We start from the raw sequence: 129,702 nt of genomic DNA, 5'->3' as shown, positions 1-129,702 counted from the left end.
AAAAAAAGTAACTTTACTGTAGTGATTTGCCCTTATGAGTACATGGATTATTAATAGCCAACCTCTTAACATTTTCAGATATAATTGTTATTTTAAAGAAGAATGCCTGTTCAAATGAATTTAAATTTGGAAGAATTTCTTTCATTATTAGGATGTAAAAAAAAAATTCAGGCCGTTTCAAGAGGGCATTTTTGGGGAGGATAGGAGTGAAAGCAGTTTGGTTATCTCTTGGAGACCAGTACTGCGTGTACTTAGAAACGTAAGCTATTCAGCCTTTCCACAGTTTTACTTCCCTATGTGAAGAGCCTATAAGTTCTTAAGCTCTCAGTTCTTTCACTGTCTCTTTTGACGATGGTAGCAGGGATGTTGGTTTTATTGTATGAGTTGTTTGAAAGGTCTTTCCTGTACCTTGGTAACTAGGTTACTAAGTATCTTTGTTATTAGGTCTCTGTCTTGAGAGACTTAGTTGAGGAGGAAAAGCAGATGAAGAAACATATGTAATAAGCACTTTAATAAAAAAGTTTCTTAGAGGAATTGACATTTGACTTTACTAATTAATTCAACAAATATTAACTAGGTGCCTGCTATGTGCCAAGTACAGCCTGGGTGCTGGGAATACAGTGATCAATAAGATAGGCTTGGTCCCTGGCTCCATGGAGCTTACTATCTAGTGGTTCCAGACAGTGGGCTGCAGGCAACATGTCCTCAGGGAAACGGTTATTACATAGAGGTCAGACAAAATGCAGAGACTTTCTTTCATATTCCATGATGGTAAAGTGGCATTCCGTATGCAATGGAAAAATAGCCAATCAAGTTATTTTGTATGATTATATGGAACTATGTGCGCACTGAGGAGGAAGCTCTGGGGAATCAGATAGCTGTTGCCACAGTTCAATTTAAAGGGGAACAGGTGTGATTAAACCATGATGGGTGCCTTTAATCGCATGGGGTAATTTAAAGCAAGCAGGTGACATACTCAAATTGCAAAAGTGTTGCCTTAATAGAATAAAACTCAAAAGCCTTTATGGGATAGTGTTGTAAAAATCTCTTATTGCTTGTAGTCATAGGGCTGAGGTAACTGAAAACCAAATTCAGAGACTGATTCTGTGATTTGGTAAATTATATTAGTATGTGAATCCACATACTTTGCCAAGCATTTTATATGAATGTCAGGTTAAGCTAAATTAGGGAAGAGTGGGGTCTTGACAAGTGGAATAGTAGTATAGGAGAGACCTCAAAGCTTAGAGAACCCCAAGCTCCTAGATTTATCTGAAACAGACTTCTCAGCTGTGGCACTATTAACATTTTGGAATGGATTATTTTGCTCTGGGGGGCTGCCCTGTGCATTGTAAGATGTTTAGTAGCATCCCTGGCCTCTATCTACCAGATGCCAGTAGCACCCCAGCCCTGAGTCATGGCGATCAAAAATGTCTCCAGATATTGCCAAATGCCTGCCCCCCAGGTGAGGCAAGGGAGGAAATTGCCTCTGGTGTGAGAAGCATTGGATACGTGTTACCTGTTGTGCAAACCTTGCCTAAGGAAACCATGACTCATTGAGGGAGAAAACTGAGAAGTCGTCTCATGCTCCATCTCTCATTATTGCTTATCTGGTAATTCAAACTTAACGTTTTGTTTAAATCATATTAACCATTTTATAAAACTAAAACAAATTACAATTCTAGAATTAGTATCCATCTGTCAGTGTGAAATACATAGCTTGCTTCACACTTGTTATATCTAGACATATATACACACAGACTTAAGAGTAATATGAATTATTTAATATTACAAAGTGTTTCTCAGTTGCTGTGTATAATGGTATTGAATAGTATGCTAATTAGTGCATATCACTGGATACTCCAACTAGAATTTGAAGTGAAATTAAAAAAGATGGACATCCGACACTCTTGAGACTTTAATATGCAAGTATCTATTTCATCCGTGCTCTCAGAAAGAAAGATTGTCAAACTAATTAATTTGTAATTTCTCTTACCGAAGTGCTTCTGCTGTTCATATTCCTTCTGTAGCAAAGTCTGTGTTTGACAGCAGAAGCACAACCCACACTCCTATACAGCATTCAGGGACAGTCACCTTTTATTTAGAGGAGAAAGGAGGACAAGAGCAAGCGATGGGGAGAAGCATCTTCAAATGAAGTTAGTGTCACAAAAGGGACATACTTAAGGTTATAGATTGCACTGTGCCAGCACTGGGTGCTGGGCCTTGATTGATAACGATACCCATGTGTTCTTTCATGAATTTATTCTCTCCATCTCTCTGATTCATAGGGCTCTCTAACAAGTGGGGGGCCCAGGCACTCAGTTCTGAGGCTGGTGTTGGGTCTTATCATTCAGTGTGCACAGTTTAGGTCCTGCTCCTGTTTCCCAGTAGGGTACCTGCACCACAGCTGTTCAGTCATTCTACATTTACCAGTTCCAGTCTTCTGCAGGAAGAGTTAATGCTATGAGGGAGGGGAAGTAGAGCTCTATCTCCTTTTCTCCATTTTATATTTTTATATCTTTTTATTTTGAAATTTTAGATTTACAAAAAAGTTGCAAAGATATTACGGAGTACCTGTACACACTTCCCCAAGCTTCCCCAAAAGGTAACATCTTCCATAATCAAGCTGCATTTACCAAAACTAAGAAATTAACATGAGTACAATACTGTTGACAAAACCACAGACTTTATTTGGAGTTTACCAGTTTTTTCACTGATGCCCTTCTCCGTTTCAGGATATTACACTGCATTCAATCATCATGATCTCTTAGTCTCCAAGCTGTGACAGTTTTTTGGTCTTTCCTTGTCTTTTGTGACCTTGGCAATTTTGAAGAGTACAGGTCAGGTGTTGTAGGCTGCCCCTCTATTTGGGTTTGCCTGATGTTTGGGTTTGTCATGATTACATCAGGAATATGGATTTGGGGGAAGAATGCCACAGATGAACTGCCCTTTTCACTGCATCATATCAGGAGAACATGACACCAACATGACTTGTGACTGGTGATCTTAAACTTGAGTGCTCACGTGGCTAAGGTGGTGTCTCTGGGTTCTCTCGTTACCTGTGTCTCTCTTCCCATACCCTAGTCTTTAGAAGAAAATCGCTAAGCTCAGCCCACACTCAAGGGGTGGGGAATGTACTTTATTTTTTTAAATTAATTTTTATTGGAGTGTAGTTGCTTTACAATGTTGTGTTAGTTTCTATTGTACAGCAAAATGAATCAGCTATACATATAAATATATCCCCTCTTTTTTGGATTTCCTTCCCATTTAGGTCACCACAGTGCATTAAGAAGAGTTCCCAGTGCTATATAGTATGTTCTCATTAATTACCTATTTTATACATAGTATCAATAGTGTGTATGTATCTCAGCCATAAAAGGGAACGAAATTGGGTCATTTGTATAGACGTGGATGGACCTAGAGAGTGTCATACAGAGTGAAGTAAGTCAGAAAGAGAAAAACAAATATCGTATATTAACGCATATGTGTGGAATCTAGAAAAATGTTATAGATGATCTTATTTGCAAAGCAGAAATAGAGACACAGACGTAGAGAACAAATGTACAGATACCAAGGGGGAAGGGGGGGGGTGGGAGGAATTGGGAGATTGGGAATGTATTTTAAAACTGCATTCTATCAGTCCTTATTTAATATCCCTTCTTACCCTGCCCCCCCTCCCCCCACTTCCAAAAGTCCACTTAGTTCCTGAGCCTTTGGAAGATTCTGTGACATACATCAATTTAGTTCTTGGCTTTCCCCACTATATCCTAAGTCACTTTTCCACATTCCAGCCTTAATATTTTGTTGCTATTGTCTCTTCTTCTCTTCTCTCTGGATTTATAGGTTTATGAGTTAAAAAAAAAAAATCCCTTTACCGTACTTTCAGTGGAGTTTCAGAGGAAGTGAAATTGAATTATTGTACTCAATCTGCCATCTTTATCTGGAAGCCTTGGGGGAAACATTTTTTAATCATCAATACTGACACTTAATCTGCATTATTTGCCATTTCTGTTTGTCATAATTCTACCATTGATATAATCCATGGAATCACTGAATGCTTTTTTTGGTACCATTGTTGTGTTTCATAAAACATTGTGATCAGTCAAGAAACTCAGTTCACAGCTAGAGAAGTAAGGCTTCTAGTATTGGTTGGTGTGATTGGCCCTGATTATCAAAGGGTTACTGTATTAGGGTTATAGTATTAGGGTTACTGTTATAAAGCTAGTGGCGTCTGGATGCTTTCTTTTACATGCCCAGTTATTAAGTTTAACAAAAAACAAGGCAGGCTTAGACACCTCAGGAATCAAAGGTGTCTAAGGGTCAGTTGACTAGGCAAAGAACTTTAACTGACTTACACTAGCCAAAGGCAACCAAAGCTTGAATTGATGGAGGAAGGGAGTTAACATATCCACTATGGCTTCTTTACCATTTGTGTAAATGAGGACTGTAGCTCTCCATGTATTTGCTCTCTTTCTCTCTCCCTCCCTTGGCTTTCACCTTTCCTCTAATTTTTTTTTAAGAATTTTAAAGAGCAGTTTTAGGTTTATGATAAAATTAAGAAGAAGGTACAGAGAGTTCCCCTATACAGGCATACCTTGTTTTATTGTGCTTTGCTTTATAGTGCTTGCAGATACTGTGTTCTTTTACAATTGAAGGTCTATGGCAACCCTGCATCAAGCAAGTCTGTTGGTGCCATTTTTCCCAACAGCATTTGTTCACCTAATATCTCTGTGTCAATTTTGGTAATTTTCGCAATATTTCAAACTTTTTCATTATTATTACATTTGTTGTGGTGATCTGTGATCAGTGATCCTTGATGTTAGTATTGTGTAATATTCATTTGGGGGAGCCATTAACCATGCCCATATACGATGGTGAACTTAATTGACAAATGCTGTGTGTATTCTGACTGCTCCGCCGACTGGCTGTTCCCCCATCTCTCTCCCTCTCCTCAGGCCTCCCTATTCCCTGAGACAAAACAATATTGAAATTCGGCCAGTTAATAACTTCACAGTGGTCTCTAAGTGTTCAAGTAAAAGGAAGGGTTGCACACCTCTTACTTTAAATCAAAAACAAGAAATGATTAAGCTTAGTGAGGAAGGCACATTGAAACCAAGATGGGCCAAAAGCTAGGCCTCCTGCACCAGCTGGCCAAGTTGCGAATGCAAAGGAAGTGTTCTTGAAGGAAATTAAAAGTGCTATTCCAGTGAACACACAAATGCTAAGAAAGTGAAACAGCCTTATTGTTGATGTGGAGAAAGTTTTAGTGGTCTGGATAGAAGATTGAACCAGCCATAACATTCCCTTAAGCCAAAGCCTAATCCAGAGTAAGGCCCTAACTTTTCAATTCAATGAAGGCTGAGAGGTGAGGAAGCTACAGAAGAAAAGTTTGAAGCTAGCAGAGGCCGGTTCATGAGATTTAAGGAAAGAAGCCATCACTATAACATAAAAGTACAAGGTGAAGCAGTAAGTGTTGACATAGAAGCTGCTTGCAGCAAGTTTTCCAGAAGATCTAGCTAAGGTAATTAGTGAACGTGGCTACACTAAACAACAGATTTTCAGTGTCGACAAAACAGCCTTATATTGGAAGAAGATGCCATCTAGGACTTTAATAGCTAGAGTGGAGAAGTCAGTGCCTGGCTTCAAGGCTTCAAAGCTTCAAAGGACAGACTGACTCTCATGTTAGGGGCTACTGCAGCTGGTGACTTGAAGTTGAAGCCAGTGCTCATTTACCATTTTGAAAATCATGGGGCCTCCCGGAATTCTGCTAGATCTACTCTGCCTGTGCTGTATAAATGAAACAACAAATACCAGATGACAGCACATCTGTTTACAACATGGGTTACTAAATATTTTAACCCCATGGTTGAGACCTACTGCTCAGAAAAAAGGATTCCTTTAAAAATATTACTGCTTATTGGCAGTGCACCTGGTCACCCAAGAGCTCTGATGGAGATGTACAATGAGATTAATGTTGTTTTCATGCCTGCTAACACAACTTCCACTCTGCAGCCCATGGTTAAAGAGTAATTTCAACTTTTAAGTCTTGTTATTTAAGAAATACATTTCATAAGGCTGTAGCTGCCATAGATAGATATTCCTCTGATGGATCTGGAAAAGTAAATTGAAAACCTTTTCAATTCAAGAAAATTGAAAACCTTCTTGAAAGGATTCACCATTCTAGATGCCATTAAAAACATTCATGATTCATGGGAACCGGTCAAAATATCAACATGAACAGGAGTCTGGAAGAAGTTGATTCCAACACTCATGGATGATTTTGAGGGGTTCAAGACTTTAGTGGAGGAAGAAACTGCAGAGGTGGTGGAAATAGCAAGAGAACTGGAAGTAGAAGTGCAGCCTGAGGATGTGACTGAATTGCTGCAATCTCATGATAAAACTTTAATGGATGAGGAGTTGCTTCTTATGGATGAGCAAAGAAATTGGCTTCTTGAGATGGAATCTACTTTTGGTAATGATGTTGTGATGATGGTTGAAAGACAACAAAGGATTTAGAATATTACATAAGCTTAATTGACAGCAGCAGGGTTTGAGAGAATTGGCTCCAATTTTGAAAGAAGTTCTACTGTGGGTAAAATGCTATCAAACAGCATTGCAGCCTATAGAGAAATTGTGCATCAAAGGAGAAGTCAATTGATGTGACAAACGTCACTGTTGTCTTATTTTAAGAAATTGCCACCCCAACCTTCAGCAGCCATCACCTCGATCAGTCAGCAGCCATCAACACTGAGGCAAGACTCTCCACCAGCAAAAAGATTACGACTCGCTGAAGGCTCAGATGATGGTTAGCAATTTTTCTTTAGCAATAATGTATTTTTATTATTTTTTTTTTTGCGGTATGCGGGCCTCTCACTGTTGTGGCTTCTCCCGTTGCGGAGCACAGGCTCCGGACGCGCAGGCTCAGCAGCCATGGCTCATGGGCCCAGCCGCTCCACGGCATGTGGGATCCTCCTGGACCGGGACACGAACCTGTGTCCCCTGCATTGGCAGGCGGACTCTCAACCACTGCGCCACCAGGGAAGCCCTCAATAATGTATTTTTAAATCAAGGTATGTACATTGTTTTTTTAGACATAATGCTATCGCACACTTAATAGACTACAGTATAGAGTAAACATGACTTTTCTATGCAATGGGAAAATTAAAAAATTCATGTGACTTGCTTCATTGCGATATTTGCTTTATTGCAGTGGTCTGGATCTGAACCCACAACATCTCTGAGGTGTGCCTGCACTCCCTACCCCAACATATGCACAGCTTCCACCATGATCAACATCACTCACCAGAATGGTACCTTTGTTATCAAGGATAAACCTACACTGACACATCATAATCCCCCAAAGTCCATAGATTACCTCAGGCTTCACTCTTGGTGTACATTCTGTGCGTTTGGACAAATGTATAATGGCATGTATCCATCATTATTATATCATCCAGAGTATTTTCACTGCCCTAAACATCCTCTGGGCTCCACCTATTCATCCCTCCCTCCCAGACCCTGACAACCACTGATCTTTTTCTTGTCTCCATAGTTTTGCCTTTTTCCAGAATGCAAAGTAGTTGAAATTATACAATATGTAGTCTTTTCTCATCTTTCATTTTCCTATAATTTTATATAAAGTGTTTTGATATTGGTTATGTTTATCATTTAGTGACTAGGTTGCAGTTTTTTCCTTTTTATGCATTTTAATAATTTTTATTACTTTTTCAATAGGTAATGCATCTTTGTGGCTCAAAAACTAAAACAGCATAAAGAGTATATATTGAAAATTCTCCTCCTGTCTCTGTCTGCCTTGTTCTTCCTTGCCCCACCCCCATTAGCAACTGGTTTTATTATTTTTCTTGTGTGTATTTTTTGGTGTTTCTTTATGTAAGTACAAACATATTCTTATTCTTCTCCTTCTTACACAAAAGATAACATACTATTTAAACTGTTCTGTGCTCTGCTTTCTTCACTGAATAATATGCATTGGTATATTTACAGCTCTGTGGTTGTCCCAATGTTTGTTTAACCAGTTCCCTATAGGAAATGGGGTTTGTTTCTCCTTTTTGGCATTGCAAACAACACTGCAATAAATAACCTACTACAAACCTCATTTTGTGGGACTTCCCTGGTGGCGCAGTGGTTAAGAATCCGCCTGCCAACTCCGGGGACACGGGTTCGAGCCCTGGTCCAGGAAGATCCCACATGCTGCGGGGCAACTAAGCCCGTCCGCCACAACTACTGAGCCTGCGCTCTAGAGCCCGTGAGCCACAACTACTGAGCCTGCGTGCCACAACTACTGAAGTCCGCCCGCCTAGAGTCCGTGCTCTGCAACAAGAGAAGCCAATGCAATGAGAAGCCCACGCACCGCAATGAAGACCCAATGCAGCCAAAAGTAAATAAGTTTATAAAAAACAACAACTACAAACAACAACAACAAAAAAAAAACCCTAATTTTGTAAGTGGGTAGGTATATTTGTACCTAAATACCCAGAAGTTGGAGCATTGCAGAATATTGACTTAGTATTACGGTGGATCTGGAGTGGGATTAGCTGTCAGGGACAGGGACAACCAGAAAAATAGCACCCACTTCTAGTATTTACAACAGAGAAAATGTAATGCATGGAGGTGGTTACCAGGTGATAGAAGAGCTGAGAGCCTAACTGAGAAAGTTAAGCAGAAGAGCCACAGCTTGTAGCATGGAGAGACATAAATGAAAAACTGTGTTACTGAATCCCAGAGCTGCGTGTCATCTGTTGGAGACCAGGACCTCTAAGGATCTGTCTAGTGGGAGCTGGGTCCACTAAGGAGGTGCAGTCCCTGCCAAAGAAGTGCCTGAGTTAGAAGAGAGAGGAGAGAAATGTCCTGGCGTATTCCTTCCCTCCCTGTCTTCCAGTCTTTCAGAAATCAGCTGATAGTGAGTTTGGGTATCACAGTTAACAGAGGTCAGCCCCCTGCAGTCCAGAGCAGTGCAGCAGAAGGGCAAAGAATGGATTTGAGGACAAGCACGTTCAGAATCTAAATAGCCAGCTCTTTTGCTACTTAGCATTTAAGTTCACCCTTCTGCCCATGTTTAATACCTTCATACTTCTGCCTGTCATACAATGACACTCTCCCTTTCTCCCCAGACGAGAAGAGAGACTCAAAGTCCCATTAGTCGTTGTCTCCTTCTCATGTTCAGGATCTACTGGTGAGCCTCACTCCTCTCCAGCAGCTCCAGATGTGACTTTTTGTGACCTGGTGACCTATGAACTAGATTGTAAATTAAGTTCCACCAACACTCCATACAAAACTGCAGGAGAAGGGGAAGGGGGAAAAGTAGAAATCATTGGTTAGTAGGTACATAACAAAAATATGCATTAGTGCTATCATCCTTATTGCTGTATAAAGTCACAAGGTCATAGTTGATATTTATCACTTCCCTCTTTTACTTCTTATTCCATATTTCCTTTGTTTCTAGCTAGCACTTCAGGTGGTTGTGTTCTTTACTTGGCAGGTGACTGTATCAGTCAGGATATAGTCACAACAACAGAAAATACACTTGGCATTTCAACAGAGAGAATTTGATATAAGGAATTAGTTAAGCAGTTTTGGAGAACTGAAAAGGCAAAAAAGGGGCTACTGAGCTAACCCAGAGATAGGAACTGTATGATGAAGCTGTCACTCCTGGGGTTGGGGGGACAAAAGGAAGCTTGAAGGAGAGGATCCTGAGACCTCCGAGATGGTCTCAATAGCTGACTATTGCTGATATCTTTGATTAGATATGTGAGGCTGGTTCTAGGAGTGCTCCCCCCAAGCTGAATACTGTAATTGATAACCACTTGTCAGGAAAGGAGTGCATCCTTTCTCCCTCCTCTTCCTTGCAGGAAGTCAAGTGGCAAAGTAGAAATATAGTTCTCATAGTCCCAACCTAGCATCACAAAGCAGAGTATAAAAGTGTGGATTTGAACTGAGAGACAATGGTGTAATAACTGGGACAGCTCATCACTTTACCTATTCAATATCCGTACACAACTTTCTACATGTATTTCAACTTCCTGTACAGCAATAACAAATTTCAGCTTTTCTTTAACAAGACACAGCTGTCCTTTGTAGAAATAGGCACTCTTACCTTTTGCACAAAAAGAAAAGGTCGCAAATGTCATTTTATTGATCTTTGAATGATGTCAATTACTCCTCAAGTTCAGGTAGAGTCCCTCTTGAATATCCTGTATACTAAAGATGAAACTGTAAAGTTAACCACTGCCATTAATTCTTATATTGCGAAGGAAGAAAAAAGTAGTTTGTATATACACAAATACATAAACACACACATATACAGACATACAGTGAGCAAAAAAGAAACTAACGTTTAGATATTAGTCCTTTCTTCTCTCTGGTCATGAGCTTGTAGTTGATACTTGTAACTTCCTTCTTCCCCTACTCATTCTATATTTCCTTTACTCTGAGCCAGCACCTGTACCAGGTGGTGTGATCCAAAGCTTCATTCCTGAAGGCTCTGGATCTTCAGTGGTCCTGTCTTGTCTTGGTTACTGTAGTTTCCCACTAACTTTTGCAGTGAGAATATAAAGGAGAAAATGAATATAGGTGACAAAAGGGAGATAGAATTGACTGATGTGGTGACTGATGACGTGGGTGGGAGGAGAGAACAAAATATGTGCATTAAAAATTTTACACAGATGTGACACAGTTCTGGTTTGAGTTTGAGTGGAGTGAGATCTGGGATTAATGTAGGGTTGTCAACTGCCCTGGTTTGTCCCAGAGTCAGGGATTTCCTAGAACGTGAAACTTCCTGCATTAAAACAGGGAAAGTCCCTGGAAAACCGGAATGAGTTGGTCACCACAACCTAATATGAACTGGCAAAGACTGATTGGTGACAGTAGCTTCTTGGCATGAGCACTGAGTCACCTTCTGGGATAACCAGTCTTTAGGGAGTGAGTAGTCAAGATGTGCTGAAGTTGTCCCAGTAAGAGAGCCTTCAGCTGGTGCAGGGAAATGGTGATTCTTGACTCCATGGTAGCTGTCATTCAGATCCATCCCCAACCCTTGGAACCCATGGATCCAATGTGAGTTCTGGGGAGAGAAGAGGTTGGGGGTAAAAATCTGTGACACCTACCCCCGCAACAGAGTGTGACCCAGAGGGGACAGATTCTTTCTCACCACAGACCACCCACAGCTCTGGAAACTTGAAGGCTCTAGTGCATTAATGACTTCAGTTGCAGGTGGGTTGGGAGGTTACAAGGGTTGGGGAGGAGGAACTTGGTAACATGGACTGGCACATGGAAGCACTGAAATCCTCAACAGGGCAGAATAACATTTATGCAGGTGGGGTATAAATCAGTGAAATTTGAGTTATTACAGCAAAACATGACATCTGCAGGCTGGGGTGTGGGGAGGCCAGAGGAAACTTGGCAACACTTAGGCTTTTCTTGAAGCAATTCCAGTCCAGAGGAAAGGATTAGGTTGCTTTCTTTGTAATATTGTGCCATCTAGTGTTAATTTGCATGTACTCCTTTGTCCTAGTTAGATGCTTAAAAAGAAGCAAATGAATTAAGACAGTTTCCAAAGTCATCAGTCATGTTTATTTCATGTCCATCAGTTCTTTTGTTTATTTGACAAATACTGATTGAATACTTTCTATATGCCAGTTACTTTTCTAGGCATTGAGATTAGAGCTGTGAACAAAATGGACAAAAACCCTGAACTCATGGAAGCTTACATTTTTGTGGGAAGAAAGACAATAAATAAGGTAAATAAGTAAATACAATATATAGTATGCTATATAGTTATAAATGGTAAAGAGAAAAAATAAGGAAGGAAGAATTAAGTTTAAAATTTTGGAGCGAGGGGACTCTGTAATTTTAGACCAGGTGATCAGGGAGGCCTGACTGAGAAGATGACCTGTGAGTAAAAAACAGAGATAGTGAGGGAGTATTCCAGGCAGAGGGAATGGTACAAAGGCCCTGAGGTAGAAGCATGCCTGGTGAGTTCAAGGAACAGTGGGGAGGAGTAGACTGAACTAGGGGGATGGTATTAGGAGATGAGGGCCTTCGGGATCACAGCAAGGACGATCACATTTATTCTGAATAAGATGGGAAATCAAAGTTTTGAGCAGGGGCATGGTCTTATGTACAATTTAATATTATCACCCTGGCTGCTGTGTTGAGAACAGACTGAAAGGAGGCAAGGGCAGAGGAGAGTGATCAAGATGACGGAGTAGAAAGACCCTGAGCTCACCTCCTCTCATTAACACACCAAAATCACAACCATCTGTAGAATAACCATGGTTGAAAAAGTCTGAAACCTGCCAGAAAAGATTTTCTACAACTAAAGACATAAAAGAAGGAACCACAATGAGACCAGTAGGAGGAACGGATATGTGATATAATAAAATTTCATACCCCACAGGTGGGCAACCCACAAACTGGAGAAAAATTATATTACAGAGGTTCTCCTGTGGGAGAACCATGTCAGGGCCCCCAGCCTGAGAGTCCAGCACTGGGAAGGGGAGCCATCAGAGCATTTGGTATGAAGGCCTGTGTGCCTTGATTGCAAAAGCTCCACAGGACTGGGGGAAATAGAGACTTTACTCTTAAAGGGAGCACACAAAATCTCACATGCACCAGGACCAAGGGCAAAAGCAGTAACTTCATAGAAGCCTGGGCCAGATCTACCTTCTGGTCTTGGAGGGTATCCTGCAGCGGTAGCGTGCAGTTATGGCTCACCCTGGGAGCATAGACAATGGAGGTGGATGTATCAGGGAGCATTCATCTGCATGAACTCTCCTGAAGGCTGACATCTTGTTTGGGTCATAGCACCAAGACTTGGCCCAACCCAGTATCCTGTAGGCTCCGGTGCTGGGCCACCTCGGGCCAAACAACTAACTGGGTGGGGACACATTCCCCACCCCTAAGCAGACAAGCTGCCTAAAGACTTCCTGAGCTCACAGCTGCGTCTAGACATGCCCCTAGAATGGCCCTGCCCACCAGAGGGCCAACACCCAGCTCTACCCACCAGGGGGCAGGCACTGACCCTTCCTGCCAGGAAGCCTGCACAAACCTCTAGACCAGCCTCACCCACCAGGGGGCAGACACCAGAAGCAAGAAAATTACAGTCCGGCAGCCTCCAGACCGAATCCAAATGCAGGCCAGACACTACTCTGGGACCAGTTGGCCCCTGGCCCTTGGGTGATGAGAGGGGAGTGCACTCCTGGGATGCATAGGACATCTCCTTCAGAGGGCCACTTCTCCAAGTTTGACAAACCTAACTAACCTACCACATACATAAAAATACAAATAGCAATTTAGACACAGTGAGGCAACAGAGGAATATGTTTCAGACGAAGGAACAAGATAAAACCCTAGAAGAAGAACTAAGTGACATGGGGATAGGCAATCTATCTGAGAAAGCGTTCAGAGTAATGATTGTAAAGATGATCAAGGAACTCAGGAGGAGAATGGAGGCACAGAGTAAGAAATTAGAAGTTTTTAACAAAGAATTAGAAAAAATAAAGAACAAAAAACAGAATTCAAGAATACAATAACTGAAATGAAAAATATGCTAGAAAGAATCAGTAGTAGACTAAGTGAGACAGAAGAACGGATCAGTGAGCTGGAAGACAGAGGAGTGGAAATCACTGCTGCTGAACAGAAAAAAGAAAAAGAAATGAAAAGAAATGAAGACAGTTTAAGAGACCTATGTGACAACATCAAGCATGCTAATATTCATATCATAGGGATGGAGGAGGAGGAGAAGGAGGAGAGAGAGAGAAAGGGCCTGAGAAAATATTTGAAGAGATAATAGCCAAAAACTTCCCTAACCTGGGAAAGGAAACAGTCACCCAATCCAGGAAGTGCAGAGAATCCCATACAGGATTAACCCACAGAGGCACACACTGAGACTCATTGTAATCAAAGTGACAAAAATTAAAGATAAAGAGAGAATATTAAAAGCAACAAGGGAAAATCAACAAACAATATACAAGAGAACTCCCATAAGGCTATCAGCTGATTTTTCAGCAGAAACTCTGCAGACCAGAAGGTAGTGGCACAGTATACTTAAAGTGATAAAAGAGGAAAACCTACAACCAAGAATACTTTACCCAGCAAGGCTCTCATTCAGATTTTTTTTTTTTTTTATAAATTTCTTTCTTTCTTTCTTTAATTTTGGCTGTGTTGGGTCTTCGGTGCTGTGCGCGGGCTTTCTCTAGTTGCGGTGAGTGGGGGCTACTCTTTGTGGCAGTGCGCAGGCCTCTCATTGTTGTAGCCTCTCTTGTTGTGGAGCACAGGCTCTAGGTGTGCAGGCCTCAGTAGTTGTGGCACACAGGCTCAGTAGTTGTGGCTTACGGGCTCTAGAGCTCAGGCTCAGTAGTTGTGGTCCACAGGCCCAGTTTCTCCACAGCATGTGGGATCTTCCTGGGCCAGAGCTCGAACCCGTGTCCCCTGCATTGGCAGGCAGATTCTTAACCACTGCGCCACCAGGGAAGCCCTCTCATTCAGATTTGATGGAGCAATCAAAAGCTTTACAGAGAAGCAAAAACTAAAAGAATTCAGCACCACCAAACCAGCTTTACAACAAATGCTAAAGGAACCTCTCTAGGCAGAAAAGAAAAGGCCACAACTAGAAACAAAATTACGAAATGGAAAAGCTCATGGGTAAAGGCAAACATACAATAAAGGTAGGAAATCACCCACACACAAAGCTAGTAGAGAGGTTAGTAGACAAAAGTAGTAAAATCGTCTGTATCCATCTGCAGTTAAGGGATATACAAAACAGGTAGTTGTAAAATATAATATCAAAAACAGTAATCATGAGGGGAAGAGAGTACAAATGCAGGGTATCTAAAATGTATTTGAAATTAAGAGATCAGCAACTTAAAACAAGTGCACACGCACACACACGTGTGTGTGTGTGTGTGTGTATATATATATATATATACATAAATACATACATATATACAGGCTGCTATACAAAAACCTCATGGTAACGGCAAAACAAAAATCTACAATAGTTATACACACAAAAAAGAAAAATGAATTCAAACAACACTAAAGATAGTCATCAAATCACAAGAGAAGAGAACAAAAGAAGAAAGACCTACAAAAACAAATCCAAAACAATTAACAAAGTTACAATAGGAACATACATATCAATAATTACCTTAAATACAAATGAACTAAATGCTCAAACCAAAAGATATAGACTGGCTGAATGGATACAAAAACAGGACCCATATATATGCTACCTACAAGAGAATCACTTCAGATCTAGAGACAAATACAGACAAAGTGAGGAGATGGAAAAAGGTATTCCACACAAATGGAAATCAAAAGAAAGCTGGAGTAAGTAATACTTATATCAGACAAAGAAGACTTTAAAGTAAAGACTGTCACAAGAGACAAAGAATGACGCTACATAAAGATCAAAGGATCAATCCAAGAAGAAGATATAACAATTGTAAATATATATATGCACCCAACATAGGAACACCTCAATATATAAGGCAAATGTTAACAGACGTAAAAGGAGAAACTGGGGACTTCCTCGGTATTCCAGTGGCTAGGACTCTGCACTCCCATTGCAGGGGGCCTGGGTTTGATCCCTGCTCAGGGAACTAGATCCCATATGCTGCAACTAAGAGTTTGCACACTGCAACTAAAGATCCTGCAGGCCACAGTGAAGATCCTGCATGGTTCAACTAAGATCCAGTGCAGCCAAATAAGTATTTAAAAAAAAAAAAAGGAGAAATTGACAGTAACACAATAATAGCGGGGGACTTTCACACCCCACTTACATCAATAGACAGATCATCCAGACAGAAAATCAATAAGGAAACACAGACCTTAAATGACACATAAGACCAGATGGGCTTAATTGATATTTATAGAGCATTTCACCTGAAAGCAGCAGAATACACATTCTTTTCAAGTGCGCGTGGAACATTCTCCAGGATAGATCACATGCTGGGCCATAAACAAAGCCTCAATAAATTTAGGAAAACTGAAATCATATCAAGCATCTTTTCCAACCACAATGCTATGAGGCTAGAAATCAACCACACACACACACACACACAAAAAAAAAAACGACAAAAAACACAAACACATGGAGACTAAACAATATGCTACTAAACAACCAATGGATCACTGAGGAAATCAAAGAGGAAATAAAAAAATACCTAGAGACAAATGAAAATGAAAACACAATCCAAAACCTATGGGATGCAGCAAAAGGAGTTCTAAGAGGGAAGTTTATAGCGATACAAGTTAACCTCAGGAAACAAGAAAACTCTCAAATAAGCAACCTAACCTTACGCCTAAAGCCACTAGAGAAAGAACAAACAAAACCCAAATTTAGTAGAAGGAAAGAAATCATAAAGATCAGAGCAGAAATAAATGAAATAGAGACTAAAAAGCAATAGAAAAGATCAATGAAACTAAAAGCTGGTTCTTTGAAAAGATAGACAAGATTGATAAACTTTTAACCAGATTCATCAAGAAAAAAGGATAGGGCTTCCCTGGTGGCACAGTGGTTAAGAATCTACCTGCCAATGCAGGGAACACGGGTTTGAGCCCTGGTCCAGGACGATCCCACATGTCGCAGAGCAGCTAAGCCCATGTGCCACTACTACTGAGCCTGCGCTCTAGAGCCTGCGAGCCACAACTACTGAAGCCCACGTGCCTAGAGCCCAACCTCCATAACAAGAGAAGCCACTACAATGAGAAGCCTGCGCACCACAATGAAGAGTAGCCCCCGCTTGCGCCACGACTAGAGAAAGCCACACGCAGCAACAAAGACCTAATGCAGCCAAAAAATAATAAAAAATAAATAAATAAATTTATTTTTAAGAAAAAAAAAAGGATAGAGGGTCCAAATCAATAAAATCAGATATGAAAAAGAAGAATTTACAGCTGACACCACAGAAATATAAAGGATCATAAGAGACTACTATAAGCAACTATATGCCAATAAAATAGACAACCTAGAAGAAATGATAAAATTCTTAGAATGGTATAATCTCCCAAGACTGAACCAGGAAGCAATAGAAAATATGAACAGACCAATTACCAGTACTGAAATTGAATCAGTAATTTAAAAACTCCCAATAAGCAAAAGTCCAGGACCAGATGGCTTCACAGGTGAATTCTACCAACATTTAGAGAAGAATTAACACCTAACCTTCTAAAACTATTCCAAAAAATTGCAGAGGAAGGAACACTTTTGAATTCATTCTATGAGGTCACCATCACCCTGATACCAAAACCAGACAAAGTATCACAAAAAAAGAAATTGCATGCCAATGAAATGATGAACATAGATGCAGAAATCCTTAACAAAATACTAGTAAACTGAATGCAACAATACATTAAAAGGATCATACACTATGATCAAGTGGGATTTATCCCAGGGATGCAAGGATTTTTCAATATCCGCAAATCAGTCAATTTGATACACCACATCAACAAATTGAAGAATAAAAACCATGTGATCATCTCAATCGATGCAGGAAAAGCTTTTGATACAATTCAACATCCATTTATGATAAAAACTCTTTAGGAAGTAGGCATAGAGGGAACATATCTCAACATAATAGAGGCCATATATGACAAACTCAGGGCTAACACCATACTCAATGGTGAAAAGCTAAAGCATTTCCTCTAAGATCAGGAACAAGGCAAGGATGTCCACTCTCACCACTTTTATTCAACATAGTTTTGGAAGTCTTGGCCACAGTAATCAGAGAAGAAAAAGAAATAAAAGGAATCCAAGTTGGAAAAGAAGAAGTAAGATGGTCACTGTTTGCAAATGACATGATACTATACATAGAAAATCCTAGAGACACTACCAGAAAACTACGAGAGCTCATCGATGAATTTGGTAGAGTTGCTGGATACAAAATTAATATACAGAAATCTGTTGCATTTATAGACACTAACAGAAAGAGAAATCAGAAAGGGAATTTAAGGAAACAATCCTGTTTACCATCACATCAAAAAGAATAAAATGCCTAGGAATAAACCTATCTAAGGAGACAAAAGACCTGTACTCTGAAAACTATAAGATGCTGATGAAAGAAATTGAAGACAGCACAAACAGATGGACAAATAAACCGTGTTCTTGGAGTGGAAGAATCAATATTGTTTAAATGATCATAGTCCCCAACGCAATCTACAGATTCAATGCAATCCCTACCAAATTACCAATGACATTTTTCACAGAAACAGAATAAAAAATTTTAAAATTTGTATGGAAACACAAAACACTCCAAATAGCTAAAACAATCTTGAGAAAGAAGAACGGAGCTCAGGAATTACACTCCCTGACTTCAGGCTATAGTACAAAGCTACAGTTATCGAAACTGGTTTTGTGCCAGTGTGTATGGTACTGGCACAAAACCAGACATAGCGATCAATGGAAAAGGATAGAAAGCACAGAAATAAAACCACACACTTACAGTCAATTAATCTATGACAAAGGCGGCAAGAATATACAATGGAGAAAAGACAGTCTCTTCAATAAGTGGTGCTGGGAAAACTTGACAGCTACATATAAAAGAATGAAATTAGACGATTCTCTAACACCATATACAAAAATAAACTCAAAATGGATTAAAGACCTAAAGTAAGACTGGATACTATAAAACTCCTAGAGGAAAACATAGGCAGAATACTCTTTGACATAAATTGCAGCAATATATTTTTGGATCCATCTCCTAGAGTAATGGAAATAAAAACAAAAATAAACAAATGGGACCTAGTTAAACTTAAAAGTTTTTGCACAGCAAAGGAAACCATAAACGATGAAAAAACAACCTAAAGACTGGGAGAAAATTTTTACAAATGATGCTACAAACAAGGGATTAATTTCCAAAATATACAAACAGCTCATACAGCTTAATATAAAAAGAAACCAAACAACCCAATCAAAAAAAGGGCAGAAGACCTAAATAGACATTTCTCCAAAGAGGACATACAGATGGGCAACAGGCACATGAAAAGATGCTCAATATCGCTAATTATTAGAGAAATGCAAACCAAAACTGAAATGAGTTATCAACTTATACCAGTCAGAATGGCCATCATTAAAAAATCTACAAATAATAAATGCTGGAGAGGATGTGGAGAAAAAGGAACCCTCCTACACTGTTGATGGGAATGTAAATTACTGCAGCCACTATGGAGAACTGTATGGAGGTTCCTTAAAAAACTAAAAATAGAGTTACCATATGATTCTGCAATCCTACTCCTGGGCATATATAGGGAGAAAACTCTAGTTCGAAAAGATACATGCACCCCAAAGTTCATAGCAGCACTATTTACAATAGCCAAGACATGGGAGCACACATTTAGATTTTTGATCAATTTTGAGTGAATTTTTGTAAATGGCCTAGAGTTATTTTTGTGAAAAGATTTTTTCCCCTCTGACTCAGTTTCTTTAAGATATTCTAATTTTCTATTTCTTCTTTAATATTTTTATTTAAAAACTTTAAAAGTTAAAGCAGGGCTTTCCTGGTGGCATAGTGGTTGAGAGTCCACCTGCCGATGCAGGGGACACGGGTTCGTGCCCTGGTCCGGGAAGATCCCACATGCTGCGGAGCGGTTGGGCCCGTGAGCCATGGCCGCTGAGCCTGCGCGTCCGGAGCCTGTGCTCCGCAACGGGAGAGGCCACAACAGTGAGAGGCCTGCGTACCGCAAAAAAAAAAAAAAAGTTAAAGCAAAAATTAACCACATTAAGCTCTAATGCTTTGTTTAAGGTACTAAGTGAAAAGTTTCAAACAATAAGAGATAGACATCACTTAGTAGAGTTTTTCAATAGTCATTTTTATTATGAAATATTTCAGACATAGAAATGTAAAGACTATTATGATGAACATGTACTAACAATGAAGCTTAAGAAACAAAACATTTCACATCTAGATGAAACATACCGTGTATCCCTTTCTAATTGCATTTCCTTCCTATCACAAAGGTAACCACAATCACAAATTTGCTGATCATTCTTGCAGTTTGTATCCTTATATTTTTATCTATATGTGTATATCCCTAAATAGTATGTAGTGTTACATTGCATTTTATAAAGTAATATATAAATGATAGTATATGGTATGTGTCCTTCTACCGATAGAAATGTTTCTGCTGAAGTTTTCTAGTTTTTCATCTGTTTTGAGATAAGTTGGAATTGCTTGTTAAAGCTTTTTTTTTTTCAGCAAAATCAAGAGTTGGATTTTTATTTATTTATTTAAATTAATTTTTTATTGGAGTATAGTTGATTTACAATGTTGTGTTAGTTTCTGCTGTATAGCAAAGTGAATCAGTTATACATATACATATATCCACTCTTTTTTAGACTCTTTTCCTATATAGGTCATTACAGAGTATTGAGTAGAGTTCCCTGTGCTGTACAGTAGGTTCTTATTAGTTATGTTATCTATTTTATATATAGTAATGTATATATGTCAATACCAATCTTCCAAATTATCCCTTGCCCCTGAAGCATTTTTTATGATAGCTGCTCTAAAATCCTTGTCAGATAATTCTAACATTTGGTTTATCTCTATATTGATATCAGTTGATTGCCTTTTCTCATTCAGGTTGTGACTTTTCTGGTTCTTGGTATGACGGTGATTTTTTGTATCTGAACATTTTGAGAATTAAGTTATGAGACCCTGAATCCTATTTAAGTCTTTTCTTTCAGCAGGCAGTCACCCTGTTTATGTTTAGTGCATAGTCCCTTGCTTACTTTTTTCAGCTGTGACAATATAGGTTTCAGAGCCTATACAGCGATTTTCTGGTCCACTTCTTTCCCCTGGCACCACCGGGGCCCCTGTTTGATCCTGCAGATGCTGCCTGCAGGGGCCGAGTGTGATTTCCCAGGCAGATCCTGCTAGGGGGAGCATGGGAGATGCTGGGCCATGGGGTAGTGAATGTTTCCCTGAGCCTGTTCTCAAGGCTACCACCCAATGCCTGCCTAATCACTGATGGTGTTGCCTAAGGGGTGTGGAAGGCGCTTTCCTGGGGTCCCCAATGCTGCTAGGTGGTGGATGGAGGAGGCTGAGTCTGTGGGAGAGAGTGTTTCCCAGGAACTTCTCTTTATCTTCTATCTCTATCTTCTTCTCTCTAGCTTCTCTCTATCTTACCTTGTGCCAACAGGCTTCTTATTCCATCTGTGCCAGTGCCACTGAGGGAGGGAAACATCTGCCTGGGCCTCCTTCTGCCTCTGGTGGTAGTGCTGGGAGTCCTTCTTTGCCACTGAATGGAGGCCAGGAGATTTTGGATATAGGTCTCCCTCTGCTGCTGAGTGGAGGGCCAGGAGACACTGGGCCTATTGATACTTCTGCTAGAGTCAGCTGCCTACTCTTGCAGGTGCTGCTGGTGCAGGCAGTGCAGGCCAGCCAGGTACAGAGTGAAGATGGGGTTCCCCACCAGGTCTTAGCTGTGCTGCCTCTTTTCTGGGTCTTCAGCCAGAGAGAGCTGGCTTTTCCTAGAACTTTTAAAAATCTACACCTTTTGGTGGTTTGAGTTGTGGGCCTTCTTCAGTGCCCAGTCTGGGATATATGGGAGACAAAAAGAAATCTCAGGGACTCACCATCATGTTGTTCCTCAAGTCCTAAGGTCCCTAGCCAGCCTGCTTCCTCTTTCCGCTTTTCCGAGTCCTTTTATGGTTGTCTGTAATTATTTCCAGGATTTTATTTTATTTTGAGGGAAGTAAAAGGGAAAGTGCGTCTTTGTCATCTTGTCTAGGACCAGAAGTTGCAAAGAAAGTAGGCTATTTTATTTTAGAGTTCATTTCCTAACATTTTATTATAAACAGCAAGAAGGAAGCTTAGAAATCTCCTTATCTACAAAACCAAGCTCATTAGGTACATGTTCCATTTTCCACATATCTGAAGGGGGCAATGTTGTCATGCTTTCTGTCACTACATAACAAAGATCCCCCTTCCTACAGTTTCCAATAATATCTTCCTCACTTCCTTTTGAGCTCTCACCGACAGCATCCTCAAAGTTCAGATTTCTACTAACAGTCCATTCAAAAAAATTTAGGCTCACTCTATCATGAGCTGGAAAATCTTTCCAGGTTCCATCTACTGCCCAGTTCCAAAACCGCTCCCACAATTTTAGTATTTTTCATGGCATCACACCACTTTCAGGTACGGTATCTGTATTAGTTATCTATTGCTGTGTAACAAATTACCCCAAAACTTAATGTCTTAAAGCAGCACATCTTTATTATCTCACAGTTTCTGTGGTTCAAGAATCTGGGCATGGGGCTTCCCTGGTGGCGCAGTGGTTAAGCATCCGCCTGCCAATGTAGGGGACACGGGTTCCAGCCCTGGTTCAGGAAGATCCCACATGCCGCGGAGCAACTAAGCCCGTGTGCCACAACTACTGAGCCTGCGTGCCTGGAGCCTGTGCTCTGCAACAAGAGAAGCCACCGCAATGAGAAGCCCTCGGCAACTAGAGAAAGCCCGTGCACAGCCACAGAAGACGCAACGCAGCCAATAAATAAATAAATAAATAAAATCAATTTTTTAAAAAAACAACAATCTGGGCATGGTTTAGCTGGACCTTCTACTTCTGGGTCTCTCACAAGGCTGCAATCAAGGTGTTGGCTGGAGATAAGGTCTCATGTGAAGACTCAACTGGGGAAAGATCTGCTTCTAAACTCACTTACATGGTTGTTGGCAGAATTCAGTTCCCTGGGGGTTGTTGGACTGAAGGCCTCAGTTCCTTTCTAGCTGTTGGCTGATGACTGCCCTCAGTTCCCTGCTATGAGGGCCTCTCCAACATTTCAACTTGCTTCATCAAAGACAGCAAGAAAGAGAGTCTGCTAGTAAGATGGAAATCACAGTCATATGTAACCTAATCATGAAAGGGACATCCCAACATCTTTGTTATATTCTATAGATTGGAAGGAAATCACTACATTCAGCTCACAATGCAGCTGGACAGGTGGAGGGACTACACAAGGACATGAATACCAGGATATGGGGATCATTGGGGACCATCATAAGGTCTTCCTGCCACAGTCATCATCAATATTCCTTATAATTTTAGTGTGTTCAATAGCCAATAATCCTTATCTTTTATAGACTACTTACTAAGACTCAGTTTTTCTCCCAAAAAAGAGGATTAAAATAATAACCTATTTTGACTTTAGAACCTCTAGCTCTTATAACTATGCTATAATGCCTCACTAGTTTATGGAAACATAGTGGATATGACTACATAAAGATTCTTATGAAGATGATTACTCCCTTTCCTGAACCACCATGCGTTTTAGCCGTGTCTTCCTTATGAGTTTTTGGCACTTTTAAACTCGTAAAAGAGATATTTATGATTAGTTTTATCTCCCTTGCTAGACTGTAGGCTGCTTGAGGGCACATTATATATTTTTGAAACATTTTTTCTATCTCTGACTGCATCTAATATACTTACCGTGGAATTCAGTAGATATCTAATTTTTTAAAATAAAATTCTTGTAGCATTAAAAAGAAAATGTGAACTCAATATCTTTGTAACAATAAAAGTAAGATACATATTTCATAGAATGTCTTTAGTTCACTTAAATTCAATCAGGCACTAGATAGAATGAATACTAATTGTGGAGATTAATCACAAGCAATATATATCCCAACACTAAAAAAACTGAGTAAATATTTGATGAGTGAGTTGATAAATATTTTTTCCCTTACACATATCCCTTTGATTATTTGTGTGTATATCTATCTGTCTGTCTCTCTATCTACCTATGTACCTATTTATCTATCCATCTATCATTATTTTTTGGGAGCACATATTACAACCAAGCCTATGGTAATGTCCAGCCTTTTGTAATATTTTTCCAGGACCTGTCTATTGTAAGTTCCGTCTCATATGACTGGAGCAAGCCAGTCAGTTGTTGTTATTACATCAGGACGTTTTCTGTTGAACAGACAAGAAACAAGTTAAGCAGCTACCACTTTATTATGACAGGAAAAGGTGTTGTCTAAGTGATAATAGCTAATGATTATCAAATACTTACTATGTGCCTGGCATGGTGATTAAGTGCTTTCCATTACTCATTTAATCCTTGCAATGTCCTGTAAGTACTATTATTATCCCCGTATTTCATGAGGAAATTTAGGTCACAGATTGGTTAAGTAAATTGCTTACTATCACACAGCTAATAAATGGCAGAGTCAGGGTTCAAGATCAGCCAGTGGGCTTCAGAATCTATACTTTAGTCATTATGACATACTGCCTTTTGAGCCCAAGGATTTTTTATTTGAGCTCTGACTGGAGCTTAAACTGAAATAGCCTGGTGTCTGAACATTTCTCTGATTGTTGCCTAAAGCAGGCAGCACCACTGTCTCCTTATATCTTCCTTTCTCCCTCCCCCCAACTTCTTCTTTTCCTCTTTCTCCCTCCTCTTTTCCTAGAAGATCCAGAGTATTCTCTTTTCACCTTCTCCTTAATGCTTTAGGCCCATCACTACAACCTGGAAGAAAACGTGATTAGTCCATAAAGGAAGAATGACATTAGATTTGCTTCTAATAATAACAAAATGACAGCAGAAGTAGCAGTATTCGTAATAATAAATAGTTTGGCTGGAGGCAGGGCGTTAAACTATTAAAGTCAATCAAGACCTTCATTTTGGAAGGAATTGAATACAAAGTGAGAAGCCATTTTGCTATTAATGATCGCAGGTTTTAATCACAAATCCAGACCCAGACAAGTGTAGGATTTGGCAACACTTAATAGTATATTAATAATAATATGATAATAAATTCTTCTAAAGTGACCCTTTTACTATTTTAGCTTATACATTTATTTATTTTTTATACATTTATTTTTAAACCCTCTCTGTTCTTAGAATTAATAGTCATGCACTTCTATTTGACTGTAAGTCTCGAACTACCTTAAAAACTGGGCAGATGTATCCTTGTCACAGTGATGATACTTAGAAATTAGGCATGCTACAGATGCAAATCAATATCTATTTAAGACAATGAAAGGGTTTGAAGATTATCTCTCTTTCCTCATTAGATCTGATTAAAGATTTGCTGCCAGAATGAAAGAAAAAGAGTCTCTGAAAGCAGAAAGCAATTAAGAACCTGTGTTTAGAAGTTGTTTGATAAAACAGAAGAGGAAGAAGTAAGAGCAGAGACTTAGAGTCATTAGATTTATACTCTAGGTATGAAACTCTTCGCCTGGGAGGTAAATCTGACCAGAGGATATCCTCTGCAAAGGTGGCTTTCAGTAGTCAGGTCGACAAGATGATCTACCCTCTGGATGTTAGCAAGATGCCTTGCTTAGCCTCCCTTGTGGCGGGCTTAGTGTCTGTATACAAAGAGGCCCCAGGTACTTGGACTCAGGTGGAGATGATGATGAGCTCAATGACATGAATATCTCCCAGTGCTGAGTGCCCAACCTGCCAACAGCAGGGGCCAACTCTGAGCCCACTGTATGACACCATTTTTCAGGGACCAGCAGCCAACTGATGGCTGCTTGATTATATTAGACTCCATGATGAAAGGGACAGCAGCTTTCCCTCAGGGAAATGTTTCATGTTCAGGATAGGGATTTGCTTTCCCACCCTACAAATCTGTCAGCTTTGTTGACTTGCAGATACCTTATTCATTGCCATTATATCACACATAACATTGCCTCCGCCTAAGGTATATATCTCAGGATGAAATGACATTTGGCTCAATTCCATGAAGTTCTCTTGTCTGACTATGTGCCTCACTCTCTAGAGGCAGCTGGCCTGGTAGAAAGTGGAATGGCCAGGGAAAGTCTCAATTTCAGTGATAGTTTGGAGATAATTCCCTGAAAGTTTGAGGTACTATCCTATTGTATACCATTCATGTTTTGAATCAATAAGTGATATGAGATACCATTCCTTCCAAAGCTAAAATACACGGTCCAAAAAGCAAGGTGGGTGTGCAGATGTTCCAGCTCATGATTGCATCTAATAACTCACTTACAGAATGTTTACTTGCCATTGTTGTAACCTTGGGTTCAGTGAGTTTAGATCTCCTAGATCCCAAGGGAGGAGTTCTTCCTCTAGGAAATAAGTCATGGTTCTATGAACCTGATAGCAGGTCACTTGGGGTTCTTCATGATGCTTAGCTAAGAGGCAGAAAATGGCATTACTTCACTGGCTGGGGTGGCTGATCTTCATCGCCGAGAGGATATTAAGATGTAGTTACACAATGATGGCAAGGAGGGCTGCATATAGAACCCAAGAGATTCTCTGGGGTGCCCAATAGTACTCCCATTTCTAGTAATAATTGTCAATAGGAAATTGTGGCATCTCAATAAGTTGGGACCACTAAAGGACTCAGAATCTTCAGGAATGGAGGTTTGGGTCACCCTAACAGATAAGAACTCTGGCTGACCCAGGGGGTTAGCAGAGGATAAGGATACCATAGATTACCAACATCCTGAACAGTTACAGAGGTGGGATTGTAGCCATGATTTATTATGTTAATTATATTTTTCCCCTTTCTCTGCCACTTTATAAGAAGACCACTGGAGATGGCTGTTACAATTTAGGTTCCAGGTGGGAATATGGCTGAATTGCCGTTACCTCATCTCTTGACAACACCTTGTAGCTGATGGGACTGTGTTTCTCCTGTTTGGGGAACATGAGCTTCTTCATCTAAGTGAAGGTTGAGAATTGATGCTAAGAGGCAAAAGGGGGGATTGTGCTAGTTATTTACCTTCTCCTTATTTATCCTTAGACCTTCTCTGCCCGGTGTTATGTCCTGGAAGCAGACTGGTCATCCAGTCCCCTGCTCTGTGGCTTCCAACTGGTTCTTCTAATGGGAAGCCCCAACACAAGATCAGAGGGCAGGAAGAGAGGTTACCTATTCTCCTCTCTTTCTTCCAGCTTTGTTGAGATCTTGACAGTGGCTGTATCCATATACAACTGCAATTTCTATTGGTTGACTCTTTCATGGTTTCAGGAATCCCTGGTCTCCAGGAGCACCATTCCTTTCCTTGTCCCTATAAGCTTAGGGTGGTCACAGCTTCCTGCTCTTGCAAGCCCCTGTGTGCCTCCATTTCCTTTGCTGGGTCCCAAATCTCTGCTAACAATCTCTTCATTAAAGTTTCTTCATGTCACTTGAGTTGCTTCTTTCATACCGTGATATATTCAGTATCTGAGAAGCTTAGACAGCACCTCATGAGGCCTGAGTATTCAGCAGGACACAAAGTGACCTGCTCATGAAGTATATTGTTTACAACGAAAATTTCCAGAAAGAAGATACACAGATAAAATTCTGGTCTCATGGTACTATAGACTATCATAGGTGTGACATAGAAAGAAGCACAATGATGAGGGAGGGAAATAATATATATGGCCTAAGATATTTACATTCTTAGAAAAGAGAGAATAGGTATTAAAATGATTTTGGTGCTAGAATGTGTCACTAAAATTTGATGAGATGTGAATCATGATAATAATATGGGAGGGAATAATTTGTTCAAAAAGTGTATCTGGAGAGAGAAGGTGGGGACCCTTTCTATAAGTCAAGGCTATATTGACCTATATCTAGTTCTAGGAAACTGAGTGTAAGTCTAAAAGGAGTAAGAATCAGAAGTGATATATTGGAAATAAATTTGCTATGAATGGATAGAATCATGATAGAATAGTACTAGAGAATTTCCACCTCTACTCCTGCTCTATCAGTGTAGAATTTCTCCATCTCCTGGCTGGATCACCATATTAGCCTAGTTTGTGTTCTTTTCTTTTTTCCTCCATATTCACTTAATTCTATAGATAATATGTGTATAATATACACATATACATAGATATACATATGTATCCAGGCTTTTAAAATCTTGTTTGTTTTACAATAATGAAATAAGGCACACCTTTCTGCATCTTGTTTTTCTTACTCAGTACAACCTTGTGAAAATCCTTCCAGGTTATCTAGACTAATTCTTATTAATTTTTTTTTTTTTTTTTTTTGGCCGTACGCGGGCCTCTCCCTGTTGTGGCCTCTCCCATTGCGGAACACAGGCTCCGGACGCGCAGGCTCAGCGGCCATGGCTCACGGGCCCAGCTACTCCGCGGCATGTGGGATCTTCCCGGACGGGGGCACGAACCCGTGTCCCCTGCATCGGCAGGCGGACTCTCAACCACTGCGCCACCAGGGAAGCCCTCTTATTCATTTTTTAAAATGGCTGCATAATATTCCACAGTGTGGAGTTTAGCCACTTCCTCACGAATAGGTATTCATTTTATTTTTGAAATTTTTCTCACTATGAAAAATGATACAATAAACTTTCTTAATCTTATGTCTTTGTGTACTGTTGCTGTTATATTTATCAGCTAGTCCTAGAAGTAGGATTCCTTTTATGTATGTTCATTTTTAATAGATGTTACCCAATTACTTTTTTTTTTTAAGTTTTAATTTTTTTTTTTTTTTTTTTGGCTGCACTGCATAGCTTGTGGGATCTTAGTTCTCCAACCAGGGATTGAACCCCGGCCCATGGCAGTGAAAGTGCTGAGTCTTAACCACTGACTGCCAGGGAATTCCTGGTCATTTCATTTTAAACTAAAATCCATGATGCTTAATAGTAAAGCACAAGTCCTCTAATGAAAGAATGCCTTCTACCACTATTATGTAATGGTATGTTATGTTATGAAAATGCTGACATTTCGATTAGTCAAAAGGTTTCATGTATTTATTTAATTCACAAATATTGAGCCTCTGCTATGTCTAGGATTCTTTTCTAGGCACTTTCTATTGGGAGAGGCAGATAATAAATGAATAAACAAGGAAATAAGTAGTATACCAGATGTTGATGAATGCAATGGTGAAAAATAAAGCTGGGTGAGGGAAAAAGGGAATGGGAGGGGCCATTTTTTATGGGTGGTTGGAGAAGCTTCACGGATAAAATAACATTTGTGTGGAGTCTTGATGGAAGTGAGAGAATGAGCCATTTGACTATACAGAAGATGCATGGTTCATGCAGGAAAACAGAAGGTGCAAAGGCCCTAAGGTGAGAGCATGCTGGGTGTATCTGAGGAATATCAAGGAAGCCAGTACGATTGGAGTGGAATGAGGAAGACAAATGTTGAAGATGTTGGGCAGCTATTTTATCTATAATTTTTTTTCACCTTTTAAACTCTTTGAACTCTCTGGAAAGGCATCTTAAGAGAGCATTAGTTCTTAATGTTAGTAGCAGCAAAAACCTAGAAACAGTTCAAGTGCCCTTTAATGAAGCAATAGATGAACAAACTGTGGTATATTTCCACAGTCAATTATTATGCAGCCATCAAAATGAATGTCAGTGATATGCAATTTGGAGATGAATTTTAGCAATCTAATATTAAGGGAAAAAATAAATCCCTGAAGATTACATACATCATGATATCCTCTTTATAAAGTTACTGATATAAACAACTAAAATTTTAAAATAGACTTTTCCAGAATACACATGGAGGATATAAGCTTATACTTTAAAAAATACTGTATGCTAACACATATATATGGAATCTAAAAAAAAAAATGGTCATGAAGAACCTAGAGGCAAGATGGGAATAAAGATGCAGACCTACTAGAGAATGGACTTGAGGACACGGAGAAGGGGACAGGTAAGCTGGGACAAAGTGAGAGAGTGGCATGGACATATATACACTACCAAATGCACAGGGATATCGGCTTGGTGCTTTGTGACCGCCTGGAGGGGTGGGATAGGGAGGGTGGGAGGGAGGGAGACGCAAGAGGGAAGAGATATGGGAACATATGTATATGTATAACTGATTCACTTTGTTAGAAAGCAGAAACTAACACACCATTGTAAAGCAATTATACCCCAATAAAGATGTTTTTAAAAAAAAATGTAAAATAGATAGCTAGTGGGAAGCAGCCGCAGAACACAGGGAGATCAGCTCGGTACTTTGTGACCACCTAGAGGGGTGGGATAGGGAGGGTGGGAGGGAGGGAGACGCAAGAGGGAGGAGATACGGGGATGTATGTATATGTATATGTATAGCTGATTTACTTTGTTATAAGGCAGAAACTAACACACCATTGTAGAGCAATTATACTCCAATACAGATGTTTAAAAAAATAAATAAATAAAAATAAAAAAGAAAGCAAGGGGATGATGAACCAGGATTCAGGACTGTGGTTATTTCAGGGACTAGGGCAAGGAAACAGAGTGGGGGTATTGAAAAGGACGCAAAGCTAGATGTTGACTTTATAGAAGGTTGTAATTTTTGCTTCATTAAAAATAAGCAAGAAAGCACACAAATAAATAAAATAAGTGGATTTTGCATGAACTAATGGTGAGAGTAAGTCATGAAGCAAGGATTATTATTCCTCTAATTCTCTGCACCGGCAGTCCATTAAAAATATAAATATAAAAAAGAATTCCGATAAGATGAAATACAAATAAATAGTAAACATAGAGGATGCTCAAATTCAATAATAATTACAGAAATACAGATTGAATTGAGATATTTCAACTAAGTTTTTCAAGTAATAAAATGTTTGATACTACTAGAATAAAATGTAGATATATAAAATAAAAATTATTAACATTTATCCTCTGTAGATTAGAAAATAAATAGTATAATTGTTAAAGGGCAATTTAGCAGCCTGAAGCAATATTTAAAATGTTCACAACCTCTTAAACCAATGATGCCATAATGGGAATTTATATTACAGATAAATTCACACAGCAGTTTACAAAACATATGTGTAAGGCTATTTGTTGAAATATTACTTACAATAGCCCCCAAACTGCAGACAATACAAAACCAACAGTGAATGGCTAATACTTAAATTATGGTATACAGCCATTATAAAGAATGAAATTCTCCCCCGAATGTTAATGCCAAAATCAAGAGGAGTCATTAATGGCATTTTTCAGGCTGTTACTAAAGAGGTTTTTTCTTTCTCCTAATAAAACCAGGAATATTAAACCAGAAAACATCTTTCTCATTATGACCCTTAATTGCCTAATTCTTGATAAATAGGTCCTAGGATTGTATATAAAAGCCTTAAAAGTAAAAATTCCAAGTCCTGGAAACCTCCCAGGTTAGCTAAAATTTGATGATGAAAAAAAAAATCTTCCCCATTCAAATAGAGTTATATTATTATTATTATTACTTCATGAGCAGAATTTTTGGTTCTTACTTAGGATTAAACCAGTCTGAGAGCTGAGGTTCTCTTGCTTCTTGACCCCTGGGTACAAAATGAAAATCATGTTAAGAGTAATCTGCTCATTCAACAAATATATGTTGCACCCCTGTAATATGACAGGCACTATTTGGTGCTGGTTCTATAACTATGAACATTTAGATAGTCTCCTGTCCTCAGGAAGCTGATAGATGAGCAGGAAAGATGATATTAAATAGATAATTACAGTACAGAGTGATAAGTGCTAATAGGGAAAACAGAGCATATAAATGGGGCATCCAACCTAAATTTGGGGTTAAGGGAAACCACTTGGAGAAGAAATAGAAACTGAGTCTGGAACAATAAGGGCTACATTAGGGTGAAGAGGTTATGATCAAGGGCAGGAAGGCAAGGGACAGTATGGTTTCTTTTGCGGGGGGTGATATATTTTAAAAATTAACAGAGCCAGAAAATAAGGTATATTCATAGAAAATACAGATTGAATTTATCAAATATTAGTAGCTTATTATGTGATAAATACTCTTATGTATTGAAGTAAAGGGGTTGGAGTAGGGGTGCAGATGTTCACCTTTGATTTCCACTTAAAGATAGGATGCACCTAAGGTTTTGTTGTACTTTTAAGTTAATTACATAATTGACAAGGTTATGAGAGAACTTCCCTTTCATACACTGAGGATTTTTGTAAAATAAGAATAACTTTTAAGTGACTTGTGCTTCCAGAAAAATGGAATAGTCCTAATTTTTCCTATTCCTACCCCTAAGTATAGCTACAATCCCTGGACATTATATATAGAGCAAACAAAAGAAGACTCTGAAAGCAAAGAAGCCAGTTCAGGTAGGCACCTCAGAACTCATGGATTGACATGGCAGTGAGTTCCTTGGGTTTTCTGCCACATGTATCCCAGATGAAATGCCAATGGATATAGACACAAAAAGAATCCTGAGAAAAACCTGCTCTTTACAACTAAAGGACTAGGAAAAGGGCAGCCTAGCAAGGCAGAAAACTTTTAGGCACTACTCACTCTACTCCAGCCCAATACCACAGAAAAACTGACCCCATATCCATCCCTCCAGCAAAGACCAAGTGGAGAACTGAAACTTCCACCCTCACCAGCCTGTAATGAGGCTCCGCCGACCCTCCTCACTGGTGTGGAGTTGGAGGAGGTTAGTGGGGGTTAGAACCTTCACCACTGCTCAGCATCTGTGGCCATCTCTCTGTGGTCAGTGTCAGTGGAGACCATGTGGGGAATCTAAACTCTCATCCCCCCTCATTAGTAACAAGGAGCCCCTCCCCACTAAGTTCCAATAGAGGCAGAGTTGAGAACCTGAAATTTCACCTCTCAACTGACAGTAATAGGGAGGTGCCAACCCATTTTCCAGCTGGAGCAGTATCAGAGGATGCCTGTAAAAACACAAGATTTAAATAAGATCCAGAGTCTCATAATACCCAGAATATCCAGGTTTCAATAACTAATCACTCATCATTCCAAGAATCAGGAAGACCTCAACTTGAGTGAGAAAGGACAATATGCAGATGCCTTGATAACACAGATATTAGTTTTATCTGACAAGGATTGTAAAGCAGCCATTGTAAAAAAAGGCCTCAGTGGGCAATTACAAATACTTGAAACATGAAGAAATAGAAAGTCACAGCAAAGAAGTTGAAAATCACAGCAAAGAATTTGAAAGTCAAAGATATAGAAAATCAAAGATATAGAAGATATAAAAAACCAAATATAAATTTTAGAGCTTAAAAATACAATTCGTGAAATAAAAACTCAATGGATAGGCTTAACAGTAGAATGAAGAGGATGGAGGAAAGAGTCAGTGAACTTGAAGGCAGAATAATAGAAATCACTCAAGCTGAACAACAGAGAAAAAAAAATGAAAAAAAAAAAAAAGAACAGCATCTCAGAGACAAGTGAGACTATAACAAAAAAACTAATATTCATTTAATTGGAGTCCCAGAGGGAAGAAAGAGGTGGGGCTGAAAATTATTTTTTAAATGGATGAACACTTTCTAACATTTGGCAAAAGAAACAAACATACAGATTCAAGAAGCTGAGTGAATCCCAAACAGGATAAACCTAAAGAAATACATGCTAAGGCACATGATAGTCAAATTTCTGAAAACTAAAGATGAAAAAATCTTAAAAGCAGTCAGAAATGATTCACCTATAAGGGGAAAATACTTTGAATGAAAGTGGATTTCTTATCTGAAACCCTGGACCCAAAAGGAAGTAGAACAGTATTTTTCACGTGCAGTAAAAACTATCAATCAAAATGTCCCTCAATAGGTGAATGCTTAAACAAACTTTGGTACATCCCTTCGTGGAATACTACACAGCATGAAAAAGGAATGACCTACTAATATAAACAACAACCTGGCTGAATCTCAAGGCATTATGCTGAGTGAAAAAGTCTCATCTCAATAGATCATATACTATATGATTCCATTCTCAAAGAGACAAAATTATAGAGATAAAAATAGATTAGTGGTCCTAGGGTTTAGGGAGAGTCAGGGAGAGGAACTGGGTGGGTCTACAGATGGTAGCTTAGAGATCTTTATGGTGATGGAATAGTTTTGTATCTTGATTGCTGTGGTGGTTACAGGAATCTACACATGTGATAAAATGTCAAATAATTATACACATACATTGTCCCAACATTGATTTCCTGTTATTAGATTACCATTATGAAAGATATAACACTGAGGGAAATTTGGTGAAAGGTACATGTGACTTGTTTGTACTACCTTTGCAACTTCCTGTGAATCTATAATTATTTCAAAATCAAATATTAAACGTAAAACCTTTAAAAGTGTATCCTTTTTGACATTTCATAGATGTTTCTAGCCAAAGACATTTCATTATAGGATTGCTCAATATTTGTGCTCTTTCAAAATCCAAATCACCCAACTTTATTAAAAATATACAATGACAGGGCTTCCCTGGTGGCGCAGTGGTTGAGAGCTTGCCGATGGGTTTGTGCCCCGGTCCGGGAAGATCCCACATGCCGCGGAGCGGCTAGGCCCGTGAGCCATGGCCGCTGAGCCTGCGCGTCCGGAGCCTGTGCTCCACAACAGGAGAGGCCACAACAGTGAGAGGCCCGCGTACCGAAAAAAAAAAAAATATATATATATATATATATATATATATATATATATATATATATATATATACACACACACACACTGACAAATGGAGAACTTAAAAAAAAGTTTTTTTTAAGGTTGGTTTCACCAATTCTTGGGTTCTACACAATGGTCAATGGTAGAAAACATGGTTGACTAAGGAGGGCTATCAATCTAAAGAAAAATATCAACCTGGACAGAGATACTTAAACTATAGAAAATGTCACAAACTTGTCTGGTATAAGCAAATGAGTGTGTCAAGTGAGCAAAATTGGGAGATGTCCATATAAACTCAAAGTGAGCAGTCACTTTGTGTCTGAACTGATAACCCAAGAAATTTGTCAGTGGTTGCCTCTAGGAAATTCAGTCTAGTTTTCTGTTCTTTCTGACTGCCATTGCCATTAGAATCCACCTGACTCCAGCCAGTTTGCCCTCAATACAGTTTGTAAAGTACTTACAGAACAAAGATTCTTACCAGCAGAGATTGATCTTCTCTAGGTTCTTCTTTATTCTTTAGATAGAAGAAAAAAAGGCATTTTAGTGTTAAATTTGAACAAATGCCTATTGCAATTGAATAACAAAAAAATCTAGAATTCAGATCCATTCATTCACTCACTTGTTAGCCAGATAATTACTACAAAACTACTATATGCCAGGCACAATACTCCTGTTCTGGAATACATGGCATCTATAATGTGACATTCCAGTTCTGGAATCCAGGCCTGCAATGAGCTTACGATCTATTATTTCTTTTTCGACTAAGATAGCACATTACCTTCAAAAAGATGATATTAATACTGTTACAAGTGACCACAAGTCCTTTCTATTAAGGCGCAACACCTCAGGAGGGCAAATAACATGGAGAACATGATACCAAAGCAATAGGGTTAATTTTAAGAGACATTAGCTCCCACAAATAGCTGACTTTCAAATAGCACCAGTAGCATTGCGTTGCTTATTTTAAAAAGATAAAAAAGGAAGGCATGGAGGCGGGAAGAATTTGAGTTTTTCTATGTGAGAGAATTTTAGCAGGTTAAAAAATTTGCTTCCCAGTATAGTTGTGTTTCTGTAGCAGGTTACTTTGAATCTTATTCCTATTAGATGGAACTTTGATGTAGTTTAAAATGTATCTGAAATAGCCCCCAACGCTCTATATCCTCTTATCTTGTCTAATTTCTTTCTTCATAGTATTATTACATAAAACACAATGCTCCTGACATTATATTGAATATTTCTTTGCATATTGTCCATCTTCCCCACCTAGAATGTAAAGCTTCATAGGAGCAGTCACTTTGTGTTATTCCTGTTTTCCCAGCACTTAGAATAGGGCCTAGCACCAAGAAGGTGCTCAATAAATATTTGTTGAATGTTGAAAAATGAAAGAATTAATATATTTATGATTCGATTTGTTCCCCAAAGGGGAATTAATTTCTGATTAATTTAGGGAATATTTATTAATATTTTGGGGCAACACTTAGCATTTTAGATCAACTCTGCCAATCATTAAAGATAACTCGTCAGTCTTCTGTATTTACCGAAAATGATGCTTCATCAACATCAAGGATAAAGCAAATGGCATCAATAACAGCTTTTTCCATTTGGTATTCATTCCCTCCTAGAAAAAAAGAGGATAAAAAGTTTTGGGGGGAAGTAGAAAACAACCTTCTTGCCACCTTCTAATAACAGACTAATTTGTGGAAGCTTGGCCATCAATCCAAGTGTCTGATTCCAGAATGCTCAGCCTTAGGAAGAAAGCAGACTTGAGTCAGGAGAACCACCTATTCTGTTTGAAGTGCTTCAGAAATCTCCCTTAGGGTGGGCCCTTTAGGAGGGATCCATTTTAGATTAGGTGCAAAGTGTCTGTGATATTCTTTTTGTATTCCTTTATCAAATTCCACCCTGTTTGTGTAAAAGAAATTCAATAAAACTCATTCTATTTCACTTGGGCTTCTGTGACAATAAAATGGATTACTAAGGGAGTACTTATGCATTAGGATATATTCTGCCCCCAAAGTTGATTTATGTATCCCTATCTATCTATCTATCTATGTATTTTCCTCACAAAGATATTAAGACTGATAATTTATTCAAAGTCTATAGGACCAGAAACCTAAAAATATATGAGCTCTTTCAAAGGTATATCCTAGTAAACAGTGATTAAAAATATAAATTAAAGGCATTAAGCTCTAAAATGGAATATTTGGCTTCAGCCAATGACCAAGCTTGTGTTGAAGGCATTAGGCAGGATTTTCATTTACAAGCATAAACTGGTTTTCAGTAGGCATCATCCAAAAACAGGTCCTGCTTTTAGATTATATGTAGGAGTAAAATGGACGTCTCTGATATTTACTTTTTGAACCCTCACTTAATGAGCAAGATGTTTTAGATCTGTACCTTCCAATATGGTGGCCACTAGCAACAAGTGACTAGTGAATACTTGAAATGTTGCTAGTCCAACAGTGGACTTTGAAGACTCACTATGAAAAAAATAATGTGAGATATCTCATTAATAATTGTTTATATTCAATACATGTTGAAATGAAATTTTGGGTATAGTGGGTTAAATTAAATATATTATTAAAATGAATTTCGTATTTCTTTTACATTTTCGCAGTGTAGCTCCTGGAATATTTAAAGTTACAAATGTGGCTTGCATTATATTTCTATCTTACAGTTATTCTATAGATAATACCACACTGGGGAGGCTTTAACTGGGCACAATTTTAGTGTCCTTGCGATGCGAAATGACCACCTTTTAAATTCAAGACCATTAGAAATGCCCTATGTATGTGGTAAGATTCCACTTAGCCAAATTATTTTCTGACAATCTGCCCTCAACGTCATTATTTTTAAAGGTCAGGAGTATGTTGATGTGTCGCCTATTTTGTACAATATCTTTTTAAGGCCGAGGTTTGGGGATGATCCTTATCTGTGATTTTGCCAGTTCATCCAAACTTTCATACAGCTCCTTCCTAAGAGCCTTACCTTTAGTTTTGGTGATATAAAGAGGAAAAGTCCTAGGATGTTTCCCAAGCATTATATTTTGGGGTCTCTGTAAAAAAAATCAGATATTGTTTAATACTTTCCTGGTGTTTGAGTCTTATACTAATGGTGATGTCACCACTCTTTTTGATGATGAGAACATAAGAAAGTCATAATGATACTGTCATAATGATACATTTGGTAGGAAGTTTTTCTCAGGCTACCAGATGGTAGAACTTTGTCTTATTTGAAAAACTAAAGGACTTGAAGAATGGTTTGCTTTTACTTTCCTTTGTTATACTTCCTTACATTTTTTTCGATGACTTTTGCTTATGGAAATAGATTTTGAGTGGTGTGTGTATATGAATGACAGAACAAGTGCAGCATCTTCTTTTAGGCATTGTCTAAGTATCTCAGGTAAAGCTAATTTTTTCTTATGCTTTCTAATAATATTGTAAAAGAACTTATTTTTCTGATTAAGGAAGTAACACATTTTCATGTTATAAAATTTTTCAAGTGCAAAAGAGCACAAAGAAGAAAACAATCAAATCATCTCACACTTTCTGAGATATTCACTATTCGTTTGAGACAAGCATGCACCTTTATTTTCCCTTCTTTATAGTTTTTCTTTTTTAAAGAGAAAGACACACATTCTAACAGAAAAAAAAGTTATATAATGTACACTAACTCTTCTTCTACCTTAGTATCTGATTTTTCCTATTATCCCATCCCCAGTGGCAGCACTATTCATAGTTTCTTGGGTTTTATTCCATAACTATTCTGTGCCCTGAAAGCATATATACATTTCTAAGTATACAGTTCCCCTTTTCACACAAATGTGAGGATACTAAAAACACTCTTCAGTACTTTCAAACTATCACTCATCAGTATATTTTGAAGATCATACCAGTACATCTCATACATCTGACTCATTCTTTTTCTGGTAAACTGTATTTTGTTATATGACTATATCATAATTTGTTTTACCAGTTTTCTATTGCTAGAGATTTTGTTTATTTATTGTCTTTGCTATTCTAAGAAATGCCACAGTGAAAATACTTGAACATGCTCTATGAGCACATGTTGAACTATACTGCAGGATAAATTCCTAGAAATGGAATTGTTGGGTCAAAGGTTAAACCCATTTAAAATTTAAATAAATGTTACTGAATTGTTTTTCATAGAGATTGTTCCAGTTTAACTTTGTACCATCAGTGGATAAAAGTAATCAGTTCCTTGCACCCTCATCAATATAGTGTGTTGTTATAATTTTTAGTAGTTGACAGTCTGAAATGTGGGAATTGTATCTCAGTGGAGTTTTAATTTGCATTTATTTTATTATGGTCGATGTTGAGCATCTTTTTGCATGTTTAAAAGCCATTGTAATTCCTTCTCTGTAAACTGTCCATACCTTTGTTCATTTTCTATTAGGTCTCTGAATTTTTATATTTTTAAATAAATTTTTTTTTAGACATAATTTTAGATTTAAAGGTAATTAAGACCATATGGTTTTAAGATAGACAAAAAGATTACTGGGACAGGATCAAGAGTCCAGAAATAGATCTACACCTATATGTACAAGTGATTTTGACAAATAGGAAAAAGCAATTCATTGGAGAAAGTATAGTCTTTTTTAAAAAAATGGCTCTAAAACAATTGGATATCCATATCCCAAAAGAAAAAAAAAAAAAAAGAGAGAAGAACTTTGATCAGCACTTTGCACCATACAAGAAAACATACAAGAAAACTCAAAATGGATTACTGACCTAAATGTAAAATTTAAAACAATAAAATATATAGGAGAAAAAGCAGTTAAGACAATGAAAAGGAAAGTGGAGATTGGGAGAAATACAATTAAAAATGGGCAAAATATTTGACCAGACATTTCACTACAAAATAAAACAAAACACACACAGAAGGCAAATAAGTATATGAAAAAACCATATTAGTCTTTATCATCATTAGTCTTTAGGCAAATGCAAATTAAAATCACAGTATTTACCACCACATACCTATTAGAATGGCTAGAATTTAAGAAAACTGACCACACCTAGTGTTGGTGAGGTTCCAAGAACTGGAACTCTCATACGCTGTTGGGGGGAAAGTAAAATGGTACTACTCTGGAAAAGTCTGGCAGTTTCTTAGTAATTTAAACAAGCACTTACCATTCAATCTGGCAGTTCCTCTTCTAGATATTTACCCAAGAGAAACAGAAGCATATGGCCATGTAAAGACCTGTTCATGACTGTTCACAGTAGCTTTCTTGGTAGTAGCCAAAAGGTGGAAACACCCCAAATGTTCAACAGCAAGTGAAAGTATAAACAAACTGTGGCATGGAATGTCCATAGAATGGAATAGTATTCAGCAATAAAAAAAGAACAAAGTATTGATATATGCAACAACATGAATGGACCTCAAAATAGTTATACTGTGGAAGAAGCCAGACAAAAAAGAACATATATTGTGTGCTTCTACTTACATAATATCCTTAAATATGCAAAACATTCAAACTATACGATGCACATTTTTATATTTTGGCTGCCCCAAACCTGAACACCCTTCATTTAGAGGGAATCCTAAATTCAAGAAGCAAAAGCATCCTTCTGTCCAGTACGGAAACTGAAATAGGCAGAAATTTCCTTTCCCTGCCAGTTGCAGCTAAAACATGGGCACATGATCTAAACTGCCTGCCATGCTAATCAGATTCTGCTACCTGGAACTTTGAGACTTAAGGGAATTCATTTTGAGATTATTTGTAATACAGTCAAGGACTAACATTATGGCAGATGTTTCCAAGTGTTTGGAGGTCAGCAGGGAGAATAAGTGATGCGGTCAGGGTTGGTGCTCAGAGATTTATATCTATGGCATAATCTTATCTGTGCATTTCCTTCCTAAGTCCCTTTATACTTCTTCAGCTGCTGATTGCTAAGAACTGTGAACTGCTTCCTACCATTCTGTAGTAAACATTGCTATTACTCACTATGATCTAGTTCCGTCTTCCTTCCCAGGCAGATGGCATATAGCACTTCCTAGCCCTTTTGCATTTGGCAGGGGCGTGCGATAAGTCCAGGCTGAGGCACTGAAAAGTCTCTCTTCCACTGACATTGTGACTAGCAATATCACAAATAGTGGACCCACTACCATTCTGGGTCCCCAAGTGACAATATGCAGCAGATTGCTTGGCTCCAACCCTCACTGGTAATGTATGGTGAGTAAGGAAGGTTTTTTTGTGTTAAGGTCACTAAGATTTGAGGGTTCAACTTTCCTACCCAACATGCCATTCCATAATTTTTTCCTCTGTTTAGATGAATCAGAATCATTTTCAGTGTCCTGACAAATTCGGGTACTGGTACAAGAAAGAGGGGTTGTAGGCAACATAAACTTGGGGAAACTGGGGTACTCTAGAATTTGTTATTAGGCCTTGCTTGGGGCTTAAAGGCAACTGAGAAATCACATTAGTATTCAGAGAGAGGTATGTGGCAGGCTATGAAATATGGCATTAAACAGCTAATTGAATTATCCCTGGACTCCCATGAATGAGGTGCTCATTGATGACAAAGGCCTTGGGGAACAACAGTTCCTGCCATAAAAATATGATGATGATGATGATGATAACTGGTATAACACTGACTTATGGGCCAGGCAGTACACTACATACATATATTAACTTATATAATGAAATGAAGGACATAAAGAGATCAAGGACCAACTGGCAGGTTAAATGGCTGTATCTAAAGGCACTAGAGAGCTTAAAGAAAAATCACAAAGCTGGAGTTAAAATCTCCTTTGTGATTCCACCTTCCATCAGATAGCTGTGCCCTTCAGAGTTGTAGGGGTTTCCAACTCTCCTGATGGCCCTGGTTTTGGGCCTTTAGTAAGACCACCTCCTTCTGGATCTTGGGTTGGTCACAGCTTCTCAGTCACCTCACTGTCCCACTGAGCTCCCTAGCAATTCCTTCACCTGTGTAACCAATTCTTGAATTAAAATCCCTCATTTTAAAAACCCAGATTTTTCTGACTAGACCCTGATTGATATAGTTCCTAGTATAGACTTGGGGTGCTCTGGTACCAAATAGCTTTTGCTGTATAAAAACCCACCCCAAATCTTAATGGCTTAAAGCAACAATGCTTGATTTTTGCTCATGAGGCCATGCATCATTTTTGCTGATCTGAGCCAGGTTCAGCTGATCTCAGCTGGGAAAGCACTCATGTATCTACAATACTCTGGTCGGTTGGTTTGGGGATTGCTGGTCTATATTCACGTATCTGGCTGTTCAGTACATTAGCTAGGGCAATGCAAAAAGGCCATGGATACAGAGAGGGGATAATAATGTCAATTTTGCAAACTATCTGCCAAAGACCCTAAGCAATTGTCTCTCAAAATGGGATTCTGGTATTGGGTTGCTCACCTATTTAAGTTTGACTACCATGAAACTGAAACCACTAGGTGGCGTTTCAGGGGGCTCCAAGGAGCTCTGGTTCTTTATGTCTCAGTGCAGAAAGAATTCAGTGAGAGGCAAAGTGATAGATAAGAAGTGTTTTATTAGAATAAGACACATGTGAGGCTTACAAGCAGGCAGGTGAGAGGGTGCCATGCCCCGAGAACTTAGTGGGCTACAGTTTTATAGTCAAAACAAAAGGGGGGAGGGGGAAAAGACCACTTCCTCATTCTTGAGTAGACATCACACTTCCATCATCAGCTCCTTCTCCAGGTTGGGCAGGGGAGTTTTCTTGTCCCTGTGTGGTCAAGCTAGGACTGTCATGGCACTATGGAAAAATTATTTCACGTCTCAGTACAATGAGGGTCTTTCACTTTGAAATGTCACCTTTCCACAAATCATTGTTTTTTATGTGTGCAGAGAGCATGTCCTATGGGTCATTAACTTACTGAGCTCACTGGGCAAGATGTGGGTCTCATGCCACCATTGTTTTATTGTTTTGGGGCATGTCTCATGCTTCTCTTGAATGGTTTTGTTGCTAAGCAAGCCTGCTTGGTTTTGTGGTTAAGCAAACCTGCTTTCTGGAGTGATCATTAACTTACATGGTTCTCCCATACTTTTTCTTTACTTACAATCCCCTAGTGGGAATAAGTATTTAATTATCTACTTTGTCCCTTTACTCTGTCCCTATCAAAACCCTGTTCTACTTGTGGGTTACTAGAAATCTGTGGTATATAGTGGCATCACAATTATTTAAATTATAACCTATTATTGCTTGGTAGGAAGTGTCAATCAAAGGGAAGATGGGCTTCCCTGGTGGCGCAGTGCTTGAGAGTCTGCCTGCCGATGCAGGGGACACGGGTTCGTGCCCCGGTCCGGGAAGGTCCCACATGCCGTGGAGCGGCTGGGCCCACGAGCCATGGCCGCTGAGCCTGCGCGTCTGGAGCCTGTGCTCCGCAACGGGAGAGGCCACAACAGTGAGAGGCCCGCGTACCGCAAAAAAAAAAAAAAAAAAAAAAAAAAAAAAAAAGGGAAGACATTATGTAGCTGCTGTACTAGCCCTCATGGTTATAATGAGGACAAGGTCTGTGGGATGAGAGCTTAGAGAAATAAAATAATAAGTCTAGAAATTTAAACTCTCAGTTCAAGGTATGGGCACAGAATAAGATCAGTCTCATGGTGTCATTTTGTGTGCGCATGTGTACGTGTAAGTGTTCATCATGAGGATATGGATCATGAGCTGAGGATAAGGCTCAAAATCTAACTGTGTGTCCCTATCAAATTCACGGTTGAAATACTGATATTTAGCAACTGGTAGAATATTTACCTCAGTCTCTGACCCATGGTGTAAGGGCTACTATGGTGAGCAGGGTCAAACGGAAGCCAACGTAAAAGGCTCTCCTACTAAATAATAAATCAGGTGGAGTCTGTAAAGATTAGTGCAACGATTAAGGACTTGAACATTACAGGCTGTTCATACTTATCACATCCTTGTTTAACTTGCTTGTCTGGCCAGTATAAAAGCCAGATGAATTTGGAGAATGCCTGTGGATTATTATAAAGTTAATTACGTGGTGACTCCAATTACAGCTACTTTTCCAGGTGTTGCATCTTTTTCCTGGAGCGAATGAACATGGTCCCTGGTATTTGGTCTGTAGCTGACAGATGTTTTTCCTTATATCAGTTACATGGATTATCAAAAGCAGCTTGCTTTTACCTGGCAGAGACATCGATAAACCTTAGAGTTACGTGAATTCTCCTGCATTGTCATAACATAATCCACAGGGTCCTTGGTCACCTGGGCAACTCACAGGATATCATTGTTAGCATCATGCTGAATATTTTGAGCAGAAAAGAGCAAGAATCCCAGATGTCATGCCAATACAAATGTATACCAGAAGGTGGAAGAAAAACCCCATCAAAGTTCAGTGGCTTGCCACACCACTGATGTTTCTGAGAAGCATGCAGGGTGTATCTGCTCTAAACAAGTTCCTGCTCATTGCACCACTTACCACCAAACCAGGGGCATCAAGCTCAGTGGGACTGTTTGGATATTGGAGGAAACATATATTGTATTTGAGTGCACTGCTCTGACCTATTTATTGAGAAATTGGTAACCCTGACAATTCTGAGTGATGCCCAGGGCGAGAGAAGGCTCTCTATAAGGTAGAATCTGCAGAGGAAGCTTCTGTGCCCCTTAGCAGACGCATGTGGAAAATACACTGTATGGAACATTTTGCATAGCTTAGGTAGCAGATGAATGCTGGACACATGGGATTCTAAATTTGAGTTATGACCTTTCCTACCCACCATGAACTTAATGTTATCTGATCCAACAAACTAAAAGCTTAGCTATATGCAGCTACAATCCATTATCAAATGGAAGTCATTTCTAGGAGACTGGACCTTGGCAGATTGGAACATTGGTAAGAAGGTCGGAGGTCCTGTAGGGGCTGAAATAGGCACAGAGTGTAAGGATTATGTGTATCCCATGAAAATGCTCCCCAAAGAGTGCTCTCAGTAGAGGAGGTTCACAGTAATCAAATAGAGAAGATCATTTGTTCTGTGATGTTGGTCAGCCTCTTTCTGTAGTCACCCCAGTGCTTGCTGGAGGGGCCCGAGTACGAAATGGCTTTAGTGGCAGGGATGGAGGCTCTCCACGGGCTTAGTAAAACAGACTTCCATTTGAAGCCTAATCTGGCCTCTGCACCCTGACACTGAATTAAATCTCAGAGACAGAGTTTTGGGTGAAGTAGAAAAGAATAGCTTTATTGCTTTGCCAGGTTAAGGGAGCCACAGCAGGCTAATGCCCTCAAAACTGTGTGTCTTTGAATCCCACTTCTGACACCAAAAAAAAAAAAACCAAAAACAAAAAACTGTGTGTCCCCACTTGGAGAGAGTAGTGAGGAGTTTTATGGTAATTGTTCAAAGAGGGTGTGATCAGCTCGTGGACATTCTTCTGATTGGTTGGTGGTGAGGTAAGTAGGAGTCAGCAACATCAACTTTCAGGTTCCAACTGGTCTGGGGTCTACATGCTTGTGGGCAGCATACCATCGTTAACCATTAACTCCTTCCACCTAGTGGGGGTTTCTGTATCTGCAAAACAGCTCAAAGATACTGTGTTTATCCTTTGATGGGGAACCAGGACCTTGCCCAAAGGCTGCAATATTGTTTCTCTTGACTGTGTGTTTCTCCCTTGTCTTGCATCCCCTCCCTTCCCTAATTAACAACTGCTTGAATCTGCCCATTGGAATGAAGCCTATTTCCTGTAATCAAATAAATGGGGGACACAGAAAGGCTTTTGTGTCCAGGAGCCCCACAGGGCCCTGCTTGGTATCACTTTCATCACTGATGACCTGGCCTCTGCTCCACTGCTAAATGCCCAGCCATCCAACAGCAGGGGCCACCCAGAGTACTTCATATGGCGCCTTTCTTCTGAGGGACCAGCTGGCCACCAGTGGCTTATTGGTTACCTTGGATCTTTTCCATCAGGGAAGGGAAAGAAGTTTGTCCTCAAACAAATATATTCTGAATACAGATTGCCTTTCTTCCCCACAGTGCTTCTTTTTTAAAATTTATTTATTTATTTTTGGCTGCCTTGGGTCTTTGTTTTGGTGCATGGGCTTCTCATTGCAGTGGCTTCTCTTGTTGCGGAGCACAGGCTCTAGGAATGCGGGCTTCAGTAGTTGTGGCTCGCGGGCTCTAGAGCACAGCCTCAGTAGTTTTGGCGCACGGGCTTCGTTGCTCTGCGACATGTGGGATCTTCCCGGACAAGGGCTCGAACCTGTGTCCCCTGCATTGGCAGGTGGATTCTTAACCACTGCGCCACCAGGGAAGTCCTCCCACAGTGCTTTTGTCAGCACCACCACTTGTGGACTAATAGAAAGCTTTATCCATTGCCTCTGATGGGGAGATAGATTTTATTGTCAAGTAAGTGCTACAATAGGCTCATGTCCATGGGGTTCACTGGTTTTACCATGTGACTCATGATCCAGAAGCAGCTAACTTTATGAAATGGCTGGCTGAATACTCAGTTGTAGTATCAGCTGTACCAGCTAATCCCTACATAGCCTTTAGGTCTCATTTAAATATCCCTTCCTAAGGGGAGAATTCCCTAATCTGCCAGATGAGCTTGGATTCCCGTCATTAATCGCTAATACTTATTGAATACTTATATTATCAAATTTAATCCACCACTATGAGATAAACTGAGGCACAGAGAGCTTTTATTATCTTGTCCATCGTTGCACAGTAGGTGAAAGGACAAACAATCATGCCTGAGTCCTTACTCTCCCTCTTTCCTAAATACTCTAATAGCACCCTGGCTAGGACACCCTTAGAGAGCTGATCCTGGGCTGAGTTAACGAGGGGATGAGGCAGCTATGGAGCTGAGTCGTATGTCATGAGACTGTCTTTGTGCCTATGTACACAGATGGGAGTAACTGCTATGGCAGAGTGTGGCTGAGACATGACATTCTACCAGGCACCAGCTTCCACTGATAGTGATGCCTTGGATGATGAGTATTACTATACTAGGGCTATAGAATCCTGATGCTAAGGAGAACTAACATTAATAATAGAGAGAATGATTGTTAGGTTGTATTGCATTAAATACATTTTGGCAGAAAATATTTTAATCCATTCTTTCTATCAGTGTCTGCTGTAGCAGACTTTCCTTGAATGTTCCCACCTTTGCCTAGGATTTTCCTGCTTTTTTCAGGTGGTTGAAAGTTCCAGTGCCCTGCTAGCCATGGATGTATATAGGGGAAACATACTCTTCCTGGTACATGAAAACCTTCTTTATTACTTTCATGCAGAGCACCGCTCACCCAAGTATGGAGTCTTGGTCTTAGTGGGGGTGTTAAAAATCATGGAACCCTCAGAGAGACAAGTCCCTGGACACAACGAGCAACAGAAAGGAAAGTTGCTTTCACTTCACTATGTTTGTTCCCATGACTGTAGGGAGAAGTTGAAGAACATCTTATGATATTGAATCTTGGACAATCTTTGGGGAATTTCCTCTCTGTACACATTCTGATGGCATGATTTTGTAGGTGGTATGTGGTTAATACCTGAGAGTCTGTTAGCCAACACTGGGCTCCTGTGTGTTTTCCCAGAGCTTTAAAGCTTGGGTCCTTTAAAGGACCCAAGGTTCCTGGAGGCAGGGTTCTGGCTTCTGTAACACATTTCCTCTATCCAGGTCTCATTCCTCTAATCAGAGGTGGCGCTCTGCCAGTCTACTCTTTCTTTGACTCCTAGTACTCTGACCTTAAACAAATATCTCCAATGCCTATTTGTACAATTGCTTTGGTTTATCCTGTCCATCGGAACCAAGGACTTGCATGTAGTCCATTGCCCTCCAACTGATTTCATCTTCAAAGAAGAGGTCATAGCATATCTGTAGATAAAGACTTACCATCACTGATATATCCTTTGTAATTTCTTTGTGCTTAGGATAAATGAAAAGCATTGTATTAATTTTAAAATAATGGGCTTCCACATTTAAGATGACTAGAGTTATACCCCTATAAATCCATTAATTTTATTACCTAATTTTACTACTTAATATTACCAAATATTTAATGAACATATAATGTTAATGCATGGAATATTTGTGTCCCTCTCAAATTTATATATTGAAGTTCCAACCCCCAGTGTGATGGTATTAGGAGGTGGGGCCTTTAGGAGGTGAGTAGGTCATGAGGATGGAGCCCTCATGAATGGGATTGGTGCCGTTAGGAAAGAGATCCCATGGCAGAGATTCTTCTGCCATGGAAGGACATATTGAAAAGATGGCTGTGTATGAACTAGAAAGTAGGTCCTCAGCATACACCACATCTGCTGGTGCCTTGATCTTGGACTTCCCAACCTCCAGAACTGTGAGAAATTTCTGTTGTTCATAAGCCAACCAGTCTATGGTATTTTGTTATAGCAGCTTGAATAGACTAAGACATACACTATGTGCCAAATACATTGCTGGTTATAGAGATACAGTAATAAACATGATAAAAATCACTGTAGTTATGACCTCATATGCTATATCTGAAAAAATAAAGTAATTATTTGAGATACAAATGACAGAGAAACTTACTTAATAACATTTAAACAACAAAGTTTGTGGGAACTCCCTGGTGGTCCAGTGGTTAAGACTCAGCACTTTCACTGCAGAGGGCCTGGGTTCAATCCCTGGTAGGGGAACTAAGATCCTGCAAGCTGCATGGCGAGGCCAAAAAATCCAACCAACCAACAAGAAAAACCCCAGTGAAATTTGCTAATTGCCAATGAAGACTTTCTTCTTGCTCAAATATGGGGAGGGCAGATACCACACTTAGTGTCTGAAGTCAACAATATTAGGGACATTTCTTTTTTTAAAAAATGCCACCTATTTAAAAACGGCAGTTTCTCTATAACACGTACTAACGTTACACTGCCATAATTACATGGTAACTGTCTGATGGCTTAACATTGCTTCTCCTCACACACATGGGCCTATAAAATTGACATTTAGCTCTGATTACATTAGAAACAAAGAACTTTTATGCCAAGGCTATGTTTATGCTGATATACTTGGATATTATTTGGATATAATTGGGTATATTAGGATCAATATATTTAGATGCTGATCCATTCAGGGGGAAAACCTATCACCTTTCTGACATGCCAGATCCTTACCAACACCAGAATAAAATATCATTAATTTTTTAAAGTTACCTGAAATGATACGCTCTATGCAAGGCCCACAGAAACAATAAGATTAATAACAATTGAATTATTTTCCTTTGGTATCTCATTCTTTCCTGGAACGATTAAAAAAAAAACAGATAAAACTAGATTAAATAAAGCACAATGTACACCGAGTATGCTGTGTTGAATCCTACCTCTCCATGACTTAAACTAGATGAGGTAATAGATATTGGCTGGCATGTAAGGCACCTCTGCTCCTTGGATATCTGTCTATACGAAAATAGAGTTAAGTCAGTAGAAACACTGTTTATTTGAGCTAGCTGCCCAAAGACTTAGGACATTAGCTGGCATAAGCTGACCTGATACAAGAGCTCTTACAACCTTTATTTGTCTTTTTCTAAAGCACAAAGAGCTTTTCCTACAGAAAAGAAAAGTATAAATGCCACTTCCAAGCCACCCTAGCTCACAGGGTGGGTGTCAGAGAAAGAGATCATTATGAAAACACTTACTTGGACTCTAAAGAGTTGTATAGTTACGAAGGAAGTTATTATTTTTAATTAAACAATATTATGAAGATCATTCTAAGAAAGGTGATAGGACTGCTAACAGCATAAAATATGTGCCCCTTCTCAAAAGTATTTGAATACAAAATTGATTCAGACCACTGGCTGGAGGCTAAACTATAATTTTTAGATTATTTGTGCATTGGCCTTGGAATTTGAGCCATCAAGTTTACAGAACTCCTTTGTGATACGTAATTTGTGGAATATGAAATTCTCTGTGTGCAGAAAGGAATTAGATATGGCTTGATGGTTGAACTTAAGGACAAACTCTTACCTTTCATTTTACAAAGATCACATAGTAATTTTATACAGCTTCTTCTTGGAGATTTAACATTTATGGTATAATGGGTTGGGAATTCATGTAGAGAATCCTAAGAGGGTAGACGGTTTTCAAGCAGGACATATTGAGACCTTTGAAAAATCGTGAATCAGATAACCTAGTATTTGTTCGGTACTCGGGCCTCTCACCGCTGTGGGCTCTCCCGTTGCGGAGCACAGGCTCCGGACGCGCAGGCTCAGCGACCATGGCTCACGGGCCCAGCCGCTGCGCGGCATGTGGGATCTTCCCGGACCGGGGCATGAACCCGTGTCCCCTGTATCGGCAGGCAGACTCTCAACCACTGCGCCACCAGGGAAGCCCCAGATTCTCTTTTGATGATGAAAAAATTAGACACTTGTAGCCTTAACAATTCATATGCCAGTAGCTTCTCTTTGTCATTACCAGGGGACTAGATTTTGTCCAATTAGAAAAAAAAAATAGGATAACTTAAGTTTCTTTCTTTCCTTGGGGATTTTTTAAAGCTTCATAATACATTTTTAACTGAAGTATAATTTACATAAAGTAAAACACATGCAGTTTAAGTGTACAGTTCATTGGATTTGTAACAAATGTACATGTGTATGTAAAAACTACTTTACAGTATCAACATCTCCATTATCCCAGTAACTTTTCTTGTGCCCCTTGGAGTCACTACCTTCCCCTACCCAGGAAACCAGTTTTCTGATTTCTATTACCATAGCTGAGTTAGTCCTGCTGTAAAACTTCATATAGATAGACTTGTACTGATGCACTCTTTGCATTTGGCTTTTTTCATTCCAAAGTTTTGCAGCTCACCCATGTTGTTGTGTGTATTTCACACCATACAAAAACTTAATTCAAAATGAATTACAGATCTAAGCATAAAAGCTAAAGCCACAGGCTTTTAGAGAAAAACATAGGAGAATATCTTTGTAACTTGGGGGTAGATAAATGTCTCTTAGGTGACAGAAAACAACAGCTGAAAAAATGGTAAACTATACTTCATCAAAATTAGAAAAACTTCGGCTCTTCAAAAGACACCATTCAGAAAAAGAATAAGGAAGCCATTACTATTCACCAATGGTTTATAGTTACCTGAAATAGTATATACCATACATGATCCATACAGGAAATAAAATCCATATCAATGTTGGAAATTTTCTATTGATTTCCATTCTTCCTAGAAGAAAAAACGAAGGTGGTGAAGGAGGATAATTAAATTAAATTAGTGCAGAATTAGAATCTATTTTGGGTCACAGCTGAGTAGATTATACCAGACTAATACTCCCATAGATAATAGTCATAAGCTCTGGATGAAATTTAAAGAAAAAGTTAAATAAAATTATCTGAAGGCAAAGGAGAGGGACAAAAACAGACCAGTCCTTGAAAGGAGGGAAGGTATTGGGTAAAATTCACATTTATACAGCTTTTCATTTGAGGTTATCTCTCAATTCACACAGAGCTAGGTGGCTAGAACTCACATAGAAAGACTTGAGGAGTCAGAGGGTAGAGTTGTTAGATGTAAAGGAGGCTGAAAAGTAATAGAGAAATCCCAGAAAGAGGGATACACAAAATGGGGTATCCCAAAGTCGGCATAGAGACTCTGACCAAGGGACTTCCCTGGTGGCACAGTGGTTAAGAATCCACCTGCCAATGCAGGGCACACGGGTTTGATCCCTGGTCTGGGAAGATCCCATGTGTTGCAGAGCAACTAAGCCTGTGTGCCACAACTACTGAGACCACGCATCACAACTACTGAAGCCTGCGTGCTCTAGGGCCCGCGTGCCGCAACTACTGAGCCCACGTGCTGAAACTACTGAAGCCTGCGCACCTAGAGCCCATGCTTCACAACAAGAGAAGCCACTGCAATGAGAAGCCCGTGCACCGCAACAAAGAGTAGCCCCCACTTGCCACAACTAGAAAAAGCCCATGTGCAGCAACAAAGACCCAATACAACCAAAAAAAAAAAAAAAAATCTGACCAAAACCTTGGATAACAACTTAACTGTCCATGCATAGGAAAGATTTCAGTTTCCCCAGGAAATACCAACATCTAAGAGGCTATAAAAATTAGTTATTTCAGTTGATGTTCCCTGCAGGAGAAAAAGGGTTTGGAATTTGGGTCCAGACCAGTTAACTAACTGTTCAAACACAAACCAGCACTCTACAGAGGAAAATAACAGAATCCAGAGTCTCTACAACATGTCATCCATAATGTCAGACATATATTATTAAAAGGTTATTAGACATGCAAAGAAACAGGAATATGTGACACATAGTGATGAGAAATGGACCCCAGTATAACTCAGATGTTGGTAATGGTAAACAAGGACTTTAAAACAGCTATTATGAAAATGTTTGAGAATTTAATGGACAACTTGGTCAAAATGAATGAACAGATAAGGATCAGCAAATAAATGGAAGCAATTAAAAATGGCATACTAGAACTTTAAATACCATATTTGAAATGAAAATATTAGTGGGTAGGCTTACAGACAGATTGAATATTATAGAAGGAAAGGTCAGTGAAATGAAAGCTAGATCAATGTTAATCATCCATTGTGAAAAAGAGTGGAAATTAAAATCTATTTACATTTAAACTGTATTCAGAATCCACCTTTACCACCCACATATGGAAGTTTTCACACTCTCTCACTGTGAGAATCTTGCCAAGTTGTGTGCCTTCTGGAGGAGGGGAAAAGGGGGAGAACCAGGGGATGCAATGCCCTTCAGTTGGACAAATAAGGTGGTGAGGCATGAACAGGCATAATAATATAAAGAAACCTATTTTAAAGCCCATCTCCTTTCAGGAAGTGTTTGAGACAGCTTACAGTTAAGGTGTGGTTACAATAAACAGGGAAACAATACAAGCAGAAAAAGCAAAAAGGAACAGAGAGAGAAACGTCTATTTAGTCACTCAGGTATTTTCACATGACTTTGTTCATCCCAGTCACTCCATGAGAATAAAGGTTTTACCTTTATTTTCATTTACATTTAAAATAAAGTACTGATAGGGAGGGACTTACTTGTCATTTTACTATTTGCTTTCTTTATGCCTTATAGCTTTTTTTGTCCCTTATTTCCTGCATTACTGTCATCTTTTGTGTTTAGTTGATTTTTCAGTAGTGAAATATTAGAAATTCTTTCTCATTTCCTTTTGTATGCATTCTACAGCTATTTTCTTTGTGGTTATCATGGGGATTGCATTGAACATTCTGAAGTTATAACACTCAAATTAGAAGTTATACCAGCTTAACTTCAATAACACACCAAAACTCTGTTCCTTTACAGCTCTGTCCCCATCCCTTGTGGTTGTTGATGTCATGAGATTTCATCTTTGTACATTGTGTGCCCCAAAACATAAACTAATAATTCTTTTGAATGTATTAGTCTCTTAAATTATGTAGAAAACAAAATTTGGAATTACAAACCAAAGTTATAATAATACTACCTTTTAGACCAGTAACTTAAAAAAATATGTATTTGTCTCTTTAATAATGTAGCAAAAAAAAGTGAAGTTACAAACAGTTGTTACAATACTAGCTTTTATGATTGCCCATATATTTACTTTCACTGAGATCTTTATTTCTCCATATGGATTTGTGTAACTGGCTAATGTCCTTTCATTTCACCCTGCAAGACTCCCTTCTGGCTTCCAAAGTTCCCAGTGAGAAATCTGCCAACCATCTTATTGAGGCTCTGTCATATGTGACAAGTCATTTCTCTCTTGCTTCTTTCAAGATTTTCCCTTTGTCCTTATCTTTGTCTTCCAAAAGTTTGATTATAATGTGTCTCAGTGTGGGTCTATTTGAGTTCCTCTTACTTGGAGTTTATTGAGCTTCTTGGATGTTTACTGCCATGGTTTTCATCAAACTTGGGAAGTTTTCAGGTGTTATTTCTTCAAATATTTTCTCTCTCCTCTCCTTCTGGGGCTCCTCCAAAGGAGGTCACTTACTAATTTTCCCATTATATGTGTTGTTTTTGAATGTCCTAGTCTTTAATATCTGGTCCCAAAGAGGGAAAAAGAAAAATGAAGGGAGAGGTAATGGGTGTTGACCCTTTAAATCCCCTGGAAGTTACTTCAGCCGGAGGGGGAGGGGCTTGCAACAATGGGGGGAGTTGCAACAACAATGAATGCCTATCTCTTTGTCTGCGCCTCTGTGATCAGAAGCATCAATCAGCAATCAGAGCACAGATACCCCATATTTGGAGGACAGGGTCTTTTTGCCCACCCTGGCTTCCACAAGCTGTGGGTAAGTCACTGCAGGAACACATGCACGGCTGTCTGCCAAATGGCTGGAAGATGGGGATGGGTGGCTGCTACTGTGCTAAGAGCTGAAATTGACTGCAATTAACCTTAATTTACCATTCAAGTCTTTCTCTGGAAGTTGCAAGCCTTCAATAGACTCCAGAGTTCCAAAATAGTTACATCAGACAATTCTGCCAGTCTAGGTGGAGAGACAGCTTCCTGGTGCTTCCTACTCCACCATATTACCAGAATCCTCTTCACCTGGGAAGCCCTTAAAAGTCCCAATGCCCACGCATACCAACTGAATCAGAATTTCTGGAGTTGGAACTAGGCATCAATATTAGCTCTCCAGGTAATTCCAGAATGCAGCCAAGTTTGAGAACCAGAATGCAGCTTTATGTCTCCTATTACTAAAGGGACACATAACTCTTATGTGATACTTTGGATTTTGGAGGCAGTGTCCCCACACATAAGGGTATCCAGCTACCTCCCACTTGTCTGATAAGTGTAAAAGCAGTGAGCTTCCAGTAGGACCTTGGACAAGAGAAAGCTCTCCAGCTGGTCCATGTTGCAGACAAGTTACCCTGCCACTGGACGCTTGTGACCAATCGTATCTTACATAGCTAAAAGGGTCTGAAGTAGACTGGGATGATGGATGAAGACTGTTGCTAGCCTTGATAGGAAACTTAACAGCAGAGGTCAACTGAATTCCAGAGTAGGGAAATGCCCCTTGAGCAGGTAACCATCATTCCCTCCTTTTATTTTTCATTTTTCCCCCTCCTTTTAAGTAGGAGTTACTGTAACTTTCTCCCCTCTTCCTTCCTTGTCTCTCACTATTGATTCTTGTGTGTTTGGGTGTGAGCTAAATTTACCATTTATTTCACAGATTGCAGAATAGTCAGATGGGCTTTCTAAGGAACCAAAGGATAAATAGTTATTACCTGGAGACAGTAGGCTCTGAGAAGCTTAGCCCTCTGACATTTGCTGTGGATCCTGTGGCCTGCTATTAGGAGAGGGGTCTGTGCTAGAGCTGTGCATAATATTTTTGAATCATGGTAGCAGGGAATATTTTAGATATGTGGAAAGAAGTGATTGACAGCCAGACAGCTATAAGTGAATGTGGTAGACACTTTTAGAGGCATCTACCGAGCTCACAACAGTATATCCTTCTCTGAGAACCTCCCCAGAGTGTAACCTACCCTCCAGTAAACCTACCCCATGGCGCAACTGCTGGGAGCATGAGTGGATGCTGTGCCATATGGGTTTTCTTTTCCAGGAATTTAGAGTTTTGAAGGAAGAAATCTTGAGTCTGGAGATAGTTGGAGCTTGGTCATATTTGAAGACCTTTAGGGGAAGTTTACAATTTTCAACTGTTGAAGCCCTTATACTTCCCTGGCTCTTGCTTATGGCCTGGTTGTAGTGATGTGCTAGTAAATTTTTACACAGTCGCCTCCTTAGAAAGATGCAAAGGGAAGGGAAGGGGATGGAACCCTGATTTCTAGTGTTTGCTGATTCCCATGGTGCAAACATTCCCACCATGGCCGACATCAAGCTACCACAGTGAAGTCACTGAACAGGGTTGGGAAGTGTTGCACACAACACGTTCTCACAAGCAGGTATGAACCAGCTTCAGTATACCACTGTCTGGTTGCCAACTCTCCCTTGTATTTAGTAGAACTCTCCAGTAGCCTCACACTAATCTCCCTTTTGGGTTTATACAGATCAAGGGGAATATCTGTTCTTTGCAACCAAAGTATCTTTAACTAAGACACCTAGCTAGCATAACCACCTTTTATTCTGAACACAGTCAACTTACTAAAAGTGTGTTCTAACTTTGGCTGATTTTTAAATATTTATAGCTATATTCATTTATATGCAAAACTCATATCTATTTCTACAAATGTGCAGTCCTCGCCAGGTCCGGAAAAGACTATTTTTAACCCTATTTGATGTTTTCATCCTAAGCGGTTGCTTAGGATAACAGTGTTGTCTTGGGAAATTCCTGCCCTCTGGTGTCCAGTATGGGGAACTACTTTTGTCTGAGCTGTGAAATGTTACAGGGGGACGAAGACTAGGTGAGTTCGAAGCTTTCGGCACCCATTAGGGACTATTCCCTGGGTATAGACAGGTGGGTATTATGCAGATTGGCTCCCCACGTTTCTTTCTTCATAAAGTTCAAGGGAACTTTACACCAGGTTTCTCAAGCTCATTACGATTGACTTTTTTTTTTTTTTTTTTTTTTTTGCGGTACGCGGGCCTCTCACTGTTGTGGCCTCTCCCGTTGCGGAGCACAGGCTCCGGACGCGCAGGCTCAGCGGCCATGGCTCACGGGCCCAGGCGCTCCGCGGCATGTGGGATCTTCCCGGACCGGGGCACGAACCCGCGTCCCCTGCATCGGCAGGCGGACTCTCAACCACTGCGCCACCAGGGAAGCCCACGATTGACATTTTGAGCCAGATGATTATTTGATGTGGGGCCTGCCCTGTGCATTGTAGGATGTTTAGCAGCAACCCCGGCCTCTGCCCACTAGATTTGCATAGCAACCGCCCCCCCCCCCCCCGCCAAGTTGTGACAACCAACAATATCTTGAGAGATTGCCAAGTGTCCCTGGGGTCGGTGCAGGGGTGGGGCGTGGGCGCGCAGCAGTGGCGGTGGTTGTACAAAATCATCCTGGTTGAGAACGACGGCTCTACTCTGATGGAGTAAGCTCGTCCCGTGCATCACGGACCTTAAGCAGCACTGAGCTCAGTAGGTTAGGGTACCCGGTTAGAGCCTGAAGCTCAGACCTCGACTCGAGTTCCCATAGTGATAGAAAAGCATCTGCTTTGTAGTAGGACACAGAGTCCACAGTCAAAAAAAAATTTTTTTTAATTAAAAAAAGCACTTCTTATGAGGCATGACGGGAGTGGATGTAACGATTCATTCGTTAAACAGCACCTCTGAGAGAGGTGATGTAATGGGTGCTGGAGCTGATGCAAAGGCAGACTATGGTCCTGCCTTCAAGGAACTCACAGTTCTAGAAGGGTTCAATGGGGATACTTGCAGTTGTAAGAGAAACCCCGATTCCAAGTGACTTAATAATGGGACCTCATTGGCTCACACATTCGAAAAGTCCACAGGCAATTCAGGCTTTAGGTAAGGCTGGAGCCCGTGGCTCAGGGCTGTCATCAAGGACTGTGGTTCCTTCGGTGTCCCTGCTCCTCCTGTCCTATTGTCAGTTTCATCCTAAGGCTGACCTCCCTTGTGATCCCCAGAAGTGTTAGTGGCTTCTAATGTTACATGTGTCTGTATTTCCAGTTAAAGACCTGAGATTCAATTTGATTGCATTAGTTTAGATCACCTGCCCACCCCCGAATCAGTCATTGCCACCAGGGGGAGGGAAAGTGCTGATTGGCTTAGTCTGGATCACTTGGTCCAACTATGGCACTAGTTTCCATAGAAATCACATAGACTCCATAGAGGAGACCAGGCTTTGCTGGAGAGGGAGAAAGAGAGCCACGGATGCTGGGTGAATGTGCAGCCCTCAACCAGCCAAAGCCCTCTCAAGCTCTTTGCTGCCTTTCACACAGGCTTTGCTGCCTTTCACACAGGCTCTGAGATTTCACCCAGTCCCAAGGCCTTGGCACCATTTGGGTGGGTCTCCGTGAAAGTCTCATCACAGTCCTCTGTGCTGTGTGTCTGCTGCACCTCCCTCCGAAGCCTCACTCCATCTCCACTCTTCACAGTGATCCCCTTCTCTTCTCGCAAAGCTCAATTCAGAGGCAGCCCCTCTGAGGCTATTTCCACCTCCCAGACATCCTTTCCTCCTCTGTACCCCCTTGGCCCTTGAACTTTCCTGGGCCTCGTATTGCTCAGGTTCCATTTGACTTTCTCCAGCGTGGCTCCAGCATGAGTTTAGACCTACCTTCTGCCTCTGAAGAGTCTGGGTCTACTAAGTTCTCTCTCTTTAATTCCTAAGACAAGGATTGAGAGCTTTTGGTGGTGATTCCCTGCTGTCCACAGATTTCAAAAACAGGATGGTTAAAGTGTGTGTGTCTGTGCGTCTGTGTGTGTGTGTGTGTGTGTATGCACATATGTGAGAGACAGTAAGGGAAGCAGACTGGAGCTGTGGGAAGAGCAAAGGATTTGGAGTCGGACAGTCCTGGGTCTGAATCCTAGCTCTGCGCCCTTATAGACCTGAGGCTTTGACCAATGGATCCCCACTTAACCCAGCTTTCTCACCTTAAAAGAAGTATGCACTGTGTTGTACATTCATGCTTTCTGTGTCTCACACTTGTGAGTACGCTACCATGCCTGTGTTATTCATTTACATAAGGTACATTTAATAAACAGTGATTTAATAAATTCTTATAACTGTAAGTAGTGCCATAGCTATCAGGAAATCACATAGTGACTTTGGCTGAGAGAGAGAAAATGAGTCATTACAAGAAGGACAAGAGAAGTCAGGCCCTTCTAGCCTTACAGAAACTTCTCCCCTCCAGCTGCATGGAACCCCCAGAGTGGAAGGAGGAGGCATGGCTGTCCCTTCCACCCACCCCCTCACCCAGCTTTGCCCTCTGAGGCACTTCCTTGGTATAACAGCTTATGAGTGCCCACTGGGCTTATAGCAGCCCTGCAGGCACAACGTAAAGTTGAGAATGACCGCGGAGTCTTTTATTTATTTTTACATGATCCATTTTAACTAATTTAATGCACTTGGGGCAGGTTTTGTGCAGAAAAAGTGGGACGTGGTACGGGCCTAGGAGCATACCTAGCTTTTAAAATATTACTTCTTATGGCAAAAATTCCCCTTTATCAGATTCTTCTATAAAGCAGCATTTTCCTTGACAGGAAACATGGCCCTCCATATGCATGGTGTCAACACATTTATCCTCATCAGCTTCTCTGGTGTGAGCTTCAGCTCAGTTGCTTCCCAGCTGGGTGGCTTAACCTTTCTGAACCTCACTTTGCTCATCTACAAAATGGGAATAATTCTCTACTATGAGGGAATCATGCCCTGTTGCATATCCCATGCACCACACTACATCAGGCTGCTCCACTTCAATTTTTGTATTTATTATAAATACACCCACCCAGTCTTGCTGGAAATTCAGCAAGTCTCTCCCAGGGCTCCCTTGGCCAGATACATTCCCCAGAGGTCAGGACTAGTAACCACCAGATATGGTTATGGCATTGTTTTCTCCTTCTGCCCTTGTGCCCCACCCAGACCTTCAGGGGCAAGCCTAATTCTACTGGCACTTAATTACTTCAGCGTATCACTTTGGGAAGCTCTTTATAAGCACTCATTGTTACAAAAGTGAGGGAATCTCAACCATGTTCTTTCTATCTTTGTAACAGTGGACAAATTCTTAGAAGAACACAAGGACTATTTGGAATCTAAGTATTCAAAATTCTGCAATTGACAATTCTGAACATCTTTGGGAGAAAATGCACACTCCATGACTGGACCAGAATATACTGAGAAAATAATTTATTCAATTGTAAATCAGGAATTTTATTTATTTTTTTAATATTGAACTATCAATAACATCTTGAGTTTGTCCATTTGGAATTTAAGTGAATTATAAAAAATCAAGATTCCTTCAAAAGGAGACATCAGTCCTTTAATCTGAGGATAGGTCATTTCTTTGCTTTGGGACTTAAACCATGAACTCTCCCTACTCCAGAATGAACCCCAGAAAACTTGAGTTATAGAGAAGCAAGAGTCCTAACTGACCTGCAATCTCCTTTGTCTTTTACAAGGGCACTTCTTCAGGATTTTTGTTGGTCTTGTTTTGTTCTGCTGGGTTGTGAAAATTCTTGGCAAGAATTGAAGACTAGGAGGCACAGTGAAACAGTAGCAAAAATGGAGGTTTGATTTTATCAAAGAAGCCCATGGTGCTGAACATCAGGCCAGTGCAATGGCTCTTCAAGTAAATTGCTTGAAAATGGAAACCAGTGATCTAAACTGGAACACAAGCAAATATAAACGTGCCTGCATATGTAAATGTTGCCTCCTAACTCCCTTTACGTTGAATTGCTTAACTTTAAATAATATGTAAGATTTCATAGCTTCTCTTAGAGAAAGGAATTGAAGGTTAAGCTGTTCAGTCACGAAGACTGGGTCTCCCATTGCCATTCCCTCTACTTTTGATTTAAAATCAATGAACTGTTTTATTATACACATCTGGTTGTTACACTTCAGTAGTGCAGATGGGGCAGGGGAAAACAAGAGGTTCCTTGATGTCAGCCCTCCAAGTTGGGGCATGATGGGCTGAGGGTTAGAACAGGTGGTGGCAGGATTTGCTGATGACTGACTGTCCTGAAATGAAGCCCAGGTCTGGGAAACGTAACCCCTTGCAAGCCTCTTCAATCCCCTGCAGGTCTTTGTCTACTCTGACACCACCCGCTTCCTCTGGCCAAGGATTTGAAGACTCAAGGTCCAGAGCACGGTGGACCGAACATGACTTGGCCAAAACAAGAAGCATCTTCTAAGACAACACTTCTCTTGGTGTCATAACGGTTGAGGAGACTGGAGACCACCCACACTGCCTCCCATTCAGTGCCTGGATCCATGCTGCTGTATTTATGTGCCAACCCCATGCCCTGTTCCCCTCAGAGGTGGCACTGCCCCCACAGTGATCAGCCCCGTCTCTCTACTCTCTCTTTGCTATTTCATGGCAAACTTACTTTGAGGCTTGTTTTCATTTCATGCTGAGCACCCACTGGCTCATCAGATTCCCTGTGACTCCCAACATTCGTCACTGATATCCACTGGGAGTCTTGACCAGTCTTTGCATGGAAGCCAAACAACGTCCTGATAAGAAAAGGACGTGGACTACAAATGGCCTGAAGTACTCTGCTGTTGAAACCACTTGAGGGTTGCTGAGGTTAACTGTGTCCAACTAAGAGTTCTCCTGTTTGCAAAGCAACTCTGTTGCTTTAGACTCAGCAGAGACAGGAAGACACTGAAATCAAGAGGACAACGGCTCACAGTTGTATCTTGTTGCCAAACATTTCCCTATGCATACTTTTCTCTGGTAGGTCAACTGACGCATGTAGAGTGTTTCTGGCTTTTTCTTTGCCCATGACAATTTTTTTTTTTTTTTTTTTTTGTTTAGCTGATAGTGTATCCCCCCAACCCAGAAAAGATAAGAAATCACTAGGAATTTACATCTGATTACCATAGGTTCATTCTCCCATATTACAAGGCTTGAAGTTGCAAGGAGGAATAATACGTACTTGCTGTGTTGGTGTTTTGTTAGTATTTTTTTTTTTAAGTTAAAATTAAGTGTTACTTTTCCGAAGAAGTAGCCAGAATAATACTCTCTCAAATTCAGAAACCTACCGGCACAATTTAAAGTCAGACGTTATTTCTAACCAAATTATATTCTTTTGTCTGCCAAGATATCTTGACAAGCTTAATATCTGAAGGCAGGCCTATATGATAATCCCAGCAGTATTCTGGGGATAAGATCTTAGTGGGTTTGTTGAGAAGGAAATACTTGTTTAGATGGCTTTCATCATGCCACTCGGCTTCTATGTCATTTTTCTTGTCCTGGAGGATTCCCCTGAAGCACTCCTGGGTGATGTTTAGGACCTGAGTGGGTGTTCCCCCAAAAATGGCCGCATGGTAATAAAAATCCCCCTGGCCAAACGGAATGTATGCTGCGGACTCTTTCCGCCTCTCGTAGGTGAACTCGTCAGGATCTGCCTTGTACCACCAGGCCTGCAGCTGAGCCACCGACTGGCCCAGGGTCTCCAGCCCAAAGGTGTCTTGGAAGACCTGGTCCACGTCCATGCAGAAGAGGAAGTCGACCTCATGCTGGATGTGGGCCACAATGTGCTCCCCGATGGTCTTCATGCGCATCATGCTGACGTCCTGCCACCTCTTCTCAGGCCTGATCTCAAACACTTTGAAGGAACGCAGAGGACCCAGCTCTATCAAAGGCATCCTGGAGACATCATCCACCATGATGTAAAATATGACTCTGTGGCCAACCATGAAGAACTTATTAGCAGATGTTAAGAACTCCTCCAAGTAATGCTCAATGTATCTGAAACAAAGAAGAATGGGATAAATGTAACCTCTAGGATTTCTGCAGGAGGCGACATGCTATTCTCATCATCTTGTCTGTATTTTGCAGTTTAGGAAAGGAATTATTTTTCCCCCCATCCGAGACAAGTGCTTTCACACAGAGGGACGTTCCTGGCCACTCTCCACCATTCAGTCACTCAACTTTGGGGAGGTGGAGTGACTTACTTGACTGATGATTCTAGAAGGGTGACTGGGCATGCCCAGCCCCGCCCCCTCCTCTCTCACTCTTGGAAGCCGGCCAGGTGGAAAGAACATGTGTTCTCAACTGCTCTGGGCCTTGTACTGGTAGCTTAGTGGTACAGGCCCTGCTCCCACAACCAGAGGCTTGCAGTTTCTTGTGCTGTAGGTGCCTGGATGCCCAAGTCTTTCTAATTCTGTGGTTCAACATTAGGAGGCCCAGGGCCTTCAGATACAAGCCACATTCTCCAGTATCGGCTTTAACTGTAATGAAGGTGATATTCACTACCACCTGCCTTACTTAGCCCCTTGTCTTATTTATCAGTTGATTCAGACTTTGGCCAGGCAGAGGGGGTACTAGTTCTTTTTTGTTCCTGCTTTACTGAGATATAATTGACATATATCATTGTGTAAGTTTAACGTGTGCCAAGTGCTGATTTGGTGCACACATATTACAGAATGATTACCACTGTAGCATCACTTAACACCTTCAGCACATCACAGAATTATCATTTCTTTTTTGTGGCAAGAAAATTTGAGATTTATTCTCTGAACAGTTTTCAAGTCTATAATACAACATTATTAACGATAATCACCATGCTGTATGTTAGATCCCCAGAACTTATTCATCTGATAACTGCAGGTATGTACCCTTCAATCAACATCAGGGGGCACTAGTTCTCAGGCCTCCCTTGAAAACCCCAACCTATACTCCAATGTTGCTATTGCCCTACCAGATGCAAGAGTGACGTGACCCTTGGGTCATTTGGGGATGCATTAAGAGAGAGTAGACTCTCTTATCCTTCTCTGGGACCCAGAGAATGGGTTATGGGACATGGATATCCTTCCATATTACACATTCGCCCTGTGAATTTCCCTCGCCCTGTGAATTGGCCACCCCAAACACCAATCCATTAACCAGATACTGCCATTATAAGACCCATCCCAATACCAGAGCAAACAAGCTCTGATTTAACCTTATTTTAACTATCTCATTTCCTTTTTTAAAAATAGATTTTATTTTTTAGAGCATGTTTAGGCTCACAGCAAAATTGAGCTGAAATTGCAGAGAGTTCCCATATGCCCCCCCCGCTCCCCTGTCCCTCCCACAGCTTCCCCAATATCAACGTCCAGCACCAGGGTGGCACATGCATTGCAGTCGATGAACCCACATTGACACATCGTTATCAGGCTAAGTCCACAGTTTACATTCTATGGGTTTGGACAAATATATAACGACAGGTATCTTTCATTATGTATGGTATTATACAGAGTATTTTCACTGCCCTAAAAATTCTGTGTTATGCCTATTCATCCATTTCCCTACTCCAACCCCTGGTAACTACTGATCTTTTTACTTTCTCCGTAGTTTTGCCTTTTCCAGAATGGCATATAGTTGAAATCGTACAGTATGTAGTCTTTTCAGATTGGTTTCTTTTACTTAGTAATGTGCATTTACGGTTCCTCCATGTCTTCTCAAGCCTTGATAGTTTTTTTTTTTTTTTGCACTGATAATATTCCACCATCTGGATGTGCCACAGTGTATTGATCCATTCACCTACTAAAGGACATCTTAGTTACTTCCAAGTTTTGGCAATTATGAATAAAGCTGCTATAAACATCTGTATGCAAGTTTCTGTGTGGACATAAAGTTTCAACTTTTTTGGGTAAACGCCAAGAAGTGCAGTTGCCGGACCGTATGATAAAAGCATGTTTAGTTTTGTAAGAATCTGCCAGACCGTCTTCCAAAGTGGCTGCACCATTTTGCATCCCACCAGCAGTGTGAGTACCTCTTGCTCCACATTTTCGCCAGCAGTTGGTGTTGTCAGTGGTTTGGATTTGGGTCATTCTAATAGATGTGCAGTGGTATTTTAGCTATTTACTTATTCATTCAAAAAACATCATGTTTGGGACTTCCCTGGTGGTGCAGTGGTTGAGAATCCACCTGCCAATGCAGGAGACACCGGTTTGATCCCTGGTCTGGGAAGATCCCACATGCCGTGGGGCAACTAAGCCTGTGCGCCACAACTACTGAGCCTGCGCGCCACAACTACTGAAGCCCGTGCCCCTAGAGCCCGTGCTCCGCACGAGAAGCCACCGCAATGAGAAGCCTGCGCACAACAAAGAGTAGCCCCCGCTCGCCACAACTAGAGGAAGGCCTCACACAGCACCGAAGACCCAGCGCAGCCAAAAATAAAATTAAATAAATAAATTAAAACAAAACAAAACAGAACATCATGTTCGTGTCTTCTGTAAGCCAAGCTACACGCTATCTTGTGAAGCCATGGGGATGATAGAGAAGGGGAAGAAGGAGTGGTTGGTTGGCTTAACACAACTCATGCCACCCCCAGACTCATGCTCAGTGAAGGTGGAATAAGTGTAATTTGCTGATCACACTAACGGCCAATTATGGTGTTTTGTGAGTAATAATAAGCGGCACCTCTTTTTGCTTTTTGGTTGCTGCTTGGATTCCCTTTTGTTACTACAAAAATAAACTGTGCTTTTAATATTGGTCTCTGGAAACCCCAGCGTTGACACTATTGATTCTTTAAATGGAGAGAATATATCGGAGCAATATTAAGAGGGACTTCAACATGGCTCTGGGGCTGGTGGCCAGGAAATTCTTCCATACTCTGGAACTTTAAGAACAATCTATTGCACCCTGAAGCCTGGGAGACAATCCCAGGGGAAGGGAGGGGGCCTTTGTGAGGTTTAACATTGTTTAGAGATTAAAGCACTGCGGTTGGCTCTGTGCATTGTTATTTGAAAACAAACCAAACATCATACCTCCTAAAAGTCCAAATCCACTCTTGGGAGGATTTATTGCTGCTGAGTACAAACAGTCCTCTCATGCCCCCGAGCGGAGAGCACATGGATTTCACCAGGATATGTGATTTACAGTTTAGTTCTGAGAAGCTGCAAGGAGATGGCAGAAACCATCGTGGAGCCGCCGGCAACGTTCTGTTCTTTTTGGAAACATCAGGATTAAATCAGTCAGCAGTGTGGCTGGCTTGTCCCCTCTCGTACCAAAGGATAAGGTGAGCTGAGCATCTGCTCCCGACTCATAACAGTACAGATTCTTCTAGTAAAAATGTCAAAACTCCAGTCACCCTTCTCAATTAGAGATGCCGCCTAGGCCCCTGGGATCAGCACATTTAGTGACATTAGGACTTGATCAGTACGGTGACGGCAATGGCTTCTGGGCTCTGGGTCGGAGGTCTCGGGAGAACCCTCAGATCTTCACTCAGATCATCCTGGGCCTTCACCCCTCTTTGTACAGGCAAGAGGTCAACTTTCCATGTGGCTTTTGGAAAAGGTACAGTTGGGAAGGCCCATGACGGGGCGGGGGGTGCGGAGGGAGGGAGGAGGCTAATAGGAAAAGTGAACTTTTAATTTTGTTTTGGAAAAAAAAAAAAATTCAATATAACCCAAAAGAACAAAATGGGTTATATTGTATTTTAAGCTAAGATTACAGCTACTACTTTTAAGTAGGAATGATTGCAGTTTGGGGAGCAATGTTCTAAACAAGGAAATGGAAGCTGAAACAGGAACCTATCCAACCTCTGGAAGAGGAAGTTCTGACCAGCCAAATCTCCTGGGGTCAAAGCCTCCAGGATGAATGGGGCAGGAAGCAGCCCAGGAACCCATGGAGGAGTGGTCAGCCATGCTGATGTGGGAAACCACCGCACTTGGGTCACTTCTCTCCCTGGTCCTTGGTCCGGGGTCTTGAGAGCGTAGGAGAAACAATGACGCCCATTCGGGCTGTCTAACAGCTGGCATTTTTGGAATTTCCAGAGAGCTGTGGAGGTCAGGGCAGAGGCGGCTGTGGGCGTGCTGTAGACTCCGGGCTCAGTGGGTGCAGCAGACATTCTTACCTGCAACCGAGGCCCTCAATGAGGTGGGAAGTTGTCGACTCCCCGATCACTGTCTTGTTCTCAGCCTTTTGGGGCCTCAGCAGAAATGAGCCTGAAACGGTCCTATTACTCCATTCTCCTGTCTAACAATTCATACACGTCACGGACAGCCTCCGTACGCCCAGGGGACCCCTCGCCAACCTTCTGACAGTGGAACAAAAAAAAGTAAAGTCAGTTTTATTGGCAACACCTACCTTCCGACAGCAAAAACCGTCAAGCCCACGGTAATTTTCTGTTTGGCATAATAATTTTCTAGGATAGCTCTGCTGTAGGTGCCTTCCCACACCACCGGCGCCTTCCATCCGGTCATGGTCACAACCTCTGGGCGTTTACTGGTGACAAAACAGAGTCCATGAATCAGGATGGCTTTTATGGCAGAGACGGTCTGAGGGGAAACGGGTCAGCCACGGCTTATGGTGACTGTCCTTGAATCCCGACTATAGTTTAACCTCAAACAGTCGGCTGGTGGTATGACATTTGCATCATCTTCTGGGTGAGGGACAGGAGACCCTGGCCCCGGTGTCTCTGAGGGCTGCGTTGGGGGAGCCTGTGGGGATCTTACCTGTACAACTCAAACCCTCTGTCCCCCCGCCTTCCTGCTTTCCTTGTCCTCGTCTTCCTTCTAAATCTCTCCTGCGGTCTCCCCAGCCCCTTCCTAAGCTTCCAGTGGCATCTCTGGGTGTTCTTCATCCCTGTGGGTGCCCTCTGACCCTGAGAAAGCCCTAGTGCTTGATGCAGGGGGACCAGAGAGTGCCACGAGAGCTGAAAGAGGAAGAAGCCGCTGTTTCAGCTTGCGTTTTGCTAGAAGGGGATCCCTGGGTTGGAACCTGGTTATAGGGCAAAAAGGGCCCCAGACTGAGGGGGTTCTGGTGTTTATTGTTCATTTGACAAACAAGGAGACAGTCACCCAGGAAAGAAGGGACCCTGCAGGCTGGGGTTCTTGCGCCGACCTCTCTCAGACCACGTGGCCTCTTTACTAAAGGCACAAAGCTGGGGGAGGTGGGAGGGGAGGATGTTCTCTGCACTCAGAACACTTGAAAGGGACTTGGCAAAGCCAACACAAACACAGGAAACAACGTAAGAGCAACGACAAAACACCAAACTGTGAAGAGTAAATGCAGAAAGGCTGAGTAGCAGCTGGGGCCCAGCCCGAGGCGGGGTGGGGGATGGGAGTGGGATGGCGGAGACTCAGCTCTGACCCCCATTTGCTCTGGAAGTGACTGTGCTTGCCTGTTGGGAAGTAGAAACTAAAACACAGTCATTTAGACTCAACCCCCATGGACGAAGCTGAGTTTTTCCAGTGAGGCTGGGCAAGGCTGGGTCACGCCCTGCTAACCCCAACTCCCAGTAGCGTCTCACTCATGCCTCCTGTCCCTCTGTCCCCAAGCTCTGCACTCCTGTTCTGGAGCTGACTCAGCCCTCCCACCCCTGCCCTGTGCCCTGCTTCAGGGCTGCTTCCTTCTTCCCCACACAGTGAATCTCCTCCAGAGACGGGGAGGGACACTGCCAGGCTGCTCTCGCGGCCCTCCCCGTCTTGCCTGGGGTCCCAAACCCCACCCCAGCTCTGCCCTCCCACCCCGGGTAAGACAGCTGCATGGCTGCATGGCTGCACAGGGAGAGCTGCTCTTGGTTTCCTTCCACCAAGAAGCTATTTTGGACTCTGCACCAACCTGTGAGATACTTTCACATACACTTTCTCATGTAGTCCCTGCAAAAGCCCTGCCATGTATTATGTTCCTTGTACAGACAAGAAAACCAAGGCTCAGAAAGGCTTGTTAACATGTCCAAGGCCAAACAGCTAATGATGTAACTAACACACACTGGACACTTCCTATGGAACCAGGCACAGCACCAAGGGCTTCACCCTTCAGAGGTAGGTGCTATGTTGAGTCCCATTTTATCAATGAGGAAACTGCAGCACGGAGCAGTTAAATAACTTGTCTGAGGTCACACAGCTAGTAAGAAGCCAAGCTGGGATTTGAACCCAGATAACCTGACTCTGTAGTCTGTGCTCTGAACCACTATATCTATTGCTTCTTATATTGCATATTTATTTGCTAGGCTGATGAAATGGGGTTAAAACACAGGTTTGTCAGTCATTTCCACTCAACTTACTACTTCAGCACTTTTTATCAGTGCAGAATGAGAAATGATGAGGTTTTTTTGTTTTGTTTTTAGAAGCTTATGTGATGCTTTTAGTCACATAAAACTCCCAGCTTTGTTGAATGACTGGATTTCAAACCAACGCACACACACACACACACACACACACACACACACACACGGCTTATCATTCTATAACCTATGTTTCTGAACATAAACCCTTCCATGCATTGTCACCTCATCCATTGCCTGTCAAGGATCTCTTAGCAGTTCTGTCCCAGCCCATCAGCTAAGCCATGCAGCCACGCGTGAGCTGAACATTTGGCAAGCCGGTAATATTATTTTTAAGAAAAGGAAGAGAAAAAGGAGGAAAGGACGGTATTCTTATTTAATACTTCTGGGTACAGGGGCTGTCCTTGACTTTCATTCTCTCATTGAATCCTCACAACTACCTTCTAGAGCGGGTGCTGTCCTCACCCGTTTCACAAATAAAGAAAGCAGGGGTAGGCAAGAAGAAGAAGGAACTACAGCTTTCGCCATCTAATCAACAGGAGGGGCCAGAGCAGGGCCCTCAGCCCCACCACGCACATCTGCTAAGTCTCTGCTCTGTGCCAGGCCCAGAGCTGAGCACGGAGATCAGAGGAATGAGACCTGTCCTACCCCTTTAGAGTCTCACAGTCCTGACAGGTGGCCTACCACATGCTCCTCCACTGCACGACCACTCAGTCTACACCTTCTAGAAAGACTGAGTCAGGACACCAGTGTCCAGTTTGTTTACTTGGCTGGGAAGAGTCCTTTGAGAAGGAAAAAAAGAAAAAAAAGCAGTAATATTAAGATTAACGTTTCATTAAAAATTAAAATGTTCTATTTCCCAGCTGTTAATTATTAAATTCCACAGGCAATTCCAACGTGTCAGCGACCCTGACTAGGAAGCCAGATGACAGGCTGAAAACGCAGGCCGTGGGGAGGAAGATGGGGTGGGAAGATGATCGAGATCAGCTTCCTGGATGAACCTCAGCTCAGACCCCACCCCACCCCACCCTGAAAAAAAAAAAAAAGACAAGTGACAGCAGGCAAACCACACGTGTGTAAGAGCAAAAGATGTCCAAGGTCACCAAGATGGGGCTCTAAAAGGAGGAAGAAGTACCAGGAAAGATGGGAAACTGCCCAAATGCCTTCCTTCCAAGCAGGGCACCCACTGTGTTACTTCAGCTTGTGGGGTTCCACCAGCAGAGGCTAAAGGTTTCCCACAAGATAAAAGGGCCTCCATAACCCAAACACACACCTAGCTAGGTAACTGGTAGCTTTTACATTCTGTGTACTTATTTATGGGTACATTGTGGTCCCCAAGGATGGGGAAGAGGAAGTGTTAAAGTTCTACGAATCATGCAGCAGTTCAAAACAGGTGTGGAATGCATACAACGTGTTATTTACTGGAATCCTTCCAGGCAGCAGCACGTAGACAAGAGCTGATGGTGACGTGAACAAGGGTGGTGGCTGTGGGAGGGCGAGAAGGAGATGATGTGGGAAAAATTTGGGGGGAAGAGTTACAGAACATGTAAATGAATTAGACTGTGGGATGGATGAAGGAAAGGCTGAAGGAAGAATCAGAGAGGTCTCCTGGACTCTGGCTTGAGATGGGGAATGAGACGAATGAGGGTGGGGCAGAATCAAGAACTCCATCTGGGTCACGTGAGACACACAGAGGTGTCAGGCAGGCAGTCAGACACAAGCAGGGGATCAGGGAAAACCTTTGGACTAAAGACATAAATGTGGGTGTCATTCCCCCATGGACGGTGTCTAATGCCATGGAAATGGGTGAGAGCACATTGGAAGATGGTATAAAGAAAAGAGATGAGGATACTGGACTCAACCTCCAGAAACTAATATTTGATGGCCGGGAAGAGGGAGAGGCCCCAATTAAGGAGACTGAGAAGGGAGATGGGAGAAGCAGGAGGAAAATTAAGAGGATGTGATGATACAGAGAGTAAGTGATATTGATGTAAAAATGCATACACAATATACTTAAGATGTTTCAGACAGTTTGCAGAAGAGGATACATTTCTATAAATATATTTGTTAATTCAATTGTTCATCGTTCATTCAGTTATGCAATAAATATACTTTAGTTCCTGAGAAGGCTTAGATTTGGTGTCACTACAAATCAATATTCTTTAAATATCTGCTCGCCGGTTGTTTGAGGAGAAACTGAGCCGTGCGTGCGGGAGAGTGGAGAGAGTGACAGCTGGTGGCTGTGAGCTGTTCCTCTTCTCTGACCCCAGTAATTCAGCCCCGGCCCCGCCTTCCAAGTCTCACTCCGCAAAGCACAAGTACCACAGTAAAAGTGTGCCGCCCTCCTTTGAAGGGAGCTTGGCGACCATCTCTAGCTGATCTAGCTGGCCCTTGGCGCGGGGCGCGGGGGCGGGGGTGTCTCACCCCCCACACACACACACACATCTAAGAAGCTTGTCAAAGCTACAGTGCCACCATATTCTTACATTTCCAGGAATGGTTTAGCATCTCATAGATGGCTACCCTATGTCATTGTCCAGCTCTTCAAATGACACATGGGAGGCCAAAATTCCCCATCCTTTCACACTGACATGGATCCCTTATCCCAAAACAATAAGACCACTTGCCAGAACATGTTCAGTCTTTCCAGAGCCCAAGCCCCCTCATGCTGGAATAGGTACTACTCTCCCCTGATCCTCCTACCTCTACAGCCACTCCTGCTCCTTTTCAGACTTTTCTTCCTCCACTGGCCCTGTAAAGGCTGATGTCAGACATCCACCTGGCCTGTAGATCCCATTGCCACCTGTACTCTGATGGCTCCTCTTCCTACATCTCTACTACGTCTCTTCTGCCACACTTATGGGCACTGCTATAGACTCACTATTGTGTCCCCCCCAAAATTCATGTGTTGAAACCTAATCCCATACGTGATGGTATTAGTGGGTGGGGCCTTAGGGAGGTGATTAGGTCATGAGGGTGGAACCCTCATGAATGGAATTAGTGCCCTTAGAAAAGAGACCCCAGAGAGTTCCCTCTTCCCTTCTACCATGTGAGAAAACAGTGAGAAGATGACCGTGTATACATTAGGAAGTGGGTCCTCATCAGACACCACATCTTCTGAGGCCTTGGTCTTGGACTTCCCAGCCTCCAGAACTGTACAAAATATACTTTTGTTGTTTATAAGCCATCCAGTCTATGGTATTTTGTTATAGCAGCCTGAATGACAAAGACAGGCACCCTGTGAATCTCTGTCCAGATACCCCACAAGTACCTGAATCCACACACATCCCCAGTTGAGCTCATCGTCCTTCACGCCCCCACCACCACTAACAGACCCTTTCCTGGTCAATGGCACCACCACCCACCAGTCTCTCAGGCCTCAGGGTCATCCCGGACAGCTCTTACCTCCTTACCCCCAAACCGCATCCTTCTAAGTCAGGTTGATCACACCTCCTTACTAATCATGGCAAACACTAGTTGCACACCTAGTACCCCTACAGGACTGTGAACTTCTTGAATATAACCATACTGACTGATTTCTACTGTCTCCTGTGCCTAACACAATGTCTAGTATAGAATTTTTGACCATGACTCATAGTGAGAAATACATCTTCTGTCACAAACACATATGCACATACACATATATACGGAAGCAAAAATTCCACTAAACAATACCTATCCTTACTTCATGTGATACCTTCTGATTTTCTATTTGATTTCAATTTTTTAAAAAGCTGTTTTTAACCCATTCAGCTAATTTCTGAACACATTAATGGGCAGTGACTGGCAGTTTGAAAAACACCAGCTAGCATATCATAGGTGTTTGATAAACATTCGTTGTATGTGAAAGAATGCGTGCATGGCCCTCTGAGATTCTGGATCGTCACCGCCATTTTACAGATGAGTTAACCGAATCACAGAATTTTCTTGCTCTGCCTCTAGATTCTGTGGCTTTCCACAACACCCCGTGGCCTATAAGAACATTTCCAGCCCCAGTATTTTGATTCATTTGCTGCCGCTGGCTAACTGCTGTCAGAATCACTGTAGTTGTTGCTCAAGCATTTAAGTCAAACTATCCAGCCTCTCAGCTTCTCATCTAATCTGTTTTCAAAGTCTAATAGATGCTAAGACCCTGTCTCCTCAGTCAGGAACGCTCTCCACGGCACTGTGGCCTATGCAGCCCCCCACCGCTGCTGAGCTATGGGTTTACTGAACTTGGGGCAATGCTTCTTTTCTTACTGTGGATTAAACCAGTCCAAGAGCTGAAGCTCCTCTTCGTCCTCCTTTCTTTGTTCCTTTGCTTTGTCTATATCTTCTTCTTCGTGGTAACTGTGGGTCCTACATACAAAGGGAAAACAAGCTGAGGAAGGCAGGGAGGTGAGTGAGGATCCTGCAAATACGGGTGCCAAGGGCTTCCCTGGTGGCGCAGTGGTTGAGAGTCTGCCTGCCGATGCAGGGGACGCGGGTTCGTGCCCCGGTCCGGGAAGATCCCACATGCCGTGGAGCGGCTGGGCCCGTGAGCCATGGCCACTGAGCCTGTGCGTCTGGAGCCTGTGCTCCGCAACGGGAGAGGCCACAACAGTGAGAGGCCCGCGTACCGCAAAAAACAAAACAAAACAAAAAAAAACGGGTGCCAAGGCAGAGAACATGTGCACCAAGTGAATGTCTGGAGAAAGGTTCATGATACTATACGTTTATTCATAAAGACGTACTTTTGATGCAAAGGTGCAGTACTCACCTTTCTTATTATCCTCCCAGGTCAGCACAGTTAGCAATTTAATGACCCAACAACCATCAGGTTATTTCAGGGGGAGGGAAACTTCATAAAACCGTCCTCATGAAAACGTTTTAGCGTATGACAGTCTTTCCTGCAATCCCAACTTTAGCCTGAATTTCACTCATCCTCAAGTTAAATAGGAAAAAACAAAAATATGAAAACCAAACTTAATGTCCCAGTCCCAACCATGAAATAGAGTCCTTGTGTGCTTCCAATAGGCCAGAAAGACAAGTGACTGAGTTTATGGCTGTGAAACCACTTTTTTTTTTTTAGTCTTTAATTTCTTTTTTAACATCTTTATTGGAGTGTAACTGCTTTACAATGGTGTGTTAGTTTCTGCTGTATGACAAAGTGAATCAGCTCTACATATATAAATATCTCCATATGAAACCATTTTATTTGGACTCTATAGCGTCGGGTGGATAAACAGACCATCGTCTGACTGCCTTACCCATTGTTAAACCAGCTTGGAAACCACCAGCCCTTCTGAATGCTGCTGTCACCAACTTCTGGGTTTCTAAGAAATGAAAAAGATGACAAACGTTTTTAGAAAATGAGGCAGTCTCAAACTGGGGGTTTTCCAAACTCTTTTCATGGCAGGTCACTTAAAAAAATTTTTTTTTAAATCACTAATTCATAAAATGAGCCAAAGCGACACCGCTCTAGCTGAATGAGAGATGGACCTGACACTCCCTGGATCTCCCCTCCCTTGGGCGTCCCCTGGCGCTCAGCTCATCCAGGGAGCCCTAGCAGGGAGAGAAGGAGAGAAGAATGACAAGATGTGGAGGTAACTAATACATAACTCTGGGTCCTGGATCTGCCACTTACTAGCTGTGTGACTGTGATCGGACATTTTCCCTCTCTGAAGCTTGATTTTCTCCTCTGAAAAGTTAGATGCTAATAATAACAACAACAATAATAAATCTACCATGAAGGTGGCTTTGAAGACTAAACAAAGTAGCATACGTAAAAGAGCTTTCTAAGTTGAAAATGACTGTAGCAAGTCGGCGTCTTTCAAGAAAACAGTGCACGTTTCCAAGAATGATCTCTTTTGCTAAACGAGGAGAATTTGAGTTGCTACAAAGGTCAGCAGTGACAGACTCAGGAAATCTGAGGGTCTCTAAACCAGAAAGAAGCTCAGCAATCTGTAATCAGAACCACTTTCACCACACACATGCTGAAGTGTCCACATTCACTGTGAGAGTCTCTCCAAGGTGGGCACCTTCCGGAGGCAGGAAAAGACGGGGAAGCCAGGGGATACAATGCCCTTCGGTTGGACAAATAAGGTGGTGAGGCATGAATGGGTATAAATAGTAAGAAACCTATTTTAAAGCCCATCTACTTTCAAGAAGTGCTTGAGATGGTCTATGATTAAGAAGGTATGGTTACTTTTTCTTTTTCCCACTTGCATAAAATGAATAAATTTTCCAAAATTCCAAAAAAAAAGAAGGTATGGTTACAATAAATAGGGAAACAATACAAGAATAAAGACAAAACTAAACAAACCAAACAAAAACAAAAGGAAACAGAAGAACATTTTAGTCACTCAGGTAGGTGTTTTCACATGACTTGGGTCATCTCAGCCACTCTGTGAGAATAAAAGTTTTACCTTTATTTTTATTTTATGGCCGAGATATTGGTTGAGTGGGTATGAGCAAATTGCCAAGATCCCATGGCATGTAAGCACAAAAGCCAGGATTTAACACCAGGGGAGAAATTATATCAGAAATGAAGGCCGAGGAAAGTACAAGTTAAGCACAACACTTTGCTCTGAGCTTCTTGGCAACCAAGACAAAGACAGAAAAATGAAGGCTTACAGACTCCTAACTGCCAATCCTCCTCCTCCTCCTCCTGCTCCTCCTCCTCCTCCTACACACACTGGTTCATTGGGAAACCCAAACTTTTTTCCTGATCCTTTGTCTCAACAAAATTTCTTGCAGGGGTCTTTATACAACATGTAGTGGGCTGCATAATGGACAATATCTACCCTGATTATTTTTATGAGTAAGGCAGGAATGTTCTCCAGATAACACTACTTAAAGAGACAGATAGTTGATGAGAAGCACGGACAAAACAAGAGTCACGGCTCTATAAAGGCAAGACTAGGGGGCTGGAGGAGTACAGGCCAGACCCCTGGGACCCCTCCCCTCCACCTGTGACCAGAGCTGCATCACCACCTGCCATGTTAAGAATGGACTGTAGGGGTGCCAGAGTGGACATGGGAGGCATCCCATAGATATCTAGAATTCAAAGCACTTACTTTGACTGGTTTATCCAGAACAAAGAGGCTTCTGGGCTAAAAGCAAATGAGAAATAAAAACATATCATGTTACTTTTAATTTGGAGAAAACCATTATCATTGAAGTCCTGGGCTGAGTTGAGAGCTTGGGTTTTGTCTACTCCCAGGTTTCCACCTTCCTTTGAGATAGAACCAATGATATCAAGGGACTTCAGTCACTTCTGGATTACTCAGAACAAGGGGTGGGAAGAAGGTCTCTGGAGAATCTCAAATCTCAGTTAAAAACAAAAAAAAGATGGCAGCTCTCCATTGTCCAGGGTGGCCTTGCTGAGGGAGAGGCTCCACAGACAGGTCCCCTCCGGCCACCTGCTCAGGAATCACCCAGGATTATCTTAAAACCAACGACTGCAGAGCCAGCATACCACCAGCTCAGAGCCTTCTACAGAGCAGCCTCAAAGGGCATTTCTTTAGCCAACGAAGGCAGTGAGACCATCTGAAGGCACCTACAAGACTGGACCAGCGACTGTATGACTCCTCTAGGGGACCACCTCCCTTCATTCAACAAATACTTGCTGACAGTGTGTTACATGCCAAGTGCTGGGGATATGGCATTGACTGAGACAGACACAGTCCCTATGCGTCCCTGTGATGCAGACAAGCTACTGGGGACAGCAGAAAAAAAAAAAAAGCATAAGTAACCAGGAGCACTTAACAGGAAGACCTGGAAGGCTTCCCAGAGGAGGGGATAATGTTTTAGCTGAGTTCTGAAGGATAAATAGGAGTCCAGGGGAAGAGGAACTGGGAAGAATGTCCCTAACAGAGACACAAATATGCAAAGGCCCTGAGAAAGGAAGGAGGCACTGAAATGTGCAAGGAAATAAACAGAGAAGTAGCCAGAGGTCCCCTCGCTGGGGCCTGCTGGGGATTTTGCCCTTGAAGAGTTTTAGGCAGGAGACGAATAGGGTCCTATCTGTAGGCCTTGTGAGAGTAGATATGGGTGACTAGTCATGAGGCTGGCAGTGGTCCAGGCCCAGGTCAAGGGAGCCAGGGAGATGGAGGGAGAGGAGTACACTGACTTGAGAGACATTTGGGGGGCAAAGGGACAGGACTTATAGTACTAGATTCCTCCATTGTTTTGTGCACGGAAGCTGTGCCCAGTGGCTAAACCTTACTTACTCACTTCTCCTCCCTGTGAATATAAAGGAGAGAGCTTGGTAGAAACAGTTCTGGACCTGGGCTCAGGTACCTGCCCTGGCTCAGCGCCTTTCTGGCCCCAGCTGCCCTCATCTCTGAAAAAAATAAATGACTAATATTTGTTTCACACTTTGCCTTCTGCCCCTGCTGGGAGTCCACATCTCCTGGTAGGAGTAAAATGCATGCCCTCTTTCCACCCATGTTTCCCCTCTGAGCTCAATACTTGTGGACCAAGCTCTAACGTCCCTTGTTTCTAAATCTGTTTATTGATCCGACAATATTCATAATAGCTAATACTTGGCCAGGGACTGTTCTAAGAGATTGACATGTATTAGCTCATTAAATCCTCACAACAATCAGTGAAGGAGGTTCTATTCTTCCTCAGAGGCACCTACACATTAAGTGGTTTTGTTCAAGGTCGTACTGCTAGGAGAAGAAACAGTATTTGAACCTGGGGAATCTGACTCCACGCCCTACAAGAGGAGGAAGGGAGAGGGGAGAGGAGGGGGCGGGCCCGCTGCAACTCAGCACTCAAACCCCCACCTGGCACTCAGGGCATCAATCTGCAGATTCAGATTTGCCACCTTGTCCCAACTTTTTAATCTGCCATCTTGCCCTTTGCACCCTCCTCTCCCAGAAGCCTTTGACATCTCAGGTCACAGCAACACCCACACTGCAGTGTATGGCATTTGACACATATTCATCCTTCAAGGCACAGCTCAAATGCCACCTCTTCTGTGCCTTCCTTGGTACGATCCTAGCACAGTGCCTGGCACACAGTAGGTGCTCAATAAATATCTGTAAATGAAGGCAAAAAAAATAGATCCCTCTCTAAGCCAAACATAATCTTTGCCTTCTTGAACTGCCCCTTTTCTCTCCCTCTGATGTCCTTCCTCCACTCGCATTGTTGGTTTTTTTTTTTTAATTTAACTTTATCTAGGCTTTTGGTTTGATTTTCTAAATTTAACTTAAAAAATATATTTATTTATTTATTTGTCGTTGTGTTGGGTCTTTGTTGCTGCGCACGGGCTTTCTCTAGTTGCGTCGAGAAGGGGCTACTCTTCGTCGCATTGCGTGGGCTTCTCATCGCGGTGGCTTTTCTTGCTGTGGAGCATGGGCTCTAGGCGCACGGGCTTCAGTAGTTGTTGCACGCGGGCTCAGTAGTTGTGGCTCACGGGCTCTGGAGCACAGGCTCAGTAGTTGTGGTGCACAGGCTTAGTTGCTCCATGGCATGTGGGATCTTCCCGGACCAGGGATCGAACCCATGTCCCCTGCATTTGCAGGTGGATTCTTAACCACTGTACCACCAGGGAAGTCCTGCATTTTTGGTGTATTGGTGTGTACGTCTGCTTGCTCCATCCAAAGCATAACCCCTTGAGGGTAGGAATTCTCCATGGCTCACACTGTATCCCTCACAGCACTCGGCATGAACAACCAGCTCAAGAAGGAGCCCCAGACGATGAATCAGATCTGAGTTCTAGTTAGAACTTGGACATAAATTCACTGTTAAGTCATTTCACCTATTTGGTCTCCATTTTGTCACTTGAAAAATGGGAACTCTCAGCTAAAGGAAGGGTTGTAATCGTGGGTCGAGAATGGGCTGCAATCAGACAGCCCCGGACCTAAATCTTCCTGAAAATGTGACTTTGAAATTCACCTTTAACATTGAGGAGACTCAGTGTTCCTCATCCGGAAATGCTGACTAATACTTACTTGCAGGCCTATTTTAAGAACTGGAGGGAATGCACAGTGCAGTTCCTGGCACCTGCAAATGCTCAATAACTAGTAGCTGCTATCATCAAAATCACCCTCACTATCATTACTTTATTATAACTTTTAAGGTTTCTTCCATCTCTAAAATTCTAAGAATTTTTTCTTATCCAGCCTCAAAGCAAACATTCTTTCAGGATGCTCTACTGACAACAGTTCTCTTTCCTAATCAGTTGATGTGTCCGATTGAGTTATTTTACAACCCTTCTTAGCTACAGTGCTGCCCACCTGTCTAAGGTTAGTGCCCTCAGCTCACCTCAGATCATCACATGGTCAATTCACAGGGTGGCAAAGAATCTGCTGCCTTTTAAACCTCTTGCAGACATTCAAACAGATTCCTCACACTGAAGAATTCTGTGGCAGCAGTCTGGGTGCCAGACTATGGCCCTGAAGAGCGGCCAGAACCTGCTCCAGTTACTGTGCAGAGAAGAGTGTGCCCAGCACTGAGAAATAACCCTCTTTATGGGAGGCTAGTGCCAAGATGCACATTTGGGCCTTTGGCTCCCATAATTTAATTTTGTGAAGTACCCAAAATATGGAAGTATGACTCTGGCTGCAATTCAAAACACCAAGGTCATCCAACCAAGCGTTCAGAGCTTGAAGGTTACCTACACAAGCAACTCAATTCAGGGGAGGAACCCGAAGGGCGCTTGCTCTTCTGTTGGAATCTTCCAACTGCTAGAGCTCTTCCTTCTATTATTTGCCAAAATCCCCTGTCCTATTCTGCCCTCTGAGCAGACGATGAGGATGGCGGTAATGACGGTGATGATAATGGTGAGAGCAGCTAGCATTTACTGAGTGTGTTGCCCTAAGTGCTTTATACACAGTAACTTATTGAATCCACCAACCCTATGAGGCAGGTACTACTGTTATGCCCATTTAGAAGAAAAAATAATCCAGGTTTACTAAAGCTTTTACAGGTATACAAACTGGTCTGCTCCACAAATACACTCACTAAGACAGGGAGAACAGCCCCCCTATTCATCAGTCATTTCTTTATTTTTTTTAACTTATTATTTTATATTGGGGTATAGTTGATTAACAATGTTGTGATAGTTTCAGGTGTACAGCACAGTGATTCAGTTATACATATACGTGTATCTATTCTTTTACAAATTCGTTTTCCATTTAGGTTGTTACATAATATTGAGCAGAGTTCCCTGTGCTATACAGTAGGTCCTTGTTGGTTATCCTTTTTTTTTCTATTTTTGCGGTACGCGGGCCTCTCACCGCTGTGGCCCCTCCCGCTGCGGAGCACAGGCTCCGGACGCACAGGCTCAGCAGCCATGGCTCACGGGCCCAGCCGCTCCGCGGCATGTGGGATCCTCCCAGACCGGGGCACGAACCCGTGTCCCCTGCATCGGCAGACGGACTTTCAACCACCGCGCCACCAGGGAAGCCCTGGTTATCCATTTTAAATACAGCAGTGTGTACACGTCAATCCCAAACTCCCTAACTATCCCTCCCCCCACCCTTCCCCCCACCCCGGTAACCATAAGTTTGTTCTCCCATTTTTAAAGATAGGGAAACTGAGGAACAGTGTGGCTGAATAACTTGCCCAAAGTCACAGAGGAGGTAAGTGGTGGCACAGGACCAGCCCCAGGCAGCCTAGCTCCAGACCTCAGCGAGGATATTTCCTCAGCCCTCAAGTATCTAAGGAAGCCCCAGGAACTCCCTGCATCTAACACTGAGTCATCTTTTCTTTGGACTAAGTACCCACAGTTTCAATTCAAAAGACCTGGTTTATAGACCATTTCAATAGGGTCACTCTCTAGCTTGTCTTGTTTTTCTTAAAATGAGTTGTTCAGAATGAAACAGGATAACACTCCAGAAGCGGTGAGATCTATGCAGCACCCCAGGGAATAATAGCTCTGGAGTTCAGAGAATCCTCCTTCTACTGATGTACCTGAAAGTGCAGTTCCTTTATAAGTGGCCAAGATTGTCCTGCTGGCTCATCAAATCTTAGAATTTAATAATTGAAAGAGACATTCTAATGTTCATCCAGGCCATCATCTTGAACTTGGGAGGCTTCTAAGACACTTCACCATGAAAATATCAGTGGTGGGCTTCCCTGGTGGCACGGCACAGTAGTTGAGAGTCCGCCTGCCGATGCAGGGAACACGGGTTCATGCCCCGGTCCAGGAAGATCCCACATGCCGTGGAGCGGCTGGGCCCGTGGGCCATGGCCGCTGAGCCTGCGCGTCCGGAGCCTGTGCTCCGCAACGGGAGAGGCCACAACAGTGAGAGGCCTGCGTACCACAAAAAAAACAACAACAAAAAAAAAAAAAAAACAATGGTGACGAGACAGCTCTCCTGGCCCAGAATTGGAAGGTGGCCTTTTTTTTTTTTTTTTTTAATTTATTTTATTTTTGGCTGTGTTGGGTCTTCGTTTCTGTGCGAGGGCTTTCTCTAGTTGTGGCGAGCGAGGGCCACTCTTCATTGCGGTGCGTGGGCCTCTCACTGTCACGGCCTCTCTTGTCTCAGAGCACAAGCTCCAGACGCACAGGCTCAGGAGTTGTGGCTCACGCGCTTAGTTGTTCCGCGGCATGTGGGATATTCCTAGACCAGGGCCCGAACCCGTGTCCCTGCACTGGCAGGCAGATTCTCAACCACTGTGCCACCAGGGAAGCCCTAAGGTGGCCTTTTTGAAAGAAAGGCTGAGCTGTACCAATGCCTCTTAAGTCAAAACCATCATGCATTTTTGTAGCCACTTGCGGAGACTCCTTTCTGTCAGAGGCCTCTGCAGCTGGAATCTCCGAGGCATTGGTAGTTTCCAAAAACACAGAAGCAGCTCAAATATTTGGGGTGAATCCACTGATGAACTTGAAAACTCAGAAATATTTAATTCATCTTGCTTTCCAGGGTTAAAAGAAAGACAAAATACCCCAAAGTTTTGCCAGGCACAAATGAATCACCAGCAATTCAGAGTGTATTTTGCACCAAAGTCAACAACCTTGAGTTGTTCCTTTAAACTTAGCAAATATTTTAGGACTGCAAAAATCAGGGTGGATTTCTCATGGAATTCCTGTCTGAAATTTCTTAAGGTAATTTCCATATCTGGTCATATAAATAATTTAATATGACATTTTGGTCTTAATATGACTCTTACTGTTTCTGGCTCTAGCCTACCCAGAACCGCAAAGGTATAAAAATCAAGACATTAGGAACATGGCGGAAGGAAGATAATTAATTACTTAGAAGGTGCATGAAGATCTAATGATTTTGGGCTTCCCTGGTGGCGCAGCGGTTAGGAATCCGCCTGCCAATGCAGGGGACATGGGTTCAAGCCCTGGTCGGGGAAGATCCCACATACTGCATAGCAACTAAGCTCACGTGCCACAACTGCTGAAGCCCGTGCGCCTAGAGCCCATGCTCCTCAACAAGAGAAGCCACCGCAATGAGAAGCCCACGCACCACAACGAAGAGTAGCCCCTGCTCGCCGCAACTAGAGAAAGCCTGTGCACAGCAACGAAGACCCAACGCAGCCAAAAATAAAATAAATAAATCTTTTAAAAAAGAAAAAAAGATCTAATGATTTTAAAGACAGTCTAGGGCTCAGGGATACAGGAAGGATGGAATCCCTTCTTTATGGTGTCAGTTAATCCTAATTTTAATTCAACCTGCTGACCTGGCTGATACCTGGAGATTAGAGGAGACTTTCATTAACATCACTTTATCGTGTTTCATAATTACCTGTTGATATATTCCCAAAACACAACAATTACAGTTGAGACAACCAGCATTGACAGAATCACTTTTCCTTTGACATTCATTATTTTCTCCTGGGAAAAGAAAAGAAGAGGGGGAAAAACAGATTAAATGTTGAGAATGGGATATGGTTTTTAAGAAATGCTTCTACCCATATCCTTTCTAAAATGAAAAGTTGATGAATATTTAACGAGAGCTAAGGAGCATGTTCTACCTTAAACTGCATAGGCCTGTGATGGCAAATTAGCCAGTTCAATGAATTGACGGGGCTGCTTGGGTTGGGAAGGACGCTAAGGCCACTTCGAGGCTCAGAGGGAAAGTACCCTGACTGATCACAAGGTTCACCATGGACGTGGGAGAGTGGGGGGTTGTTTGTTTATTTATTTATTTACTTACTTATTTTTATTGTAGTATAGTTGCTTTACAATGATGTGTTAGTTTCTGCTGTACAGCAAAGGGAATCAGTTATATGTGTACATATATCCTCTCTTTTTTGGATTTCCTTCCCATTTAAGTCACCACAGAGCATTGAGTAGAGTCCCCTGTGCTATATAGTAGGTTCTCATTAGTTATCTATTTTATACATAGTAGTGTATATATGTCAATCCCAATCTCCCACTTCATCCCATCCCCCCTTGGTAACCATAAGTTTATTCCCTACATCTGTGACTCTATTTCTGCTTTACAAATAAGTTCATCTGTACCATTTTTCTAGAGTGAGGGTCTAGCTAATGTTTCCCACGGACGCCAGCTGCCTCTGACTCAGATCGCCCCACCTCTTGGCATGTGATTTTGGGGAACCATCCATTCCTGAGCTCTGCTGCCCTTGATATACTGCCTATATGCCCATCCTCAGAGGGGAAAACTCCCTGGTCCTTTACAATCTAGACTCAACCACTTCCCAGCCAGCTCTTCTTCTCCACACCCACACAATCGACACACAGTAGGTATATAACTACTTCCTGATTGCCGCATGAAATTGTGATTGAAGGGGGAAGGGGTGATGGGTATGGAATAATGGTTTGGGAAGTACCTCAATTTGGGTAGTCGGGGAAGCCCTCACTGGGGAGGTGATTTTAAAGCTTCCCACGGGATGAAGATAGGATGGAAAAGGATGAAAAGTGCCACAAGAAAGGGTGAGAATATTTCGGAAACAGCATCTATACCAGGCTGACCGAGAAAAAGCTTCTTGTGTTTGGAATAAAACAAAAGCAAAAAACCTGGACAAGAAGAAAATAGCGAAGTTGTCCCACCTGAGCGGCTGGAACGAGGGCAGGGTGGTGGTAGGAGGCAGTCAGAGGGTGGGCAGGGGCAGTCAGAGCCTGGAAAGGCATGGAAAGTGGGTGGGGACCCACCAAGGCATCTGAAGCTGAAGAATCACTTCATCCAACTTCGTTCAGAGAGACCCATCTGGGCGCTGGGTATGCAGAACGGATAAAAGGACAAGGGCAGACTATTTTAATGGTCACAAAGAGGAGGTGGCCTGCCTCAAAGGGTGGCTTCATTCAAAATATACTTTGGAGACAGAACTGATAGGATTTGGCTGGTAATTTAGTCATCAGGGATGAGGGAAGAAACAAGGTTCCTGCTTAAGCAGGTGGGTTGTAGCATTTCCTCAAATGGGTTGGAGGAGGAACAGGCTTGAAGGATAATGACCATGAATTGCCTTTTGGATGTGTGTATTTCGAGGAGTGTGTGAACACCTGAATGGAGATGAGTAGGCAAGTGGACTTCCAAGCCTGAAGTTCATGGGAGAGATGTGGGCAGGCTGTGCAGTTGGAGGAGCTGTCCATGGACCCAGGACAGTATTTAACGTGAAGGGAATGAATTCGATTACCAAGGAGAGAATGTAGAGAGAAAAAAAGGAAGGAGGGCCCTGGGCTGAAGCTTGAAGATGCCAACACTTAGAGGTAGGATAGAAGAGGGGGAGAGAAGGAGAGGACCAGGAGGTGGAGAAAACACAAGAGTGGACACGTGGGAGCCAATGTCATCGCCTTGGTGAAGCCAGTTCCCACCTCCACCCCTGACCACCAGCGAAGCCCCCTTTCTCTCCTCCAGCTCCCCCATCACTTTATTTACGTTGCTGTACACATCACCTTGGGAGGCGGCTCATGTGGTAACGTCCACATTTTGGCTCTGTCTCCCCTAATCATTCGTTTGAGCTTCCTGAGGGCCGAAAGGATGTCTTCTTCTTCTTCTTCTTCTTTTTTTGGCCACACCACGTGGCATGTGGGATCTTAGTTCCCTGACCAGGGATGGAACCCATGTCCCCTGCACTGGAAGCATGGAATCTTAAACACTGGACTGCCAGGCAAGTCCCAGGAAGGATGTCTTCTTATTCAACCCTGAATCCCCAGTGCCCCACAGACAGCAGACGGGGCTGTCAATAAATGTCTGGTGAGCGCATGAGATAAAATGAGAATGGCACTGAGATGTGTCCTTTCAGGGGACAGGTTATTCTCCAATTCTTTTCAAAGAGCGTTCTGAGATGATTCCCGGCTTGGATCTCACATGCTCCATCACCTTTATTATTAAATCCAGTTAAAGAAGAAAAGGTATGGGATCAGCCATGACACTCTATTCCTTTTTTTTTTTTTTTTGTGGTACGCGGGCCTCTCACCACTGTGGCCCCTCCCACTGCGGAGTACAGGCTCCAGACGCGCAAGCTCAGTGGCCATGGCTCACAGGCCCAGCTTCCCGGACCGGGGCACGAACCCATGTCCCCTGCATCGGCAGGCGGACTCTCAACCACTGCGCCACCAGGGAAGCCCTCTATTCCTTCTTGCTTAGAAGGTGCGTTCTGTTTGGAAATGGAAAAGCCTGGGCTGAACTCAAGGTCATAACTCAACCTCCAGCTTTCAGATACAACTGTGATCGGTGGTGTTCCAGAGACCGTGAGAAGATGAGCCTTCTGGGCCACAGGGAAACCTCGGTCTCAAGCTTCTTCCCTGTGAATACCTCGTGAGCTTGCACAGACAGCCCGGGGCCCACAGCAAAGTTACGAAATGCAGAGGGCGGCACGCAACTCGGCCCCGCTGCTGGAAGAAGCCACTTGATTTCTATGTCAACAGCATTAGCACTGAGTGCAAGGAAAGGCCTGGGTGTGGAAGCAAACAGATCTGGATTGAGACTGTGGCCATCTCTCTCTGCCACTGTCTTCACCCCCAGAGGAATGTGGATGGTGATAGAACACGGGAGCTTGGGAGTGAGGCGGGGATTTGAGACACATGAAAATGGGTAACTCCGAACATGTAAGCATCTTTTCAGACCCTCACCCAACTCCAGGCTCTGAGAACCAAAAGCCTGTTTATAATTCAACTGGCATCCAGGCCCTAACGGACATGAGGCTATTTATAAACTTTATCCCACTTAGTGAGGCTGTTTAAATGTTTCTTTGCATAAATATTGATGTATCTTGTTACGTGCTTGTTCCTGCTGCACTGGCTGCATTACATAATATGATAAATACTCGGCATCTAAAAAGTTCTGAATTCCGACATATCTGGCCCTAGGGATTCAGAAGAGGGATGGTGGACCTGTAATGGATCACGTTTAGGTGGGTTTCCCCGTCTCTAAAATGGGGTTAAAAATGGTGATGACTGTAAGAGCTGGCATCCATAAAATATTTAGCATCGTGCCTGGCACCATATAAATGCTCAAAAAAGGCTAGTTCGGGCTTCCCTGGTGGCGCAGTTGTTGAGAGTCCGCCTCCCGATGCAGGGGACACGGGTTCGTGCCCTGGTCCGGGAGGATCTCACACGCCGCAGAGCGGCTGGGCCCTTGAGCCATGGCCGCTGAGCCTGCGCGTCCGGAGCCTGTGCTCCGCAACGGGAGAGGCCACAACAGTGAGAGGCCCGCGTACCGCAAAAAAAAAAAAAAAAAAAAAAAAGCTAGTTCTTACTAGTGGTATCCATAAAACAGGCTGTCGGGAGGATCCAATGAAGACAGCACAGTGCCTGGTAGTTAGCAAGAGCTCAAAGCATATTTGAGAGAAAAGAATAAGGGTTTTGGAATAAGAACATGTTAAACAATAAAGTGCAAACTGATGCAGATTCGGGACTCTAAAGGTTTATCCAGCTGTTCTGTGCTGCAGCCTGATTAAGAGCCCCTTGGCAATGCCAGGCGACTTTGATTTTCTTTGATCAAGCCCAGGCCATCCGAAGCTTTATCAACCCCACCTGCTGAGGATCAAACGCAAATTTTCTCCTGGTGTAAGAAACATTAAATAGAGAAACGCACAAGCTCTCATGGTAGAGAACATGGACGCTTACATCAGGGAGAGCCTGATATAAAATCAGACACACCCCCTAATCCCCTCTCCAAATGCAGCTGTTTGATTTTTTAATTTCAGAAATTAGCCTCAGAGGCAACTCTAGAAGCCCATTTCTTTCTGGACTCTATAAATGACGTGAATCTGCTTACTTTTGCTGTGGCCGGGCATCACTCTTTTTGGAAACTTACAGTTGGAAGCTGTGCAAATGAGCCGATCTCACGTCCTTTAGCAAAGCACTGGAAATGGGTGTATACACGCTTCCTGGAATCTGGAACCCCAGTGTCTGGGGACAGAAGGGTTGGCAGGGTGGCCAGCGGGTCTTTTAAAACATTTTAATTTTTCTCTCTGGATAAAATGAGGCATTTGGCAGCCAATGGGGCCTAACAGCCCTTCGCTGATGTGTTTGTCTCTCAGAATTTTCAAAACTGTGTCATTCTGAAGATTCGTGGTTGACTCTCTGACCCACCAAGTAGGAAAGTTGGGGTTGCTTCCAAATATCCCATTTAAGGGGTTGAGCACAGAATTAGGACCTACAGAGTACTAGCACCCTGCCTTATATGGGAGAGTGTAACTAGCTGAGTCACCTGGACCCCACCCCTCAGAGGATCATGTGAGCCCAGCCAGGCGCAGTTCCACCTGAGCCCTCCCAGCATCTCCCAGGCCCTCTTGTCATGGTGTTTGCGATTTCCCTCTGAATCCATCCCACCACTGGCACGGGCTGCTCCTGGGCCACTCCCAGAACTCAGTCCCTGCAACGGTTTCCACAGGAAACCGTCCCCACTCCTTGCTAAAAACCTGGGTGCACTTCACAAGGCAGGGTCACACTGTAAGCCTGTCGTTCCTCCGCCGTCCTCGCCCCCTCCCCCCGCCTCCTCTTCCACTTCTGTTTGCCTGGAGTGTCAGACGTTTCCATGTGGCCCATAAATTAATTCTTCCACACAGAATGATACACACACCCACGACTTCAGAGAATCTCCTAGTTTCACCCCAACTGATCTAAGTCAAGGTATTCCTTCCAGATAGAATTCCTCTCTGAAAGGAATTCTCGTGGCCCTTGTTTTCTCCATCCCATGTCAGGAAAAGGTGAGCATCTCAGCTGAATCACAGCACTCAGAAGCCCTGGAAAAGCCATTATCTTGGGAGAGAATGGCAACAGCAGCGGCAGAGGAAACCAAACCTTCCTGCAGGCTGAGGAATCTTCCTCTCTCCCCGTGATCCTTCCCCCTGCCCCTGGAACCCACAAGTGTTGCAAACAAAACAAAGCAGCTAAGGGGGTGGGGAGAGGGCTCAGGAGCTGACTGGGTATTAGTCACCCTGCACAAAACTCCGCTAAGAACGTGCAGCCCTGTATGCACCACCCGGGGCAAGTTCTCTGGCTCCGAGCCTCTGTTTACATAGACAAAATGGAGCTTCAAACACCCTCCTCTGGGGTTCTTGAAAGGACAAAAGGAGACACGTTTGCACAGCACATTGTGACTGGTGGTCAGTAAACGGTCCACCAATGGCCGTGGAAACAAGGATGACGCTTTCTCAGGGGAGAGATTCAGAAAGGCGTGGCTCTGAGGGCAGAGCTGTGGTTCCCTCCGAGAGGAGACTTGGCCCTCCAGGGCAGCACCACACAGAAGAGTCAAGCGAGAGCCCTCCACGCCACGCGGTGACTGCTGTGACGGTCAGCTCGGCTCCCCACCGCCCCCAGCTCGGGGTCCCACTGTGCATGGCCTTTGCCCCCGTGGCTCACCATGGGCAGTGAAGGAAGCGGCGGCTCAAACGTCACGCCAGCTCCCACACAGAGCGGCTTTGGGAACCAGGGTCACGGGTTCCTCTGGCCTCAGTCTCCCCAGCCTTGAAACAAGTCCTCAGGCTTTCCTGACTGACCTAGGACCTGGATGAGAAATCAGCCACAGGGCTGGAAGTCTCATTTTATGAGGACAAGTTCACTCAGCCACATGGAGCTCGTCTTGCTGCAATGGCCCGCAGATTCCTGGAAGTGATGATCAAGAGAGAGGACGGCCAAGCAACTCATGTTGAGCCCACAGGCCAACTGATCCAGAAGCTTATGAAACCTCTGAGTCAGGACCCCCGGCAAGACTGGGCCTGCTCTCCCACTGGGGTGGAGAGCGGGCAAAGCCCAAACGCTGCCCCGAGGCGAGGCACTGCTCCTGCCTGGGGGAATCACTCCAGCCTGGGTGCCTGTCCCAGAGCTGCAGGTGGGGCCTGAATACTGACCCCACTCCCTGCAGACCTACCTGGGTCCCAGTAACAAACTGCCCCAGCTAGACCTTGCTGAGCTCCCAGGAGCCCCCCACTTTGATCCACAAGAGAAGGAGCTGAACTAGCTGCTACTCTGCTCCCTGCTCAGGGGTCCCAGTGATCCAGACCTCACAGCCACCTGGTACCCACACCCCCCTCCCGCCATCCAGGATCGAAGAGCTGAGTTCTTCAGAGATCTGGCTGGCGCCACCTGAGCAGGAAAGTGCCAGAAGGTTCACAGCCGTGGCAGCACCGATAACCAGTTGTAAAGCTGAAAGAAACTTCTAAACTCGCAGTTATAAAAAGCAACCACTGACTAACCACGCTAGAGGCAAAACGGATTGGTCTTTGTCTCTATTAAAAATGATACTACAAAATCAGCAAAGAGGCAGCCCAGGAGTATGCAGCCAAAATATGACAGGTGCATCAGACAGCTGAGTACTATTGATCATTTTTCTATTACTTTCACAATTTATTAGGATGTTTTCTGGATTTTGTCCTATGTAGAATATTTGTCAATTTTTGTTATTTGTTGGGATGTCTCCTCACATCCTAAATAGTTTTCCATAACCATGGGTTTCACATCCACAGATTCAACTAACCACGGATCGAAAATGTTAAAAAAAACAAAAAATTCCAGAAAGTTCCAAAAAGCAAAACTTGAATTTGCTGCGTACATGCAACTATTTACATAGCATTTACACCATACTCGGTATTGTAAGTGATCTCCAGGTGACTTAAAGTGAACAGGAGGGTGTGTGTAGGTTATATGCAAATACTCTGCCGTTTATGTGAGGGACTTGAGCATCTTCAGATTCTGGTGTCTGTGAGGCCTTGGAACCAATCCCCTGTGGATACCGAGGGACGACTGCATTCACTTCCACACTAATATTATACTTGCAACTTTGCATTCTTTTTCTTAAAGCGGACCCTGAAAATTGAATACGCTTCTGGCCCTGCAACACTTGGATGCCCCCCAACTGAACCAGGCCAGGCCCCAGGCTAAATGCTTTACCAGTAATCTCTCAGGTAAACCTCACAACGACCCTGTGAAGGCCTTCTAGTATCATGCTCATTTTACAGATATGAAAATGGAGGCTCAGAAAGGTTAAGTGACTTGCCCAATGCCACACAGCATAAAGTGGTGGAGCCAGGATTCAGGTCCAGAGAGTTGGCCTCTAGTGCCCACCCTTTTAACTCTTTTGTTCTCAGTAAACATGCAGGCTTACCCATGGACTAACCACCCATGTCTCTCTGCAACATCCTCTCATTTTGCCTTTCATGATTACCACTTAGCAATTGACCCAAAGCCAGCTAATCACAGGCTAGACTCACTGAGGGGCTAGCTTCTCCTTGGACCAGCTGGTGAGCATTGGCTCAACTCCTCTGCCATTTCCAGGTGCCTCTTGTGTGCCTGGTGTGGGAGCCTTCCGCACTCACTCCATCCTGTTCATCCCTCATCCTGGTCAGCGCAGCGGCTTTTAGCTGAGGAAACTGAGCTTTGGCAAAGGCTGAGATCACTGGGCTTACCCACAGGTGGGTGGTGTGTTTGAAAAGCAGACCCTCTGCCTCCCAGGCCCAGCTGTGGCAGGGGGTGGTGCTGAGGGTGAGGAGGGAGAATGCTGCTTTATCCTAAAACCTCTCTAAATTGGTGGGCATTACGGGGAAATGCTCCCTGTTGGGAGAAACATGTTATAATTCGTGGGGAAAAAAAAGTGCATGGAGGGTTGTTTCCAGTTATGTTTTTCATTACAAGGGTCAAAGTAAACACAGACGGAGGAAAACAAGAGACAAGCTTCAGACTAAATATACAACTAGCTCTCGCTCCAGCCATCACAGACGGAACAACCTGTTCTCGGAGGGACGTCTTGTAGTGCCCTTTCTTGAATCCCCTTCAGGAAATCTGAAGCCTGGATCCAGCCAGCTTTTCCTTGCTGCCTGGCCCAGAAATCAGTGTGCAAGAGTTTTTCCAAGAGAAAGAAGGGGAGGTAAATGAAGGGTCGGCGCTGCCCTGAGAGGGCTCTGCATCCACCCGCAACGCAGGTCCTGGGCCCCAAGACTCGCCCTCCTGCCCCTGCAATGGCACTTTGAGTCCTGCACAGAAAACCCCAGGCTGCAGCCACGCCCTGTGAGGTCCTGCCAGGGGCAGCAAACTAACAGGGACTGGACCAGCATCCCACCAGCACCCACTTGATCCGACGCCGGGGAGAGGAGGACTCTGTCTTCTTCTAGAACTACCGAGGGGACCAGCAAGCAGTTAGGGGGAGAGCGGGGTTCCTCCCCCAGGGGCATGCACGCCGCAGCCGGCTCACAAAACCCCCAGTGACCCCGACAAGGCAGAGGTAAATCGTTTCAACATGTCACGTACCTCATCGTCTGCTTCTCTCCCCCCAGAGTAAAAGGCAAAACAACAAAGTTCTATTGAGCTCCGTTCTGCAGAAGGAGGCCGGGCTGGGAGGAAAGGAAGGTGCTCCGTTCCAACTCCTGTCAAAAGAATAAACAGCTGTTTCGGGAAGAGGGGGGCAGACGGATCCCGCAGCAGCAGTCAGGGCTTTGTTCCTTGCTGGCCCTGGGAAGTGGGCCGTTTATCAGGCCTGTTGACTCAGAGCTGCATGCCAAGGCAGAGACGTTCCTCTCTGGGCCCGGGAACGGCCCGGCCTCCCTCACCAAGCGAAACTACAGGTCCAAACTAGGGCTGGTGTTGGAGGAGGGAAGGCCACCACCCTTGGGAGAGACGTACAGGCCACCTGCGTCACCCGCTCCTGGGCGAAAATGAGAACCGTTCTGAACCCAAACAACCCCAAGTGACAGCTACCAGGAACAGCTGATGGAGAGTTAAAAAGGAAGGGAAAAAAATGGAGAGGGGTGCTTGAAGGAGAGAGTCCTCAAGACTCCTGTTGTCAGCCACCTAAACATTCCTCCACATCGAGCCTCTCTTCCACATCCTTTAGGCTTCAGAAGTTGTTTTGTTTGAGCGCTATTTTTATAGAATGTTCTGAGATCGCCCGCATTGCAAGCCGAGCTATAAGAACTTTAAAAGGTCACTGAGGCCCAACCCTGCTCTTTGGCTGAATAATGCTTAACCCTTCCCACACCCACCTCCAGCTCCCAAAATAGAACTTCCCAGCTGGAAGGGACCTCACAGCGGTGGATTTTCAAATATTGAAACAGCGAAAGCATTAAAAAAAAAAAAAGCACATGAAGTCATTCTCAGAATCCCTATGTGAAACAGAGGACACAGGGAGCTGTGGCTGATGCAGGGAAATGAAGCTTAAAGCCCCCCTACCCAACTCTCCCAAGTGGCCCTGGACACCTCCTTGGGAGTACAGACTGGAAACCCCAGACAGACCAAGGAGACGGGACCAAAACCAGATGGAAAGGGGCCAAGGACTGCCCCCCAGCCTCCAAGCCTCTGGGGGCATGAGCTAGTCGACCACAGTCTTCAGGGTCTGGAAGTGCTGCTTAACTACTTAAATCCTTCCTGCCGGCATCTACTACAGCTAACCCAGCCACACCTTACAACCCAGTTATTCCACCCAGGTGTATACCTCAAAGAAAGTACACATAAGCTCACCCAGAGGCATGGACTGGAACATTCACAGTGCACCAAAAACTGGCAACGACCCCAAGGCGCACCATCAGACAGATCGGGTGCGATCGAGCGTGGGAGTCCACGTACATCAGCGAGAAGTAACCAGCTACAGCCACTGACAGCAGGATGCATCTCACACACACTTCTTTCTCACTGAGCGAAAGCAGGCCTGGGTGACTCCATTGAGCGTTCAGAAATAGGCAAAACCAACCTGTGGTGCTAGAAGTCAGAGAGGGGGGTGGTAGAGACTGGGAAGGGGCCCCGGGGGAGTTCCATGCTGTTTCTTGAGCCAGGTAGTGGTTACACAGGTGTGTCTACCTTGTGAAAATTCATCACAAATGTCCCTTCTCTGTGTGTATGTTAAGAGCAAAAGTGAACAGAAACCCTCCTGCTGGAAACTGCATTCTCTGGGGCATTCTGTCTTTCCCTGACTCTGGCTCTCAGGACACAGGGTCACGGATAGACCTTGCTTTTTTCCTTCTCTTGGGGTGGACCTCCCAATACCGAGCATCACGGAGCACCTCACTATGGGTTCAGGGAAGATCTGTTGCATTAAATGATCCAGGCATCTGTACTGTGGTCAACAGGGAAGGGAAAGACGACAGCCTTTGGAGGCTAAGGAGCTGCGCTAAGATAAACCGGTCCTTTCTACGATCACACGGGTCTTCCGTTTTATAGTTTACAAAGCAGCCTCTCGCCTTTATCTCAGTGAGTCCTCAGGCTCACCCACCCAGGGGTCAGGGAAGGCAGGGAGGCTCTGAGAGCCTCTGCGACTTGCTCGAGGTCACCAGCTGGTGGGTCTCATGCCGCCCTTCCCCCTGAGCTGCCCCCGGGGGACACTCTACAGGTTAGTGGAATCAGAAGCTCCAGGTTGGTTAACCACAGCTCGACAGAGCATGCAAACCTGGAAGGCAGAAAATTCAACTTCCAGAGGATCCAACATGAAATTCCTCCTTCCCTGAAGCACAGACTCTCAAAACAAGGGAGCACATACTTGTGGTCGGTTTTTAATTGAGAGGCGGGGAACTGGAGCAAGGGAGCCTCAGGCCATGTTGCTCTGCTGAACAAAGGAGGCCAGAGGCTGTCCAGGTTAAGAGCCTGGCATCCCGGCCAGGCTGACTAATCTCATCACTCGATGGTCACCAAGGTCCCTTCCAGCCCTAACAGTCCACGGGCCTGTCAGACGACAGCCAGCATTCAGGGCCTGTCTGTCTGCCACACCCCGACTCAGAGGATCACACAGCCTCAGAGCTGCAGCCCAGGTGTGGAGATGCCCTGGCTTCACATCCCAGACCCCTTCCGGCTGGGAATCACGAAGGATCAGACCCCCACCCTGCAGACCCCTGCTTACGAAGGATCAGACCCCCACCCTGTGGAAGTGTGAGGATTAATTGTTCTTGGCCAAGAATGCTACAGACACAAAAGTTTCAGGCTGTCACTGTTTGTTGAATCCTGAATGTGTTCACGGCAGTTATAAAAGACATTTTTTTTTTTTTTTGTGGTACGCGGGCCTCTCACTGTTGTGGCCTCTCCCGCTGCTGAGCACAGGCTCCGGACGCACAGGCTCGGTGGCCATGGGTCACGGGCCCAGCCGCTACCGCGGCATGTGGGATCCTCCCGGACCAGGGCACGAACCCGCGTCCCCTGCATCGGCAGGCGGACTCTCAACCACTGTGCCACCAGGGAAGCCCTATAAAAGACGTTCTTGCTGATGCTCGTGAGTGCTGGAGCAATTTGGTTGGTTTCCCCTTCTCTGTGTTGGGGGTAATCATAATCCCACCTCTCAGGGTAGGCCAGGAGCTTAGAGCATGGTGGTTCTGAATTTGGACTCTGGGCCCAGGCTGCCTGGATTTGAGTCCTGGCTCTGCCCCGTATGCTGTGCAATCCTGGGCAACTTACTTAACTTCTCTGTGTCTCTGTTTCTACAGCTATAAAATGGGGATAATAGTACGTGTATGGTAGCTGGCACATGGTAAGGGTATAGAGATACATATTACCCAGTATTGCAAGAATTAAGGAGCTACTCCTTGAAAAGTGCTTGAGGTTCTCCATCACTGACAGTCTCCAGTGTTCAATTAATCCAAGGTTGCCGTTCCCTCGATTTTACATTGGTGTACGAAATAAAAATTTTGATCATGTATTCCTCCAGGTTGGGGAAACGTGGGGAAGGAGAGGTTCCAGCCAATGTTTCCATTACCATTAAGTACTGCCACACACCTGTGAGCACCAGCGCTGAAATGATCTTGGTGAAAGCCCATGTCGCAAATAACTGCACCCAGGAGACTCTGCACCTCTAGGTCTATTTCCTTGAGAAGAGCTGGAAACATGAAATCATGATGACTCTTTCCAAGCAACGCACAGCAAACCTTCTTGAGATATGCCTCCATCCCACCTAACTCCAGGACAGACTCCACCAAAGCCGTGCTGGGGCGCTCCCCCTGCTTCCAGAAGCTTCCGTCCTGAGCCTCAGCCACACCCCTTGTACCAGGAAGCCCCTCCCTGGGGCTGACCTTGGTTCTTCATGCTGTAGGTCAGACTCTTTCTAGAGAAGGAAGATGCTGGCTTTGTTGACAGCTTGGAAGGTACGAGGAGCTTCCACCAAGGGGCAAAGACTGGGTTCTGAGGACAGCCTGGGCTTGAGCCCCCAATACAGGTGGCTGGATTTCCCCAACCGAGGAGTCTCCCCTCCCCCTCTACCCTCCCTTGCTTCCTCTCACCGCTTCCTCAGGCTGGTGGCCCCAGATGGAGGTGAAAAAGAGGCACCTGGTTGTTCTTATCACAATCGGGCGGTGGGTGCCAGGGGGTGCCCTCGACTCCCCTAGAAATTCTCACCCTTCCCTGAACGGAGAGAGGCTTGAAGCCAGTAGGCCAGTGCCCTGCCTCAGAGCAGAACTACTTCCTGAACAGGTGAGAAGCTCAGCATCCCTCAAGGTCACAATCATGCCCTGTTTAGAGCCCACTGCTGTCTACAACGACCCACATACTTTTACACAACCCTAGGAGGGTAAGCAGGGTGAAGAGTACAGTCCCAAGTTATAAGGAAGGGAACTGAGGATAAAGTAAGAACCTTACAGAAGTGTATGGTCTGAGTCGTTAACCCTGGAATGGAAGACAAGTTTAGGGTTTTTCCATGATTCTATCCCACCTTAACCTCTTATACCCCCGATGGTGGTGAAGCCAGACCAAACTGGGGATGCTAACGGATGTAGAAGAAGGCAGGGGCTGTGAACCAAATGCCACTGGAACCCAAGAGCTATTGGGGGGCGGGGGGTGCTTGTCTTCCATCTTGGTCACTTCCGGGTCTTCCCAGTACCTGGAACAGCACCTGGCACCTATTAGGTGCTCAATAGATACATGTTGAATGAATGCTGAGTGAAAGCCAGGAGCCAGGTGGGCAGCAGAATTGTGTGAATTTGACCAGGTATAATGCAATAGGGAGTGATGGGGTCTGTGGTAAACTGGGGAACTTCTGCCCAAATCAGATCGAAATCAGATTTTCAAAAGAGAGAAAAAAAAATTGGGACTTCCCGGTGGTCCAGTGGTTAGAACTCTGAGCTTCCACTACAGGGGGCCCATGTTCGATCCCTGGTCGGGGAACTAAGATCCCGCAAGCTGCCCAGTGCGGCCAAAAATAAAAAATGAAAAAATAATAATAATAAGAGAAAAATAACTGCACCTAAACAGCACTTCTCTGATTACGGAATGTGATATATTGGACACAGATGACTCCTTTTTTAAGGGAAATCATTTTGTACCAGAAACTAAAAGTACTATTTGAACCCCTGCTCCGTTATCACCAGCCTGTGTGATGCAGCCATGTCCAGTTCCCTTCTCTGTGCCTCTGTTTTCTCATCTGTGGAGTGGACGGTCCCTCCCAATTCCACTCTGCCCTGCCTGAGCCTGAATCTGGGGGTACAGCTGTGGATCGGGCTCTTATAGAAATCTGACCAGGGGAATCTCAGAAGCCTTCATGGAGGAGGTGACGTGACTGGACCTTTTCAGGTGGGCTTCTCCTCCCTCCCAGCGACCTGGCATGTCTGTCTGCACAGGCCTTCACCCCTCTCTTCCTTCTCACTAAAGACAGGCTGGCAGGCAGCCCCCCCCCTTCAGGATTTGTAAATCCTCTTCTGCTCAGGCCCGGTCCCCCCAGGAGGTCCTGTGGGGTCATCTTATGAACAACCAGCTTTGGCTTTTGGAGGCAGGGGCCAGGATGCCACAGAACCTCCAGGCCACTCAGGAGCCCTTCTGAACCCTCCCAAAGGAGGCCCCAAACACACCGGTGAAAGAAAAGAGGAAATGGGGCACAATTCTGGCCCCAAAACAGAGAAACTCAGCCAAGCAAAGAGAAGGGAAACCAGTTTTTTGAGAGAGGGGACTCCGAGTCTGGCAGAGCCACAGAGAACTCTCTCCCAACCTGGCTCACCGCAAGGCCGGGGTGAGGACTCACCGTACCATGAAGATAAGGAGGCTAGGCAGGCTGCCCCACTCAGCCCAGCCCAGCCCAGCCCCAGAAGCATTTCCTTCCAAAGAGCCTGCGGAAGGGGATGGATTGCAGGGAAGAAAATGTTTTAAAAATTGAAATCAAGACCAATAGTACAACCAGATAAAAGAAAGCCCAAGAAAGTGCTTTCTAAATCCAATGACCTGCTTCCTCAGGCCATGTGGCTCCAGGCACATCCTTTTCCCCATCTGGGCCTCACACCCCATGTGGGCGCTAACCAAAGCTGAAGCAGCGCTTTCCCAGGATCCCTATGGCTCCTTGGAGGGGACCCACGTGGGCTCGGTGGCTGTGAAGATCCTGGTCTCACTTGCTCTGCAAATCTGGCTGATGGATGTGCAGCCTTCAGAGCTCAACATCACCTCCTCTGAGATCTGCTTCCCGGCTGGAGCTGAATCTCTCTCCCAAATTCCCACTGCCCTTGTGCAGCCTACTTGGAGCACAGGTTGCTGTGCAAGTGTCCATCTCGCCCTCCGCGTGCAAGCTCTCAAGGGCAGCAGGGAGCTCTGCTTTAACTCAAGGTCCCTGGTGGTCCTCATACAGGGTCCAGTACAGAGGCGGTCCTGAGGATCGGTGGATGGACGGACAGATGGATGGTATATTGGCTTGCCAGGGCTTCCGTAAGAAAGTACCACAAACTGGGTGGCTTAACACAACAGAAGTTTATTCTCTCACAATTCTGGAGGCCAGAAGTCCAAAGTCAAGGTGTTGGCAGAGCTGGTTCCCTCTGAAGGTCATGAGAGAGAACCCAACATGCCTCTCTCCTAGCTTCTGGTGGTTGCCAGCAACCCTTGGCGTGTTCCTTGTGACAGCATAACCCAACGCTCTACAGCGCCACACAGCGTTCTCCGTGTGTGTGTGTCTGTGTCGAAGTTTCCCTCTTCTTATAAGGATACCAGTCACTGGATTGGAGCCCACCCAAATCCAGTGTGACCTCATCTTAGCTTGAGTCATCTGCAAAGAATCTATTTCCAAAAAAACTCATATTCCTAGGCACTGGGAGTTAGGACTTGAACACATCTTTTTGGTAGACACAATTCTACCCACTAGAGACAGTTATCCAAATAGCTATTGGTTGGGAGCCTGTAAACACTCGCAGAACCACCTGCATACAATTACAGAGCTGAAAGCCAAAGGTTGGAGGCAGGTGGGGACGTGGAGGTGGTCTTGAGAGAGAGGAAAGTGGATGGAATCCTTAGAGCATCTCTATTTGATCAGGATTATAGGAAGAAGAGAAACGCCTCCCCAAGACAGGCTCTGTGGGATGCCCAGTAGAGATGCTGCAGGTCAGCCAACGTTCAGCTCTGGGCAACATAGAGATGTGAGTGGATAAGATCACCCTAGGAGGGGAAAGATGTGAAAGAAGAGGGGGCCCCCGGGGGCAGCTGGCATCAAAAACCCATGGAAGCTTGAAGTCGGGTACCAGATTGCAGTGTGTCGAGGAAAGAACCTCAGGCGAGGAAGTGACGTCAGTGAGTGCAAGGACCTCTTGCCAGCAACTTGCCTTGGGAGGGGTTGGAGAGAGGGTCCAGTTAGAGAAGCCATGGAGAAAAAGGGAAATACTCCTGAGTACACTGCTGACGACGGGAAACCCCTGATGAGACAGAGCCACGGAGAGGAGGGTTTGCAGGTTCAGAGGAGGGAAAGGACAGGTGCTGAAGAGCTGTGGAGGAAGAGCTGAAGGCTGTGGAGGAAGGCTTCAGGGAGGATGGAGGTGGGGATGCCACCAAGACAGGCAGAAGGTGCTTCCCCTTGTGCAAAAAGTGAGGAGACAGGGGACTTCCCTGGTGGCGCAATGCAGGGGACACGGGTTCGAGCCCCGGTCCGGGAAGATCCCACATGCCGCGGAACAGCTGGGCCCGTGAGCCATGGCCGCTGAGCCTGCGCGTCCGGAGCCTGTGCTCCGCAGCGGGAGGGGCCCCAACAGTGAGAGGCCTGCGTACCGCGCGCGCACACACACAAAAAAAGAATGCTGGGATTAGCCCCATCTGAATTCTCAGCTCAACTCCGCCCGATGACACTCCTCTGGCTGCCTCTGGCCTCACTTGCCCCCGGAAGAGGGAAGGCTGTGGAGGGAGGGTCGTGTTCCGGGGGCAAGGGTGCTGCTGCCTGAGAATCCCGAGGAGTGGGATTGCCAGGCAAACGAGGGGTGGCACCAGACAGAGGTCCTGTCCCCCGCTGTGCCTCCAACTCTGAGCAACTCCCTGTGTGTGCCTCGCTGTTTCCCACCCCCCTCCCCAATCAGATGAAAAGGTGGGGCTGGTGTCTCGGACTCTGCATCGCATGCCAGCTCTGGGGGCTCACGGCACCCCTCATGCCCAGCCACACGCCCTCAGCGAATAACGCCCCCAGAGGAGCAGTTGGTGCGTTCAGAGCATGTGATGAGGCTCCAGAAACCAGAGTCAGAGGGGAGATGACAGCCTTTGGGTGGAGGGAGGGCACTCTGGGGAGGGAGCCGGTGGCCCGAGCCAACAGCCAAGCGGAATCCAACGCTCTACCTGGTTCCCATCAGAACAGCTGAGCAGTCACGATCTAAAGAAGGCTCCTGCCCCCTCAGCCAAAATGCGAGGCCCTGGAACCAGCAAGGGGCCGTTTCATGCCCCCTCAGCCAAAATGCGAGGCCCTGGAACCAGCAAGGGGCCGTTTCATGCCCCCTCAGCCAAAATGCGAGGCCCTGGAACCAGCAAGGGGCCGTTTCATGTGGGAAGAAGTGGAAGTTTTCAGGGACCTCTGCCTGTTTCCTGTTCTCCCTCCTAGAAGGAGATCCCCCCCCCTCAAGGGGCCAGCTCCCAGTCACAGCCTGTTGACCCCGTTTGCTCCCCTGGCTGGCCGACAGCACAGTCTTCCAGGTGACGTGAACAGTGACATAAACAAGTCACTCTCGTCCAAAGGCGTTCAAGTCCCTCAGGCTTTTACGCCAGTGGTAATCTGTCAGCTCTCCTCTCCCGGTGTCCTGCTGGCCCAGCCCCCCTCCGAAAGGTGGCCACACCATTTACAGCATCCATGCCGAACAGCCTCTGCCTGAAGCCCTCCAGTGAGGGGGAGTTTACCACCCACCCGAGCAGTCTGGTTCATCTCTGGACTTTTCTGATTGTAAGACACATCTTTTCAGTGTGGAACTGAGCTCTGCTTCCCAGGATGTTATTAATAATAAGGACTGCCTTTCATTTACATACACCATCTCATTTAATCCTTTCTGCAATCACTAATGAGCCCTCCATTCCCCAGGCAGGGAATCTGAGGCTCAGAGGTTGAGTAAGACAGACCAGCAGATATAGCAGAACCCATAAGTTCTACCTGTCCGTGTAGCCTTACCTTTCCCATTCACCCTAACGGCTCCTCAGAGATAGGACCCTTGACTCTTTCCTCTCCAAGCAAAACATCATCTTCCCTGGCACACTTCAGGAAAGCCGTACCCACAAGCATTTATTCCATCAGTAAACACTTGGAGGACATTTACTCAGTCCTGGGACTGCTGGGACTGGGGTGCGCACAGAATGAATCACATCCACTGCCTGCGCTTGTCAAGCCCAAGTCTGCTGAGAGGGGCACGTGTGCCCACAAATGCCAAGTGCTCTCTGCGGACCTCAGCTACTGCCATTGTGTTAACCAGGCTGGTGCGGGCACAGAGCCAGGGCTGCACAGGTGTCCCCTGGTGGAAGTCACTGCTCCTCTCTACCCCTCGTCTTGTTCTTCTGTTCTGTTTTGCCATCCTCCTGTTTTTGACATCTGGGCTTTGCCTTTTCACAGCAACCCTTCCTGGTGTGGGTAGTTTCTCAGAGCCTGTGAAATCAAGGTGCTTTCCCTGACACTTCTGGTTTATGCTTGTCGTGGATCAGTTTTCAGGTCAATGTTTTAGTGCCCCCTTTCACTCTCAAAGGTGTGTAGGTCTGGGGGATAAATCATAGGGTCACTCTATGTAAAAACTGTTCAATAAAATAAAGAGGCTTCAACGAAGTCCCCTCGGACCCTCTAGGATGCAGAGCTTGCGTTTACTACCAACCAGTGCCTCAGGATACCGGCTTCAGCCGCCAGACTCTTTCCTGAGGCCGCTTGTGGCACAAGAGGTGGTACAGCCCAGTCCCTCCAGACGCATCTCCGCCCCCACCCCCAACTTGTCCCCCTTAGCGCCTGCGGCTGAGATCATCTCAGCTCACCCTGCTTCCCCTGTGTAGGCTAGGAGGTATTAAGAGTCTAAGAATTTACTGAAAAATCCTGAGGTTGTTTTTGTCTCGGGCTTCTTTTTTTTCCCCTCCACTAGATTTTTTTCTTGTAATAAGTTGAGCGTAAAAGGCCTTCCAAGAAATAATCTCTAATGATGACGTTCTAGGAACCTAGAGTGGGAAGCTACAAAACAACAGCAACAGCTACAAAACCAAAAAACAACCTCTTAATGGAGCCCACAATGGAGATGACTTTTTCTCTGCCTGTTCTTGGGATGAGCCAGTCCTGAGTTCAAATTCCAGCCCCGCTCCCTACTTTCTTGCTGTGTGGCCCTGGAAATGTCACTTCACATTCTGAGCCTTGGTTTACTCATCTGTAAAACAGGGATAATATATTCCTTACTCCTTGAGTTGTTGAAAGGATGAACAATAACATCTGTAAAGTTCCTGGTACCTCACAGGCACTTAGGAAAAGGCAACTTGTATTATTATCACCGGTTCCTAAGAGACAAGCACTGTCCCTACCTCATCATAGCAGCAGGAGGCCGTACAGCATAGAGGTCAGAGCCTGCACTTGAGTGAGCCCGGCCTGGGCATTGACTAAGTGTGTGGCCTTGGGTGAGTCACTTGACCTCCTGGGACTTGATTTCTCTCCTCTGTAAAATGAGAATAACAATGTCTCTCTTAGACCATCTTAAATGAGATAGTGCACATCAAGTGCTTGGCATAAGGCCTGATGTTGGAGCAAGTGCCCAATAGACGGCAGCTACTCAATTCCTAATGATGATTATTCCAGAACTCTCCACCTCACAGGCTCCAGCACCACCTGCTCTGTGTCAAACAACGACTTGTCCTCACGTCCGAAAAACAACCAGCTCTTCCTTTGCACGGGGTGTTCAGGAGGCCTCCTGCTTGCTGGAGCCTCTGACACAGCCCGTGAGGCAGGATGGGTCCCTGCATACAGAGGGAGTCTGGTGACTTGCCCAAGGTGGGAAGCTGGGTTTGGGTAGAGCCCAGAATTTCTTCAACCTCCTCCTGTCCCAAAGGAAGTCTGCAAATCACTGATTCAGAGTTGAAGGGAATGATGTGTTCGTTTGTTCATTCATTCATTAAGCAAATATTTATTTAATGTCAACATTGGCACCTACCAAGTGCTAGGCACTGTCCGGGCTGCTAGGTCAACAAGGATTAGCCAATACGGCCTCCCTCTCACGGAGCTCAGTGTAGTGGGAAGTGGAGCCCAGAATCCAACTCTCATGCCACCACATACATCCTGCAACCGAGGGGAGTGTCCTGTGACAGCAATGAGTCACCCCCTTACTCTAGGCTCCACGGACTTCTGGCGGACTCAGAGAGCAACCTCACCTGCCTCTTCGCCCATGTGGCTACAGGAACACCCCCGCCACCCAGGGTCACTCTCCTTTCAGGCCTGGCCTCAGTCTTCTGAGCAGCTTCATTTTACAGATGAGAAAGCTGAGGCACCAAGGCAGGGAAATGACTTATCCAGGGCCACTCAGCAATGAAGTGAGGAGGCTGGGGCTAGTAGCCAGGTGTCCGGCATCTCTCCGGGACGAGGACGAGAAGCCTCTTAACTACAGCACAGGAAATCAAGAACTCAGGGAAGGGGCTGAGGGCTGCAGTCGGTAGTCTTCTCCCAGAGTTTCCTTATTTATGCCCAAGAAAACCCCAAAAGCCTCTGCCAGGGAGGGCCATGTCTCTGTCCTTCCCTCCCCCTTCTACCCTCACTGCCCTTGAATGATTTTGGATGCCACGATGGGACACAGAAATGCAACTGGGAAAAGGTGAGCATCGTGTGTGGGCTGGAGACAAGTGAGGCATCCAATTCAGAAAGAACGTCCCTCTCATAAACATCAAATAGCTCAGAAATGGAGGGAGAACGCCTAGATATGTGCCACGCTTACAAAACGTCATATGGGTCTGGGACGAAGAATGTGGCTTGCGAACCCCAGTTCAATACCATTGCCTCTGCCTTCCCTGTGCGTTTAGCACCTGGAGCTCCCAGCAGGTATCACCTGCCCTCGTCAGGGCTGCTGCCTTCTTCACTGAACTTCTGCTTTTCATTCCCCCCGGAGAGGCCGGCAGCTGCATGTGCCTTTCTGTTCTGCTTAGCACTTGGGGCTAAGAGGTGCGTTTAGGGTTTTTTCTCTCTGGGTGTGGTTTCCTAGCACTCACCAAGGACAGCCTACAGCCCACTCTGTCTGTGCCACGTGCCTGGTCATCTCCGCTTGCAGAGTTGACCTAGCACACAAAAAAGGAGTGGCCCACCTGGGGTATTCGTTAATGCTGTTCTACTAAATAGTCCCTGCTCTCCACCTTCATGGCAGGCTTTCGTTTCCTGGTCCCCTTGTGGTTGAGTAGGGCCATGTGACTAGTCCGATCAATAAGATATGAGATGGCCCACGCATTTAATTGCCAGGGGAAGACCCTCTAGGGCTCTCTTTCTCAGTGCCGTGAAGTGCATTCAAGGAGGGAACTGCTCCATCAGCCTGATTCCTTGAATGAGGAACACAGCCCCAAGCTGACCCAAGATGCCCATATTAACTAGAGTAAGAAATAATAAAACTTTAGGGAATTCCCTGGCGGTCCTGTGGTTAGAACTCTGTGCTCTCACTGCTGAGGGCCCAGGTTCAATCTCTGGTTGGGGAACTAAGATCCCACAAGCTGGGAGGCACAGCCAGAAAAAAAAAAAAAAGAAGACAAACCACCTTTATGGGTTTGGCCCCTAAGATTCCAGGGTTGTTTGTTACTGCAGCATACCATACTCCATCCTGACTAATACACTGCCCATCTCACACAGAATACGATACTCTCTAGATATTAATCTGCCCTCTTCCCTATAAAAATCTTTACCCTCCTCTTCAATGAGAGCCTTGCATAAACAAAGGAAAATGAAGTGGAGGCAAGAGCATCTCTCCAGTGTCCTGCAGAAATTTTTTCCTCCTTAGGTTTCAAAGATGGCTGAAGATTCAGCTACGTTTGAAAGGAATGAGAAGGAAGTTCAGCGTGTTATCTTCTGTGGCTTCCCTTTCCTATGAGATAGGAAGTTAGGTCACTCATGAGAACGTCTTGCAGGCTTGCAACGTGACAGCCACCCAGGTTAGGAGCAGATGCCTTGGGCACTGGGAGAGGACACTGACCAGGAATGAGGACACAGTGCCAAGCAGCTCTGCAACCCTGCTGGGGCTATAACCGAGCCAGCCATGCCAGCCCAAGGACAGTGGTAGGGATGGCAGCTGGCTGGATTCCTCCCCAGTTAGGGACTGTCTGGCCGGGGTAGGCGGCAGTGAGGGTGGCTAGAAAGACAAGGAGGGGATGTGGTTTCAAGGCAATGAAGGATGTGTGCTTTAACTGGCTGATCATGGGAGGGAAGGAGGTGGCGCTCACAGCATCCCTGTAGATTCTACTGGTATTTCCATTTTACAGGGAGGGTAACCAAGGCTCAGAAAGATGATATCTCTTGCTCAAGCTAAGGATCAGAGCCAGAACTAATCCAAGCCTGGCTGACACAAAAGCTTAGCCACCACCCAGTGCTCTTTCAGCCGGAAGACATTTCACTCCCTCTGAGCTCCCCTTAGCCCCTTATCAGGCTTCTTTTCTGCACCTTTACTTCTACCTTTAATTACTTACATATAATTACATATATCCCAGTCCAGACTGTGAGTTCCTGAAGAGCAGGAATCTGTACCTTATATAATAATAATAATAACAACAGCAACAAAGCAGGAACAGCAGCATATGCTACTACTTCTTGAATACTGAGCTGGGTTCTAAGCACTTTACACTCATTATTCAATTCTCACTGAGCTCTCTGAGAGGTAGGTACCGGAATCATCCTCATTTTACAGATGAGGAAGCATCTCAGTTCGGTTGAGCTGAAATTCAATCCCTAATATTAATATTGGGTTGGCCAAAAAGTTCGTATGGGTTTTCCGTAAGACGGTATGGAAAAACTTTTTGGCCAACCCAATATTTTAGTAACTATAGTTCAATTTGAGTCATTCTCTCTATAATCCTATCCATTTTATTTTTCACATTTAAAACATTCCCAGAAGGAGTCTATAGGCTCCCCCAGATGCCAAAGGAGTCCATAAAGGAGCACAATAAAGGTTAAGGACCCCTGCAGAGGCAGATGCCAGGATTCCAGAGGCTGGGTTCTGTCCCGCATTGTCCCATAAAACCCAGAGTTCCTGGCTGGGATGGGGTAAGGAACCCTATACCATCTTCATGCAACAGTGGGGAGTGAATAAGTGTTGCTTTATCCCATCCCCACAGCATAAATACATAAATAACATAACTACTTTGATTTCAGCAGTGTGAGCCCATGTACAACATTCATCATAATAAACAAGGCACCTGTTTCCCCAATTTAAAAAAACCACTATTTTTAGCATCCCGCGTGCTAATTAGAAAAGCATCAGTTGTTGATCACAAATTAGGACAACAGGAGGGCTTTGTAGCAGCCACCTCTGGACAGAATGCTGGCTGGCCCTACCCCCAGACAGTCCCTATTAGATTTGCTTTCATAGCTTCTGAGCGCTGGCTTGGTCCAAGCAGCACTCACAAAATGTCCCATACAGTATATGTTGAAGTTTTATACTTTATAAAACTTTTTGAAACTAGAATTTACTTAATTCCAGGCATCCAAACATGTACACTTGAATCAGAAGCAAGGCAGAGAGCTCTCTGGATTTCCGAAAACCGGGGCTATTATAGGAGTCAGGGATAAGGTAGTGGGGCCAGTGCCCTCTGCCCAGAGCAGACGGCTAGTTGCCCTCCTGGCCAGCTGGCCAGGGCTGAGTGCTGGGCCTCAGGACACCCGGGTGGCAGTCTGGCACTGCCCCCATGGGCTGTATGAACTTCCATAAATTGCAGGCTGTATCTGGGCCTCGGTTTTCTTATCCTCCAAATATGGGGCTGTACTAGATCCAAGTCCCGCCAATAAACAATAACAAAGCACCCACTCTATGCCTGGTACTGTGGGGAACGCAGAGATTATACAGACTCCCTAAGGAGCTGACATTCTAGTCAGGGAGCCAGGCCTGGAAGCAATTAACTATTATGCACAAGAGAAAGATTTAAGTGTGAGTGGCTGAGTGGGGATGGAGGCCCCGTGTTGTGTTCTGGGGCCACAGAGGAAGGACTAAGCCATGGTGTACGGGCTGTGTAGCAAGGCTTCCAAGAAGAAGAGGCTACATTTGAACTGGGCCTCAGAGGGTGAGTAGGAGTCTGGTGGGTGGGGAAGGGCACTTGGGTCGAAGAGCCAGCATCTGCAAACGCAGGGGCTGGAAGGGGAAGACCCCCAGTGGAGCCCAGTGTGGACTGTGGAGCTGGGTTTCCAGTCCTGGTCTCTCCATACATCTACTGCTTTGGAGTCTGGAAGGAACAGTCCTGGGAACCTGGTTTTTTTTGTTTGTTTTGTTTTGTTTTGTTTTTTGCAGTACGCAGGTCTCTCACTGCTGTGGCCTCTCCCGTTGCGGAGCACAGGCTCCGGACGCGCAGGCTCAGTGGCCATGGCTTGCGGGCCCAGCCACTCCGCGGCACATGGGATCTTCCCAGACCAGGGCACGAACCTGTGTCCCCTGCATCGGCAGACGGACTCTCAACCACTGCGCCACCAGGGAAGCCCCCAGAACCTGCATTTTTAACAAGCTCCCTAAGTGATACTGACATGCATGCAGCAGGTGTTAAGGGTTGAGAAAAAATAAGAATGAATGAAATGAATGAATGAATGAATGAAAAAATGAACTTGACCTCAGCCAAGTCCCTTCCTCGCTCAAGATGCCTACCCTTTGTTAAAATAAAGGTGCTGGATCAGCCTGGTGGTTTTCAAACTGTGTTCCAAAAAAACCCCAGAATCTCCCAAGTCCCTCAGAGACACAGAGAGGAGCCGGAGAGGCTGAGAGAACAGGACTCTGAGCCCCACCCACCCTTCTCTAGACCATCTCTCCTTTTAACTCTTTGCTGTTTTGTTTGTAGTAAAGGTTCCTTGGCTTCAAAGAACTTTTAAAACCACTGAATTGGATGATCCCCAAGAATCCCCCAAGGAGAAATTTAAAAATTTCTTGAGGGCAGCAACTTCTCTTTGGTGAGTATTTCTTGAACAAGTACGAACAGAACATAAGGCTGTTTATCAGAAGCAAGTTATCTATTTTATCATTGTATTTTAACATCTTTTGCTGTGGCCCAGAAATCAATGAGTGGAGAAAAAGGAAATGTGGTGTGACAACACAGTGGAATATTACGCAACGTTTAAAAAACGTTGTTGAGGAATAGCTGATACAATGGAAAATGAAGTAAGAAAATCAGATACGAAATTGCACAGAGACTATGATTTACACTGGATCTTATACATCAGAATTACTGGACATGTAGGGCAGCTCCTCAAAAAATTAAACACACACAGAGTTACCATACGACTCAGCAGTCCTACTTCTGGTTATATGCCCAAAAGAACTGAAAGCAGGGACTCAAAGAGATACCTGTACACCGATTCCAAGCAGCATTATTCACAATAGCCAAAAGGATGGAAACGACTCAAATGTCCATCCATGAGTGAATGGATAAACAAATGTGGTCTAGACACACAGTGGAATGTTACTTGGCCTTAAAAAGGGATGAAATTCTGACACATGCTTCGACATGGACCAAACTTGAAAACATTATGCTAAGTGAAGTAAGCCAGACACAAAAGGACAGATATTGTATGATTTTACTTAGATGAGGTACCTAGAGTAGTTGAATTCATAGAGACAGAAAGTAGAATAGCGGTTACCAGGGGCTGCAAGGAGTGGGAATTGGGAAATTATTTGCTTCATTGGTTGGAGACGATGGAAAAGTTCTGGAGATGGACACTGGTGATGGTTGTCCAACTTGTAAATGTACTTAGTGCTACTGAATTGTACCCTCAAAAAGGGTTCAAATGGTTTATGTTCTATTTTACCACGAAAACAAAACCTAGCTTCACGTGGTAAAAGCGGTGAATTCTGTGCAATGAGATTGTGGCAAAGGGATCACTTTATTCTTTCCACTTCTCTGCATTTTTCAAATGTTCTACAATGAGAATACGTTGTTTTTAAAACCAGACAAAATGCGGGAGCTTCCCTGGCAGTCCAGTGGTTAAGACTCCATGCTTAAAAAAAAAAAAAAAAGACTCCACGCTTCCACTGCAGGGGGGACGGGTTCGATCCCTGGCGGAACCCTGCCCGGGGAACTAAGATCCTGCATGCTGAGCGGTGTGGCCCCCATAAAAAACCGAAAACAAAAAAAGCAAAGCCAGATGAAGAGCGATTTAATTACATAAAACTAGTGGTTCTCTGGTACTTTCCCAAGATGCATTGTTGTCTTTTATGCAAATGTAAGCAATACTTTCTGTACTTAATAAAAGCAGCCAAGTTCAAGGATGCCATCTGAAGAATACACCAAGCTGCTCAGTCAAAATAAACTACAGGCAGCGCAGTCCCCCTTTCTAAGGCTAGTTGTTCTTGTCTATATTTAAATAAATTTCAAATAAAAAAGGAACCAAAACAAATCCTCTAACGAGCCTCCCAAGAAGCTGTCTGGCTTGGAAAAGCTCAAAGGCAAACTGAAGAGAGAAAGAAAAATGGGGAACAGCTGGTGTTTTTTTAGGACATTAACTCACTGCAGCTGGGAAAGTGACTTTGTCAGTGAATTTCTATCCCTTCTGCTTCTGGAAAACGTTCTCGTGTAGAATGAATTCAGAATCCAGGAGAGCCTCACCATCTGCATTCACTGCAAATCCACTTCCTCCGGCACCTCTCACCCCAGATAAATGTCGAACAAAGATAGAAAGACTATTGGTTTGAAGGGCAGCCAATGTGTCTGCCGGCCAGGGTGCCCTCTGCCCTAGGTCACGCGGGTCCACCTTCCTGGTGCCTGGGCCCTCTGCTCCGGGCTGGCTCAAGGGCAGACAGACCAGAAGGTAGCCTCCAAGATGAGCAGGCTGGGGCTACCCCTGGAGTGGCCCTTCCCTGGCTATGTGACCTTAGGCAGTGTCCTTTAGAGATTCCGTGTCCTTCCCTAGCCAGTGGGCAGAAGGGCACCCACCTTGCAGGGCTGCTGGGAGGGTTAAACAGTGCTGCTTGTGTGGAGTGTCTACTGAGATGCTGGATGCATAACAGGTGCTCCCAAGCTTCCTCCTTTATTTCCTATAAGTTCACTGTCCAAGACACATATGTGTCTTGGTGGGGCATTGGTACCATATGTGATTAATGCTGACTGGTGGATTACAGGATTACAGTCAAATGATGGGGTGGAGAGAGGCTCCTTCAGACCTGGGGCCCAGGGCCAGCCCTGGAGGAGACATGGGAGGGGAACCAGCAGTCCCGCTGTCCTGGGTCTCCCTCCCACACTGACTGGCCAGCACGGAGCCCTTTCACAAGAAGCCTGTGTGGGATCCACAGAGCAGGTAGGTGGGCTCCATATTACAAATGGAGAAACAGGGGCTCAAAGAGGCTAACTGTCTTAGTCAAGGTCCCACAGTTCGTAAACAGCCAGTCTGAGGGTTTTCTAAAATTCCCTTGGCGTGAAGGCAGAGGGGGGTGGGTCCCAGTACTTTCGGCTCTGCCACTGACTCACTTGTTTAGTTAGTTGTTTATCTTCTGTCTCTTTCCTTTAAAAAAGTTTTAAGGAACTTGGGGGTGGGGGAAGAGAAAGATTCTCTGGGGCACTAAGCTAGATGGGTCTCCAATCTCTGGGCTTCGGTTTTTTCATTTATAAAATGAGGCACTCCCTGCCTCGGGACCTTTGCACGTGCTCTTCCCTCTGCCTGGGACACCTTTTCCCACCCCCCTCACACCCGTCTACCCCCTCCCTCCGTGTCCTTTAGGTCTCAGCTCCAACGTCACTTCCTAAGGGAAGAGTCTTATTCTCCTTGTAGCTTCCTGTTCTTTTCCTTGAGGGCAGTGATCAGTCTTTGGACATATATGCATGATTATTTGATTAATATCCACCTCCCCACCAGATGGAAAGTTCCTTGCTAATCAGCATCCGGCTGAGAGGTGGCATTCAATGGTATTTGTTGTACATTGATTCAAGAAACGAGTTCTTCTCAGGGCTCTGCCAGTATCCAGCTCTAGGATCTTAAGAAAGTGCTCTAAAAAGAGGGGACATATGTATTATATATGTATAACTGAGTCACTTTGCTGTACAGCAGAAACACAACATTGTAAATCAACTATAATCCAATAAAAATGAATTTAAAAAATTATATTTGATTGCCCAAAAAGTTCATTCGTGTTTTTCTGTAAGATGTTATGGAAAAACCCAAACGAACCTTTTGGCCAACCCAATAGTTTCTTAAGTGGCCCAAATTTTCAACAATAAAGTAATTATTAAATATATTATGAAAACATTTGTACAATAAAGCATTACACAGTTAAAAAAAAAAAAAAGAAAGTACTCTTCCATCCCCGCCCACCTCCACCCCAGTCTCAGGTTCTCAACTACGCAACCTGGAGAGGTGAACTGGGGCACCGACTAAATAGATCTCTGCCAGCTCAGCTCACACATTCTATGATTGCGTTGTCTCCAAAAGAAAAAACAAACCAAACCCCAAACACCAAAAAGCAAAAGCCAGGGTGATTCCAGCATCCTCTATGACCTAGGCCAGGTTCTTACATCTGGGGGGTCTCAGTGTCCCTATCTACAAAATGAAGCATTTAGGCAAAATCTTCCAGCTCTTTCCACCTCCAACTATTCTAATTCCCGAAACGAAGGCCCCGCCCTCCCCTTGCCCTTCACCATGGACTCTACCTCAATCCAGGCTCACAAACAGGAAATGTGACATCTAGGAGCGGATGGGCCGCTTGTTTCTCTACAGCATGGGGGGCTGGCGGGGGAGCAAAGAGTCTGAACTTTTCCAACTAATGCCGGGACTCCATGCCCAAGACCTTTCTCAAGCAGTGCAGGCAGAGGGCGCTGCTGGGGTCTGGCTGGGCCTCCCATGCCCTTCCCGCCCCCACGTAACCACAGGGGGCCCCCGCAGCACAGAACCAGCAGATGAGCCGTCTTGGCGATGTTACCTTGTAACTGTTACTCTGATGCTTGACCCAAGGTGGTAAAAGCCGGACAGAGCCGAAGGTGGCGTGTAGGACTCCTGGGCTCCAGCGCAGGCCCTGTGTGACCTTAGGGGAGGCCCCACCCCTCTCTGGGCCTGGGTTTCCCCATCCATTGGAGTGAGAGGGTTGGACTGAGGGCTACGCCAGCTCCCTGCCTGCTCTGACATCTTTATGAAGGCAGTACGCGGCCCTGATGAAGGGTCCCATCATCTCACCCGTATGTGAGTCCCAGATCTCTCCCCTACCATGTGGCCCTGGGAAATAGCTAAACCTTTCTGTGCTTCCTTGCCTCATTTATAAAAAACAGGTTTCTGGGTGATGAAAAGGCAGGGCTCCTGTAAAGCTACTAGAACAGCGTCTGGAGTAAGTGCCCAGTAAGCGTGAGTTGTTCCTGTTTGATGATATCTCTGGTTTCTGAATCACTCCCCTTCCCAGTTTGCTGACTGTAGAAGGGCAGGCAGAACCCCGGCAGCCCTACTTGCCCGGTAGTGGCAGTTCACGCCCAAGCCCCATCCCTCAGGGAAAGCAAATCTGAATCTCAGTGTGGACCAAACACCATAGGAAAAGGGACCTATGCAGGGAAAGGCGGAAAAACCTACGATGCTGCCCCAAAGCAGATGGACTGGGGGCATCGGCTGCTCCCTGGGGCTGCTGGGCACCAGAGAAGGCCTCCAGCTGCACTGAGTCAGTAGTAGAGGGAGGGTCCCGGACCATCTCCACCTTGCCCTGGAGGGGGACGACCTTGTGGAGGAGGGCAATGAGATGCAGAAGAAGATGCGGATTGGGTTTATCTGTTCCTACTTCTGCCTGGAACCTCCCAGGGAAGAGGAGGCTGGATTCAGTCATCTCAGCCTCGAGAAGGGATGAGGATGACTCCCTCGGACAGCGCTGGTGGCCTCTCCCCTGGGGACATGGAGGTGTGGGCCTCACCATCTCCCTCCACTCCTCAGGGACCCAGGGAGGGTCCTGAGCCCCGCCTGGCTCAGTGTTCTCACCTGCAAAGGGAGGAGACTCCAACACCTGTTTCCACCAGCTGCTGTGAGTCTCAAAGCGGGGCTGCGGACAGATGCTGTTTGTTCCTCCACGAGGAGGGACAGAAATTGAGAGGAATTCACGTTTACGGTATTTTACCAAAGGACCGGTCCACGGGAGACCAGAAAGAAAGGAAGAAGGAAAGGATCGGTCTTTTACCTCACTGTCCTAAGGTGCAAAGCACGATGCAGGAGACACGTAGGGTCCCTGTTCTGCCTCCCTCCTAGGGCTGCCCCCACTTGGCTCCAGTGGGCTCTGTGTTCCAGGTGGAGCTGTGGGCGCCCATCCTGCTGGAACGACTCACCCAGGAAGACTTCCCTCCTTCACCCTAGAGCATTTCACCCAGCTGCAAATGCCACAGGCCTCAAAATATCTGCTGCCCCTGAACAGGCAGGGCCTGGCGCTCTCTCTGCACAGCTGGATGGGGCCAGTCACGGCAGCTCAAGGGAAGCCATGCTGCACTCAGTGTTGAAAGCTGTCCTCGGAGGAAAAGAATAAAACCGACGGTCCTAACAACCCGTGCACTGGCTTATACCCCTGAGGATGCTCAGTTGAGAATCCCTGTTTGGCTGCACTGTGGGGAAGGGACGCCTTTGTCAGGTACAGAGACTTTTTACACCTGAAGGGAACCCTAGGGGTCTCTGCTCAAACTCTTTTCTTTTATAGATGAAGAGGCTCAAGGAAACATGCACCCTTTGGGGATTAACGTATACACAATGCTGTATGTAAAACAGATAACTGACAAGGACCTGCTGAATGGCACAGGGAACTATACGCAATATCTTTCAACAACTTATAAGGAAAAAAGAACATGTGTGTGTGTGTGTGTGTGTATATATATATCTGAATCACTTTGCTGTACACCTGAAACTAACACAATTGTAGATCAACTATACTTCAATTAAAAAAAAAGAAAGAGGCACTTCATAGCAGAGGCAGGATTTGAACCCTCGAAGGGTCCTAGCCCTGTCTCTGCTCGTGCAGTTGATCCATGGTTATTGAGGGTCAGCTACATGCACGCAGTGTTCTAAGCACTGGGGATTCGGCAACGAACCACCCAGGAAAGTCTTCTGTTCTCACAGAGCTCACATTCTAGTTGGTAGTCATTAAAGACATAATTTCAGGTGGGGAAAAGGGTAACAAAGCCAATAAAAAGGCTGGCATGTTAGAGACTGCCTGAGGGCAGGGGAAGCTGCTGTTTGGGGGGATGGCCTATTTTCACGGGGTCCTCTGGAGTCCCCAAGGACCTCCCAAGCCAGTAGCATCCTGGAGCTGGCTCATGCTGGCTTGCAAGAGCCATTTGTTAAATTTTCAGGAACTTGGCGAGCAAGTTGTTAAACACAGCCATTATTAAAAATTAAATTCTATAAACTCACAACTAAGTGAATTACAGTAAGATAAAAGGTAATCATCAGGGGCTTCCCTGGTGGCGCAGTGGTCGAGAGTCCGCCTGCCAATGCAGGGGACACGGGTTCGTGCCCTGGTCCGGGAGGATTCCACATGCCATGGAACAGCTGGGCCCATGAGCCATGGCCGCTGAGCCTGCATGTCCGGAGCCTGTGCTCCGCAACGGGAGAGGCCACGACAGTGAGAGGCCCGCGTACCGCAAAAAAAAAAAAAAAGGTAATCATCAAAATTCATCACTTCCTAAATCAGAACGAGAAAGACAAATACCATATGCTAACACATATATATGGAATTTAAGAATAAAAAAAAATGTCATGAAGAACGTAGGGGTAAGACGGGAATAAAGACACAGACCTACTAGAGAATGGACTTGAGGATATGTGGAGGGGGAAGGGTAAGCTGTGACAAAGTGAGAGAGTGGCATGGACATATACACACTACCAAACGTAGGGTAGATAGCTAGTGGGAAGCAGCCGCATGGCACAGGGAGATCAGCTCGGTGCTTGGTGACCACCTAGAGGGGTGGGATAGGGAGGGTGGGAGGGAGGGAGATGCAAGAGGGAAGAGATATGGGAACATATGTATATGTATAACTGATTCACTTTGTTGTAAAGCAGAAACTAACACACCATTGTAAAGCAATTCTACTCCAATAAAGATGTAAAAAAAACAACAACAAAAAACCTTATCACGTCCTAATTGTCTTACTACATGCTATACCCTTGAGGTTATTTATGTCTGCTGTATCTAGACACAGTGGAAAATACTCTACAGCAGCATGCTCCCAGCTACTCCAGTAGCAGCTTGAAACTGGTCACAGTGGAAATATCTATACTATGGGAATTGGCAAATACCATGTATCAGGGCTTTCTTTTTTTTTTTTTTGGCCTGGCCATGTGGCTTGCAGGGATCAAACCTGTGCCCCCTGCAGTGGAAGCGTAGAGTCCTAACCACTCCACCACCAGGGAAGTCCCTGGGCTTTCATTTTTCAACTGGTCATGAAACATTTACCAGCATACCATGGCCTCCAGCTCTAATCCAGGCCTTCTGTGTTTGTGGGAGTCTGTTTTTCTGGGGAGAGTGTATGGTGGTGCAGCCCAACCCTCCTGGGGCTGTGTGTGAGGGCGGTGGCTACAGTCCTGTGGCCATGAACTTCCCTCTTCCTTTTTGAAGGCTTCCACAGCGAGGAAGCGAGTCTGGGATGTCTAAACAGATCTGTCAATTCCTGCAAAAGAACTGCTCTCCTCAGCAGTATTTAACAAGGGTCTGTACAATGGCGATGCATTCATTCCTCTGGTTTATTTTTGATAAGTTAAATCCTATCCTAAGTATACTGGGGAGGTAAAAATTTAAAGGAACACCCTGCAGAGAATCTGTTTGTGTAAAAGTGTGCGGTCACTTCTGAATTCCTCTAGATTTTCGTACGTTGGGTTTCTTCCTTCGAGAACATAACTGTTCTGATAACGGCAGAGTGACGTTACTATTACTTCTACCAATAATAATGATAACAAGCACCATGTCAGGCACTAGACACACAGGTTCTCTCTTAAATCCACGCCAACCCATTTACACACGAGAATGTTGAGGTTCAGGGGTTCAATAACTTGACTAAGGCCAGGCTGCCCCTCTGGAAGTTACCCAGAACACTTTTTTTTTTTTTTTCCCCAGTACGCAGGCCTCTCACTGTTGTGGCCTCTCTCGTTGTGGAGCACAGGCTCCAGACGCGCAGGCTCAGCGACCATGGCTCACGGGCCCAGCAGCTCCACGGCATGTGGGATCCTCCCGGACCGGGGCATGAACCCGCATCCCCTGCTTCGGCAGGCGGACTCTCAACCACTGCGCCACCAGGGAAGCCCCCCCCAGAATACTTTTCCCTCCCATAGCTGTGGTCCTGTGACTCTCCTTAGACCTGTAGGATTCTGTGACACTACTGGACCCCCTATCTCTGGTGACTTTGGAGGATTTTGTGACTTCTCAGCTTAGCGTCAGGAACCCTCTTCCACCACCAGAGCAGAACGAACCGAACACTCCTCCTGGTCATTCATCTGCACCTGGAATGCAGGAGAGTGACCCAGGCCTGGTCAGCTTTGCATCATAAGGAAGTAGCGCTAAGGTTCCGATGCCAGTGAAATGTTACAGCAGCTCCAGTGGCAGCAAAAGCTACAATTAGCTCCTGTTGGGAGAGCCTAACTGTGTGGTCTGTTGTCCAGCCTCTACTGGTTCTGCGCAACTTGCTTTTCCAGCTTCCCCAGGGATACTGTGAGCAACAACAAAAGATGCTTCCAATGCGCGCCTCCTCTGCCCCGGTGAGCCGTGAGCTCCCTCGGCTGCCTGCAGCCAGGACTCCTGACCGGCGCCTCTTCTCAGGTGCTTCTTAATAGACCAGCCGCAAACATTTACTGAGCCTTTTCGTGCCAGGGAATGAATTCCTAAGCACTCAGTTTGCACATGAGAACATTAATTCCCCCTTCCTCTGCACAGCTCTGGTTAACATATGAAAATAAGAGTTTGCCATAAAAATACCAATCTACAAACAACCATCGATCAACCGAGAGCACATCCAGACCCAGTCCCTGCTCTCCGGGAGCCATATTCCCCTTAGAGAAACCCCGCCCTTGATTTTGCAAAGTGTCGTGTCGCTCCCCACAGATGCCAGGCAAGTTCCTCTCGGAGACAGCTGGCCGGCCGCTTGAGGACTCGTGGTTTCCCTGACGGAGGAGAAAGGACAGCTGCGCTTCTGCCTGCAGATGCTACCAAACACAACCTCACCCCGCTGGGCAGCTGACCCATTGCCCCAGGCTCGCTCCCTCCTCGGTGTCGCTCCAGACACCAGGGCCATCTGGATTCTGGAACGGCCATGGGGAAGATCAGGATGATTGCTTCTCAGAGCCTCCTCCCTGTGCCTGAAATACTCTTCCCTCTTCAGCCTCTAACCCCTGCAGGCTGCAGTTTGAAGGTCGCTTCCTCAGGGAAGCCCTTCCTGACGACTTGCCCCGATAGCTGCAGGCCCCTGTGACCCTCCACCCCGTATTTCTCCTTCTTGGCTCTCTCTGTGCACTTGGCTGTTGAATGACTGTCTCCCAAGCTAAATTCTACCTCTGCGCGGGCAGGGATTGTACCTCTCTATTCACTGCTACTCTCAGGTGTCTCGCAGGGCACGTAGCAGACGCTCAATAAATTCTGGATGCTTTAACAATGAGTGAATGAAGTTCCGGCAGCTCAGTGAATGTTGAATGAATATGTGATTCAAAGCATGAGTCTTGGCAAGAGGTGTAACTTTTAGAACCAGTTCCTGGTACCCAAACTCACAAATGGGGGCTCAAAACTTGATCCCTCTGCCCAAAGCGGCTGCTTCTCCCTTGCACATTTTTAGTTTGAATGTTCACTTCCTGGTGGTTTGGACTCGTCTGCATTTTGTTTAACAGCAGATATTGCTCAGAGAGAAGTCGGCCAGATCATAGCCTTGTATCGTTTTGTTGACGGAGAAGCTGAGGCTCCGACAGCTCCTGCTGCTGGCAGCACTAGCTTCAGTGGGGCGAGACGAGCTCACCTTCAGCCCAAAGCTCCTTTTAGTGTCCCTCCCACCCCCCATATGGGGCCAAGTCCAGGGCACGTGAAGCAAGTCTACAGAAGATAAGAACACCCAGACTGGGAAGGAGTTTGAAACTTTTATTAAGAACTTAATATAAGTCCCTTAATCATAAGGGACTTCCCTGGTGGTCCAGACTCCGCGCTCCCAATGGAGGGGGCCCGGGTTCGATCCCTGGTCGGGGAACTAGATCCCACACACATGCCGCAGCTAAGAGTTCGCATGCTGCAACTAAGAGTCTGCATGCCACAACTAAAACCCAGCACAGCCAAATAAATAAATAAATAAAACTAATTACAAGACCTTACTCTCTCTCTCCAACCTCTTCCAGCTGCTACTTTTCACTCTCTCTGGCTAATTCTGGGCTGAGCCAGGCAGGAGCCCTCAGCTGGGCTGGGCATGGATCTGTGCCCCAGCACCCTGGCCCCCCTTCAGAATCACCTTCACTCCCCCTGCCCGCAGCCCACTGGAGTCTCCAAGCCAAATTAGGTGTGGAGTCAAGACTGGGCTTTCATGCCTCAGTTCTGCCACTTCGTTCTTGAGAGACTTTGGCCAAAAGATCAAAACTCTAAGCCTCAGTTTCCCCACATGTAAAATGGGGGGAATAACTCCTGCTTTGCCTACTTCACAGGGCTTCTGTGAGCCCCAAGTAAGGTGGATATACGATCTCACCTGTCTAACTGTCCACTAGCATAGGGACCTCTGGTAAGAACAACTCTACAGTATTTTTCCGTTCCCTCCAGGCTCTTGCGATCAACCCATAGCCAGCCGACCTCTTCCAGGGCCCAATCCTCTATCCATCCTCTCAGCCATGCAACCCTCTTGACCACATCCTTCTAGAAATCCTTTCCCCCTCTGCCTTCCCGGATGTGCTCCTTCTGTCTCAGATCACTCACTCTCCAGTTAGGACCTGGCCCAAGCAGCAGCTCCACGCTTTCGCCTGCCCTTCACATCTGCCCACCACACACGGCCTGAGACAGGCACTGCAGGAAAGACAGGCCCTACACCAGCTCCCTGGAGAACGCCTGGGTGCGGTTTCCCCTGGGACACAAAACGTAAGCACACTGCCTCGGGTCTCCACCCTGCTGCCCTTGCCACCTCTCCTTTAGAGACTCTGTTTGGCAATAAGGGCAGAGCCCAAATCCTGGCAAGAGCCACAGCCTGACCGTAGGCAGCTGAGGTCTGTGGCCTCCACGCCAGCGTTGAGACAAGGTGAGCAGATTAGTTCCTTGGCTGGAGATTTCGATGACATATTTTTACTTCCCCTTTTTAGAACTGCAAGGACTTTATTTATTTATTTAGATTTTTTTGATGTGGACCATTGTCAAAGTCTTTATTGAATCTGTTACAATATTGCTTCTTTTTTTTTTTTTTCTTCTTATTGCTTCTGTTTTATGTTTTGGTTTTTTGGCCGTGAGGCATGTGGAATCTTAGCTCCCCGACCAGGGATCGAACCCGCACCCCCTGCATTGGAAGGCAAAGTCTTAACTACTGGACTGCCAGGGAAGTTCCTGCAAGGGCTTTTATAAATAATTGAGTTAAGTATACTAAATGATGACCCCTTTGCCTTCAGTCCACAGTCCAAATGTACTTTTTTTTTTTTTTTTTTCTGCGGTATGCGGGCCTCTCACTGTTGTGGCCTCTCCTGTTGCGGAGCACAGGCTCCGGACGCGCAGGCTCAGCGGCCACGGCTCACGGGCCCAGCCGCTCCGCGGCATGTGGGATCTTCCCGGACCGGGGCACGAACCCGTGTCCCCTGCATCGGCAGGCGGACTCTCAACCACTGCGCCACCAGGGAAGCCCTGTACGTTACTTTTTGTTTTCCCAGACTGGCCTACATGGCCTCCGTCTCGCAGGACTGAGGGTGAAGCTTTTATCAGCAGACCTTTCAGCCCAGGCTGAGAGGGGAGGTATTTTGCCCCAGGTCTGACAGGCATTAGGGTGCAAACTCAGGCAGTGGGCCTCCAGAGGCCACTCTTAGCCAGCAGCGTGGGTCAGGTAAAGAGCACTGTGGTCATGTGCACAGTGTGCTCCAGCAGCTTATAGTCGAGGAGGGGAGGAATGATGACATGCGACAGAATGTATCTGGGGTGTGTACTGCAGGATGCCCAGAGACCTGGCGGGAGGAAAGGGAATGCCTAGTTCATGGGGGGCAGGATGAAGAGACTGCCATCTCAGAGAGGGTGATGGTTAAGCTGGGTCTTGAAGGATGAGTGAGATTCTGTGAGTAGGTTTGTGGGGCTCTTGAAGGATGAGTAGGAGTCTGTGAGTGGGCTTGCAGGGGAGGCGGAGAGGGTGTTCTAAGCAGAGGGAGCGGCATGGGGAAAAGCCCAGAGCGGGTTTCAGGAATTGCAGTCATTCCCTCAGGCTGGAGCAGAAGTTCCAAGGGGTGGGGTGGTGAGGGATGAGAATTTCAAAGACCTTGGATGTCACCTAAAGGGACATGTGCTTTATCCTGAGAGCAGAGGGGAGCCTTGGAAAGATGGAAAATGCCAATCAATTTGGTGTCTAGAAAGAGGACTTGGGCTGCAGGGAGAGGGTGTGCGGGAGGGTGCGAGTCTGGAGCAGAGAACAGGGAGCACACAGCAGCAGGGTCCAGGTTGAAAGAGCTGCACACCAACTCAGCAGGGGCAGCTGGGTCAGGGGTGGGGGCGGGGGTGATGATGCCTAGATAGAGGGATATAGAGACTTGAAAGGCCATTGCCATGCTTCAGGAAAGGGGAACAATGGTACCAAAGAGCAATGTGATGGGGATTAGTTTGGAGAGATAAAGATAGGTGGGGACCTGTGTGAAGGAGTTTCTAACAAATATACGTGGACTGCTGTTCCCAAGTATCCACTCCAGGCCAATAGGTAGAGGACATATATCTCCGTCCCACTGACTTTGGACTTGGTCATATGACTGGCTATGACCAAAGGAATATGGGTAGAAGTGATCATGAGCCAGTTCAGAGACTTTAAGAAGCTTCACATCATCTCTTTCTTCCTCCAGCTCTCACCATAAAATAACATATAACAGGTAGAAGCAGCAGCTTCAGCCTGGGTCCTGGGAGGAGAAGATACAGGGAGCAGATATTCCGGCTGGCTGGCACCCAGAGCAGATCTACAAAACCATGCAGTTGCAACTGCCCTCCAGCTGACGTGTAGTGTGAGTAATAAATAAACCTTTGTGGTCATAAACTACGCGTTGGGGGGGGGGATGTTTGTTATGCAGCAAAAGCTAACTGATATACACTATATATATGAGATGAGATGGAAGCAGGTGGTGAAGAACCTCACATGTCATGATTAGGAGTTGTCCACATGGAGAGTCAACAGAGAATTTTGTAGTTGATGAAGCTTCTCCATCTTTTTTCAAAGCCAACCCTCCCCACTCCCTCCTACTCCTCCCAGCACCTTGCTGTATTGGCCATTCCTTCCCTCTCCTGGACTAAATCCTTCCCCTGAGCCTATATCTCACTTATCTTTTCCATCCTAAAGTCCTTTTCTTCACCCTGTCTTCCTCCAACTATAGCTCAATCCCTCCTCTGACTTTCTCAAACAAACTTCTTCAAAGAGTTGACTCTACTCACCATCTCCAGTTCTTTCTCTCTCACCTACCAGCAATCTAGCTTACCTGCCCTCCACTCCACCAAAACCACTCGCAGTATATTTCAGTAATCTCCTAATTGCCCAGTGCAACCCAGTCTTTATCTTCCTTGACTGCTCCACACCATTTAGCTTGGAACTAAATTCAGTATCTCCCTGCCCAACCTCAGGCATTCCTCTTTCCATATTCTTTCAGCTAGTGGCACCATCCAATGACCCACGACAAAAAGCCAACAGGAGATAATGAATTCTATTCTGGATTTGTCCAGTCTGCAGTGTCTTTGAGACATCCAAGAAGAGATACCCAAAGGGCAGTTAAACACGTGACTTGGGGGGCTTCCCTGGTGGCGCAGTGGTTGAGAGTCCGCCTGCCGATGCAGGGGACACAGGTTCGTGCCCCGGTCCGGGAGGATCCCACATGCCGTGGAGCGGCTGGGCCCGTGAGCCATGGCCGCTGGGCCTGCGCGTCCGGAGCCTGTGCTCCGCAACGGGAGAGGCCACAACAGTGAGAGGCCCGCATACCGCAAAAAAAAACCCAAAAAAAACAAGAAAAACATGTGACTTGGGAGCCTACAACAGAGATCTGAACTGGAGGTAAAGATGATTGCTATACAGGTAGCATTTAAAGCCATGAGCATGAGTCAGCTTGTGTATTTATAGAGCACAAGGACCAGATCTTTAAATCTCAGTTGATATATAGAGAGCTCTCCCGAGCTCGTAAATTCCTATTCCTAAGGTCACAATTCCAGCCACCATTTGGTTCCTTCCCTCTGGAGTCATGGCTCACAGTGGCCTCCACACCACCATCTTGTTTCATATTCTTTGCCCCGATCTTGTTGTGTTCCTCAAGAACTCTTATAATTCCATCATAAATACAGAAGGTATAGGGGCTTCCCTGGTCGCGCAGTGGTTGAGGGTTCGTCTGCCGATGCAGGGGACACGGGTTCGTGCCCCGGTCTGGGAGGATCCCACATGCCGCGGAGCGGCTGGGCCCGTGAGCCATGGCCGCTGGGCCTGCGCGTCCGGAGCCTGTGCTCCGCAACGGGAGAGACCACAACAGTGAGAGGCCAGTGTACCGCAAAAAAAAAAACCCCAAAAAACAGAAGGTATAAGACACCATTATCCAGGCACTAAAATGGCTAAAATAAAAAAGACAGGGCTTCCCTGGTGGCGCAGTGGTTGAGAGTCCGCCTGCTGATGCAGGGAACATGGGTTCGTGCCCCGGTCTGGGAAGATCCCACATGCCGCGGAGCGGCTGGGCCTGTGAGCCATGGCCGCTGAGCCTGTGCGTCCGGAGCCTGTGCTCCGCAACGGGAGAGGCCACAACAGTGAGAGACCAGTGTACTGCAAAAAAAAAAAGTTTAAAAAAAATTTAAAAGACAGACAATACCAAATATTGTCAAGGATGTGGAATAATTATGTCGTATACATAGCTGTGGGGATGTAAAATGGTATGCTCTATGACCCAACAATTTCACTTCTAAGTGATAACAAATGACCACAAAAGATTTCTACCAGAAATAATAGTCCAGGGACTTCCCTGGTGGCGCAGTGGTTAAGAATCGACTGCCAATGCAGGGGACACGGGTTTGATCCCTGGTCCGGGAAGATCCCACATGCTGCGGAGCAACTAAGCCTGTCCGCTACGACTACTGAGCCCGCGTGTCTAGAGCCCATGCTCCGCAACAAGAGAAGACACTGCAGTGAGAAGCCTGTGTACCTCAATGAAGAGTAGTCCCTGCTTGGCAAAACTAGAGAAAGCCTGCACGCAGCAACAAAGACCCAATGCAGCCAAAAATAAAAAAGAAAGAAAGAAAGAAAGACTAGCCCAGATTGGAAATAACCCAAATATTCATCAACAGGAGAATAAATACGCAAATGATGGTATATCCATAAAATGGAATACGACTCAGCACTGAAAAGGAACAAACTACTCATATACACAATAACACAGGTGAATTTAACAAACATCAGGTTGAGTGAAATAAGCCAGACGTGAAAGAGACACACAGTATGATTCCATTTATGTGAGGTCCAGGAGCGGGCAAAATTAATCAATGGTGAGGAAAATCAGAAAATGGCTGCTTGGAAGGGCAGGAGGAAAAGTCATTGGAAATGGGAACTTTCTAAGATGATGCAAATATTTCATATCTCATTTTGGGTGGTGGTTACATAGGTGCAAACAGCTTTCAAAACTTGTTGAACCCAATACTTACCGTCTGTGGATTTTATCATATGGAAATTATACTTCAGTTAAAAATTAGGAAAAGAAAATAATTCTAAAGTGTCTAGAAAATAAAAGCTAAAATAAAGACAATGTACAGGGCAGAAAACACATTCAGTTCAAATATATCAATAATTATATTTACGCTGTGAATGCACCTATATTAATGTCCAGCCTCCCCCTTAACCCAGCCCCCCTTTCGGCCATTCTCCCCTCACCCTTGCCCCCATCTCAATGACATCTGTCCATTAGCTGTTCTCTAGCCATCATGAGAGATGATGTAATGCAAAGAGCAGAAGCCTTAGAGCCAGACAGAGCTGCTTTCAAATCCCCCCTGCAATTTAGGAGTTGAGTGCCCAGGAGCGAGTTACTTGACCTCTCTGCACCTTCATCTCCCCAACTATAAAGGAGGTCGATGACACCTGTTGGGCTGGGCTAAGAAAGGGGCAGTGTGCTGACTAGTTTCTGGGGAACCTAATTCTTTTGACCTCAGCCTGTGAAACCAACTTGCATGTGAAAGGCCCACTGAAGGCCTGGAAAAGCTCAGAGGATGAGACCCCTGGGCTTCTTCTCCCTCAAGGGTAGGGAGGCGGCCCTGGGGCCCTGGAGTTAGGGTCTAGGCTGGTTGGTGCTCAGAGGTGAGCCGGTGGCTCAGAGCCACCAGGGCCAGGAAAAGGCATTGCTGACCTAGGACTAAGGAGACAGGTTTCCTGGCTAGGCTTGGCGACTGGCGGATCTTGCCCAAATCACTGTGCACACCTCTAGATTTAGTTTCTCCACCAAAGATGGCCAGATCAGACTGGATCTGAAGAATCTGATACCAAAAACAGCCTCTGGGGTTTCCTAATATATAGAAGAGGCAAAGGCAGAACTGAACCGGTTCTGCCTGAAAGAGGGAAGGTAAGGACCAGAGCCCTGCCGCCTAGGCTCCCCTCCCCCACCATGGTGCCCCTTGAGCGAGGACCCTAGGCTTCTCAGGGGCAAAGTCTGAAATCTCCCTGACCAGGTAAACCCTAGGGACTTTTTCAGCTCTGCCTTATTCAGTCATTGCGTACCTGTTACATGTAACAATAACTGGGAATCTGCACCTGCCCCCCAGCCTGGTAGGCGAGGCAAGGTACACCCAGAATTAACTCCGAGCAAGGTAAAAAGTGCTGAGTGTAGCCAAAGAAGTGCAGAAGTACAACAGACCATCCACATCCTTCCCCTACGTACACACGCGCGCCCACACACGCACATACACAGCCCCTTGGCGCTTGGCATTTCTTTACTCACTGCAGTATCTCTATTTCGTAGTTATGGAAACTGAGGCTCTCCCTGGGAAAGGGTTTCCCAGCTAGGAGACAGCGAGGCCAGGGCTCCCCCCACCCTCACCCCGTACTTCCTGCCCCCTGAGACCCACCTATTTCTAAGTAAATGAAGGAGGCAGCAAGGCCTGCTCAGCGGCCAGAAGGAGCGCAAACCACAAGCAGAGCTACAAACGCAGCCGCCGGGGTCTCGGGTCTCTCCTGGGGGAGGAGCGAGCTCGCCGACAGCCTCCGCGCCTCCCTCCCTCCCTCCCTGGCCCGCGGGAAGATTGGGGAATCTCAAGTCGCTCTGCTTTCTCTCTTCGCGCGCTGACATTTTTTTCCACTTTACTGTTTCTTGGACGCCTTTCAAGAGTTTGTGCAATCATTCTGTTTAGCTGTTTTTCTGCCATTTTCAAACGCGGAGTGGTGTCCCTTTGAGTGGGAACGTGGTGGTCTGAAGACCTGAAGGGCTTCGCCTCCCATCACCCCGATGCAGCAGGCCTGGTAGCTGCCAAAGTTACAACGTTTGAAACTTTCCCGGTGCTGGGTGTTGGGTTGCTCCTCGGCTCTCTGAGCTCCCCGACCTCTCCCGCTCCGTGCCCCGGCTCTCGGGGGTTCCTGCGCCCCTCACTTCACCCTCCCAGGCTCCCCCTTCCCGGAGGCATCCTCTTCCCATCTGGTCCTGGGCGATGGAGCCCTTCCCCCATCCTGCTCCATACACGGGGGCAGAACCCTCTCTCCTTTCGAGACTACCTCGGTGGTCCAGCTCCGCGCCCCTTGAGCCTGCCCTCTCCCGCCTCCACCTCGCGAACCCCGTGGGAAGCCCACCCCGCGGCCCTTCTGGCCCGAGTCTGGAAGGCTGGGCAGAGGCGGGGACAGAAACGGGGTCGGAGTAGGGCGCAGTGGTAGCGACAAGAACAAAAGCGGGGACACAGGCAGGGCAGCAACACGGCAGGGCCAGCGCGGTGGCCCGTCCTCTCCCCGCGCCGCCCTCACTCGGCGCCCGCCGCCCAGGGCCGGGCCGGGCTCGGCTCGCGGCCTCTGGGGGCTCGGGCGGCGCCCCGCGGGACCCACCTGATCCGCAGAAGCTGGGCGCGCTCGGGGCTGACCTGCGCCTCGGCTCCCGGCCCCGGCGTCGTCCTCGGCTGCCCGAACAGTCGGCGCGCTGCCTCTGCCCGAGCCCGGCGGGGCGTGCCGGGGCGGGGTGTGCCGCCTGCGCTCGGGCCGGCCGGCCGCCGGGCGCTCCTCCGGGGCGGCGGGCAGCGCGCGGCGGGCAGGGGCGCGAGGAAGCGGGCGGGCGCTGGGCAGCGGGCGGCGCGCTCCCCGCTCGGCCCGGCCCGCGGCTGTTTGTGCAGAGAGGGTCCCGCCCCGGACACGGCGGCTGGGAGGCCGGGCGCGCGAGTGCACGACTGCCGGTGTGCGTGTGTGTCTGGTGGCGGGGAGGCGCAGGGGGTGTTTGTTTCATTTTCACTCAGGCAGAAAAAAGCCTGAAACCAGCAAAAAAAGAAAAGAAAATCCCTGGTGACCGTGGCTGGGCCTCTTTGCCTTCCCGGGCCTGCACGTGGTGGGGGAGGGGTGGGGGAGGGGTGGCGGGGACCCGGAGCATCGGAGGGTGGGGTGGGGTCTGTCTCCCCTTACCGCAGGAAGGGGCCCCGGTGCCCTGGCGCCCCGCCAAACACGGAGGGAGCGGAGAGCCTGGGAGGTCTGATCTACCATTTGTTTCCTGGGGAAGGAAGGGCGCAGAGGTAGACAGCGACAGGCCTGCGGGCTGGAGCTGCCCTCGCTGGAGCCCCCCCACCCCCCCGCCAAGTTCTGAGCTCCCCCCGACCCAAGTCCTCCAAGTCCTGAGCTCCCGACTGGAGGGGCTGGTCACTGGGCACCTAGCGCGGCCCCTGCCCGGGTTTGTTCGCAGACTTAGTGGTCTTTGGGCCCAGAGTTTCTCAAACAGAACTCTATACACGCCCTGGGGTTCTCTACTAGAATTATTTTAGAAGGGAACTAAAGAAAAAAAAATCTATTTCAGAGTTTGTGCTTCTGTGGCCTGTATGACAACCATTCACTTTGGTGAGTTGATGCAGGTACATCCGGCTCATTTAGTCCTACACTGGTAACCACGACGGTCACCTCACTTCTTGGGCTCCCAGACCATCTATTTTGCTGGTGCAAAACTCAACATTTTCTTTTGCCAGGATCATCTGCCATTGAACTTCAATTTCAGAGACTAAGAAATTAGCTTCTCAAGTATTTTAATGCATTGGAACTATAATTTGACACCATGAAAATGGCACAGAGCCTGGGTGTGGTGTATCATTTTAATTGTTTCGTGCTAATGAGAAAAGAACAGAGGCCTGATTGAATACTTGAAGGATACACAGAGGCTGCAGGGGGCCAGGTGAGGTCTTGGAGCTTGGGAGAACAAAGTTTCCTGATGGGCGCAGTGGAGTAAACAGTGCGAGAATTGAATCATCAACCCCACACAGTGGCTCAGGAAGGAGGAGTTCCATGGCAATCAGTACAATAAATACTTTGCAAAAGCATAAAATGCTCCATGATTGTCTTTGGAGAAGTCACTTGTAATAGTTCATTCGTGGTGAGTATCACTGTAAATATACAATGAGTGATGTCATACCAAGTGTATTATTTCCCAATTTTCATTATTGCATTTGAGAATGCATTGTTTAAATTGCTCAGCCCATCAAACTGGATAATAAATGAGTTTGTTTTTTTTTTTAAAGGAAACTATGACAGTAATTCTAATCCTAAAGATGCTACCAGAAAACTACTAGAGCTAATCAATGAATTTGGTAAAGTAGCAGGATACAAAATTAATGCACAGAAATCTCTTGCATTCCTATACGCTAATGATGAAAAATCTGAAAGAGAAATTAAGGAAACACTCCCATTTACCACTGCAACAAAAAGAATAAAATACCTAGGAATAAACCTACCTAAGGAGACAAAAGACCCGTATGCAGAAAACTATAAGATACTGATGAAAGAAATTAAAGATGATACAAACAGATAGAGAGAGATACCATGTTCTTGGATTGGAAGAATCAACATTGTGAAAATGACTATACTACCCAAAGCAATCTACAGATTCAATGCAATCCCTATCAAACTACCACTGGCATTTTTCACAGAACTAGAACAAAAAGTTTCACAATTCATATGGAAACACAAAAGACCCCGAATAGCCAAAGCAATCTTGAAAAAGAAAAACGGAGCTGGAGGAATCAGGCTCCCTGACTTCACACTATACTACAAAGCTACAGTAATCAAGAGAGTTCGGTACTGACACAAAAACAGAAATATAGATCAATGGAACAGGATAGAAAGCCCAGAGATAAAACTATGCACATATGGTCAACTTATCTTTGATAAAGGAGGCAAGAATATACAGTGGAGAAAAGACAGCCTCTTCAATAAGCAGTGCTGGGAAAACTGGACAGCTACATGTAAAAGAATGTAATTAGAACACTCCCTAACACCATACACAAAAATAAACTCAAAATGGATTAAAGACCTAAATGTAAGGCCAGACACTATAAGACTCTTAGAGGAAAACTTAGGCACAACACTCTATGACATAAATCACAGCACGATCCTTTTTGACCCACCTCCTAGAGGAATGGAAATAAAAACCAAAATAAACAAATTGGACCTAATGAAACTTAAAATCTTTTGCACAGCAGAGGAAACCATAAACAAGACAAAAAGACAACCCTCAGAATGGGAGAAAATATTTGCCAACAAAGCAACTGACGAAGGTTTAATCTCCAAAATATACAAGCAGCTCATGCAGCTCAGTATCAAAAAAACAAACAACCCAATCCAAAAATGGGCAGAAGACATAAATAGACATTTCTCCGAAGAAGATATACAGATTGCCAACAAACACATGAAAGGATGCTCAACATCACTGATCATTAGAGAAATGCAAATCCAAACTAAAATGAGGTATCACCTCACACTGGTCAGAATGGCCATCATCAAAAAATCTGCAAACTATAAATGCTGGAGAAGGTGTGGAGAAAAGGGAAACTTCTTGCACTGTTGGTGGGAATGTATATTGATACAGCCACTATGGAGAACAGTTTGAGGTTCCTTAGAAACTAACAATAGAACTACCATATGACCCAGCAATCCCACTATTGGGCATATACCCTGAGAAAAACATAATTCAAAAAGAATCATGTACCTCAGTGTTCATTGGAGCTCTATTTACAATAGCCAGGACATGGAAGCAACCTAAGTGTCCATCGACAGATGAATGAATAAAGAAGATGTGGCACATATATACAATGGAATATTACTCAGCCATAAAAAGAAATGAAATTGAGATATTTGTAGTGAGGTGGATGGCCCTAGAGACTGTCATACAGAGTGAAGTAAGTCAGAAAGAGAAAAACAAATACCATATGCTAACACATATATATGGAATCTAAAAAAAAAAAAGGTTCTGAAGAACCTAGGACAGGAATAAAGATGCAGAAGAAGTGCATCTATAACTTTGTTATAGAGCAGAAGCTAACACACCATTGTAAAGCAATTATACTCCAATAAAGATGTTAAAAAAAAAAAAAAGGCTGTAATTCCCCATGCTATACAATACCTGTTCCTTGTTCCTTAAAAAAAAAATGAAAAAATTGTTCTGAAGAACCTAGGGCCAGGACAGGAATAAAGACGCGGACATAGAGAATGGACTTGAGGACACGGGGAGGGGGAAGGGTAAGCTGGGAAGAAGTGAGAGAGTGGCATGGACATATATACACTACCAAATGTAAAACAGATAGCTAGTGGGAAGCAGCCGCATAGCACAGGGAGATCAGCTTGGTGCTTTGTGACCACCTAGAGGGGTAGGATAGGGAGGGTGGGAGGGAGACGCAAGAGGGCGGGGATATGGGGATATATGTATACGTATAACTGATTCACTTTGTTATACAGCAGCAACTAACACAACAATGTAAAGCATTTATACTCTAATGAAGATGTTAAGAAAAAAAAAAGATGATGACCCAGGAGATGAGACATGTAGAAACATCACTCTGCTACCATTAAACTTGATGCAAGAGATTTGATTTCAGCAACACATCATCAGTCACATTAATTTAATGCTGTTAGTTTGGATTTTTTTGGTTTTGAGGTTGTGTTTGTATCTACGTAGAAGTTTTGTTTTGGTTTTATGGTTTGTTTATAGAGCTCTGAGCATGAGGACTTCCTGCTTAATTTCAGGTTTATACCTATTTCAGTAACAATAAAATAAAAATAATTTAAGTCAATACTATGGATCTGGAAGGGTTTTTTGTTGTTGCTGTTGTTGTTGTTTGGTCTTGTTTTGTTTTGGGAGGAGCTATATATAGTTCTCAAAATCTAACTGGCAAATCCAGTGACTGGATCGCTGAGCTGGAAAACAGCTTGAAGATTACATACGTTAGCTTTGGGATCAAGGCTTCTAGGTTTAAGGCCTTAGATGAGTCATTCTTCCCGTCTGAGACTCTTTACATCATATACTGAACGGGAATAAGATGACTAGTTCATGGGAGGAGCAAAATCAAAATGGGACAAGTGTTAGAGAAAAGGCTTTAGAGCCTACAGGACCATCACCGGCGTTCGAGGAGTTCACGGAGGCGAAGTGCGGGGCAGGTAAACACAGGTAGCTCGATCACTTGCTAGGCTTTGCTCCAAGCGCCTCGAACACACGTGAGCTCACTTCATCCTCTGCACACCCTAATCACATCCCCATTTTCCAGGGAAGAACGCCGAGGCACAGGCAATTTAAATAATTTTGTTCAACCTTCTCTCTAGGTATGACCAAAGTGCTCTGGGGCCAGAAGACCTTCCTCCCTTACCTCCTTCATTCTTTTAACAAATACTTACTGGGACCCTACTATCTGTCAGCCCCTGTTCTTCAAGCTGAGGACATCCAGGCAAACAAGCGAGACAGCATTATAGCCCTGGAGGAGTCTGCAGCCCAGACATTAAACCAAGACCCACCCAATCAATGATTTCAGGACCATTGTGATCAGGGCTCTGAGGGATAAATACAGGGTGCACAGGACCCTGAGACCAGGAGAAGGAGGAGTTGGCTAGATGAAGACTTGAGGGAGAGTGACCCAAGCAGAGCCATGTGCAAAAGTCTCTAGGTGGGAGGAAAAAGAGCCATAAGTGTGTGCTGGAAAGCTTAGCATCACTCTAACAGTGTAGGGTTGGTGCCAGGATGGATTATTGGACCACGGG

The 129,702-nt window shown here is 44.7% G+C and overlaps 2 protein-coding genes across 3 annotated transcripts; both read right to left on the bottom strand.

Moving 5' to 3' along the window:
* Positions 1 to 23,777: 23,777 nt before the first annotated feature.
* Positions 23,778 to 35,884, bottom strand: LOC309963766 (N-acetyllactosaminide alpha-1,3-galactosyltransferase-like 1; the record flags this gene model as incomplete). The annotated part of the gene is given in 5 exon segments (XM_082842317.1): positions 23,778 to 23,870; positions 23,874 to 23,922; positions 31,140 to 31,187; positions 34,751 to 34,786; positions 35,811 to 35,884. Coding segments are annotated over 5 exon segments (300 nt in total).
* Positions 35,885 to 59,016: 23,132 nt separating this feature from the next.
* GGTA1 (glycoprotein alpha-galactosyltransferase 1 (inactive)) lies at positions 59,017 to 124,700 on the bottom strand. Of its 2 annotated transcripts, XM_082842106.1 has the most exons (7): positions 124,537 to 124,700; positions 90,352 to 90,467; positions 81,446 to 81,534; positions 73,001 to 73,066; positions 72,012 to 72,110; positions 65,852 to 65,989; positions 59,017 to 61,525 (listed from the first exon to the last, which is right to left on the bottom strand). In XM_082842106.1, exons 3-7 carry the CDS (start codon positions 81,523 to 81,525, stop codon positions 60,832 to 60,834), a joined length of 1,077 nt encoding a protein of 358 aa, XP_082698232.1. In that variant the 5' UTR covers positions 81,526 to 81,534; positions 90,352 to 90,467; positions 124,537 to 124,700; the 3' UTR covers positions 59,017 to 60,831. The 2 variants fall into 2 exon arrangements, with proteins under 2 accessions (XP_082698232.1, XP_082698233.1); XM_082842107.1 differs by lacking the exon at positions 90,352 to 90,467.
* Between the last annotated feature and the right edge of the window lie 5,002 nt (positions 124,701 to 129,702).

This window comes from Leucopleurus acutus (genome assembly GCF_964270905.1).
Source record: "Leucopleurus acutus genome assembly, chromosome: 7".
NCBI classification, from domain to species: Eukaryota; Metazoa; Chordata; class Mammalia; order Artiodactyla; family Delphinidae; genus Leucopleurus; species Leucopleurus acutus.
Note: the sequence above shows the minus strand (reverse complement) of the source record. Positions and strands in the feature narration are given on the sequence as shown.

Bases quoted from the DNA above. Each gene is read 5' to 3' on its own strand.
- GGTA1 (XM_082842106.1), bottom strand. From the start codon at position 81,525: ATGAATGTCAAAGGAAAAGTGATTCTGTCAATGCTGGTTGTCTCAACT. The intron at 72,111-73,000 runs GTAAGGCAGTCA...CTTTGTATGTAG, and splicing joins CCAAGCTGGTTTAACAATGG to GACCCACAGTTACCACGAAG. The intron at 65,990-72,011 runs GTAAGAAAAGAA...TTTTGTCACCAG, and splicing joins TTGGACTGGTTTAATCCACA to TAAACGCCCAGAGGTTGTGA.